The sequence below is a fragment of the Pelodiscus sinensis genome, chromosome 5 (genome assembly GCF_049634645.1).
Source record: "Pelodiscus sinensis isolate JC-2024 chromosome 5, ASM4963464v1, whole genome shotgun sequence".
NCBI lineage: Eukaryota > Metazoa > Chordata > Testudines > Trionychidae > Pelodiscus > Pelodiscus sinensis.
The window spans coordinates 134,396,138-134,538,180 of record NC_134715.1 but is presented as its reverse complement, the minus strand read 5'-3'; the positions used below and the strand labels follow the sequence as shown (position 1 = coordinate 134,538,180).

The window sequence follows — 142,043 nt, the reverse complement described above, 5'->3', positions numbered from 1 at the left end:
CCAGCAGGGTGTGCACACGGCCCCAAGAGGCCTAGACTCAGAGGCTGCATGTGGCTGATCCTTGAAGGAGAGAGGGACAGAGAGGGAGAGAGACACAGTGGTGGTGGACTATCAAGTGAAGCCTCCCAGAACGCCCTCTGCTCGGATCGCCTGGCCAGCGGACCAGCTTAGGAGTCAACTTGGGACGATTAAAGAATATGAACTGCCTTCTGCTCGCCTTATCATCCTGCCTGGGACTGTAAGTGTGATTGAATGTATGAATGAGATTCCCCTCCCCCCCCAGTTTTAGTTGAATAAAAAATCCTTTACACTCCCATGTGGTGATCCCCTCTCCTTAGTATTTAAAGCAGTTGCAATCCACATCCCCTTGCAACAGGGAGTGGCATTAGGGGTCATCCAGTGAAATGAATAGGCAGCAGGTTTCAAACAAAGCAAAGGAAGTTTTTCTTCACACAGTTCACAGCCAACCTGTGGAACTCCTTGCCAGAGGATGTTGTGAAGACCAGGACCTTAGCAAGGTTCAAAAAAGAGCTTGATAAATTCATGGAGGTCAGGTCCATCAGTGGCGATTAGCCAGGCAGGGCAGGGAGGGTGTCCCTGGCCTGTGTGTCAGAGACTAGGAATGGGCGACAGGGGAGGGATCACTGGATGATTCCCTGCTCTGTGCACTCGTTCTGGGGCACCTGGCATTGGCATCTGTGGGCAGACAGGACCTTTGGTCTGACCCGGTATGTCCGTTCTGATGTCCTAGTGTTCTAGCTTGCAGCACTGTTTATTCCCGGGCAAATTCCTGCCCTGCCCTAGGGGCTGTGGAAGGGAACCAGGAGGGCTGGCTTGAGTGGGTTTGTGGGTGGTTTGGGTTACCCCACCCCCTCTGAGTACTGCAGGGGTCAGGTGGGTAAGCTGGGTTTGCCTCAATCAGGGCAGAGGTGCAATGGGAGCAGTGGGGACCCGGGTGCCCAGGGCGAGGACCGACAATGCCGAGGTGGGCACTACAGCAAGGGGGCAGCCAGTGTGTGGATGGGGGCGGGGAATGCAGTGCTAGGACTGTGCTGGGGGACAGTCATTGGGGAATGCGGTTGCTAGGACTCTGGTGGGGGATAGGAACAAGCCAGGGGGCTCTGGCGGGGGGGGGGGGGTCAGTCAGTGTGGGGGTGGGATGGGGAATGCGGTTGCTAGGACTGTGGTGGGGGATAGGAACAAGCCAGGGGGCTCTGGCGGGGGGGGGGGGGGTCAGTCAGTGTGGGGGTGGGGTGGGGAATGCGGTTGCTAGGACTGTGGTGGGGGATAGGAACAAGCCAGGGGGCTCTGGCGGTGGGGGGGGGTCAGTCAGTGTGGGGGTGGGGTGGGGAATGCGGTTGCTAGGACTGTGGTGGGGGAGAGGAACAAGCCAGGGGGCTCTGGCAGGGGGGGGTCAGTCAGTGTGGGGGTGGGGTGGGGAATGCAGTTGCTAGGACTGTGGTGGGGGAGAGGAACAAGCCAGGGGGCTCTGGCGGGGGGGGGGGGGGTCAGTCAGTGTGGGGGTGGGGTGGGGAATGCGGTTGCTAGGACTCTGGTGGGGGATAGGAACAAGCCAGGGGGCTCTGGCGGGGGGGGGGGGTCAGTCAGTGTGGGGGTGGGGTGGGGAATGCGGTTGCTAGGACTGTGGTGGGGGATAGGAACAAGCCAGGGGGCTCTGGCGGGGGGGGGGGGGTCAGTCAGTGTGGGGGTGGGGTGGGGAATGCGGTTGCTAGGACTCTGGCGGGGGATAGGAACAAGCCAGGGGGCTCTGGCGGGGGGGGGGGGGGGGTCAGTCAGTGTGGGGGTGGGGTGGGGAATGCGGTTGCTAGGACTGTGGTGGGGGTGGGAATGAAGTGGGGCAGGGGCTCAGTCTGGCTCCACAAACAAACAAGAAGGCCCCGGCCGGCAGCCACTGCTCTTCGGCCGCCCAGCTCGGAGGGCAGCGCAGCCGCCAGCAGCAGCACAGGCGTGAGGGTGGCAATGGGGGATCGTCCAGCCTGTTCCTGGGGAGGGTGGGGCCTGGGGCGTCCTGTCCTTGCACCATGACGCCGGACTCTCCAGCCATTGGCACAGAAGGGTGGAGGGTTCTAATCCCTTTGTGAGGGGAAGGGGAGACCCCAGGGCTGCCCCTCCACTGGTAGGGGTGCAGGAGAACTCCCGTCTCTGCCTGAGGGACCGAGGGGTTCCCATCCCATTGCAAGGGGGCTGGTGAAAACGACTCTGACAACGGCCCAGCTGTGGCTCTTCAGCCCCCTCAGTCTCGGCTGAGGCCAGGCCAGAAGCCAGAGCTGGGTTTGGCTCCGACCGGTGTCGGCACCTGCGGGGAGCCACAACTCTGGATGGGAGGCCTGTGGGACAGGGGCTCAGGCTGGGTACTGCTCTCAGCCCCCCCACCCTGGGCAGGTGGAGGGGCCTGGGCCCCCTGGCCCAGCTCTTGACTTGGTACCCCAGGAGGAGGAGGAAGGCAGGGGCATGGAGAGGGCTTCACGCCCCTCCTTCAGGCAGAATCCATTGTCCATGGCTGGGGGGCTGGGAGCAGGATTAGAGCGGACCACCTTTGCTCTAGCAAGAGACCCGCCGTGTGTTACCGTGAGGCGTTTCTAGCACTCCCAGGAGGACTCTGCGGGGTCCGAAGCTCATTTGCTCCTGGCTGTACCTCGGACGAGGCCGAATCAAGCAGCGAAACCAGGCAATGACCAAGGCAGGATGCCGGGGCAGACCCGAGCTGTGTAAACCGGGAATTATTCCTCTTCCAGGCCAAACGCCTCTTCCCCAGTCCCATTGGGATCCCTGCTCCCTGCAGGAGAGAAGTGAGTCTTGGGTCCACACAGCTTGGACACTGACCCCCGAGAGGCCTGGCCAAAGTCACTCTTTGGAATTATAGGAATTAATTCTTTGCGCTTCCCCAGCACCTCGCATCCCAGAGCCTCAGAGCTTTGCTCCTCCGTGGCAAGGAGAGTCAGGCAGGAGGGTGCGCACGGCCCGGGATGGGATAGGTCAGCTGGCTGTGCAGCAGGCAATTCAGTCGATGTTCTATGTAATTAACCAGGTGTGGAGCCAAATATAACAATTCCACCCATTGCTAACGACCGTATCTGCCTTCTGCCCCCTTCGGGGATTTAATTCTCAGGTAGGACTCTCATGTGGACGTGATCGACGTGGAGAGAGCCCCTTTTGGCGCACAGCTCGGGGGTGATAATAGCTCTATTTATAGCGTCTAATTAATGTCTAGGTGATGCCAGCCGTTTGCGCTCTGCTAACGATGATTTAGTCCATAGAGCCGTGTGCTCTTGTGTGGATCATGCAGCTAAGGGCAGGCAAAGCCCACACTGAGCTCGGGGAGGAGGGCACCGGACTCTGAGAGCAAAACCGGACCCTCTCCCTTTGTGTCCCTCCCCTTTGAATTTCAGAACATGCAAACGGCCAGGCGGGGTCAGACCAACGGTCCCTCCGGCCCAGGGTCCTGTCGCCCACAGGGGCCAAGGCCCGGTGCCTCCGAGGGAGGGAACAGAACAGGGAACGATCCAGGGACCCCTCCCCTGTCGCCCATTCCCAGCCCCTGACAAACGGAGGCCAGGGACCCCTCCCTGCCCAGCCTGGGTAATAAGTACGGATGGACCTACCCTCCAGGAACATAGCTAGTTCTTGTGCAGAGCAGATCCATGTGGGGCCAGCCCCTGGAGTAGCTCGCTCCGTTCTCCATTGCCCAGGCTACTAGTTACCCTTCTGCCCGTGGTGGTTCCAATAGGTCCAGCGTTACAGGGACTTTCCTCCTGCAGCCTGTCCAGCAGCTGAAGGATAGCTGGGGTCTCGTGACACCTAGTGGTGTGCTGGGCTATTGCACATTGCTGTAGCCACCCAGGAGGGGCTGCCTACGGATTCTCCTTGCCAGGAGCCGGAATAGGAAAGCTAACCAGCCCTTGGATAGTGCTTTCCCTCAGCCGCTCTCAACGGCCTTCCCAGCAGTGCGCAGTATCACCACCCCCATTTTACAGACGGGGAAAACAAGGCACAGAGCAGGAGAACGACTTGCTCAAGGTCCCTCAGCCGGTCAGTGACGGAGCCGGGAACAGACAATGGCTTGAATTTCATGGAGCTTTCTGGAGACTTTATATCGACACACAATGGGAATTTTGCATAATGCTCCTTCCTAGCCATGGACTTCAAGGGATTGTCTTTGTAGCTGCCTGCACAGAGGTGCTGTCCTGTGCTCTCACATCCAGACCGGACCCCAGACCAAAACCTTTGCCTCCACCCATGGGTTTTAGTGATCCTGTAACAATAAGGGTTTGTGGGCAGGGCCGGCTTTAACAAGCACGGGGCCCGATTCCGGGGGCACGGCCGTGCATGCGCAGCACCTGGGGTGACACAGCTCATGCCCCACATGCCCAGGAGCAGGGCCCCCTTAGGCGCAGGGCCCCATTATGGGGAATCGGCCGAATCGGCCTAACGCCAGCCCTGTTTGTGGGGGCACCGCTGAGAGGGTCGAATCAGGGTGAATTGCTGAGAACCAGGGCTGCTTACAGCCCAAGACTGGGGGTCCCCCTCTACAAGGCATTTTGGGTCTGTCTACACTACAAAGTTAATTCGAACTAACAGACGTTAGTTCAAATTAACTTTGATAGGCGCTACACATACAAACCGCTAGTTTGAACTTAATTTGAACTAGCGGAGAGCTTAATTCAAACTAGGTAACCCTCATTCTACGAGGACTAACGCCTAGTTCGAATTAAGCAGTTCGAATTAAGGGCTGTGTAGCCACTTAATTCGAACTAGTGGGAGGCTAGCCCTCCCCAGCTTTCCCTGGTGGCCACTTTGGCCAACACCAGGGAAACTCTTCTGCCCCCCTCCTAGCCCCATAGCCCTTAAAGGGGCACGGGCTGGCTACGGTGCCCATGCCAGGTGCAAGCTGCCAGCACCCAGCCAGCAGACCCTTCACCTGGCACGGCACGAACCAGCCACCCGCTGCCACCCAGCCCTCCCCCTCTTCCTGGGACCAGGCTGGCTGGCTGCCCAGGTCCGCAAGAGGCGGGCACCCACCTGGTCTAGTGCGGACATCGTGGACCTCATCCATGACCTCCACACTAGGCACAGGAAAGTGGCCGTCTAGGGCAGGAGAGCTGCCAGCCTGGCCACCCAGGAGCAGGTTTGCATGAAAATCAGGGTGGTCCAAGGAGACCCCCGACCCTGAGCCCTGAGCTTAGAATGGCCATACTGGGTCAGACCAAAGGTCCATCTAGCCCAATAGCCTGTCTGCCGACAGCAGCCAACAATAGGGACACTGGAGGGGATGGACCAAAACAATGACCAAGCCATTTGTCTCGTGCCATCCATCTCCAGCCTTCCACAAACAGAGGCCAGGGACACCATTTCTACCCTCTGGCTAATACCACTCCATGGACCCAACCTCCATGACTTGATCTCACTTCTCTTTAAACTCTGTTCTAGTTCTAGCCGTCACAGCCTCCTGCAGCAAGGAGTTCCACAGGTTGACTATTTGCTTTGTGAAAAAGAACTTTCTGTTATTAGTTTGAAGCCTGCTACCCATTCATTTCAGTTGGTGTCCTTTAGTCCTTCTATTATGGGGACTAATGAAGAACTTTTCTTTATGCACCCTCTCCACACCACTCATGCTTTTATAGACCTCTATCATATCCCCCCTCAGTCTCCTCTTTTCTAAGCTGAGAAGTCCCAGTCTCTTTAGCCTCTCTTCTTATGGGACCTGTTCCAAACCCCTGATCATTTTAGTTGCCCTCCCCTCTCCCACCCTCTCTCTTCCCCTCTCCCACCTTCTTTTCCCAGTCTCCCCCAGTTTTGTTCAACAAAGAGAGTTTCTATTTTTGACCACACGTGTCCTTTATTTTGTACATCAGGAAGGGGGGCTAGGGAGGGGTAAGTGGAAGGAGATGAGGGAGGAATGGGGCACGAGCCCCCAATGGGGAGGACTGGGGTGGCTCTGCGGGCTCCTCGGGGTGGAAGCTCTCCTGCAGCCCCCCGATTGACCCCCCCGGATGGCAGCCTGCGGCAAGTGTAGCCGGGCTGATGGCCGAGTGCTGTGATGTGCCCAGTGTGGGCACTCAGGGCACTCCAAGACAGGACTGGTTTGCAAGCGGGGAATCCCTGAGAACTGTCTGTCCGGGGTGGGAGTCGGGTCCCTTTAAGCACAGCCCTCGGGTAGCCTGAGGCAGCAGCTCCACGCTCTAAGTCCTAACCTGATGCCCTGCCGGAACTGCTTTCGGCCAGCCTTAACCTCGGTTCAGGGTCCACTCAGTGTGGACATGCCAGTTCGAATTAGCAAAACGTTAATTAGAACTAGTTTTTAAGTCTGGATGCGCTAATTCAAATTAGCTTAGTTCGAATTAACTAATTAACTAAGTTAGTTTGAATTAGCGCTGTAGTGTAGACGTACCCGAAACGAGTCGCACAGAGCACTTCTGTTCCACTACTCTGGCCAGCAAGAAGTCACACAAGCAATCCCCTTAGACCCTCCAGTTCTCCTCTGCCACCACCAGCTCTGCTCCTTACAGATGAGAGGTTATGGGAGCCATTCCCACAAATCAAAACAGGGTCTTCTGGTCCCAAAGGACCAGCCACAGTCCCAGGCCAATATGTAACTCAGACCTTACCAAAAGTAGCCTGCTGTGCCACTCCTTGAGAGTCTGAACTCTATAGGTTTATAGAAAGAAAGAAAGAAAGAAAGAAAGAAAGAAAGAAAGAAAGAAAGAAAGAAAGAAAGAAAGAAAGAAAGAAAGAGGGTTGAGCATTACAATTGTTAAAGAAATCAGATGTGTACATGAACTGCAATGTTCTTGGTCCCTTCCAGTCCTAGTGTTCTATGATTCTAGGAAAAGTCCTTAGTTGGGTTGGTCCTGCCTTGGGCCAGGGGCTGGACCTGACGACCTCCTGAGGTCTCTGCCAGCTCTATCGTTCTGCGTCTCTGGAGTCCATCCACCTTAGGACGAGTTATCACCAGCCCTTTGTTCTGTGCTTCCGCTCAGAGCAAAGAGCCTCCAGGGGTGAGAAGCAGGACTGAAGGCCAAGCAGAGGAATGTCCAGGACCCTTTTTGTGCCCTTGGCCATGTGGACGTACATCCCAAGATGCGGTTTGGCACATGAGCAGGTCCCTGTCCGTGCAGGACTCAGCCCTTCTTAGGCAGACGCCAGGGCCCTGTCACGGAGTGTGGGGGAGTCCCCAGGCCCTGCCCCCCCATCCACTGCCAGAGGGGACTCTCCGGCGGCAGGTAGAACAGAAGGTTTATTGGTTCCCAAGGACACAGTGTAGCCCAGATTGGTTGTTACAGGAGCCAGGAGTCGTCAGTAAACCCACCTTGGGGGCAGAGGGGTGCAGAGCCCCAGCTCTGGGCCCCTGCCCCGGTCCCCCAGGCCAGCTGGGCTCCCTTCTCTACCAGCCAGCTGAAAAACTAACTCCCACTCACAGCCACTGGTCACCCAGCCCTTCAGGTGGCCCCCCCTCCTCCTTTGTCCTTCTTCCAGGCCTAAGGTTTTATCTGCCTCACCTGGGCCTCAGGACTGAGACTGAACATCCTTCCCCAGTGTGTCATGCCTGGCCTCCCCTTCTCATGCATAGTGCTGCACTGCCCAGGGAAACTGAGGCACGCATACACACACGGAGTCACTGCAGAGCAGCATAGGACAGTAGGAATCGCACACAGCACAGCAAAGCAACCAGCGAATGCAACAAGAGAGCGAACACAGTGGACCACAAGGGTGGACACAATCCCCACAGCGTCACAGGCACACACTCCAGATTGCAGGTTTGCAGGAAAGTCCATTCCATGCAGTTGGAGCCTCCCTTGCGTCATCATCTGTTGCATGTTCCTTGATGGGCCCATCAGCCAGAACGGCCTTCCCCAGACAGGCTGCCTGGCTGCTCGGAGGGTGTGACAGCAGGAGCTAACAGCTGAGATACAGACCCACGTGTGAACGTGACACATGCACACAGAGAGTACAACCCAAACCCATACACTTCCCATAGACAGCTCACTGGGCCACCGCAGACAAGATCTGGTGTGGACACACAACAGTGGTTGCAACGATGGTCTGCAAAGACACATGCTGGATGCTGCCTGTCGTCAGCACTGTGTCCTGATGAGAGAAGCCCTCTTCTCAACGCGCCGTTGGAACTGCTCAGCTCCAAACAGCACCCATGCTGTTTGGCAAAAGGAAGACAAGCCCTGCGAGACTGACATAGGACTTGAACCCCAAGCCTTGGCTCTAGTAGCACCGTGCTCTTCCCTGCTGCGTCAAACAGGGGAGAGAAACAACATCCCTAAGCTTCCCTTTCAGAAAGGAGCCAGAGGCAACCGGTGGGACCTTCGGGACAAGACTGTAAAATTCAGACAGAACAAGTCAGGATAACAAGTTGGAGCAACTGCTGACTGATGGGGGAATTAGCACAAGAGGGCGAGTGCCCACACAGCATGCAAAAAAAGTGAGCTTGGTACCTGCGGCCCCCAGGGATGGCCAACTTACCACGTGAAAGATCCTCGTGTTCTCCAGCCTGCTCCATTAGGCTCCTCTCTTGCGGAGGTGGTGTGTGGGACATGGCCTTCCCCCCCCCAAAAAAGCGGATTGGATAAGAGGGCATGCCAGTCAAGCAGAGAAGGACTCGGTTCCGTTTCGGGGTTGGCGTTTTGGTGCTGAGCCTTTAGATCCGAGGCCCCACCCCGATCCCGGAGCTGAACAGGATTAGCATCTGCGTTGTCCATCTGCCTTCACTGGGGATGTGGAGGCAGGAAAAGGGAAGAAGGGAATGTGTGTGCAGCCATCTTGGTCTTGTTAACAAGAGAGCAAGAGTCAGGCTAAGTCTGTGGCCTGACAACGCGAGTTCTGGAATTAGACGAGATCTGTAATTAGACGCTGCCTTTGCCTCTCGCCTCCATACGGAGATAAGGGTAGAACGTTGACTCTGGCAGGAACCTTGAGATAAGGAGCATCTGGGTGGAACTAAATAGCTGTTAGCCATTGGTGTCTGGAATGGGAAGGAGACTAATTGTTATTGTTATTATATCTAACAGAGAGTATATAAACTGCTTCAGAATTGCTTGTATTCGAAGATCTGCCTTGGAAAGGGGGGGGAGCTCCCTCCCCGTCCGAACCAGTTTTTCCCTTGCTGCAGCTCGTAATAAAACTGCCTCTGGCTACTTGTTGCTTACAAACGCAGAGTGAGGACAATGTTTTCTTCCACAATTTGGTGCCGTGACTCGGATGGCAACGCCCGATTGAAGACAGCGACAGTGGCTGCAGACTGTCCCCCTTTACCCCCAGGGCGCGAAATGAGAGGTAAGAGACCTTTTGAAATCTCTGCTGGGAATGGGGTACCAGCCCTCTCCCCCACCAGATTGGTTTTGCTTTTATGGCCACACAAATGACATATTTAGCTTCTGTAAATTTGCATACCAACCATAAAAGTGTTTTGGCCAGAGATAATAAGAAATCTAAAAGTAACAACACGGGCAAGTGGGACATCAGCATATTTAAGTAAAGATGCCCACAACAATGAGGAAACTAGTAACCTCACCATTGCAATAACAGCTACTTGCCCTGCTACTCATTGGTGCCTGCTGCCTTAAAAGGCCTCAAGAATTATGGAATTGCATGGGTTCCTATTAACAATTAAACATCTGTGAACCATGCTTGGTCCTATAAGAGAAACAGTGACTCTAGTCAATGTAACCTCCTTCAAGTCACATACATAGAACAAATACACGCTAATAGCAATGGGGAATACACGGCCTTGGGCCTCCCCTCATTCACACAGAATTATTTTGTTTATTGTAACAACATGAACACTACGAGGACAAAGAATACACAGTCCTCTGAGTTAGTTTGTATGGAATATTGTGGGAAAGAAGCTAAACACTAACATCAGGCCACTGAAGTTGGACCTACTGACTCCCACTGGAGTTTACCACTTAAAGTCCAGACAAAGGTAACCCCTGAGGCATGGCTGTCATTTGTTAAACAATGGCCATTGCTAACTTGCCCTCATTTGGATATTATTAACCAGGTCCTTGAGGACAAAATAGAGCCTCCCAATTGTGCATCATGCCCTGAACAGACCTGTCCCAGAACCAGGACAACTGTCACTGGTCCTTACCTTGGTGATGTTCCACACTGGTATAGACCAGCTGTGTGCCAGACTGGCTAATCAAATTGGCAAGTGCCTGATTAGGCAACGACGGGGCTTAGCAGATACCATCGCAGATTGGTTTGGGCCTGGAAACTCTGTCAGCAACACATGTCATAGCCCAGAAATTGTATGAGAATCCAGGCTGGTAGATGCAGTAATATCCAGTGCCCGTAAAGGCCTAGACACCAGCCAAGCCAACCGATTGATCCTGAATAGTTTGAAGGATCTGTCCAGCTCTGTGTCCACTTCACTAGACCTAACCAGATATTTGGACCAGAGACTAATTGGATTGTTAATTAATGGAACTAAATTAAAGGAATTAGAAGGCCAGTATTGAAGAATAGGATAGCTTTGACCACCCAGCCCTTATGGTGGTGAGTCCCCATCTCCCCCGTGCCTACCCATGGGAGTGGGGAAGTAGAGAATCCATGAGGACCCAAAGGCCCACCTGGACAGGGCATAGTATAACAGTTTGTTTTTGGCCCCTCTGGGGATTCCTCACTAAGATCAGATCAGAATGGTAACCTCCCTGCCTGTACCAAAGCAGGAGCATATAGCTAGATCGAGGGCATCGCTTATTCTGAAGGTGTGGGAGCCTCCCTATACCCAGGGATTGTTGCACCCACTTTGATAAGGAAATTTTATGTACCTGCCCATTTAACATCATGACGAATCTGCCTAGGTTTGATGTAGTTGTCTCAGAGAAACAAAAACATCGAGCTGGTCCAAATGAACGGTACCTACTGGTGTTTGACTACCCAGACAGATCACTCCATCCTGCCCCTCTACATATCCATCTGTGTGCATAACAGCCCCTCGCCGGATGATCCTGACCGTTGATGGAATGTGGCTCTATCGCACTTCGGCAACCTAACATGAGATCCTGAGTGTCATGGAGGAAGTAAGTACCTAGAGGAGGGTTTACTGGCCTTGCAGGCGAAGATCGAGGAGTTGGTGGCCAATGCCCAAAGATATATCAGGGCTGGCCATCTGAGGTACACACAGATAGGGAAACACCGTGGACCATGCCAAACACCTACCTCTGCAGCCAGGCAGTAGAGGTCAAACCTATAATCATGGGCAGTGCCAGTAAGGCAACGAAATATATTGGGGATGGATTTGAATAGTGTTTGCCAAATTATATGGGAAGTTTCGATTATAACATTTATAATAATGCTGGTGCTGTACCAGTACTTCCAGAGTAAATTAAAACCCCTTAAATTGTTATATTTAACCTGATGGGTTAAGGAGAACCCCAAAGTCAAGAGAAAGGAACTATAGGAGTAAACTGAGGCAGTCCATGATATCTTGCTGAGAACTGACAAACCCAAATCATTAGGTCAGCCTGAGAAGCATACAGTACAGCATACTGTGACCCTGGTTTCCCTGGCACCACATTCCAAAGGGCCTCACTTTGATAAGGCCGGTACCAAACAACTAAACAACTGCGCGGGATTGTTTTTAGGTTTGCTTTATTCCTAGGAAATAAGAAGAAGTTACTCACCCTGTGAAGTAACGATTGTTCTTCGAGATGTGCCCCGTGGGTGCTCCACTCCAGGTGTCGGGTCCCGTCCCGGCGCCGCGAATCGGAGAGCTATCAGAGCCGTGGTCCGCCGGACCGCGCATGCGTGGCTGCCCGAGGCGGCGTTCGCGCCTTTGATGTGTTGCGCGCGGTCCGGCTTGCTCAATTCCTCTCAGCCGCTCCCTGAAACGATAAAATGAAAAATACCGGAGCGGGGAGGAAGGGCGGGTCGTGGAGCACCCACGGGGCACATCTCGAAGAACAATCGTTACTTCACAGGGCGAGTAACTTCTTCTTCTTCGAGTGGCCCCGTGGGTGCTCCACTCCAGGTGACTTCAGAGCAGTACTCGAACACTTGAGCGCTCCGGGATTAAGGTTTATGGCTATGCGAAAGTACTGCCGTAGCCACAGAGGAATCGGCAGCAAATTGGTTTACTACAGCATAATGCCTCATAAAGGTAGAATGAGATGACCATGTTGCTGCTCGACAAATGTCTCAGAAAGGAACACCTCTAAGAAAAGCTGTAGTCGTGGCTACTGCTCTCGTCGAATGGGCCTTAGGAGTACCCGCAAGAGGTTTGTTATGTATAGAGTAGCAGGTTGTAATACACGACACTATTAACCTCGCAATCCGTTGGGAAGTGATGGGTTGTCCCTTGGTTCGATCCGCTAACGACACTATTAGACGGTCCGATTTCCTAAAGTGTCGCGTTCTTTCGATATAAAAGGCTAATGCCCTCCTCACATCGAGCGTGTGCAACAGTGCATCTTCCCTTGAAGTATGAGGCTTGGGATAGAAACAGGGGAGAACAACTGGCTCGTTGATGTGAAAATCCGAACAAATTTTTGGAACAAAAGTTGGATGAGATCTCAACGTTACCGACTCTTCAGTAAACACCGTTTAAGGCGGTGATGACATGAATGCCGCTATTTCACTCACTCTGCGAGCTGATGTAATGGCAAGCAGAAAAAGCAACTTAGTGGTTAGAAGTTGCAACGGTATCGTAGCCAAGGGCTCAAAGGGGGGGGCGTGTCAAGGAATCCAGAACAAAGTCTAAATTCCAGGAAGGTGGTGGTGGTCGCCGTGGTGGGTTGAGATTTGTAAGTCCTTTTAGGAACCTCCTTGTGATGGGATGAGCAAATACAGAAAACCCATCCTGACCTTGATGAAAAGCACTAATTGCTGCTAGATGCACTCGCAGCGAGGCTATTGCAAGACCTGTGTCGTGGAGGTGTAAAATGTAATCAAGTATCTGGGATATTCCTGCGACGTAAGCATCCCTACCATCACTGCTACACCACGTTTCAAATCTGGCCCACTTGGCGAGGTAGGTCTTTCGAGTGGAATCTTTTCTGCTGTGTACTAATACTTGCTTGACTCTCTGCGAACATGAGCGTTCGATTGGATTGAACCAGCGAGCATCCACGCCGTGAGGTGTAATGTTTCGGGTTTCGGATGGGAAAGGGAGCCGTTGTCCTGAGTCAAGAGATCCGGAAGCAGAGGAAGGGTATACGGTGTCCTGATGGACATCTGGTGGAGTACTGAATACCAAGGCTGCCGTGGCCACGCTGGGGCTATGAGAATTACTCGAGCCCTCTCTACAGTGATCTTTTCCAGGATCCTGGGAACTAGGACGATCGGGGGAAAGGCGTATAGCAGTGACGTTCCCCAATTGTGGAGAAAAGTGTCTCCCAAGGAGCGATGTCCGATCCCTGCCCTGGAGCAATAATAGGGGCACTTGGCATTGGCAGCAGTAGCGAACAGATCTATTGAGGGAAACCCCCACTGGGCGAAAATACCGTGTAGAATGTCCGTGCGAAGTTCCCACTCGTGGTCGTGGGGAAACAGCCTGCTGAGTGAGTCCGCAATAGTATTCTGGACACCCGGCAAATAGGAGGCTGTTAGGATGGTATTGATGCGGGTACACCAGTTCCACAAGTGCATCGCTTCTATACAGAGAGATCGGGATCGAGCCCCTCCCTGTCTGTTTACATAATACATGGTGGCAACATTGTCCGTAAGGATTCTGACAGTCGTGTTCCTTATATGGGACTGAAAATGTTGACATGCATGACGTATTGCTCGTAACTCGAGAATGTTGATATGTAAGAGCATCTCCTGCGGGGACCAGCGGCCTTGAACTGTCATGTCGTCCATGTGCGCTCCCCAGCCAGTAAGGGACGCATCTGTTGTTATTTGCTTCGATGGTTGTGGACGGTGAAAAGGAATGCCTGCCATAACATTGGTCGGCTTGGTCCACCACTGTAGGGATTGTTGTACATGTGATGGTATCGCCACCACCTTGTGAATGTTGTCCTTCATTGGAGTGTATACTGTACTCAGCCAGTGTTGAAGGCAGCGAAAATGTAACCTTGCGTTTTGAACAATAGTTGTTGAGGCGGCCATGTGTCCCAGTAGTTGTAACGGTACTCTGACGGGGATCGTTGGAGCATACGTCAGGGTGTGAACAAGATCTTGAATGGCGGCAAAACGTTCAGCAGGTAAATAAGCGCGCGCTGTTCTCGAATCGAGCCTCGCTCCTATGAAGACCAGATCTTGTGTAGGTTCTGGCGAGGATTTCTGCATGTTTATGAGTAGACCCAGAGAGTGAAAAACCTGAGAGGCTGTTGTCACCATGTGTTTGGCCTCTGAATATGTTTGACCTCTTAGGAGGCAATCGTCCAAGTATGGGAAAATTGTCACTCCCAGCCTGCGCAAGTGGGCAGCCACTACCGCTAAAGTTTTGGTGAAAACTCTGGGTGCACATGCCAAGCCGAAGGGTAGTACTTTGTACTGGAAATGTTCTTGACTTAGCTGGAAGCGGAGAAAACACCTGTGTGCCACATGGATCGCTATGTGGAAATAGGCGTCTTGCAGGTCGAGGACTGCAAACCAGTCTCCCTTGTTCAACGACGGAATGATGGCATTTAGGGTCACCATCTTGAAGCGATGTTTCCTGAGGTAACGGTTCAGCTTGCGTAGGTCCAAGATGGGTCTCCACCCTCCTGTCTTCTTTGGGGTAAGGAAGTACCGGGAATAAAAACCTTTTCCCTGGAACTGACTTGGTACCCTCTCTATAGCACCGATATTCAGTAGGCACTGAACTTCCTGTTTCAGCAAATGTTCGTGAGAGGGGTCCCTGAAAAGGGACGAGGTAGGAGGGGTGGTGGGGGGAATGGATAGAAAGCGGATGGAGAGACCAAATTGTACCACCTCCAGAACCCACTTGTCCGTGGTGATACTGGACCAGTGAAGGAGGTACTGTTTTAATCGATGGTGAAACATGTGTAAAGAGTCCTGTGGTACGTTGAACGTGGGGGTCGTGCTTGCGTCCTCGACGGGAAAGTCAAATTTGCTGCTTAGGTGCAGGTTGATTGGATGAACGGTTCGTTTGAGATCTTTTACGTTGAGGACGTTGCCGGAAGCGCTGATTGTTTTGGGGACGTGATTGATTCTTATTGAATGCGTAATCGTACCTCCGTTGGTAAGGATAGTAACGTTTACGTTTATAGGGAGGTGTGTACATTCCCAAGGTACGTAAAGTGGTACGGGAGTCTTTGCCAGAATGGAGAACTTCGTCGGTGTTACTAGCGAAAAGCTTCTGTTTATCAAAGGGTAGGTCTTCTACTTTATTCTGAAGCTCCCGTGGAGTTCCAGCAGATGATAACCAGGAAGACCGCCTCATTGCGACCCCCGTAGCTGTGGCCTGTGCAGCTGTGTCAGCCACATCCATGGCCATCTGCAAAGTAGTATTACAGGCTATATATCCTTCCTGGACTATGGCTTTCAGTAAGGGTTTCTTGGCATCAGGTAGATATTGTAGTAGCTCTGTAAGCTTTGAGTAGTTATCAAAATTGTGGTTAGAAAGGTGGGCTGTATAATTTGCGATTCGTAACAATAACGTAGCCGAAGAGTAAACCTTTCTTCCAAACACATCCAATTTTTTATTATCCTTGTCTTGGAATGTATTCTTATATTGAGGAGCCTTAGCCCTCCGCTGTACCGCCTCAACTACAAGAGAGTTGGGTTGAGGGTGGTTGAAAAGGAAATCCAGTCCTTTAGCAGGTACGAAATACTTTCTATCAACCCTCTTACTAGTTGGGGCAGCCGATGTAGGGGTTTGCCATATTTCGTCTGCCACTTCCATGATGGCCTCATCGATAGGGAGGGCGATTCTTGCCCGTTGTTGCTGTCGCAAATTCTTTAAGAGACGATGTTAACTGTATTTCCTGTGTGTTTGCAACCCTTTTGAATAGGTCCTGGTCATCCAAGGGAGAGGCATCATCTGGAATCATTGCTTCATCCGGTGACGACGAAAGACAGTCAGTTGGAGAAATGTGTGGCCGAGGATCTTCTGTCTCGGACAGTTGGCCCTCTTCTGGTTCTGAGTGATCCTGATGGATGGTTAAGTTTTCTGATGGAGGTGATGAAAACAATCTTTGTGGACGCTCTGGTAAGTGCTGTGCACTGGGTGATAGACAGGTACGTGAAGAACTCCTATAAGATAGGGTAGCGCGACCAGGGTGGGGGCGATCATATTCAGCCCTATGGTAGCGACCATAGTAATGGTCAGAACGTGCTGGTGAAGAGTATCTGGAGGATCCTGAACTGCGGATGTAGTAGATCCGTCGTGGCGACCGCCTAGGTGATCTATGCCTTGATGAACCCCTTGGGGAGCGAGAATGTGATGGGGGGCGTCTTGTTTCTATATAGACCGTGTCCCCATGGGAAGGTCCTCTTAGCACTTGATAAGATGGAGAAAGACTATAGTCCCGGTGCCTTCGGTACCTGGGTGGAGAAGGAGACGGTCCTGGAGAGAAGGTAGGCGATGGGGAAAGCGCCCTGTAAGTTTCTTTCTCTGCGGCTTTGCAATGCAGTGAAGCCTTGTCAATTTCTCCTGCTGGTGGAGAGCTCGGTGCCGCACGCGGCTGTAATGCCTCTGTATCGCCACATGGGGGCAGCGTTGACCGTGCCGTCTGCATCGGACTCCAGCGCCTTGCCATAAAGAATAAGTTTGAGGCGCAAGTCTCGGTCCTTACGAGCCCTCGCCGTTAACTTGCTACAGTGAGTGCACTTCTGGGGGACATGCGTCTCACCCAGGCACCTCACACAAGAATCATGACCGTCTGATATCGGCATAGGGTCCTGACAGACGGAGCATTTTTTAAAACCGGGGGATCCCGCATAGTGAATTAAAGAGGAGGGAGAAATTGAGTACTCTCCTCCACTTGTCCCCTCAACTGGCTGTGAGATCCAGTCCGTTTCTCCTCCTCTTCTTTTCTTTTTTTTTTTTTTTTTTTTTTAAAGTAAAAACCAGCAAGAACTAATTAACTAATCAGGCTCTGAACTATTTACAAATGTGAAGGCTTCTTTGAAAAAGCTGTTGCGAAGTGAAACTGACAAGTAGGAGCTCTCGTCCGCGACCGAGGGCGGCTGAGAGGAACTTGAGCAAGCCGGACCGCGCGCAACACATCAAAGGCGCGAATGCCGCCTCAGGCAGCCACGCATGCGCGGTCCGGCGGACCACGGCTCTGATAGCTCTCCGATTCGCGGCGCCGGGACGGGACCCGACACCTGGAGTGGAGCACCCACGGGGCCACTCGAAGAAGAACCTTGGTTCCAAAGGAGCTAGCTGCCTTTTAGCTCAGAGAATAGAGACTCTTATGTCCATCAGCGAAAGACTGCTCTAGAAAGACCTTTACCAAGTCTTGCTAACCACCGACACCGCTGTGAAGTGCCAAGAACTGACTGTTGGCCAATGCTTCTCACTGCAAAAAGATCCCTCCATCTCGAAATGATCCTACCCTGATTGCTGATAAGCCTCTCTCTTCTGGTCCTGCTTTCCTACCTGCTGGACACCAGAAGAACCAAAATATTACAGGGTGATGTGCTGGTAACCTCTCCCCTGCATAATGCTGAACCACGACTGCTTCAAGAAAAAAAGAGGAAAAGTCCGCTCCTCTGAGACCGCCAAAGCCCAAAGATTTCTGACTACAAAAGGACATTAAGAACTGACCTTGGTGAAAGAAGTGAAGTATTGTATATTGCCAGGGAGAAACTCGTGGGAGTGGTTTGGGTTTCTCCCTTTGATCTGGACTCTGTGCTTATGGACAGGTACCATCAGCATGTACCTGCCCTCCCTAATTTGGTTACTAATTATGATGTGTTGTGTTATGTTATTAACATTATAGAACAGCCCCCATCATAGAATTATATTGGGGATATTAATGATTCTATTGCTTTTGCTTATTAAAGGTTTCATATTTGATTGTTGTTGTAAAAGATGTAGTAATAGAAATAGCTTTTATGATTGTACTAATTATGTAATGTTTAATGAAAATAAATATTTAGAAAGGTAGTTGTGCTGTAAGCACAAAAGGGGGGATTGTGGAGACAGGAAAAGGGAATAAGGGAATGTGTGTGCAGCCATCTTGGTCTTGTTAACAAGAGAGCAAGAGTCAGGCTAAGTCTGTGGCCTGACAACGTGAGATCTGTAATTAGACGAGATCTGTAATTAGACGCTGCCTTTGCTTCTCGCCTCTGTACAGAGATAAGGGTAGAACGCTGACTCTGGTAGGGACCTTGAGATAAGGAGCATCTGGGTGGAACTAAATAGCTGTTAGCCATTGGTGTCTGGAATGGGAAGGAGACTAATTGTTATTGTTATTATATCTAATAGACAGTATAGAAACTGCTTCAGAATTGCTTGTATTCGAAGATCTGCCTCGGAAGGGGAGGGGGGCTTCCCCCCCCGTCCGAACCAGTTTTTCCCTTGCTGCAGCTCGTGTGACGTAGGGGGGTACTTGCTGGGCTGTGGTGACCTCTGCTGTCTGGAGCAAGACCCAGCAGGGAAAACCTCATTATGCAAAGGTGACTCAAAAACATGTCTGACCTGCGGCCCCCCATGGGGAGATACAAAGGGAGGTGGATGCTGCCCTGGCTGTGGGCAGGGCTGGAAGAGGGGGAGTTAGTTCCTGGCTGGAAGGCAGGGAAGAAGGAGCTGGGGAGGGGGGCTGGGACTCCCCTATCTCAAGGGGGGCACTGAGGCCTCTTAGCCCCAGTTCCTGTAACCAGATTACATCTGTGCTGCGCTGTGCTGGAGGAACAATAAACAACCTCCATTCTACTGGCTGGTGCAGTCTGTTCATGCCAATTCGGGGGTGCAGGAGATGGGAAAATCCCGACGCGCCGTCACAGCTCGTAATAAAACTGCCTCTGGCAACTTGTTGCTTACAAACTCAGAGTGAGGACAATGTTTTCTTCCACAGGGAAGACCAAAGCTTCTGGCCGAGCGGGACAGGGGGGTGGGGAGCTACAGAGAACAGGAAGTCAGGACTCAGTGGCATGATCAGCCCCCTGGGGGACAACCCCAAGGGGATTTCTGTGGTCTAACCAGTCACACCAGTGTCAGAGAGGCGGCAGGAAAAAGCAAAAGCCAGGGACTCTGATGTGGAGGGCTGGCGCTCCTTGGGCGAGAGCGGCTGCTGCCTCTTCCTGCCGGAGGTGCATTGCGCTGTCTGGGCTTGGGGAGGGGTTGGCTCCATTCGCAGGGAGGCCTGGTTCCGGGAAAGCCCCACACGCAGTGGGCCAAGGCCCACTCTTAAGTCTCTTGCCTGGGAGGCCTTTTCTGTGGCTCGGGCTGCAGAGCTGGAGCCCCCACAGGCTGCTGCTTGGTGGAGAAGGCGGACGGCAAGAATTGGGGCCTTCAGGTCAACCCCTTGGGGACAACAGGGTTAGAATGATGATAGTTATTCTTCCACTCTACTCTGCGCTGGTTAGGCCTCAATTGGAGTCTTGTGTCCAGTTCTGGGCACCGCATTTCAAGAGGGATGTGGAGAAATTGGAGAGGGTCCAGAGAAGAGCAACAAGAATGATGCAAGGTCTAGAGAACATGAGCTGTGAGGGAATGCTGAAAGAATTGGGCTTGTTTAGTTTAGAAAAGAGAAGACTGAGGGGGGACATGAGAGCAGTTTTCAGGTATCTACAAGGGTGTCACAAGGAGGAGGGAGAAAACTTGTTCATCTTGGCCTCTGAGGACAGAACAAGAAGCAATGGGCTTAAACTGCAACAAGGGAGGTTTAGGTTGGACATTAGGAAAAGGTTCCTACCTGTCAGGGTGGTCAAACACTGGAATAAATTGCCCAGGAAGGTTGTGGAATCCCCATCTGTGGAGATATTGAAGAGTAGGTTAGGGTATGTCTACACTACAGCACTAATTCGAACTAACTTAATTCGAATTAGTTAATTCGAACTAGTGCATCTAGACCTAAAAACTAGTTCGAATTACCATTTTGCTAATTCAAACTAGCATGTTCACATTGAGTGGACCCTGAACTGAGGTTAAGGGTGGCCGGAAGCAGTGCTGGCAGGGCATCAGATTAGGACTTAGAGCGTGGAGCTGCTGTCTCAGGCTAGCCGAGGGCTGTGTTTAAAGCGACCCGACCCCCACCCCAGACAGACAGTTCTCAGGGTTCCCCGCTCGCTTGTCTACCTCGATGAGGGAAGCAAAGCAGTCCTGTCTTGGAGTGCCCTGAGTGCCCACACTCAGCAAATCACAGCACTTGGCCATCAGCCCAGCTGCACTTGCCGCAGGCTGCCATCTGGGGGAGGGTCAATCGGGGGGCTGCAGGAGAGCTTCCACCCTGAGGAGCCCGCAGAGCCACCCCAGTCCTCCCCATCAGGGGTTCGTACACCATTCCTCCCTCACCTCTTTCCACTTACCATTCCCTAGCCCCCCTTCCTGATGTACAAAATAAAGGACACATGTGTTAAAAAATCGAAACTCTCTTTATTGAACAAAACTTAGGGAGACTGGGAAAAGGAGGTGGGAGAGGGGAAGAGAGAGGGTGGGAGAGCGGAGGAGGAAACTTGGGAGGAGGGATCTGGAAGGGGGAAGCCAGGGGAAGAAGGGGGAGGGGAAGTATCAAACTATGGTACGCCATATCTTCAGTACTGTGTACAGGTGTGATCTCCTCACCCCAGAAAAGATATTTTGGCCTTGGAAAAGGTTCAGAAAAGGGCAACTAAAATGATCAGGGTTTTGGAACAGGTCCCATATGAAGAGAGGCTAAAGAGACTGGGACTTTTCAGCTTAGAAAAGAGGAGACTGAGGGGGGATATGATAGAGGTCTATAAAAGCATGAGTGGGGTGGAGAGGATGCATAAAGAAAAGTTCTTAATTAGTTCCCATACTAGAAGGACTATAGGACACCAAATGAAATGAATGGGAAGCAAGCTTCAAACTAGTAACAGAAAGTTGTTCTTCACAAAGCAAATAGTCAACCTGTGGAACTCCTTGCTGCAGGAGGCTGAGAAGGCTAGAACTAGAACAGAGTTTAAAGAGAAGTTAGATAAATTCATGGAGGATGGGTCCATGGAGTGCAATTAGCCAGGGGGTAGAAATGGTGTCCCTGGCCTCTGTTTGTGGAAGGCTGGAGGTGGATGGCACGAGACAAATGGCTTGGTCATTGTCTTCAGTCCAGCCCCTCCAGGGTACCTAGTGTTGGCTGCTGTCGGCTGACAGGCTACTGGGCTAGATGGACCTTTGCTCTGACCCAGTATGGCCGTTCTTATGTTCTTATGTTCTAAGCTCAGGGCTCAGGGTCGGGGGTCTCACTCGACCACCTTGATTTTCATGCAAACCTGCTCCTGGGTGGCCAGGCTGGCAGCTCTCCTGCCCTAGACGGCCACTTTCCTGTGCCTAGTGTGGAGGTCGTGGACGTTGGAGGCTTCTCCCCAAATCTTGATGAGGTCCATGATGTCCACACTAGACCAGGTGGGCGCCCACCTCTTGCAGCCCCGGGCAGGCTCCTGGGAGCTGCCAACCTGGTCCCGGGAAGAGGCGGAGGGCTGGGTGGCAATGGGTGGCTGGCTCGTGCCGTGCCAGGTGCAGGGTCTGCTGGCTGGGTGCTGGCAGGCTTGCACCTGGCACAGGCACCGTAGCCAGACCGTGCCCCTTTAAGGGCTCCGGGGCCGGGAAGGGGGCAGAAGAGTTTCCCTGGTGGTGCCCAGAGTGGCCACCAGGGCAAGCTGGGAAGGGCTAGCCTCCCACTAGTTCGAATTAAGTGGCTACACAGCCCTTAATTCGAACTAGTTAATTCAAACTAGGCGTTAGTCCTCGTAGAATGAGGTTTACCTAGTTTGAATTAAGCGCTCCGCTAGTTCGAATTAAGTTTGAACTAGTGGTTTGCCTGTGTAGCTCCTATCAAAGTTAAAATTCGAACTAATGGCTGTTAGTTCGAATTAACTTTGTAGTGTAGACATACCCTTAGATAAATGTTTGTCAGGGATTGTCTGGACAGTATTTGGTCCTGGCATGAGGGCAGGGGACTGGACTTGATGACCTCTCGAGGTCCCTTCCAGTCCTAGTATTCTACGATTCTATAATAGGGCAGAGGCAATGGCTTTGTGCGCTACACCTTGCCCTACAAGCAGGGAAGGCAAGTGGCCAGGATCAGCCCTTGGCCCGACCGTGGCTGGTCTTTTGGTGCTGGGAGAACCCGTTCGGGGAAGGTGAGTTTGGGTCCTATAACCCCTCACCTGTGTGCAGGCCCAGGGCTGATTGCGACTGTCTGAGGGGTTTTGCTCACGAGGCTTCCTGCTGGCTGGATTGGCAGCTGAAGCTCGGTGTGACTGGTTTGTGGCCTATTTGGGAAAGGTCTCCAGTCAGGGGTTATAAGGAGCCCTGATTTTGAGTAATTCACCCTGAGTGGACACCCTCAGCGGTGCCCAGACCTGGCCCGATCCGTCACATCTCTTCTTCCTCCTGGGAGAAGTGTACAAGCTGCACCCTCATCTCACACTGAAACCTGAACTCCAGCAGCGAACCCAAACAAAACAACCACGTAAGGGAACTTTCCAAGAGCTGACTCAGATTAGGAGGAACCTTGAGGTCAGTTCTCAGTTCCTCTCCAGTCGTTCTGCCCTCTCAGATTTACAGTAACTGGCTCACCAGAGCTGACCCATGGTCCACGTAGCCCAGGTACCTGCCTCTGATACTGGCCTCTTCTACACGCTGCAGAGAAAGGTGCAAGAAACCCAGTAATGGTTGGCCGATGAACCTGAGCAGTTTTTAATCCCTCGTGGATCTCAGTCTGGCTGCAACACTTCCTCAGTGTCCTGAGCACCTGGCCTCGGGCCAGGTCTACACTGCTGCTTTTTTCGGTCAAAGGTACGCAAACGCACTCCACCATTTGCATACCTTTTCCTGATAGTTCTGTCAGAGGAGGCTTTTCTGAAATTTGGCCTGTCTACACTGGGCCAAATTTTGGAAAAACCTCCTATTTTGGAAGAGCCCTTCTTCCTTGTGGCATGAGGAGGACAGGGCTTCTGAAAAAGCGTGTCTGCGCTTCCGCAAAAAATGTCGGAAGAGAAGATGCGTTCCTTGGACATAGTCTAGACATAGCCTCAGTCCCAGCTACATGAGTGCACCATGGTTTTGCCTTCCACTGACTGGGCTGTCTCCTTACCAGGGAGGGGAGATGTGGCAGAGCGGAGCCTAGATAGGCTTTAGCTTCCATGGAAATATTCCGCTTGTTCCCCACAAGCCAAACATTCTGGGATTCCAGCTGTAGAGTAAATGGAGGGGTTCTATTTATATACACATTTCTATATTTAGAGAATATATATGTATTTCTACATCTTTCTATATCTGATTTTAAAGGTTCAAAAACAAAATAGAAATTCTAGTGGAAGGCATCAAATCATTATTTATTGCATGATTTCGAAGTAGTAACTCCATGGTCCCAGTACTTTATTTACTGACAGACCTGGAAACATACAAATTAGAGACCCATTCATGCCGGGCAGCACAGGACTGGTGTCTCTGCTAGAGCCAGAAAGAATGACAAAGTACATGGAAAATAATGAGATGAAACAAAATTCCCCCCGTTCCCTACTGGACTCAACATCCAGGGTCACCCCCACCCCACAACCCTAAGTTCCACCCCAAACAACCGCGCGTGAAAAAGAAGAGAAGAGAGAAGGAGGAGGACGATGTCTTTGCTCTGCGTGTGGCCGGGGCAGCATCAGGGAGGATGGTGCGGTGCTGTCAGCGCTCACAAACGAACACCCAAGTCACAAGGCTTTGCTCCTGCTTGCTAGAGGACCCAGATGAGATCATATTACATATATTTGCATAATGCTGCAGAGACCTCAGAGATAAATCCAAGAATTCCCTCTCATACCTTCAGCAGGGGATATTGCGCATCACCTCCTGTCCATGGGCCTGCTTACAAATCCACCGAATAGATTCAGTGCAAGGGGCGTCATTCCACAAAGTCTGCTTCCGTGTGTGGAAGTGAGCACAGTCTTCTCTCCCTCCAGGCACCTGGTGCCAGTTGTCAGGCTGACCGGGGAACCAGAACCTGCAGGGCAGAGTGTTACTGTCTCAGGAGAACCACGGCCACGCGCTGACCTCGGTTCTGCTGCACGGACTCTGTAGTTAGCAGGGGCCAAGGCCCCCAGAAATGGCTCAGCAAAGTGATGGAAAGAGAGGGCAACGGTGTCACATGATTGGATTTTGAGGGGAGCAGCCGGGTCACTGCTGCACCCATGGGGGGGTGTTAGCTCCAAAAGTGGTACAAAGGGGGCAACGTGAGGTGTCAAACAAAAGCTACTTGCTACTGGTTCTGTATGCGCCCTTCATAGATCTGTATAACGTCTGTGTGTGGAGTTAGGAATCTGTACTCTGTATGGAGACTGGGAGTTTCTCTGTATGTGGTTGAGCAATGGGCTTCATAAGACTCCAGGGATAATAGGTCTCTAAAGTACCCGGGACCCACCTATGAAGGAATCTAGGTGCCTGGTCAGAGACCATGTGACTGTCTCTGGCTTGGGAGAAGCCAGGAAGGAAGTGTAAATAGGCCATGTGCCCAACTCCATCTTGGTCTCCAGATGTGCTCTTGACCCCAGGTGCGACCTCACAGGGATTCATTAGCTGGGAAGTACTTTGGGCCCATCCTGGTATGGGATGTGCACCAAGGACTTTTAAACCAGCAGCTATAACATCTTTGCCTCAAGACTGCATCAAGAACTGGGAGATTCGATGCATGTAATGTATGATACTTCAACAGCCTTACTCTCCTGCTTTTCTTTCTTGTAGTAATAAACTTTTAGATTGTAGATTCTAAAGGATTGGCTCAGTGTGATCTTGTGGGTAAGGTCCAGAGGGTAAATTGACCTGGGAACTGTGGCTGGCTTCTTGGAACCGGACAGAACTCGTTCGGGGAAGGTGACGTTGGGTTCTAATACCCCTCACCTGTGTATGAGGCCCGGGGCCATCTGGGGCACGGATATTGCTGAGGTATTGGAGGGGTTTTGCTCGTGAGGCTTCAGGCAGGCAGCTGAAGCGCTCTGTGGGACTGGTTTGTGGCCTGTTTGGGAAGCTCTCCAGTCTGGGGGCTAGAGAGAGCCATGAATTTGAGCAATTCGCCCTGAGCAGACGCCCTCAGCTGTGCCCAGACCCGGCCCGGCCCGTCATTGGCTTCTCCCTGCCCTGGTCATGGGCCTCAGCCCCAGCCTCTGTGCTCAGTGCACCGGTGCCAGCTGGCTCCATCCACGCCCCGGCCCCTGCAGCCTGCCCCCACAGCCGGGGAGATGAAGCACTGTGTGGCCCAGGGAGAGCGCTGGACCCGGCTGCTCGCTCCATTCCAAGCTGGCTGGGTGGAGTTGGCTCAGGGCCAGCCCCTCAGCTGGTGTAAATCCAGGTGGTTCATTCAGGTTAGTGGCGAGTCCCCAGGGAGGCTCTGGCCTCAGTCTCACTGGCACGGAGCACACGCTGCGTGTCTGGGCACCGCTCTGAGCAAAGGGGCGTGTGTAGGAATTCCCGGGAGGGTGAATTTCTGTTGGGGCAACGCCCAGAAGCCTCCCTCAGGATCGGGCCCCCTGCGCTGGGGGCTGCACGAAGCCAAGGGGCTGAACAGACGCTGCTGAAAGAGCCTGTGACGAGACATTAACACGGGATCAGTCTCCATGTTACTCACCCCCTGCTGGCGTCTGCTCTGTATTCTGAGCCGTCCACCCAGCGCCAGCGGCCTTCAGTGCCCTGGTCGGTGAGTCCAATCCAGTAGGACTGTCCATCAGTCTCCTTAGAGAGGAACTCCTGCCCAACACAGATCCCAGCATGGTCAGGCCACCCAAGACAGGTTGCAGGGGCAGGCGCAGCTGCCAGGGCTGAACAGGCTGGGGAGGGGAACGGGCGTCTGGGGACGTGAGCAGGGCACTGGGCAGCGGTAGACATAGTGACTAGCTGAGAGACACTGAGGGAGTCCTGGAGTGTCTCTGGGTTTGTGTGTATCTGCATGGGGTAATCACGGCAACCTGTCCCAAAGAAACGAGCCAGACCCCAAATTCGCTCCTTTCCCCAGACTCTGGGGTGTCCAGGCCTGGCACCGTGCCCCTGCCCATCTCTGCTTCTCAGCTGATGGGTGGATCCCTGTGTCAGGTTCTGGGGCTGGGCATCCTCGCCCAGAGTTTGGCACAAGGCACGTTGCAGGTTTGCTGCATCCTGCCCCCTGCTCCTGGCATTAAACCAGGCCCTGGCCCGTGGTCCAAGCCCTGGGAGGGTCCTGCACTCACCTGCTCCCCCGGGGACAAGACGGAGGTCAGGTGTGAGCCCCGAGATGCACAGAACTGCTTGGCCTCATCCCACGACTTCTCTTCTTGGGAGAAGTAATAGAGGTTCCCACCGTGACCCCTCCAGCCTGCGGAGAGCTTTGTCCACAGGACCCCTGAGAGCAGAGACTGGGGTCAGACACTTGGTTCAGTCACAGGGACACCTGCAGGGAGCTCAGGGCTTCTCCTACTGCATTTCTCCTGCCCCTCGGCTGCCCCAAGCCCAGGGAACGTCTGAGACTGACTATCCAGCTGCTCAGCAAATCTCTTCGGTGGCTGTAGGAAGGATCCCGGAGATGCTGCAGAGAGCAGCCAGCCCAGGGTCCTTCCCCCAGCATGGAAATGCAGCTGTGTCTGGGCTGGAGCATAGGAGCTAGCCAGGGGGAACAGTGCTCAGGGACCATAAGTGGTCAGTGGTGAAGGTCTCAGGTCTATTGCCCGTCGGGTTCCCCCCACACCCTAACTGGGGTGCTGGCCTAGGAAAAGTTTTGAGCGTAACCCCCCAGGTACTGAAAGGCCGATTTCTCTCTGCCTCTGCTCGGACTGGCCTAAAGCATCCAGCAAGAGCTGGTAGCTGGGGGCTTCCATTAGGCTAACAAGGCCTAGGGTGTAAGTGAACTCCAAACAGCTCACTGCGGGGTCGACACATGCATAGCCACAGGTGGTTCCTAATGCAGGAGAATTCGGTGCTGGTGAAAGCCCGAAAGTCTCGTTTACCCCGGTACTGGCAGGAATTGGGGCAGGTCAGCACTGCAGCTCTGACTTACTGAAGGAATCCTGCGCTGCTCGCAGTGCTGCAGTGATGTTATCCAGACAGGTCTGGAGTTCTCTGTTCTCCGCACTGACATTTCCCAGCTGGGCTCTCAGCATCCGGACTCCTGCCTGCGCTTCGCCCAGGAGCTGCAGCGCTGGGAGCAAGTCAGAGCGACGTCAGCGGGGATCAGAACGCGGGATTGGGGGGATGTGTTCTAGGGCAGCCCCTGCCGGCTACGTTGGGCCAGGTTGTGACATTACTGGATTTCAATAGGAAAGTGCCGATCACTGTTGCACCCACTGCTGTGTGCTCCCCACGCTCTGTGCACGGTGGGCTGTGTGAGGTGTCTACGGGAAGGTTCTGTGTTGCTGGTTCTATTTACACTGCTCACATACAGGCCTGAGTCTGGTCTGTGAAGCTGTGACTGTGGTCTCGGTACTTGTATGGTGAATGTTTGGTGTCCGGGAGGCAGTAGCAGGCGTCACCCACCTACTGTGAGGGGTGGTGACCCAGGGACTAGCGATGCTTCATGGACAATGTTTACTAAGTGTCATCAATAAACACCAGAGCAATTCTGATGCAAACTGGTAATCCATTTCCTCTTGCCTAAAAAGGACATGGTGATCATGTGATCAGCTCCTTTTTGGGTGGTGTCATCACATCATTTTTGTCTTCAATTTGCTCTTGTCTTCAGAAGCATCCCTGCTATCGAGAAAGGGCCCGGAGGATCTGTTGACCCGTCCTAACCTTCAACTCCCTGCAGGGGGGTTCCAAAGAAGATGGCGAGAGGCTGTTCTCTGCGGTGGCAGAACGAGGAACAATGGTCTCAAGTTGCAGTGGGGGAGGTCTAGGTTGGATATTAGAAAAAACCATTTCCCTGGAAGGGGGGTGAAACCCTGGGATGGGTTACCGAGGGGACGTGTTTTAAGACCCAGCTGGATAAAGCCCTGGCTGGGATGATTGAGTTGGGTTGGTCCTGCTTTGGGTGGGGGGCTGGAATCGATGACTCCTGAGGTCTCTGTCAGCCCTACGATTCTATGATTCTAGGAGGTACTCCAGAGACTTTTAAGATAGCAGTCTATTGCACCTCTGCGAACAGCCTGCATCAAGAACTTGAGGATGGTGTGTGTAATGTGCTTTCTTTCACAATGCTACTCACAACCTTTGAACCTTTCCTTTCCTTTCCTTTCCTTTTCTTTCCTTTCCTTTCCTTTCCTTTCCTTTCCTTTCCTTTCCTTTCCTTTCCTTTCCTTTCCTTTCCTTTCCTTTCCTTTCCTTTCCTTTCTTTCTATTTTAGACCCTGAAGGATGAATTGCCTTGGGACTGTGGCTGGTCCTTTGGGCCTCGGAGAACCTGTTCAGAGTTGGTCAGATTGGCTTTTCATAACCTCTCCCCTGTGTAAGGTGCGGCTGGGTAGGGCACAGAGAGCACTGGGGTGTCTCAGGGGATTGCTTGTGAAGCTTCTTGTTGGCTGCTGAGGTGCTCTGTGTGACTGATTTGGTGTCTTGTAGAGAACAACCCCAGTCTTGGGCTATAAGTAACTCTGGTTCCCAGCAATGTGCCTGATTGACCCTTTGAGAGGTGTTCCCAGACCACCTGCGTAGTGCAGTCATGCACCAGAGTGTCTAACGTATTCAGTGAGATTCTGGCCAGGCAAGGTAGCAGCTGGGCAGTGTCCCTAGTTGTGAAGTTATGTCTACACTACAAAGAAAAGTTGGAAAAAGATACGCAAATTGCAAACTGCAGCTTGCGTATCTTTTCCCACTTTTCTTCTGAAAGAGGCTTTTCTGACATTTGGCCCGTCTATACACCCCTTTCGGAACATCCCTTCTTCTTCGTACAATGAGGTTTACAGGGATGCTGAAAAACTGCATCTACTTTTTGATTTTTTTTCTCAGAAAAGCAGACGCGTTCCTTGGACACGGCAGAGTGTTTCCGGGATACCTCCAGTACCGTGGAAACGCTCTGCAGAGCCTGAGAGATGCCCAGGGACCAGGGAAGTGACAGCTCCAGAACCAGACTGTGATCTCTCTGCGCAGGGCTGGGCCTGCCCCCCCGCTCTCCCACTCTGCAGCCCTTGGCATCCCCTGACTGCTGTATCACACTCAGGTCACGCCTGCTCCCAGCGACAGACTGTGTTTGCTGGTCGCTCCTGGGGTCACAGAAACCGAAGCAGGGCCCAGAACCTGCCTGAGTGAAAAGCTCCTTGTAAGAGCCGTGTGGTTAGATACAAACAGGCTCCACTCGAAGCCCTGCTCCGAGCTATCGGGTGGCACTAACCTAGCTCTGCTCCTGCCTCTCCTGTCCCTGCAGCCTGGTTGGGAGCTGTAGCATGCTCACGCATTCACTTGCCTGGGCTGTGAGGCTGTCCACTGCAGTGCAGACACCCCCATGCTCCCGGTGCCTCCATTCCCCTCTGAGCAACAGGCTCTGTCTCCCAAGGCGCCGGGAGGAGAAATGATCAAAGAGCGCCAGGTGCCCAGAGGCACAGTGATGGGCCCAGGGGAGTCCCCATGCTCGAGAAGGCAGCAAGCGCACACCCGGCCCCACTCACCGGCCAGCTCCTTCGAGGTGTCCACGGTGCTGTTGGGCTGCAGAGAGACTCTGATTTTGTGAGCCGCTTCTTTGACATCTCGTAGGTTCTTCTGCCCCTGGAAATCTAGGATCACATGGCCCTGGGGTCAGTGGTGCTTCGCTCGCAGCGCAAGAGAACAGACTCTCGCAGTGCGGCGGATGATTTGCTCGTTAGTCGAGACGAGATTTTTACTGTCCGTGCGACTCAAGCACCAGAACTGGGAAAATTGCTCCTTAGGCCTCTCTGAATATTCCCTCAGTGCCCCCGCCCTGCAAGTGCCAATGCCCCATGAGTTCCCCATGGCTCCCCATTCCTTTTGTGGTGACTGCAGCCCCAGACACACTCCAAGAGAGCAGCCCTGTGCTCCCCTGAACACAGGCCCTCGCATTCAGGTCCTCTGTGTTTTCCCCTCCCCGGCTGCAAACCAGCCCAACCTGGCCCTGAGTATCTACAGGAACATGCCACGGACACCCCCAAATCTCCCCTGCCCAGCGAGTGGGCGTATGCAGAGCACTAGGAGTTGACTGATCTGGGGGGACCCCGCACCCGAGGGGACGCTGCAGAGAGCTGGGCCCCTCCCCTCGGCCCCTCCACTCACACCAGCGTTACGGCCGTTTGGTTTGTCTTTCGAACAAGGACACAGAGTCAAACCCTGCACCGGGGGCGACTTACACACGACGGTCACTGCAACGAGGGAGACGCCCAGAGCCAGGCTCAGAACAACCAGCAGGGAGCAGAGGGTGTTCGCGGACTTGCCAGGCGGCGCAGCGGGTGTGTCAGGGCGTTTGCCTAGTGGGGGACAAGAGGAATGTTTCCATGGACGCGGGAGCCCATCTTGGCTCTGCCCTGCCAGGTCTCCCCACCTGGTGAGGAGTCAGCCCAGTCGGTGGGAGGCCAAAGCCACAGTGCCCTCACGTAGCTGGGACTGAGGCCAGGGGCTCAGGGCACTTTGAGAAAGCCTGGCAGTTAGACAGAGATCCACGGGGGAGTAAAAACCCTGCGGGGGCATCAGCCACCCACTAACTGCCTGGGCTGAGGCATAACTGCTCGGTGCCGGGGTATCTCGCTCCTTTCTCTGGGGCATCCGCACAGGCCAGCATCAGAGGCAGGTGACTGGGCTGGAGGGACCGTGGGTCTGCTCCGGAGAGCCAGTGGCTGTAGATCTGGGAGGGCAGAACCAGTGCAGAGGAACTGAGAACTGACCCCAACTCGCCTCCTAAGCCCTTGTGAAGTCCCCTCACGCGTTGGCTTGGTTTGGGTAACAAGCTGGTTTCTGTGTGAGATGGGAGCCCAGTTTGCAAGCCCTGCGGGGAGCCAGGGGAGATCAAGGCCAGGCCAAACCCCTCTTGCCCACTGCACATGCTGCTGCTGCTGCCCCGGGTCTAAAGCTGACCAAGAGCAGGGCTGAGCAGTGGGTCTGTTCTCCCAGGTCAGCCAGTGCCAAGTGCCGGGAGTCCAGAGAACAGGGCAGGTTGGCCTGAAGGATTCGGCGTGTGAGGTCCTTACCTGGAGGCTGGAGACTTGCTTCTGTAGCATCCACATGTGCATAGATATCTTCCTCCATCCCCCATCCTTCCCCGTGAGCTGACCACTTTCCTAGATGCAGTTTTTCAGTATCCACATTCACGTACATAGTATTTTCCTCCATTCTCCGTCTGTGCCCAAGAGCTGAGCTTGATAAATGGTTTCTGGTAAGCAGGTGTTTCGCAGCGGCTGGTTAACACATTTGAAGCTGCCCAGACACACAACGGACAACGAGTTTGTTAATTGGCAGGGCAAAAAGCCTCAGACCACAGCGTGTAAGGCTGGGCTTCCGTACATCCTCTGAGTGAATTGCAAGAGAGATAAGCCAGGCTGCCTGCTAGGCAAATGGCCCGATACCCCGTATGCACTTTAATAGTCATACTCTGACCCACGTGGGACATTTCCCTTCCAGGGCGCCCATCTGCCCGATGTGAGGAGGGACCAAGTGCTGTCCCCATGGGAGAGCTCTGGGGTGTCCCACGTGTGCTGAGTCAGTGGCTCTCAGACCCATTTCTAGGGGCAGGTGCCCGCCTGGCAATGAAACCATCGGCCTAAGGAATATTGTGTGTCCCTATGACGGGGCTACCAACCCTGCACTGGCCAGGGTGCGTACGGAAAACGAGCCTTCCCCACGGCTCTGCTGGGCATGCTCTAGATGCAATCCTAGTATAAAGGCCAGAGAAGCTGGGAAGTCAGAGCTGGCCACCAGGGGAAGGGAGCTCCTGCCCTAACCCAGGAGCCACAGCCAGAGGAAGCAGCAGCCTGAGGGAGGAGCAGCTGGCGCCCAGGCAGCACCCTGCGCAGCCGGGCAGGGCTAGGAAGTGGCCCAGGGGCAGGGAGCCAGATGGCCGACCGGTGAGCTTGGTGCATTTCGGAGGGATTCCCCGCTGAGCTGGTGGCTGGGGGAACGCCCACCACCAACAGGGCCTTGGGCTGCCCCCCATGAAGAGGGTGGGCCCGGGGACCAGGAGATTCCACTCCCTCCTAGGGAACCCAGCCCAGCGCTTCCCCACTCTCCTAGGGAAATAGTTTTTCCTAATATCCAACCTGGACCTCTCCCACCGCAACTTGAGCCCATCGCTCCTTGTTCTGCCACCTGCCACCACTGAGAACAGCCTCTCGCCATCCTCTTTGGAACCTCCCTTCAGGGAGTTAAAAGCTGCGATCAAATCATAAGAACATAAGAACATAAGAACGGCCGTACTGGGTCAGACCAAAGGTCCATCTAGCCCAGTATCCTGTCTGCCCACAGTGGCCAGCACCAGGTGCCCCAGAGAGGGTGGACCGAAGACAATGATCCTGCGATTTGGCTCCTGCCATCCCTCTCCAGCCTTTGACAACAGGTCAGGGACACCATTCCTAGATAACAGCCTTTTATGGACCTAACCTCCATGAATTTATCTAGCTCTTTTTTAAACTCTGTTAGGGTCTGTCTACACTACCAAGTTAATTAGAACTAACAGCCGTTAGTTTGAATTAGCTTTAACAGGCGCTACACATACAAACCGCTAGTTTGAATTTAATTTGAACTAGCGGAGCGCTTAATTCAAACTAGGTAAACCTCATTCTACGAGGACTAACGCCTAGTTCGAATTAACTAGTTTGAATTAAGGGCTGTGTAGCCACTTAATTCGAACTAGTTGGAGGCTAGCCCTCCCCAGCTTACCCTAGTGGCCACACTGGGCACCACCAGGGAAACTCTTCTGTCCCCCTCCCGGCCCCGGAGCCCTTAAAGGGGCACGGTCTGGCTACGGTGCCCATGCCAGGTGCAAGTCTGCCAGTACCCAGCCAGCAGACCCTACACCTGGCACGGCATGAGCCAGCCACCCACTGCCACCCAGCCCTCCGCCTCTTCCCAAGACCAGGCTGACGGCTCCCAGGAGCCTGCCTGGGGCTGCAAGAGGCGGGCGCCTGCCTGGTCCAGTGCGGAGATCGTGGACTTCATACAGGTTTGTGGGGGAGGCCTCCCACGTCCACAATCTCCGCACTAGGCACAGGAAAGTGGCCGTCTAGGGCAGGATAGCTGCCAGCCTGGCCACCAAAGGCCATATGCAAGCCCAGGAGCAGGTTTGCATGAAAATCAAGTTGGTCCAGTGAGACCCCCAACCCTGAGCCCTGAGCTTAGAACATAAGAACATAAGAACGGCCGTACTGGGTCAGAGCAAAGGTCCATCTAGCCCAGTAGCTTGTCTGCCGACAGCGGCCAACACTAGTTACCCCAGAGGGGATGGACCAAAGACAATGACCAAGCCATTTATCTCGTGCCATCCATCTCCAGCCTTCCACAAACAGAGGCCAGGGACACCGTTCCTACCCCCTGGCTAATAGCACTCCATGGACCCAACCTCCATGACTTTATCTAACTTCTTTTTAAACTCTGTTCTAGTTCTAGCCTTCGCAGCCTCCTGTGGCAAGGAGTTCCACAGGTTGACTATGTGCTGTGTGAAGAAGAACTTTCTTTTATTAGTTTTAAACCTGCTGTCCATTCATTTCATTTGGTGTCCTCTAGTTCTTCTATTATGGGAACTAATGAAGAACTTTTCTTTATCCACCCTCTTCATACCACTCATGCTTGTATAAACCTCTATCATATCTCCCCTCAGTCTCCTCTTTTCTAAGCTGAAAAGTCTGAGTCTCTTTAGTTTCTCTTCATATGGGACCTGTTCCAAATCCCTAATCATTGTATCAAGTATCAGAGGGGTAGCCGTGTTAGTCTGAATAAGCAAAAGCGGCGAGGAGTCCTGTGGCACCTTATAGACTAACTGAAGTGTAGGAGCATAAGCTTTCGTGGGCAAAGACCCACTTCATCTGATGCATCTGACGAAGTGGGTCTTTGCCCACGAAAGCTTATGCTCCTACACTTCAGTTAGTCTATAAGGTGCCACAGGACTCCTCGCCGCTAATCATTGTAGTTACCCTTTTCTGAACCCTTTCCAAGGCCAAAACATCTCTTTTGAGGTGAGGAGACCACATCTATACATAGTACTGAAGATACGGCGTACCATAGCTTTATACTTCCCCTCCTCCTTCTTCCCCTGGCTTCCCCCTTCCAGCTCCCTCCTCCCAGGTTTCCTCTCCCGTCTCCCTCCCTCTCTCTTCCCCTCTCCCACCTCCTTTTCCCAGTCTCCCCAGAGGTTAATCCTCCCCCAGTTTTGTTAAATAAAGAGAGTTTCTATTTTTGAACACACGTGTCCTTTATTTTTTACATCAGGAAGAGAGGCTAGGGAGGGGTAAGTGGAAGGAGGTGAGGGAGGAATGGGACACGAGCCCCCGATGGGGAGGACTGGGGTGGCTCTGCGGGCTCCTCGGGGTGGAAGCTCTCCTGCAGGGTCTCCTGGATCCTGACAGCCCCCCAAATGACCCGCCTCCAGATGGCAGCCTGCGGCAAGGGCAGCCGGGCTAATGGCCGAGTGCTGTGATGTGCTGAGTGTGGGCACTCAGGGCACTCCAAGACAGGACTGCTTTGCTGTCCCTCATCGAGGTAGACAAGCAAGCGGGGAACCCTGAGAACTGTCTGTCCGGGGTGGGGGTCGGGCCCCTTTAAGCACAGCCCTCGGCTAGCCTGAGGCAGCAGCTCCACACTCTAAGTCCTAACCTGATGCCTTTCCGGCACTGGTTCCGGCCAGCCTTAACTTCGGTTCAGGGTCCACTCAGGACATGCTAGTTCGAATTAGCAAAATGCTAATTAGAATTAGTTTTTTGGTCTAGATGCACTAATTCGAACTAACTTAGTTCGAATTAATTAATTCGAACTAAGTTAGTTCGAATTAGTTTTGCAGTGTAGACTTACCCTTATAGTCCTAGCCTTCACAGCCTCCTCTGGCAAGGAGTTCCACAGGTTGACTGTGCTCTGCATGAAGAAGAACTTTATTATATTCATTTTAAACCTGCTACCTATTAATTTAATTTGGTGTCTTCTAGTTCTTATATTATGGGAACAAATAAATAACTTCTCTTTATTCACTCTCTACATACCTGTCATGATTTTATAGACTTCTATCGTATCCCCCCTCAGTCTCCTCCTTTCTAAACTGAAAAGTCCCAGTTTCTTTAGCCTGTCATCATATGGGACCCGTTCCAAATCCCTCATCATTTTAGTTGCCCTTTTCAGAGCCTTTTCTAATGCCTTTTTTGAGGTGAGGAGACCACATCTGTACGCAGTATTCAAGATGTGGGCGTACCATACAGGAGTGGTAAGATATTCTTCATCTTATTTTCTATCCCTTGTTGTGATGTAAATACAAAGTTATTATTTATGATGTTTCTTTATTATGAGGTTTTATAAAGTTGTTACTTAATTAAATTCATTCCTTTTGGCACTGGAGCGTGGTGAGGCTGAGCTTGTGGAATCATAGAATCCTACGGCTGGAAGAGACCTCCAAAGGTCAACGAGTCCAGCCCCCTGCCCAAAGCAGGACCAATCCTTTTCGGAATCCTTGCTGAAAATCTGTAGGCTCTGAGTTCTGGGTCTCCAGGTAGTTTTCCATGGGGATTGGGGGTTTTTCTTGTGGCACTGAAGAAGGGCAAGTTAGCCAACTCTCGCCCAGCCAAAGGAGACACCATATCACATCGTTAACTCATATCTAATGGGCTACCTTCCTTGGCTCTTTTGTTTCCCTGCTTAGCAGATTTCTGCAACCCATGGGCTGTGTCTTGGATTATTATTCCCCAAATGCATTGACTTTGTTTTCCCTCAAAGAACCTCAGCCTGTAGTTTTCTGCCCAGGGTCCACAGATTTTTAAGTCCAAAAATGCCTGTTCGGGTCATCCGGTCTGACTTCCTGCCCAGCACAGACCAGAGATCCTCCCCTGCGATTCCTCTTTCTAGCCCTAGTCCCCTTGTTCAGATACAGCAGGTGTGTTAGAAGGAGTCGTCCACTCTGGATTAAAGACTCCTAGTGCTAGAGAATCCACCACCTCTCCAGGTAAGTTGATCCAATGGTGACTTACCTTCCTTTTACAGGTGGTGCTCTATTTCTTGTCTGAATTCATCTAGCACATCCATACATCTAGTCATACAGGCTATTCTCCTTCATTTGGCTCTTACATCCTTGACAGTATCTCAGCTATTGTGTGGGGCTGTGCAGTAAAAACAGCTGGCGGTACAAATGGGAAGATGTCACATTATTGGATTGTGAGATGACCATACAAATCATTGTTGCAACCACTGTTCTATGTTTGTCCCAAACCCTGTACACAGTGAGCCAAGTGAGGTGTCTATAGAAAGCTCTTGATTCACTGATTCTGTTTATTCTCATCATATGCGTGTATCATTTTGTATGTGAAGTGATGAGTATTGGCTTTGTTCTTCTCTCAGATGTTTGCCTCTTGGCCAGCCCACTGTGAGAAGCAGGGCCAGATTTTTACTTATTACACAAAATTAGGGCCTGAGATCATGAAGGTCCTATAAATGCAAAAAAAATGGCTAGCTTTTAGTTGCATTCTCACCTGTGTACCTGTAGGTCTGCAAATGTAAAACCTTATTTCTGTTTTCATTGTCCTTTCAGTTAAAATAATACACATTTTTGGTGAGGCCACAGGGCCTCTTAAATTTGACATGGTTTAGGGCCTTAGCATGTCATGGCTCCTTCCTCACTCTGGTACGATGAATGCAGGAGTAGGGGTCAGCAAAAGTACCCCAAGAACCTTAACTACCCGGCTTTGGTATAAAATTTCTCCCAGGGGCGGCCCGTGAGCCTAGGCAAACTAGGCAGTTGCCTAGGGTGCCACCAGCCCGGGTGCCCAATCAGGGCCGGCCTGAGCCCTTTTGGCACTCTGGCCATGGGCGTGTGGTGCCACCCCTGGGCGCAGGGCACATGCACAGGCCCATCAGTGAGGCAGAAGCTCGCTCCTGGGGCGCACGGCACATGCGCTGCCCAGCCCGACCCAGCCAGTGCTGCTGGTGCATGCGCTGGGCTGTGCAAGGCCCCGCAGCCATGGGGGCAAGGGCGCTGCTGTCTGGCACCATGGGGCCAACGCTTCGGGAGCCAGGTGCGCAGCTTCTGATGGCAGCTGTAAGGGATGCCGCACGCCCCTTACAGCTGCCATCAGGTGCCCCCTGTGGGTTGGTGCCCAGGAGAGCTGCCCGGCTCACCCATGCCTCCGTCCGGCCCTGTGCCCAATGATGATGTCACTGGGTGCCAGAGTGCTCTGTGATTATGTCATGGCCATTGACGGCCATGCTGCTCAGGGCGCCAATCGCGCTTTCTGCGTGGGGCGCCAGCTGCCACAGCTGGCCTCGGGCCACTCCTGACTTTCCCCCAAAATCTTAACAACCTAGATTTTGGGGATAAAATCCTGCTGCCATCACCCAAGTATCGATAAGAAAATCAGGGCAGAAATCACTTGGGAAATCTCACTCCTAAAGTACAAACCAGGACACAAAAATTAACCAATGCCAGGTTAAGAAAAGAAAAGAGGAAGAACTTTTATTATCAGTACAATATTCCTGTTGCAAGCATAATGACTAGATGGAAAAGTAACAAAGTAATACACTCATGGAGGAGAAACCCACCATGGGCCAGGAGCTTAGTTACAAAAGAGAGCAAAAAACATTTTTAAATGCACAGCCATCAGATCCCATTTCACAAACCATAAACCAATAAAACCTAATGGATTTATCTAAACTTTACCCTACTTACGGAAGAGTGAGGAGTCTATTCTTGGAAGGAGACATTCTGACTGTCCCCCTCAGTAGATGGAGAGAAAACTGCTCAGGAGAAAGGAGGGAGAAACCAAACATTCCTTTGTCCCAGTTTGAAATTCCTACCTACATTCCTATTGGCTGAATCTACCTGACTTAGGTAAGATTAACTCCTTAGTTCTCAGGCTGCTGGCTAACCCTCATGATCATGACAGCATGTGTGAATCCAGCTCTGGGGAGAAGACTGTTAATCAAGTGAGTAGCAGCACTTGACTGACAATGCACCTTGGGTAGTACCAATCTACAGATGGTGAGCTGTTCTGTGAACATTCGAACCAGCACAGGAGTAATGGTGTCTGCCTAAACAGGACCGAGTCCTGCATGGGCAGGTGACTTGCTCATGTACCAAACTCCATCGTGGGACATACTTTTACAGCACAAGAACAATGGGATTCCCTCCACATGGGCCAGGGTATAAAATGGGCCCTGAAGGTTCCTCCATTTGTCTACAATCCGACTCATCACTTCATGAGCAACTTTGCTGTGAACTGAAGTCTGAAAGGACTGAAGACACGTCCTAACAGTGAATGTGTTCCAGAGATTTGAATTAAGACAGCAGATTGTTCCATCTCTGCTACAAGCCTGCACCAAGAACCTTGCAACTGGTGTGTGTCATTTGGTGTCTTTAACAATTATGCTCTCAATCTTTTCTTTCTTTCTTTTATTAATAAGCCTTTGGATTTTACATCCTAAAACAGGGCTACTCAACATGTGGCCTGCGGGCCGCATGCAGCCTGCAGCCCGCCTGTTTGCGGCCTGCAGTGTGGTTGGGTTTACACGGGGCTAGCAAAAATGTAATCAGTATAATGGTCTTCTATTGAGATGTGTTTTAGTAGTTCAATTCCTGGACTGTCAGGGTATGTCTACACTACCACCCTAGTTCGAACTAGGGTGGTTAATGTAGGCAACCGAAGTTGCAAATAAAGCCCGGGATTTGAATTTCCCGGGCTTCATTTGCATCTTGCCGGGCGCCGCCATTTTTAAATCCCTGCTAGTTCGGACTCCATGCCCGCGGCCACACGCGGCACAGAGTAGGTAGTTCGGATTAGGTTTCCTATTCTGAACTACCAGTATACCTCGTTCCACGATTTTTAACTTGTTCTTTATTTATTTTATCTTCTAAACCTACCTCCTTCCCACTAGCATTCACTATGTTAGTCATTCCTTCAGACTTCTCGGTGAAGACCGAAACAAAGAAGCCATTAAGCATCTCTGCCATTTCCAAGTTTCCTGTTACTGTTTCTCCCTCCTCACTGACCAGTGGGCCTACCCTGTCCTTGGTCTTCCTCTTGCTTCTAATGTATTTATAAAAAGTCTTCGGCTACGTCTACACTGGCCCCTTCTTCAGAAGGGGCATGCTAATTTTGAAAGTGGGAATAGGGAAATTCGCAGGGGATTTAAATATCCCCCTGCCGGATTTAAATAAACATGTCCGCCGCTTTTTTTCCGGCTTGGGGATAAGCTGGAAAAAAGCGTCTAGACTGGCCCGATCCTCCGGAATAAAGCCCTTTTCCGGAGGATCTCTTATTCCTACCTGAAAGTGTTGATCAAGGGATGTTGACTACCAGTATTCGAAAAAGCCACATTTCCAAACTTCATTGTCGCAGTAACAAACATCACATTTGCATCAGTAACAGAAGCCAATATCCTGTCATTCGTGGGAAACATATAATTCACACCAGATAATTTATCTGACAAATCTCATGTCCTATTCTATGTGCAAAGTGTTGCAAACAGCATGTGGCTTTCTCAAGTGTTCTGTGCTGCACTCACAAGAGTGGGTCCAGTCTCTCTCTCTCTCTCTCTCTCTCTCGATTCTTAGTCTTTCATGTGACATGGGGCTGTCAGAAAAGATCAAGTGGTGCAATTCTGCCTCACTCAGCATGGAACACTTTCTGCATTACCTGGCCCTTGCGTCCCTGCCCATTCCTCTGTTTGTCCTGCTCACTGGGTGTGCCGGGTACCATGGATCCTTGGTTTGGGGCCTCTCCTAGTCAGTCCACATTGTGATAATTAATGAAAGACCGCTCTATGTTAGGTAAATAACACAACAGTGAGTAACTGATGGGCAATTTAATACATGAGTTCGTTTAGTACATTCCATAGCCCATTGCGTCAGGGTGAGGTTTGGGCCGGACACGGTGTCGTTCAGGGTGGTGGGGCTGCCCAGCGGGTGACCAGAAGCCTGGTGCCAATCCCAGGCAGAGCACAGAACTAAAAATCAGCTGCAGAAACTTTCACTGCTACTTCAATATCTTGAGCCATATCCCGCATTCGATCTGATACTGTCCCGCGAGATAAGCTCCCACCCTTAGATAATCTACATGTCTCATGACAGCTGCAGAAACTTTCACTGCTACTTCAATATCTTGAGCCATATCCCGCATTCGATCTGATACTGTCCCGCGAGATAAGCTCCCACCCTTAGATAATCTACATGTCTCATGACAGCTGCAGTTGCAGCGATTCACTTCTTTACAAACTCTCCGTCTGAAGGAGGCCGAATTCTTTTGCAATAAGTTCACTCCACACATAACTTGTTTGCATAACGCCGGCCTCTCCTTTCCTGTTTCTATCGATATTGTTTATTGTACAGCAGCCCGGGGACAGCAGCAAGTGGAGGAGGCAAAGGGCTGGGGAAGAGCCCCTGGGATGGCAGAGCTGCCGCCTGCGGCCCAGCAGAGAGGAGCTGAGGGAAAGGCAGCGTCTGTCCGCGAGGCACCCGCCCAAAGGCCCCTCCCTGAGGGAAGGGAGGACCAGCCCAGCACAGCCTGAGGGGGAAACATTCCCCTCCGCCCCTCACATGAGCCCTGGGCTTGGAGAATCCCCAGCGCAGGAGGCTGGTCCGCGCAGCCATACGGGTGCCTGTTGTGGCAATGCTGGGCCTTGCGCTCTAGTGCTGCTCTTTGGTCTTGGTACCCAAGCTAGATGCCTGCTCTGCCCACTAGAGATGACCTCTACTCTCACTGAGTAGACTGCCTACGTCCCACGCCATAACCACCAGCCGCTCTGCCCTGCTGCCTCGGACTGATATCAGGCCAGCACCCTGTTTGCCCTGTTCACATTCCAACACAAGCTTTCTGGCCATCTTCTGGAACATTCCCCCATTACAAGATCAGCACTAACGTCCAGCAAGCGTCTTTGCCAGCTCTTTTCAAACTCTTGGGTTTAAGTGACACAGACCTGCTGGTTTCCAAATGTCTCTCTGTAGCAGTTGTTATTTAGTATTCCCCTGAGATGCCATCTCAAGACGTGGGAATATCCTCATGACACACGTTCCACGAGCCTGTGGGGTGTGTGTGAGCAGACGCCTGGCTCCTAGGACCCTGAGATTTGTTGTTTGTGTCACAGAACTGCTCAAACACAGACAGTGGCTGTGGGAGCTTTCCCGTCGTGCCCTCTGCTAGACCCTATGGGTATGTCTACACTACCCTGCTAGTTCGAACTAGCGGGGTAATGTAGGCATACCGCACTTGCAAATGAAGCCCGGGATTTGAATTTCCCGGGCTTCATTTGCATAAGCAGGGAGCCGCCATTTTTAAATCCCCGCTTGTTCGAACCCCGTGTAGCGAGGCTACACGGGGCTCGAACTAGGTAGTTCGGACTAGGTTCCTATTCCGAACTACCGGTACACCTCGTGGGGCTTCCCTCTAGGGGCGAGAGGCCTGGGCCGCCTCCTGGCTTCTCTGCTCAGGTGGCATGTTACTGCCAAGTGCGTGGGGGTGTTTTGTGGCCATGTGGACACTTGTCTGTGAGCAACTGGACTGGGACCTCACCCCTCAAAAACTCAATCCAGCCCTCACCTCAGGAGAGAGCAGACAACAGGCAGGAACAGTGTTGGGTCACTCCAAGCTAGGTTAGTTTTGCACCCCTGCCATGTAACCTTATTCTTAGCCTCTGAAATCCCCCCTCCCTCACCTCTCCATACACAATCCCCTGAATTGCCATAGGAATTATAAAGCTTGCTTAATGCTTTGTGACCCCTGTTCACTCTAAACTGCGCAATTATGGCACTGTGAGCTTTCAATGAGTTTACAGAGCTGTTTTCTAGAAAGGAGGATAGACTTTCTATTTCTCTATGACAGAATTGCCAGCGAACAAAAAGATTTACTCAGTTTCCCTAAATGTTACTAGTCGTTAACCGATTCAGGAGATCACTCTTTGCAGAAGCACTAATCAGCAATTTAGAAAAGGAGCAAACTCTTCTAAAAGGCGTTTGAAAGGAGGCAAAAAGCAACAAATCATCTGACCTTGCATTTCACGTGTATGAGGGAGACCTGAGTTACTTTCTGGCCGGGTTGGCTGTGTGTTTTGGCTATAACGATATTGATTCCATGTGGTTATTCAGGGGATCTGCAGGGTTCGATTCTCTACCCCCAGAGAGGCACCTTAACCATGCCTTGAACCTACTGGGCATTTGGAATTTAAATATCAGACCCTGGTTTGTAAAGAATATGAGGAGGAAGGGGGAAAAAAAAATCTCCTGTCAGTTTTTCATGCCCTTTTTTATTCTGAGGGTTCCCCTTTTCCTCCACTGAAGAAGTGGGTTTTGCCCACGGAAGCTCATGATGCCGTACGTATATTGTTGTTAGTCTCTAAGATGCACAAGACAACTCATTTTTTTAAAAAGTTGTTTTTAAGGTTACAGACTAACACAGCAACTCCTCTGAGACCTTTATAAATAGGATCTCTGTGGTTCCCTGTCGGGTATTTCTGCAAGTTAATATTGAAACACTTGGAAAAGTGCTAGACAAGGCTTGTATCTTCAGTTTAAGCTTACCTTGCAGTCTAAGCCCATTGCTTCTTGTCCTATCCTCAGAGTCCCAGGAGAACTATTTTTTCCCTTCCTCCTTGTAACACCCTTTTAGGTGCTTGAAAGTTTCTGTCATGACGCCTCTGTGACGGGGCGGGACGCCTCTGCTCCGTTGAGGCGAACCTGTCCCGCACTGAGCCGGCTATGGCGCTTGCATTGCTTAGCGCTGCCGGGGAGAGGCGGCGGGTCTGTGCGGCTTGCACGGCCGCTGCCGGGCAGTACACTGCCGGGCGCAGGGGCAGACCCGACGTCCGGCGCAGTGACGTCGGAGAAACGACGTCAGGAGCGCGCCAAGAGGGAGGGGCGGTGTGGGACGCTGACGTACGGGGGTGGCGGGCAGTTTAAAAGGAAGGAGGAAAGCCCTAGAAGGGGGGGCGAGGAAGGAGGAAGAAGGAAGCACAGACAGAGACAGAGATAGAGATGGAGACGGGGATGGAGGGTCGGGAGTAGGAAGTAGCCCAGGGCAGGGACTGGAGCTGGCCCGGCGAGCCGGAGGGTTCGGGGTTAGATTCCCCCGCTGGCTGAGTAGGTCTGGTAGGACCTGCTCTTAGGGCCCTGGGCTGGGGCCCGTGAGTGTGGGCAGGCCTGGACCCCCCTGTGGTTGAAAGTCCACGGACAAGCACCGAGGGCGCAACAGCTGCAGAGGCGAGCACGCTAAGCTCCCAACCGGGACCATCCGCCGTCTAAGACCCTGACATACGGGGAGAAGGGGTAAACCTTAGCTGTTGTAGACTGAACTTTGGGGGTCTGCCCTCTCACAGCCTCTCAGTTTTCCCTTTTCCAGACTCAACTAACCCAGTTCTTTCCACCTTCTCTGATAGGTCATGTCTTCTAGACCTTTCATTATTTTTGCTGCTTTTAGTCTGGACTTTCTCAAACTTGTCCACCTCTTTCTTGAAATGTCCTCACTAAAAAACATAAGGAAACACTTTGTTATCACTATACACTGCTTTTATAAACAGGATCTCTGTGGTTTTACCCTTGGGGTGTTTCTTCCTGCTAATATTAAAACACTTGGAAAGTGCTAAACGAAGGCGTGTATCTTCAGAGAGGCTTGTCTTTTAAAGTGTTTGGACTTTACAAAACTGTATACAACTTTCGCTTGTATTTGTTAGGAAGTGGAGTGTAAAAACCAACATCTTCTCTGTGATCCAATGGTTTACAGAATAAAGAAATAGAAACTGGCTGTTACTAAAAACCACTGGTTTCAAACCTGGGATTTTTCCACATGCTCATCTATTTAGTGAAACACACGTGTAAAAGGAAAGTGCCTTCACAATGGTTGGTCTTTTATAGGATTTATTCCTTTACCAAACTCACTACAGCTTTCCCTGGTATTTGTTAAAAAGCGGGGCAAGAAGCAGCCTGCTTATCTTTGATCCCCTGGCTGGCTGTGCTGCAAAAGCATGCTGCTTCAACTGGCCCTCACTAGGAACTTAAGGGGGTAGCTGAGTTTGTCTGTGCAGGATAAACTTAAAAAACAACAGATGGTCTGGTAGCACTTTATAGACTAACAAAACACATCGATGGTAGAGTTTTCATGGGCACAGCCCACTTCTTCAGATGTAAAAACTCCGGTCATCTGAAGAAATGGGCTGTGCCCATGAAAGCTCATGATCCCATTGACAGGTTTTGTTAGTCTATAAAGTGCTTGTTGTTTTTTAAGTTTATCTGCATTAGGAAATCGGGGGAGAACTTTATACACTGTTTGTTATGAAGGTTTTAACTTTGGGATGTTTCTGCAGCCTATTTTTTAATTATGACAAATGATCTGGTAGCACTTTATAGATTAACAAAACACGTCGATGGGATCATGAGTTTTTATGAGCACAGCCCACTTCTTCAGATGACCGGAGTTATGAGTAGGAGATATGAAAACCTGGAATAAATAGGAAAGGGGAAGGAGAGGGGGGAGAAAAAAAAGGGAGGGTGGGAGACAAAGCATCATTAAGTATCTGGAGAATGGGTACTTAAACCTAAGCAGATAAAAATCAAAGCCAATAGATAGAGTCCCAAGACAGGAAGGATTCCACTCAGAGAGCTGTTAGCACCTTCAGTGGTTATTAAGTAGGTAGAGTCCCTAGCTACTCTAAAGCCCATATGATGATTGAGTCCATTAGCATGTGAATTGAATTTGTGGATAAACTGTGATTCCCTGTGGTTCTGGTTTGTGGAGCTGGTTTGTGACAAGACAGCTACTTGCAGGTCTGTCAGACTGTGGTTTGGCAGGCTGAAATGCTCACCCATAGGTTTCTGTATGTTCCCTTTATGTATATCCAATTTGTGTCCATTGATTCTTTCCCGCAGAGACTGTCCAGTTTGTCCAATATATATAGCCGTGGGACACTGCTGGCATTTGATGGCATAGATTAAATTACTGGATGTGCAGTCAAATGATCTTTTGATTTTGCAGCTTATGTTGTTTGCTCCAGTGATGAATTCACCAGTATAGGTATATGGGCAGAGGTGGCATCTTTTTTGGTTGCAGGGCTGGGTTCTTGGAGGTTTATGATGCGGTTGTGTGGCATGGTTATCAGAAAGAATACCTTTCACGTTAGGGGGTTGCCTGTAAGCAAGAATTGGTTTTTCTCCTAAGGCCCCTGAGAGTGAGGGATCATTTTCCAAGATGGGTTGTAAGTTGTGTATAATGCCTTGGAGGGATCTGAGTTGTGGAATGTAGGTAACAAGAAGAGGAGTTCTGTTATTTTCTCTTTTGGCTCTGTCATGAAGTAGTTCGTGTCTGGATATTTTTTTTGGCTCTGTTAATGTTTTTTTTAACTTCCCCAGGTGGGTATTTCATTTTTAGGAATGCTCTATAAAGATCCTGTAGGATGTAGGTGATTGTTTCTGTCTGTGTGGTCGGAGCAAATCCGGTTGTATCGTAGGGCTTGGCTGTATACAATCGACTGAGAAATGTGTCTGGGATGGAAGCTGGAAGCATGAAGGTAAGTGCAGCGGTCGGTGGGTTTCCAATATAGGGTGGTGGAAATTTGTCCATTATTTAACTGTACTGTAGTGTCCAGAAACATGCTAAGCAGTTGGAAAGATGCTTGTGGGTCTGGTTTTAGACAGTTAAAGGGAGAGGTTGGGGGAAGGGAGGGCAGTGTTCCTGCTAAGCTGTGGAGAGATTCAAAAGCTGCCCTGCTGATTAGGAGAGCACCCACAGCTTCTACTGGTGGTGCGCATTGGCACATGCCTCGGTGCACATAAAAACGTATTCCACACATGGATGGCAAAGATGAGAGGGAAGACTGGTGAGGGGAGTAGGGGGATGTGGCTCTAGAGGATTGGCTCAGGACAATGTGTTCTATGGTGCAGCTGTAGAACAGCTTTGGACTGGTCTGGCCCAGAGGTGGGGATCACGGTCCTGGGGGGCTGTGAGCCGTGGGAGCTCTGTCTTTCCCCAAGGACAGCCAGAGGGCTAAGCTAACTCTCTGTCCCACCCGCCCTCCCCGGCTGCTTTTCTGTGTGTATTTACCTTTAAAACAAACCCCACTCTAGAAAAATTCCCTTTTCTGTTACAATTCTTTTATATAATAAGCCCTTTCTCTATTTTTTAAAATTTAAACAAAAGTGACCTTTCCAACAGCTTTACAACAAACTCCACTCTCACTAAACACTGATTTTTCCTCTGTTCTCCAATTTTTTTCTATATTTTTATTCCTTTTTAATTCCCACATTACCATGGGCTTACTCATCATCACAACAGATCCCACTCTCACATGCGTCTGCGAGACTTCTGCAGGCGTGTGCCCCACTGTCCCGGGGACTCCCAGTAGGGGAGTTTCCCCTCACACTGACCTGCCTGCGGCGTGCTGGGCACAGCTCCCTGCCCCACAGAGCTGCCCCCCTACCCCCAGGGGTGCCCCGTGCAGCAGCAGCGACCTGACTGGCCTGGGCTCCCGTGTGCCCGCGGGGGAGGCTTGCAAAGAGACAGCCGCAGCCGTCGTGCTCAGGCGAGCGCGGGGGGCAGGACCTGCTCTGGGCCTGGCGCGTCTCCAGCCAGGTCAGTCTGGTCGCTGACCCGCCGACACCTGATCTCTTGATTCCCAGGGACGGAGCCGGCTGCAGGTGGTGGAAGAAGCCGCGCGGAACCTGAGAGTCTCCCTACAGCCGACCAACACCTCAGCCGCACCCGCCAGGGAATCGGACAGTAAGTCTCAGCCTGGGGCCCGGCAGCAGGTCGCTCCCTCCCCAGGCTTGGAAGCCGAGCATGCGCCTGGCTGGAGGCTGGTGGGCGCATCCACGTGTCCCCTGCCCCTTGGCCTTCTCCCTGTTCAATCGGCTGCTGCTCTGCTCACTCCTCTGCTAATAGGGGCTCTGTTCCCAGGCGTGGACGGCTGCACCAGGCTCCCCCCTAACCCCTCCTGGCAGTTGCTGGCTGCTGCATCCCTCCCTGCTCCTGACCAGGAGGCCTAGTGGTCAGCGTCTTCTGTCCTTTCACTAGTGTGTCCCTCATGCGAGAGTCCCCCCTGCCCGGCTGTATGGGGGTCACACTAGTGGGGCAGAGAGATGCAGCTCATGAGCCAGACAGGGCTGAATTCAGACCGTGGTGGAAGCTGGACATTGGTGGAGCTGCTCCCCATGGGCCTCGGTTCACCTCCCCTCATCTCTGAGCCCTTCCTAGGCAGTGTTAGGTGGGAGAAATGATATGGCAGCAGAGGAGTCCCCTAACAATACTGAACCCTCTGTTCGAATCCTGTGATGGCCAGCGTCTATTATCTGGTGGCGCGTCTTAATTAATCAAAGGACTCAGTAAAGGTGAACCTAACAAATGACCGATTTATTAAGGATAAATTAGCAAAATAGGAGATTCAGGGGGCATTCAAAAATGGTTAACAACAAACAATAAATGGTACAACAGACAGGACCATGCAGCACTTTAAAGACTAACAAGATGGTTTATTAGGTGATGAGCTTTCGTGGGCCAGACCCGCTTCCTCAGATGAATTTGTGGAAGAAAATTGGCACAACCATTAATACCAAAGGGATGCCCTCTAAGGTGGGAGACCCCTGCGAGGGAAACGCCACATCACCTGCCCCTGCTAGGGAGACCCCTCAGAGCAGGCCCCTGCTAGGGAGACCCCGCAGAGCCGGCCCCTGCTAGGGAGACCCCGTGCGACGTACCTCTGAGGTAAATCCAGTTTAAACTGGAACTTGTTTACCTGTTTTCTGCCAAAGGCGGGAAAATCATGATGTGACAGACCCAGGGCGTGTGGCTCACCTTTCATTGTGTTTTACAAAATGGACGACAGTTCCTCCATTTTGATTTTAACAGGGATACCTTAAAATATCAAAATTACAAGCCAAACATTGAACTACTTAGGATTTTACCCTGAACAGCAGCTACAACAGTTTGGGTCCCGGCCCCGTCACATTGATGGAGGCAGAGCGCCCTCGTGTGGGCAGAGCCACAACTGCCTCTCTCTCTCTCTGGCAGGGGCTGTGCACACACCCGGTCTGTGGCCCAGAGTCACTCAGGTGCAGGGGACACGCTCACAGGTCACAGGGCAGCAGAGAGTCAGGAAGACGTGGCCGGGGAGATGGGCCTGGAGCTCAGGGAGCTGATTCAGTTCCCATATCTGCAGCAAATGTCCCACGGGACCTTGTCTGCGTCTCTGCACCTCGGCTGCCCTTTGGGAAAACAATTTCTCCCACCCAGCGTCTATTTCCACTAGGAGCCACTGAGAGCAGGGTCTGCTACATCCCCTTTCCTTGCCCCCCCCTCCTGAGTTCCCCTGAGCGATGTCGTCCCATTCCCATTACAGCTGCGCTGCTCTGCACTGGGACCGGCCCATGCTCCAGCCCAGACACAGCTGCATTTCTGTGCTGGGGGAGGAACCCTGGGCTGGCTGCTCTCTGTAGCGTCTCTGGGATCCTTCCAATGGCCACCAAAGTGATTCACTGAGCGACTGGAGAACCAGGCTCAGACGCTCCCTGGGCCTGGGGCAGCTGAGGGGCAGGGGAAATGCAGCAGGAGAAGCCCTGAGCTCCCTGTGGGTGCCCGTGTAAATAGCCTGAGTGTCTGACCCCAGTCTCTGCTCCCAGAGGATGTGGGGACAAAACTCTCTGCAGGCTGGAGGCATCACGGTGGGAATACTATATGTACTGGATCCCCCTTGTCCGCATATTTGTTACCCCTTCAAAGAATTCTGATAGATTAGTAAGACAGGATTTCCCTTTGCAGAAACCATGTTGACTTTTGTCCAACAAATTATGTTCTTCTACATGCTTCACAATTTTATTCTTTACTATTGTTTTGACTAAGTTGCCTGGTACTGAAGTTAGACTTACCAGTCTGTAATTGCCAGGATCGCCTCTAGAGCCCTTTTTAAATATTGGTGTCATCTTGGCTACCTTCCAGTCATTAGGTACGGAAGCTGATTTAAAGGATAGGTTACAAACCACAGATAATAGCTCAGCAATTTCCCATTTGAGTTCTTTTAGAAACCTTGGATGAATGCCATCCGGTACCGGAGATTTGTTAACATTAAGTTTTTCTAGTTGTTCCAAAACCTCCTCTAATGACACTTCAATCCGGGACAGTTCCTCAGATTCATCACCCACAAAGGATGGTGCAGATTTGGGAATCTCCCCAACGTCCTCAGCCGTGAAGACTGAAGCAAAGAAATCATTTAGTTTCTCCGCAATGGCTTTATCGTCCTTGATTGCTCCTTTTATAGCTCGATCATCTAGGGGACCCACAGGTTTTTTAGCAGGCTTTCTGCTTCTAATGTACTTAAAAAACATTTTGTTATTTCTTTTTGAGTTTTTGGCTAGCTGTTCCTCAAAATCTTTTTTTGCTTTTCTTATTACATTTTTGCACTTGATTTGACAGTGTTTATGCTCCTTTCTATTTATCTCACTAGGATTGGACTTCCACTTCTTAAAAGATACCTTTTTGTCCCTCACTGCTTCTTTTACATGGTGGTTAAGCCACGGTGACTCTTTTTTAGGTCTCTTGCTATGTTTTTTAATTTGGGGTATACATTTAAGTTGGGCCTCTATTATGGTGTCTTTAAAAAGTTTCCATGCAGCTTTCAGGGATTTGGCTCTAGTCACTGTGCCTTTTAATTTCTGTTTAACTAACCTCCTCATTTTTGTGTAATTCCCTTTTTTGAAATTAAATGCCAGGGTGCTGGACTGCTGAGGTGTTCTTCCCACCACAGGAATGTTGAATGTTATTATATTATGGTCACTATTCCCAAGTGGTCCTGTAACGGTTATTTCCTGGACCGGATCGTGTGCTCCAGTCAGGACTAAATCGAGAATTGCCTCTCCCCTTGTGGGTTCCTGCACCAGCTGCTCCAAGAAGTAGTCATTTAAGCCATTGAGAAAGTTTCTCTCTGCTTCTCTTCCTGAGGTGACATGTATCCAGTCAATATGGGGATATTTAAAATCCCCCATTGTTCTTTATTTTGGTAGCCTCTCTAATCTCCCTCAGCATTTCTATGTCAGTATTGCTATCCTGGTCAGGTGGTCGGTAATATATCCCTGCTACTAATTTCTTATTATTGGAGCATGGAATTTCTATCCATAGCAATTCTAGTGAAAATGTTGATTCACTTAATGTTTTTATTTCATTTGATTCTATATTATCTTTCACATAAAGTGCCACTCCGCCACGCACCCGGCCTGCTCTATCCTGTCGATATATTTTATATTCCGGTATGATTGTGTGCACTCGTGTGCCACACTGGCCAGCCAGAAGTCACACAAGCAGCCCCCTTAGACACTCCAGCTCCTCCTGTACCACAACCAGCCCCACAACTGACCCAGAGGAGCGGTTATAAAAACCCATCTCAGCAAAGACCAGCAGGTTCTACCCATCCCAAAGGAGCGGCCCCTGGTCATTTCATGCCTCAGATCTCACCCAACAGAGCTCGCTGGGCCCATCCTTTAGCAAAGAGAAGGTGGAGAGTAGAATGGTTAGGGAGATTGCTGGAGACCAGGGGCGGGGAACCTGCTTTGGGTTGGGGCTGTTGCCTCACAGAAAAGTCAGTTGGGGGCCACATACAAGTGAGGAGAAAAAAGCCCCACTCCTCCCTAACGTGACCCTCGACTGAGAAGCAGAAAGATGCTCCCCCCTGTGACGGCGTATTGGGGAGCCCCCGACCCTGTACCCCCGTCTGCAGCCAGATGTGACTCTCCCCCAGCCCGTAGAGTATAAATGGGTTTATTGCTTCTCCAAGATCCAGCCCAGCGTAGGTTTGATGTAGGCATAGGATAGGCTGACAGCCTAAGTTCCTTGCGGGGAGGGGTTCACAGGCCTCTGAATCCCCTACACACCGACTGCCCTCTCTCCAAGCCACACCCTTCCTTTGTTCAAACCCCTTCCCTGCTCAGGTGAGAACCGTTTGGGCCATTGTCTACCTGATATGACAGACCTCAGGGTGACCCCCGCTGGGCAGTGCTTACAGACGCAGGCTAGTAGGGGTCACCACCGCCCCCCCCCCCCACTACATCACATCCCCATTCCCCTCGCACCCCAGAGGGGGTGGAGCCCCAGTACGGGTTCTCCAATACTGCGTGGGGGCTGGATCCAGGCAATCTGGGGGCTACATCCCTGCTGGACACACTAATCACACAATTCCCGAGGCAGGCACCTAGCAGAGCTGTAACAAACTGCTGCTGAAAAGAAGACGTCCTGCGATAGGAGGGGTCATCCGTCCTTCCGGGTCCAGTTCATACAAAGATGCTTCGGACGTGACGGCACGAAGACAGGAACAAAGACCTTATTGAGGAGCAGACTGAATACAAAGATGGAGGAAGCCCCCAGATGCCCCTTGTACCCTTGCCCAAGTGCAGGGAATCCCATTGTGTGAAAGTATCTCCCAAAACGGCCTTTGTCACATGAGCAAGTCACCTGTCCGTGCAGCCCTCAGTCCGTTACTTAGGCAATGGCCAGTGTTTACTGGCTGGACTGGACAATCACAGCACAGTTCCTCACTGAAATCTCCCAGATGCAAACAGCTGAAGCACCAGTGCAGAGCTGCCACTCATAACGTGAAATACGAGGATACAGGCCTATGCGCTGTATAAAGAGAGTCAGAAAATCATCAGCTTTCCATAGACCCCTCACTTGGCCACCAATGCACAAGATTTGGCACAAACATAGAACAGTGGTTGCAACAATGTTTTGTACATTCATATCAGACATGCAACGCCTTCTCACGTGGCCAGAGAACAGCAATACCCGGCGTCCAGAGATGCAAACAATGTGATGATCATTGGGGTTAGTTTCCATCAAGCATGAATCCAGTTTTCTTTCCTTTCTGCCCCTGTTTCCCTGCTTCCCCTTAGTTCCTACCCCCACGGCCTCTAGTAATCTCTTCAGCTATACCTCAACCAGTATTCTACGGAAATGTATGTAGACAATCATATCGCGCCCCCGTTATTGAATTACACCCAGACACAAGCAATGAAAGAACCAGACAGAAGTGGGCAGATAACCAGGAGCGGAGCGGTGAGTGTCCTAACCACACAGGAAAGATTTCACAACCCAACTACTGATTAGTGGGTCCTTGCCAAACACAGAGCGATCCACCTACGTTCTCCTTAACTCGTCTAGGCTCCTCCCTTTCTCTGAAGGCCTTGGGTTGGATCCTCTTTCTCACTCCCCAAATTGCCCTACTTCACTGGCACTGGTTCAGAATGTGTCCGGACATGACCCTATGTTTCCCAGGCGATTTCTGCCCCAGCTGACAAGGCCTGGGACTGTCAAATACAGACAGACTGGCATGTTGAGTCTGTGGGGACGCCTACCCTGCAGGGCTCAACTTGAAATAAGCGACACAAATTGAGCTACGTCAACTGCGGCGCTTGTTTCGAAATTGGGAGCGTCAACATGGCACTTATTTCGAAATCGAGCCCTCGCCCTCCGACTTCCCTTACTCCTCGTGTGATGAGGGCTGCAGGAGTCGGAGGAAGCAGTCCCCCTGCGTGACAGTATTTCAACACTTTTGAAATAACTACCGGCGGTGTCGACGCGGATGATGTTATTTCGGAAGAGCGCTAGTGATTTGCAAATAGTGTGGCAGTGCAGACGTGTAATGCTGGGATCTGTGTTGGGCAGGAGTTTCTCCCCATGAAGACCCAGGCAAAACCCCACTGGATTGGACTCACCGACCAAGGCACAGATGGCAGCTGGCGCTGGGTGGACGGCTCAGAATACAGAGCAGACGCCAGCAGGGGGTGAGTAACGCGGAGACTGATCCCGTGTTAATGTCTCGTCACAAGCTCTTTCAGCAGTGTTTGGGTCTGTGCAGCCCCCAGCGCAGGGGGCCCGATCCTGAGGGAATCTCCTGGGAGCTGCCCCAAGAGAAATTCACCCTCCCAAGAATTCCTGCGCACGCCCCTTTGCTCAGAGCGGTGCCCAGCTACACAGTGTGTGCCCAGTGCCAGTGAGACCACAACTGGTCCCGCCTTCAGAAGCCCTTTGCTACCCCGACCACAAATGCTGCAGAGAACGCTGGGGGGCGGAGGTTTGCTACCACGGCGGAATGCTGCAGAGATCGCTGGTGGGGAGGTGGGGCACTTTGCTGAGTCATTTCCAGGTGTCTTGGTCCCCTGCTGACACCAGAGTCCGAGCTCGGCACGTGCCCGTGGTTCTCCTGAGACAGGAACACTCTGCTCTGCAGGTTCTGGGAGCACCCTCAGCCTGACAACTGGCACCAGGGGATCGGCGGCAGAGAAGACTGTGCTGAGATCCGCACAAAGAAGCAGACTTTGTGGAATGATGCCAACTGCTCTCTGCCTGCATGGTGGATCTGTAAGCAGGCCCGTGGGCAGGCCGGGCTGTGACATGCAGGGCCGGTGTGAGAGTTTCACCCCCCCCCCCCCTTTGCTTTATGAAATTGACTTATGGGCACAAACATGCATAAGCCGAAGATGCTTTGGACAAATCCCTGATGTCACCCATCAGTCTTAACGCCACAAGGTGCTGGTGCCATGTGTCTGATTGGCGTGTGCACCATTCTTGGGGGTAAAGTGAGAGATATGGAGTAGGGGAAGGGTTAGGGTTTAACTATGCAAATGAAAGCCATGTGGGCATTTCCCTCCATGTCAGGGTGATCACCTGTAAACAGCCTCTTTTGTCCTGTGAGTCTAAGCAGCGGTTGGTTTTAGGAAGTCACATGACCACCCCAAGTAGTAGGGTCTGACCAGGTAATTGTCCATAGGAGGGGGAATGTAGAAGCAGAATCTCGGCCCCAAAAGGAGGCTACTTAGGGAAGTTTTCAGGCTTTTGTCTTTGCCTGGCCCGTCACTGCCAGGAGAATGAACCAGGAAAAGGGCGTTCTCTGGCTTGGAGTCTTGGCTGAAAGAACAGTTTCAGGGTAAGTTTGTGCTGAGCTTTTAGTGACAGAACTCGCTCTGCATTTCCTGTTAGTTTCAATCTGTAATCGACTTTGCTCAGCCTGTTTTCACCGGCAACCACTTCGCTGCTGCTGTTTGTACTGAATAAAATCACTTGGGCTGTGTCTACACTGGAACGCTCTTGCGTGAAAACGGCCACTCTTGCATAAAAACATACCACCTGTCCACACTGGCCATGTGTTCTTGCACAAGTAAACTGACGTTGTACTGTAGAAAATCAGGGCTTCTTGTGGAAGATCTCTGACAGTCCCTCTCAGGAAGAAGCCCTGTTGCGCAAGAGCTCTTCCAGAACAGGCCAGTGTAGACAGGCAACATGAATTTCTTGCGCAAGAAGCCCCCATGGTTAAAATGGCCATCAGAGCTTTCTTGCGCAAGAGAGCATCTACACGGCCATGGATGCTCTTGCGCGAAAGCACATGCCGGTGTAGACACGCTCTTGTGGAAGAGATTTTGCACAAGAACTCTTCTGCAAAAGGGTTATTGCGCAAGAAGCAGCCAGTGTAGACGTAGACTTGGATTCACTGTCCAGCCCAGGGTCAGTAATTGTTCCAGAGGGAGCAATTGGAAAATCGTCCTCCTGTCACTGTAAAGGGGGCTGTAACCGGCTGTGCCTCCCCCCATGGGCACCTCCGGCTGCTCACTCTGGGGGTCACCTCTTCCGCCTTGAGCGCCCCTTTTCGGCCAGTCTGGCCCACAGGTACCTATTTTTTTCTCCCCCTCTGCGTAATGCCCTGCCACAGGCCCCCCACACCTGGGGTCCTCCTCTTCTGGGAGCCCCTGAACCGCTATGGCCACCTTGCCTCAGGGACCCACTGCCAGGCTTCATCTAGCCCCTGCCGCGAGGGACACTGCCATCTGACATGGCCACTCAGCATTGGCCAGGGGGTGGGGTTTAAACTAGGTTCGTCGGGGGACGGTGACCAAAACCCTGAGGGGAGTGGGAAAGTCAGATACCGGGAAGAAATGCATAGAGCAAGGAGCGAGAAAGGAGGACCCCAGTTTCAACTGGTTACCTGAAGTGTTTGTACACGAATGCGAGAAGCCTGGGCAACAAGCAGGAAGAACTGGAGGCCCTGGCCCAGACCAAGAAATATGATTTAATTGGGATAACAGAGACTTGGTGGGATGACTCGCATGACTGGAGCGCTGTCATGGAAGGGTATAGATTGTTCAGGAAGAATAGGCAGGGGAGAAAAGGAGGAGGAGTTGCACTATATGTAAGAGAGCACTATGATTGCTCTGAACTCCAGTATAAATAGGGAGAAAAACTTGTTGAAAGTCTATGGGTCAAGTTTAAAGGAGCAAACAGCAGTGATGTTGTGGTTGGTATCTGCTACAGGCCACCGAACCAGGTGGATGAGGTAGATGAGGCTTTCTTCAGACAACTGAACGAAGCTTCCAGATCGCAGGCCCTGGTTCTCATGGGGGACTTTAATCACCCTGACATCTGTTGGGAAACCAATACGGCAGTACACAGGCAATCCAGGAAGTTTTTGGAGAATGTTGGGGATAACTTCTTGGTACAAGTGCTGAAGGATCCGACCAGGGGCCGTGCACAGCTTGACCTTCTCCTCACAAACAGGGAGGAACTAATAGGGGACGTAGAGGTGGGTGACAACCTGGGAAGCAGTGATCATGAGATGGTAGATTTCAGGATCCTGACCAAAGGAAGGAAAGAGAGTAGTAAAATACACACCTTGGACTTCAAAAAAGCAGATTTTGACTCCCTCAGAGATCTGATGGAAAGAATCCCCTGGGATGTTAACATGAAGGGGAAAGGAGTCCAGGACAGCTGGCAGTATTTTAAAGAAGCCTTATTGAAGGCACAGAAAGAAACCATCCCGACGCGTAGCAAGAGAGGCAAACCTGGTAGGAGACCGGATTGGCTTACAGGGGAAATCCTTGGTGGACTTAAGCACAAAAAGGAAGCTTACAGAAAGTGGAAACTTGGACAAATGACTAGGGAGGAGTTTAAATGTATAGTTCGAGAATGCCGGGGGTCTATCAGGAATGCGAAAGCGCAAATGGAGTTGCGACTGGCTAAGGATGTGAAGGATAACAAGAAAGGTTTCTACAGGCATGTCAACAAGAAGAAGGTGATCAGAGAGGGTGTGCGGCCCCTAATGGATGAAGGAGGTAACCTAGTGACAGAGGATGTGGGGAAAGCTGAAGTACTCAATGCTTTCTTTGCCTCTGTATTCACGGACAAGGTCGGCTCCTGGACTTCTGTGCTAAGTGACGCAAGATGGGAAGAAGATGGACAGCCCTTGGTGGGTAAAGAACAGGTTAGGAACTATTTAGAAAAGCTAAACGTACACAAATCCATGGGTCCGGACTTAATGCACCCGAGGGTACTGAGGGAGTTGGCAAATGTCATTGAGGAGCCTTTGGCCATTATCTTTGAAAAGTTGTGGAGATCGGGAGAAATCCCGGATGATTGGAAAAAGGCAAATGTAGTGCCCATCTTCAAAAAAGGGAAGAAGGACGATCCAGGGAACTATAGGCCGGTCAGTCTTACCTCGGTTCCCGGAAAAATCATGGAAGGGATCCTTAAGGAATCCATTTTGAGACACTTGGATGAGAGGAAAGTGATCAGGAATAGTCTGCATGGATTCACAAAGGGCAAGTCGTGCTTGACCAACCTGATTAGCTTCTATGATGAGGTAACTGGCTCGGTGGACATGGGAAAGTCAGTGGATGTGATATACCTTGACTTTAGCAAGGCTTTTGATACGGTCTCCCACAATATTCTTGCCAGCAAGTTAAGGGAATGTGGATTGGATAAATGGATGGTAAGATGGATAGAAAGATGGCTAGAAGGCCGGGCCCAGCGGGTAGTGATCAACAGTTCGATGTCAGGATGGCGGTCGGTTTCTAGGGGAGTGCCCCAAGGTTCGGTTCTAGGACCGGTTTTGTTCAATATCTTTATTAATGACCTGGATGAGGGGATAGATTGCACCCTTAGCAAGTTTGCAGATGACACTAAGCTGGGGGGAGAGGTAGATACGCTTAAGGGCAGAGATAGGATCCAGAGTGACTTAGACAAATTGGAGGATTGGGCCACTAGAAATCTCATGAGATTCAACAAAGACAAGTGTAGAGTCCTGCACTTGGGACGGAAGAATCCCAAGCATAGTTACAGGCTGGGGACTAACCAGTTAAGTTGTAGTTCTGCAGAAAAGGACCTGGGGGTTACAGTGGATGAGAAGCTGGATATGAGTCAACAGGCGCCCTTGTAGCCAAGAAGGCTAATGGCATATTAGGATGTATTAAGAGGAGCATTGCCAGCAGATCCAGAGATGTCATAATTCCCCTTTATTCGGCTTTGGTGAGGCCACATCTGGAGTATTGTGTCCAGTTCTGGGCCCCCCACTACAAAAAGGATGCGGAAGCATTGGAGAGGGTCCAGTGGAGGGCAACCAAAATGATTAGGGGGCTGGAGCATATGACCTACGAGGAGAGGCTGAGGGACTTGGGTCTGTTTAGTCTGCAGAAGCGAAGAGTGAGGGGGGATTTGAGAGCAGCCTTCAACTTCCTGAAGGGAGGTTCCAAAGAGGATGGAGAGAGGCTGTTCTCAGTAGTGACAGATGGCAGAACAAGGAGCAATGGTCTCAAGTTGTGGTGGGAGAGGTCCAGATTGGATATTAGGAAAAACTATTTTACTAGAAGGGTAGTGAAGCATTGGAATGGGTTACCTAGGGAAGTAGTGGAGTCTCCATCCCTAGAGGTATTTAAGTCTCGGCTTGACAAAGCCCTGGCCGGGTTGATTTAGATGGGATTGGTCCTGCCTAGAGCGGGGGGCTGGAGTTGACGACCTTCTGGGATCTCTTCCAGCTCTATGGTTCTATGATAAGGGGATGGTTGGATGAAATAACATGATCTTGGTAACTAATTGACCATTCATTATCAGTTGGAAATAGGTCAATGGAGGGATGATAGGAGTTACTATAGGGAACTTTCTGGGTGTCTGGCTGGTGAGTCTTGCCCACATGCTCAGGGTTTAGCTGATCGCCATATTTGGGGTCTGGAAGGAATTTTCCTCCAGGGTAGATTGGCAGAGGCCCTGGAGGTTTTTCGTCTTCCTCTGTAGCATGGGGCACAGATCACAGCTGGAGGACTCTCCGCATGTTGGGTCCTTCAAAATATTTGAAGGCTTCAATATCTTTGATATAGGTGAGAGGATTATTCTAAGAGGGGTGGCTGAGATTCTGTGGCCTGCACTGTGCAGGGGGTCAGACTAGATGATCATAATGGTCCCTTCTGACCTTAAAGTCTATGAATCTATGAGTCCTGCTGCCTTCTGCTACCCCAGCTCCCCTCCACAGCCCTGGTGCCCTGAGGCCTTGTGTCAGGCCCTGCAGCCTGGGACCTTGCCTGGCCAGAGCTCCCCAGCCCTGCTCTAAGTCAGGAAACCTCCAGCTTCCCTGGCAGCCAGATCCCCCCACTGCAGGAGTGTGTCTGAGTCTGTGTCTGCTCCTCTCCGGGAGCCTTTATTTACACTCCCCTCAGCTGGGCCTGATTAGCAAGGACCTGCCTCAGCTGTGGGGCTTTGCTCTCTCCTCTCCCAGGGCTGGGTCAGTGTGGGGCAGACACCACGTCACAGGGCAACCGGATTGATTTGGGGTTCTGAGCCCAGCTGGCCGTTGGCTTCCTGGAAGCTGGGCCCCACAAACTGCATTTTCCTTGGACGTGAAGAATTTCAGAGAGTGTATGTGTATGTGAGAGAGAGAGAGAGAGAGCGCTCTGTGCCTCGGCTGGGGAGGGCAGATCTAGCCCAGCAGGACCTGGTGGTGAGAAGCACAGAGAGCAAGGAGGCGAGTGTCATTGGCTTTGTCAGCCCTCTGGGAAGCCCCCCCAAGGGGTCTTCTGTGACCCCCCCAGTCACACTCAGCCCCTTGGGAGGTACCAATCGGAGTTAAGGACGGAGCAGCGCTGGGTACATGTGCCAGTATTCGCTAACGGCCAAGTGGTGCCTGCTGTGCCGTGTACATCGCACGGTGTGTTCGCCCCACGGTGGGGAGCAATTCAGGGTTTGCTGGGAGAGGGGTTAACAGGTGTTTGGGTTCTCCCGCTGCTCCTCCGAAGCACAGTGTAACTGAACACAGCCGCTCCTTCCCCCACACAGGAGCCTCCGCCCCTGTCACTTCCTTGGAAGGACCCAAGGATTGGGCTCCAGGCTGTGGGGTGGAGCTGACATGTTCGGTGTGGGACAGTTCTATGGGCTGAGGTGAAGGGTTGGGGTGTGGAGGGGATAAGGGCCATGGGGTGGGGATGTGGGCTTGGTGGTGGGGCCAGACATTAGGGATTCAGGGTGCAGGAGGGGGCTCCGCAACGGGGCAGGCGTTTGGGGGATTGGAGTGCAGGAGAGAATGTAGGGGTGAGGGTGTCACGTTACTGAATTGGAGGGAAGCAGCCAGATCGCTGCTGCACCCCTAGGTGGGGGTGTTGGCCCCAGAAATTGGTGTGGGGGGAGCCATGTGAGGTATTGAATGGGAGATTATTGTTTGTTAATCTTATGTACACTATTTATGTGAGTATATAATGTCTGTGTGTGTAGGTAGGAATCTGTAATCTGTGTGGAAGCTGAATATTTCTGTGAATGTGGTTAAGCATGGCTATGGACAGGCTGAGTAGCAAAGCCCTGTGGAACAATGACTCTCAATAGGCTATGGACACACCCAAAGAATGGGATTTGTCACCTGAGGGCAGCCAGCAGGAAACATAGAGTTTGGCCTCTGACCAGGTGACTTGCTGGATACAAGAAGAGGCCAGGAAGGGAATAAAAGGGGCCATGTGGTCGAGGCCATTTTGGTTCTCAGCTCAGCACTTCATCCCAGAGGCAGCACTGCAGGGATTGAAGAGCCCGGAAGACCTGGGAACCCATCCTGATCGTAGGATGTGCAATAAGGACTTTTAACCAGCAGCTGCAACATCTCTGCTAGAGCCTGCATCGAGAACTGGGAGATTCGGTGCATGTAACGTACTGTACTTTAATAACCTTACTCTCAAGCTTTTCTTTCTTGTAACAATAAACCTTTAGATATAGATTCTAAAGGATTGGCCCAGCGTGATTTGTGGTAAGGTCCAGAGGGTAAATTGACCAGGGATCTGTGGCTGGTTTCTTGGAACCGGACAGAACTTGTTCGGGGTAGGTGGGATTGGGTGCTAGGACCCCCCCCCTGTGTATAGGCCCGGGGCCATCTGGGGCACGGATATTGCTGGGGTGTCGGAGGGGTTTTGCTCAGGAGGCTTCAGGCAGGCAGCTGAAGCGCTCTGTGAGACTGGTTTGTGGCCTGTGTGGAGAGGTCGCCAGTCAGGGGGACTGTAAAGAGCCCCGGATTTGAGCAATTCGCCCTGAGCGGACGCCCTAAGCTGTGCCCAGACACGGCCCGGTCCGTCACAGTGGCGTAGTCGGCAGGATCCACAGATCTTGGTCAATTGAGCTTTGGGATCAGGACCCCACGCTGTCTAAATTTGATTTTTGGTGTTGAGAGTTTGGTTGATTAAAGAGCCGCTGCGATGATCCCGGAATTATATGAGAGTCTGAGCAAAAGTGCTCTGAAGGATTTGTGCTTGGGGAGAGGCATTGCCTTTAGGAAAAGGGCCTCTAAACTAGATCTGGTAGTGTTGTTACTAACCAGAGATGTGAATGAAAGGGATCAGAAGCGAGCCAGGGAAGCTGCTGAAAGAAGGCAGAAGGCAGATGAAGAAATTGCTAAGAGACAGAAGGAGATGGATCGGGAACTTGAGATGAGAAAAGCAGAACATGCAGAGAGAATGGCAGAGTATGCAGAGAGAAGGGCAGAAAGGGCCAGACGTCAGCTTAAGGAAATGGCAGAGCATGCAAAGAAGATGGCCCCGAGTCAAAGAGGAAAACGCTAGACTTGACCTCCAGCTTAAGAGACTAAAAGAACAAGAGAGACTGTATTCTCCTGAAGGTTCAATGTATAACTCTGTGGGTATGCGATGTGCTTATGATATGGCAGACGTATTTTACCCAGCTGATGTGAGAACCCAACCCCAAAGCATGTGTGAATGCAAACCTTTTGTGTTACCTGTAGCTAACAGGGAGGTTTGGGAAGGGGGTGCATGTCGGTATGGAAAGTTTCCTGGAGCTGGTCAGTCTCCCTGTAACCAAGGGGAAAGTGTCTCTACATGTGTGCCTGTGGCAGATGGCTGTGTGTCTGTGCAGGGGGGCAGTGAGTCTGTGGGTGAGGGCCCGTCTGATGCCTCAGAGGTGAGGCTGGAATCAGAACCAGGGCAGGAAGAGCCCAGAAGTCAGGGAAATGTTTCTCTGGGGCAGCATGGAGTGGCTGGCCAGAGTGAAGTTTTAGTTGAGGAGTTGGTGGCTGGTGAGGTTTATGGAATTGAACCTGCACAAGCTGAAATCGAGTTGTGTGAAGCACAGTGTGTGCAAGCTGGCAATTTGGCTGGTGGAAGTAGCAGTGGGGCAGTAAAGGAAGCTGTCCCAGTGGCTAGCTGTATGCCTGAAATTAGCCAGGAGTGTGGGGACAAGGGAGAAGCTGTCTCTGGTTGTCTGGCTGTGTGTGGGGAAGAGTTTCTTCCTTTGTCTGAGGAAAGTGCCCCACAGCCTGTGAAGGCTGAGAGCAGTGGTGTTGTCCCAGAGTTGGGTCTGGATATGGCTAAGGCCCAGGAAGGGGGTGGCCCAAGGTTTGTGTCTGCTGGGGAGAGGGATGAGGTGACTCAGGTAGAGTCAGTCAGTGTTTTACCAGAGCCCCAGAGACCAGACAGTGGTGACCCTGATATTGTGCCTGATGCTGCTGTGTTGCTGGCAGAGGGGGGAGCGACTCTGTGGGAGCAGGGAGACCCCTTAGCCCGGGCACAAGGAGAGAATGAGGGTGTGTTAACTCTGGTGCCTAATGATGGTGTGGACGTTTACAGCCATCTAGAGAGTTGCACAGGGAGTGAAGGTGCTTCTGACCCTGTCTCTTGTGGGTCTGTCTGTGTGCCTGAGAGGGGATTGTCTATGAATCCACCAGAGGGGCCAGAGATGACTCAGGGAGTAAGGGAATTGCAGGAGGAGTTGGTTGTGGCTCAGCAGGGCAAGGCTGCTGCAGAGCCAGAGACGGGTGAACTGCTGCTTAAGGAAGCTCATAGGGAGGAGAGTCCTGGCAGTGCTTGTAGCAAACAGTTTGCAGTGACTGAGGGAGGTGACAGGACCTTGCTTGGAAAAGGCATTCAGGAGAAAGCTCTGCCTGTAAACGGCAGCAGCTTCTTGTGTGAGGCACTTGTTTTGGTGCCTGACAGACAGAATTTGTCTGTTAACAGTGACTCCACTGACTTGGGTTTAGGGAAACCCAGTGTGGATGGTGTAGGAGAGGTCTCAGAGGGACTGAGGGTTGTTCCAGATGAGGCAGGAACATCCAGAGAACTGGAGCAGGCTGCTAACCCAGTGACTGTGTGTGACCAGCTTGCTGGGAAGTCAGTGTGTGTGGGACAGGATTGTTCCCAGGTGAATGAGGAGAGTGGGAAGTTAGTGTCTCAGATTCAGGAGAAGGGCTGGGTAGCCAAGTATGCAGAGCAGAACAGCTGTGTGGTCACTCTCCCTAGGATGCAGGAGATGGCAGTTATGCTCCCATCTCTGGACACTGTGGACACTCATAATCAATCAGGGAGGTTGATATCTGGTTCCATGTGGAAACAGAGGTTAGAGAGGGACAGAGGAGAGACTTGGGAGTCTACAGCTTACTGCTGTTACCCCACTGAGTGGGGGAAGGAGGAGAATTCCAGGGCCATTGTGAGCCAGGGAGTCACACCCAGCCAGCCCATTGTCTTGGTCTGGCCAGAGGTTTCAGGCCTGGAGCCCAGAGGACAAGGGGGATGGGCAGGACTTGCTTTGACAAAGAAGATTTGCAGGTTGAACCTGAAGGGAAAAAACTGCAATGGTGTGGGGCCAGAGAAGGGGCCTGACGGAGAATTTCAGTATACACCTGAGATAGGATTGTTCTTGTTACTGATGTTAATTCTTGTAACCAATGTACCATTGTTGCAGAGAATTGTAAAGGTATACGATGTGCATGATCCTATGAAAATACCATGTAATCTGTCTGGAGATGTACCAAACGACAGACGGTATGTAAGGGGACATTGTGATATTGATATCTCATGGTTAACACTTGTAACTGGTCTTGGAACTTTTTACAGGACAAAAGGGGTTCCAGCCAGAAGGTCCTGTGTGAGAAGGGAAACTGAGGCACACCACCATTTTGGTTGGGGGAGGCCTGTGATGCCCTCAGTGATGTTACTGGCATCACTTCCTGCATCAATTTTGCGTTGGGGGTGTCACGTTACTGAATTGGAGGGAAGCAGCCAGATCGCTGCTGCACCCCTAGGTGGGGGTGTTAGCCCCAGAAATTGGTGTGGGGGGAGCCATGTGGGGTGTTGAATGGGAGATTATTGTTTGTTAATCTTATGTACACTATTTATGTGAGTATATAATGTCTGTGTGTGTAGGTAGGAATCTGTAATCTGTGTGGAAGCTGAATATTTCTGTGAATGTGGTTAAGCATGGCTATGGACAGGCTGAGTAGCAAAGCCCTGTGGAACAATGACTCTCAATAGGCTATGGACACACCCAAAGAATGGGATTTGTCACCTGAGGGCAGCCAGCAGGAAACATAGAGTTTGGCCTCTGACCAGGTGACTTGCTGGATACAAGAAGAGGCCAGGAAGGGAATAAAAGGGGCCATGTGGTCGAGGCCATTTTGGTTCTCAGCTCAGCACTTCATCCCAGAGGCAGCACTGCAGGGATTGAAGAGCCCGGAAGACCTGGGAACCCATCCTGATCGTAGGATGTGCAATAAGGACTTTTAACCAGCAGCTGCAACATCTCTGCTAGAGCCTGCATCGAGAACTGGGAGATTCGGTGCATGTAACGTACTGTACTTTAATAACCTTACTCTCAAGCTTTTCTTTCTTGTAACAATAAACCTTTAGATATAGATTCTAAAGGATTGGCCCAGCGTGATTTGTGGTAAGGTCCAGAGGGTAAATTGACCAGGGATCTGTGGCTGGTTTCTTGGAACCGGACAGAACTTGTTCGGGGTAGGTGGGATTGGGTGCTAGGACCCCCCACCTGTGTATAGGCCCGGGGCCATCTGGGGCACGGATATTGCTGGGGTGTCAGAGGGGTTTTGCTCGGGAGGCTTCAGGCAGGCAGCTGAAGCGCTCTGTGAGACTGGTTTGTGGCCTGTGTGGAGAGGTCGCCAGTCAGGGGGACTGTAAAGAGCCCCGGATTTGAGCAATTCGCCCTGAGCGGACGCCCTAAGCTGTGCCCAGACACGGCCCGGTCCGTCACAGAGGGTTTGGGGGATGAGGGGTTTGAGTTGGAGGGGGAGCGTCAGATTGGGGCTGAGCAGTTCAGAGTGCAAGTGGGGTTCAGGGTATTAGGAGAAATGTTCCCTCCAATTTTTCTCATCCATGTGCAGAATAACATTTGTTCTGTGCACTGAGGCATGTGTGGACGTGCACCACCAGTAGAAACACACGCAGTGGGTGCTCTGCCAATCAGCTGGCGACACTGGAATCTCCTGGGTGGCCGCCCAAGCATGCAGCTTACAGGGGACATTGGTGCCTGCTCCGGGAGAGGAGTGAGGGGCAGGAGGGGGCTCTGGCGGGGGCAGAAGGCTGGGCTGAGGGAGGGGGGCAGATTGCAGAAGGAGCTTGACTTGGGCGGGAGGGTGCTGAGGGCAGAGGCAGAGGTTAGGGGTCAGGATGTGACCCCAAACGGAAATTACCGGCCTGGTCAGCAGTGCTGAGTGGAGCTGCCGGGCTCCCCTTTCACCCAGGGGTTGTTGTAAAAAATCCGGACACGGGACCCCTCCCGGCAGCCCCACAGCCCCACGGCCCGCTTGCTGCTTTCTGCCCCCTCCCCCACACGGCCCCGAGACCAGAGACTCTCTGTGCCCCACCAGAACCCCCAGGGTGCAGGGGGGAAAAGAGGCTGCCCCCACCCTGAGGCCAAAGCAGGGAGCATGAGCTGCCCCAGTCCCAGGGCTGCAGCTGCAGGCCACATGGGGGGGGGCATCACTCCCTCGCACTTCTCTGGGGGACCAGGATTGGGGCACTGGGGCTTCCCCTGTTCTACCCGCCCATCCCCCCGCCCAGCGTCTCTGACAGGGCTCAGGGCTTCCGACATCCCCAGGGGGATATTTCCTGGGGCAGGGCGCCCATTTTCCTGGTGTCCCTGGGCACAAGCCCCATCGGCCCATTGGATAATCCACCCCTGCCTGAGCCCAGCCTGGGAGAGGGATCGCAGGGGGCCCTCTCTGGACAGGTCAGAGGTTGGCCGTGATGCTTCACTGGATGGAGAGCAAATTAGGAACCCAAATCCCCCTCTCCCTGCCCCCAGACTCTGGGGTGTCCAGGCCTGGCACCAGGCCCCTGCCCATCCCTGCTTCTCAACTGATGGGTGGATCCCTGCGTCAGGTTCCAGGGCCGGGCATCCTCGCCCAGAATTTGGCACAAGGCACGTCGCAGGTTTGCTGCATCCTGCCACCTGCTCCTGGCATAAAACCAGGCCCTGACCCAAGGTCCAAGCCCCTCGGAGGATCCTGCACTCACCTGCTCCCCCTGGGAGGAGACGGGGGTCAGGTGTGAGCCCTGATACACACAGAACTGCTGGGCCTCCAACCACGACTTCTCTTCTTGGGAGAAGTAATAGAGGTTCCCACCGTGACCCCTCCAGCCTGCGGAGAGCTTTGTCCCCACGTCTCCTGGGAGCAGAGACTGGGGTCAGACAATGAATCATTGTCTGCGTCTCAGGTTCTTCCTGCGAAGGCAGCGGTGGTGGTTGGGGCACCTCCCTGCCCGGACACGGGGATTCTGTCCACACAAAGCAATTTTTTTCGGAAAAGCAGATGCATTCTTTGGACACAGCAGAGCATTTCCGGGATACCTCCAGTACCATGGAAACGCTCTGCAGTGTGGACACAGCCTGAGACACGCCCGGAGCCCAGGGCCCTGGCATCTGCCTAAGAAGGGCTGAGTCCTGCATGGACAGGGACCTGCTCATGTGACAAACCGCATCTTGGGACGTACTTTTAGGGAGGAGAACAAGGGGAGCCCCTCCACGTGGCCGAGGACACAAAAGGGTCCTGGAGATGCCTCTGCTTGGCCTTCAGTCCTGCTTCTCACCCCTGGAGGGTCTAAGGGGACTGCTCGTGTGACTTCTTGCTGGCCAGAGTGGTGGAACAGAAGTGCTCTGTGCGACTCGTTTGGTGCCTTGTAGAGGGGGACCCCCAGTCTTGGGCTGTAAGCAGCCCTGGTTCTCAGCAATTCACCCTGATTCGACCCTCTCAGCGGTGCCCCCACAAACAGGGCTGGCGTTAGGCTGATTCGGCCGATTCCCCGGAATGGGGCCCCACGCCTAAGGGGGCCCTGCTCCTGGGCGCGCAACACATGCGCACAGCCTCAGGCATGCGGCACATGTGCAGGCCCCCGGGCGTGTGGCGCATGCGCTGTGCCGCCCCAGGTGCTGCGCATGCACAGCCCTGCCCCCGGAATCAGGCCCCGTGCTTGTTAAAGCCGGCCCTGCCCACAAACCCTTATTGTTACAGGATCACTAAAACCCATGGGTGGAGGCAAAGGTTTTGGTCTGGGGTCCGGTCTGGATGTGAGAGCACAGGACAGCACCTCTGTGCAGGCAGCTACAAAGACAATCCCTTGAAGTCCATGGCTAGGAAGGAGCATTATGCAAAATTCCCATTGCGTGTCGATATAAAGTCTCCGGAAAGCTCCATGAAATTCAAGCCATCGTCTGTTCCCGGCTCCGTCACTGACCGGCTGAGGGACCTTGAGCAAGTCGTTCTGCTCTGTGCCTTGTTTTCCCCGTCTGTAAAATGGGGGTGATGATACTGCGCACTTCTGGGAAGGCTGTTGAGAGCGGCTGAGGGAAAGCACTATCCAAGGGCTGGTTAGCTTTCCTATTCCGGCTCCTGGCAAGGAGAATCCGTAGGCAGCCCCTCCTGGGTGGCTACAGCAATGTGCAATAGCCCAGCACACCACTAGGTGTCACGAGACCCCAGCTATCCTTCAGCTGCTGGACAGGCTGCAGGAGGAAAGTCCCTGTAACGCTGGACCTATTGGAACCACCACGGGCAGAAGGGTAACTAGTAGCCTGGGCAATGGAGAACGGAGCGAGCTACTCCAGGAGGTGGCCCCTGTGACTGACCAGGCCGGGTCTGGGCACCACTGAGGGCGTCGGCTCAGGGTAAATTGCTGAAAACCAGGGCTCCTTACAGCACTCGACTGGAGACCTTTCCCAAACAGGCCACAGACCAGTCACACTGAGCACTCCAGCTGCCAATCCGGCCAGCAGGAAACCTCACGAGCAAAACCCTTCAGACACCCCAGCTATCCCTGAGCCACAATCAGCCCCGGGCCCAACACACGGGTGAGGGGTTCTAGTACCCAATCTCACCTACCTCGGACGGGTTCCTGGGGCCTTACTAATTAGCACAGTCACTGATTGGACGTTCCTTCCCGTTGCTCTGTCTAAGACAGAGACTCTTGCAGCAGAAGCACAAGTACATATTTATAACTCCACATACAGATATTCTACAAGGACCTGAATGGCACATACAGAAGCAGTAGAACAGAAACTTTCATGTGACACCTCACATGGCCCCCTTTGTACATACTTTGGGGCAACCCACCCCCCCATGGGTGCACCAGCGATCTGGCTTCTCCCTTTTAAAATCCAGTAACGTGACACAGGCCCACACTCCAGGCTGCAGGAAAGTCCTCAAGAGGGCGAGTGCTCACATAGCATGCAAAAAAGTGAGCTTGGTAACTGCGGTCCCCAGAGATGGCCATGTTACCACATGAAAGATCCTCGTGTTCTCCAGCCTGCTCCATTGGGCTCATGGGTAGGCTACTCTCTTGCGGAGGTGGTGTGTGAGAAATGGCCTCCCCCCCGCCCCCCCCGCACAAAGCAGATTGGATAAGAGGGTATGCCAGTCAAGCAGAGAAGGACTCGGTTCCGTTTCGGGGTTGGCGTTTTGGTGCTGAGCCTTTAGATCCGAGGCCCCACCCCGACCCCGGAGCTGAATAGGATTAGCATCTGCGTTTTCCATCCGCCTTCACTGGGGAAGACCAAAGCTTCTGGCCGAGCGGGACAGAGGGGTGGGGGGCTACAGAGAACAGGAAGTCAGGACTCAGTGGCATGATCAACCCCCTGGGGAACAACCCCAAGGGGATTTCTGTGGTCTAACAAGTCACACCTGGGTCTTCTCTGCATACTCTGCAGGGATACATAGAGGCCGCAAGAAAAAGAAAAAGAAAAAGAAAAAGGAAAAGGCAGGGACTCTGATGTGGGGGGCTGGTGCCTCTTGGGTGAGTGTGGCTGCCGCCTCTTCTACACTACAGAGTTTTTTCTGAAGAAACTTGAGTTACGTCCACACTGCTATCGTGTTCTTTCAAAAGAAAATCGAAAGAACAGAGGGGTTTGTCCAACAATGGTAATCCGTGTTCTACGAGGAAGAAGCCTTGTAGACGTGGACGAGGGAGTTTGTTCGGAAGAAGAGGAAGGAGGAAAAAGCGCAGGTACCCTGGTGGCCACTCCTCACAGAGCAATCACAGCTTACATGTGAGATAGCGTCCATTCGGTGTGGATGCTTTCTTTCGAAAAAGCAGCTCGCTTTTTTGATGCGCGGACACGCTCTTTCGGAAGTGTTCTGAAAGATCTCTTCTGGAAAACCTTCTTCTGAAAGAAGCCTGCAACTTAGACAAAGCCTGAAGCGTGTTGTGCAGTGCAGGCTTGGGGAGGAAGAACAGGAAAACAGCTGATGCAGCTTCCTCTGCGTAGGATATTTTCCTGACTCCCTGCTAGCTTCTCAAATCTATTCCTTTGCCTCTTTGCACCTAGCAGTCAGTAAGAAGGCAGAGAAGCCACCAGCTGATGCTCCCCTACTGGCAAACATGAGGCTTGAACCACTGACCTTGGCTTTATCAGCACCATCCTCTAACCAGCTGAGCTAGCCAGATGCTGGTTTCTTGGAACTGGACAGAACTTGTTTGGGGTAGGTGGGATTGGGTTCTAAGACCCCTCACCTGTGTATGAGGCCCGGGGCCATCTAGGGCATGGATATTGCTGGGGTGCCAGAGGAGTTTTGCTTGTGACCTTTCCAAACAGGCCACAAACCAGTCCCACAGAGTGCTTCAGCATACTGCCTGAAGCCTCACGACCAAAACCCCTTTGGCACCCCAGCAATATCCGTGCCCCAGATGGCCCTGAGCCTCATATACAGGTGGGGGGTCTTAGAACCCAATCTCACCTACCCTGAACAAGTTCTGTCCGGTTCCAAGAAACCAGTTACAGACCCCAAGTCAATTCACCCTCCGGATCTTACCCACAAATCACGCTGAGCCAGTCCTTTAGCATCTAACATCTAAAGGTTTATTTCTACCAGAAAGAAAAGCATGAGAGTGAGGTTGTTAAAGGATAATACTTTACATGCATCGAATCACCCAGTTCGCGATGCAGGCTCTAGCAGAGATGTTATAGCTGCTGGCTTAGAAGTCCTTAGTAGCACATCCTAGGATCAGGATGGGTCCACAGTTCTTTCCGGCTCTTCGATCCCTGCACTGCTGCCTCTGGGATCAACCGCTGAGCTGAGTACCAAGATGGACTCTGCCACATGGCCTCTTTATACATCCTTCCTGGTCTCTTCTTGGCTGCAGTGAGTCACCTGGCCCGTGGCCTATCCCTGTGTTCCCTGCCCCTAGGTATGAGTCACCACTTTGGAGGTGTGTCCTTGGCCTATAGAGGGCTATTGTTCCAGAGATTTGCTCGTTAGCATGTCCATAGGCTGAGCTGCTTTGCCCATAGTTCAACCACATATAGAGAAACATTTGGTATCCACACAAAATACATGCTTATAACCTCACATACCAACATTATACAATCACATGAATAGCATATATGGAATCAGAAGAAAGTAGGCTTCTATTTGACACCTCACATGGCCCCCCTTTGTGCCACTTTTGGGGCCAACACCCCCCATAGGTGCAGCAGTGATCTGGCTGCTCCCCTCAAAATCCAGTAATGTGACACCCTAGGCTCTGTTTGTGAGAAGCTGGCACTTGGTGACAGGGGAGGGATCACTTGTTGATTCTCCATTCTGTTCATTTCCCATGGGGTAGCTGGCATGGCCGTCATCGTACAACAGGTTATGGGGCAAAATCTACCTTTTGTCTCACCCAGCCTGGCTGTTCTAATGTTCTTCCCAGCCAGACGTAGACGTGTTGTCCTGGGAGTGAGAGGGGCGGGTCAGGACAGCGGCTAACCCAGGGAGGAATCAGGTGAAGTGGTACAGTGCTCCCTTTGGCTACGAGAAGCAGCGTGATGGATACCTGCAGTCTCCAGTGATTGCAACGCTATCCTCTTTTCCAAGGTGCTGCTAGGCGGGTTCCTCAACTGGCCCCTGCTTCTGCCAAATAGGCCTTGGGAAAAGCAGACTTTTGCCTGGCAGAAGCTGCTGAGCCTGGCGCCCCTTTGCGCAGTGGTGGGGATAGTTCTGAGGACGGGCTCCAGTGCAGTGGAATTAGGAGTAACGTTAGTTCAAACCAAGGGGTTTGGTTCAAACTAACGCGTCCCGGCACGCACTTTCACTTCGAAACAGCTGTTCAGCGCAATAACGTGCTGGCGAGAACATGCTAATGAAGCGTGGGATATTTAAATCCCCACTTTATTAGCAATTTTGGTCGCCTACACTTGCATCCCTAGTTCAAATTAGGGTGCAAGTCTCGATGTACTGTCAATGTGTGTATATAAGCCCAGCTCTATACTCCTCCTTCCCCACTGTGGAGGACAGATATACACAACTGTACCCCGCTATTAATTGTACGAATGGGGTTATGTCGTGCATAAGAAATAAGTTTATTGACTACAAAATGGGGTTAAGTGTTTAAAGAGGGTGCAAACAGAACACAGCAGATTACTGAGCAAATGGGGCAAAGCACGCAAACCAAGCCTGTTTTACTGAATCATTTCCCACGCTAGTGTAAGCAGGGGCTGAACTGCTGCTTGCTGTCAGCTGGCTAAAAGGAGGGGTGGGTGTGCCCACTACAGTTGTTTAGCTCTGCAAGGTAATTAACTGTTAACTGTTGACATGTAAATACAGCTCAGAAGAGAATCTGAGGTGTGGCTATGGAAATCCCATTCAGCCAGGGCTGACGGAAGGTCAGTGTTGGAATGGAATGTGGAGAAGTGTATATAATTTGGGACTGTTGTGGGGGTAACTAGAGAGCTGGTGGAGTGTGACGGAGGTGCCCCCTATCTGTCCCCCCACCCCCATTTCTACCCAGTTTGGGAGGTGAAACCCTGCGGGTGAACTTTGGGACTCTGGGTGGCACGGACCAAGGACAGAGACCTTTGGGGTGTCGGACTTTTTGGACTTTGGGCGATTCTTGGCTGGGGTGGGGACTTGGCTCATGTTTGGGGTTATGAACTCTGTTTGTGGTGTTTTCCCCCAAGTTAATGCCGTATGACTTCTCTCTGTTTCATTAAATGTTTCTTTCCTACACCCAGACTCAGTGCTTGCGAGTGGGGAAGCATTGCCTCTCAGAGGCGCCCAGGGGTGCGTGAATTTCCCAGATTACTGGGTGGGGGCTCGAGCTGGTTCTATGTGTGATGGCCCCAACGTATTGAACCCATCCCTGGTTACTGCCAGGCCTACCCGGCAGCAGGGTTACACTAGGTATTGTCTTTCTGCATGTTGTTTATTTGTTGAACATTGGCAGGGAAAAGCATTGCGCCAGAGGATGTCAGATGCATTGGCTTGCAGCTTGAAACTTCAGGAGTTATGCCTCACAAACTGGATGTCTTCTGGGGCACATCTACACACCAGGATTAAAGTCGAATTAAGCTACGCAACTTCAGCTACATCAATTGCATAGCATGAGTGGAAATAGCTTCACTGAGCTTTTGGCACTGTCTGCACTGTAGGAAGTTGAAGGAAGAGCACTCTTCCTTCGACTTCCCTTCCTCCTCATGAAACCAGGGTTACCAATTGTCAGAGTAAAAAGTCCTCCAGCTGAATATTATTTGGAAATAATGGCTTGTAGAGTAGACACGCACTATGTTATTTCAGACTAACGTCAGTTATTCCCAAATAAAGCTCGTGTGTAGGCATACCCCTAGTGAGTAACACTGGCCTTCCAGGATGGGGCCCAGTGCCAGGGGACTCGGTAACATATCTCTGCAGAGTCGGGACAGCCATTACTTACTTGCTGTTTGCAGCATCTACAGGAAGACCAGCCTCTTTCACACTCCCTCGTCTGGGCTAATGGGCCACCAGCCCTGTCTGGCTTTTCATCGCTGCAACAGAAGGGCTAGTTCTGGATGGTTTGGAATTCAGATGAATGGTCAATATTGCTAACTTCCAGTGCCAAAACGATAAAGGCATACAAATGGGAAAACCACACTCAGTAAATCACAACCTTTCCAATGACAACTCACATGAGCCATCCTGCATTAAGTGTTTCTCAGTTATGTCACATCTACAGCAGAAGCACGTTTTCATAAAGAATATGGAGAGTAAATTCACACAACTCCCCAGCCTCCAGGTGAGGACAACACAACCGGAATCCTTTGTACCAACTTGCCCTGTTCTCATGGACTCCCAGATCTTAGCACAGGCTGACCTGGGAGAACAAAAACACAGCTCAGTTCTGCTCTTGGTAAAGGTAAGCTCAAGAAGGAGCAGCTGCATAGAATCATAGAATCATAGAAAAATAGGACTGGAAGGGACCTCGAGAGGTCATCGAGTCCAGCCCCCTGCCCTCAAGGCAGGATCAAGCTCCGTCTACACCATCCCTGACAGATGTCTATCTAACCTGTTCTTAAATATCTCCAGAGAGGGAGATTCCACCACCTCCCTTGGCAATTTATTCCAATATTTGACCACCCTGACAGTTAGGAATTTTTTCCTAATGTCCAATCTAAACCTCCCCTGCTGCACTTTAAGCCCATTACTCCTTGTCCTGTCCTCAGAAACCAAGAGGAACAAATTTTCTCCTTCCTCCTTGTGACACCCTTTTAGATATTTGAAAACTGCTATCATGTCCCCCCTTAATCTTCTTTTTTCCAAACTAAACAAGCCCAGTTCATGAAGCCTGGCTTCATAGGTCATGTTCTCTAAACCTTTAATCATTCTTGTCGCTCTTCTCTGTACCCTTTCCAATTTCTCCACATCTTTCTTGAAATGTGGCGCCCAGAACTGGACACAGTACTCCAGCTGAGGCCTAACTAGTGCAGAGTAGAGCGGCAGAATGACTTCACGAGTTTTGCTTACAACACACCTGTTGATACAACCTAGAATCATATTTGCTTTTTTTGCAACAGCATCACACTGTTGGCTCATATTCAACTTGTGGTCCACTATGACCCCTAGATCCCTTTCCGCCATGCTCCTTCCTAGACAGTCGCTTCCCATCTTGTATGTATGGAACTGATTGTTCCTTCCTAAGTGGAGCACTTTGCATTTCTCTTTATTAAACCTCATCCTGTTTACCTCTGACCATTTCTCTAACTTGCTAAGGTCATTTTGAATTATGTCCCTATCCTCCAAAGAAGTTGCAACCCCACCCAGTTTGGTATCATCTGCAAACTTAATAAGCGTACTCTCTATCCCAATATCTACATCATTGATGAAGATATTGAATAGTACGGGTCCCAAAACAGACCCTTGAGGAACTCCACTTGTTATCCCTTTCCAGCAGGATTTAGAACCATTAACAACAACTCTCTGACTACGGTTATCCAGCCAATTATGCACCCACCTTATCGTGGCCCTATCTAAGTTATATTTGCCTAGTTTATCAATAAGAATATCATGCGAGACCGTATCAAATGCCTTACTAAAGTCTAGGTATATGACATCCACCGCTTCTCCCTTATCCACAAGGCTCGTTATCTTATCAAAGAAAGCTATCAGATTAGTTTGGCATGACTTGTTCTTCACAAACCCATGCTGGCTATTCCCTATCACTTTATTACCTTCCAAGTGTTTGCATATGATTTCCTTAATTACCTGCTCCATTATCTTCCCTGGGACAGACGTTAAACTGACCAGTCTGTAGTTTCCTGGGTTGTTCTTATTCCCCTTTTTATAGATGGGCACAATATTTGCCCTTTTCCAGTCTTCTGGAATCTCCCCTGTCTGCCATGATTTTTCAAAGATCATAGTTAAAGGTTCAGATACCTCCTCTATCAGCTCCTTGAGTATCCTGGGATGCATTTCATCAGGACCTGGTCACTTGCTGACATCTAACTTTCCTAAGTGATTTTTAACTTGTTCTTTGTGTATCCTATCTTCTAAACTTACCCTCTCTCTGCTTGTATTCACTACGTTAGGCACACCTCCAGACTTCTCGGTGAAGACCGAAACAAAGAAGTCATTGAGCATCTCCGCCATTTCCAAGTTCCCTGTTACTGCTTCTCCCTCCTCACTAAGCAGTGGGCCTACCCTGTCCTTGGTCTTCCTCTTGCTTTTAATGTATGTGCAATGGTCAAGAGGAGTTTGGTCTGGTGTCACGTTATTGGATTTTAAAATGAGCAGACAGATCACTGGGATGCTGACCCATCCTGACATAGACTTCCAAGCCAGCAGTTTTCAACATCTCTGCTGAGAGCCTGCATCCAGAACTCGGTGATTGGTGCATGTAATGTATTCTCCTTAACAACCTACTCTCCACCTTTTCTTTCTTTTATTAATAAACCTTTAGATTTTTAGATGCTAAAGGATTGGCTCAGGGTAATCTTGTGGGTAAGCTCTAAAGTGGAAATTGACCGGAGACCATGGCTGGTCTTTCGGGACTGGGAGAACCTGTTCGGGGAAGGTTAGATTGGGTTCTACAGCCCCTCACCTGTGTGTTAGGCCTGGGGCTGATTGTGGCATATAGAGAGCTGGAGTGTCTGAGGGGTTTTGCTCACGAGGCTTCCTGCTGGCTGGATTGGCAGCTGAAGCTCGGTGTGACTGGTTTGTGGCCTATTTCGGAAAGGTCTCCAGTCAGGGATTGTAAGGAGCCCTGATTTTGAGTAATTCACCCTGAGCGGACACCCTCAGCGGTGTCCAGACCTGGCCCGATCTGTCACATCTCTTCTTCCTCCTGGGAGAAGTGTGCTAGCTGCACCCCCATCTCACACTGAAACCTGAACTCCAGCAGCGAACCCAAACAAAACAACCACGTAAGGGAACTTTCCAAGAGCTGACTCAGATTAGGAGCAACCTTGAGGTCAGTTTTCAGTTCCTCTCCAGTGGTTCTGCCCTCTCAGATTTACAGTAACTGGCTCACCAGAGCTGACCCATGGTCCACGTAGCCCAGGTATCTGCCTCTGATGCTGGCCTCTTCTACACACTTCAGAGAAAGGTGCAAGAAACCCAATAATGGTTGGCGATGTACCCAAGCGGTTTTAATCCCTTGTGGATCTCAGTCTGGCTGCAACACTTCCTCAGTGTCCTGAGCACCTGGCCTCGGGCCAGGTCTACACTGCTGCTTTTTTCGGTCAAAGGTACGCAAACGCACTCCACCATTTGCATACCTTTTCCCGATAGTTTTGTCAGAGGAGGCTTTTTTGAAATTTGGTCTGTCTACACTCGGCCAAATTTTGGAAAAACCTCCTCTTTTGGAAGAGCCCTTCTTCCTCGTGGCACAAGAAAGACAGGGCTTCTGAAAAAGCGTGTCTGCGCTTCTGCAAAAAATGTCGGAAGAGGAGGGGAGACTTGGCAGAACGGAGCCTAGATAGGCTTCAGTTTCCATGGAAATATTCCTCTTGTTCCCCACAAGCCAAACACTCTGGGATTCCAGCTGTAGAGTAAAATGGAGGGTTCTATCTATATACAGATTTCTATACTTATAGAATATATATGTATTTCTACATCTTTTTACATCTGATTTTCAAGGTGGAAAATCAAAATAGAAATTCTTGTGGAAGGCAGCAAATCATTATTTATTGCATGATTTGGAAGTAGTAACTCCATGGTCCAAGTAGTTTATTTACTGACAGACCTGGAAACATACAAATTAGAGACCCATTCATGCCGGGCAGCAGGGGACCAGTGTCTCTGCTACAGCCAGAAAGAACGACAAAGCACATGGAAAATAATGAGATGAAACAAAATACCCCCCTCCCTTCTCCACTGGACTCAACATCCAGGGTCACTCCCATCCCACAGCCCTAAGTTCCACCCCAAACAAACCGCGCGTGAAAAAGAAGAGAAGAGAGAAGGAGGAGGATGATGTCTTTGCTCTGCGTGTGGCCAGGACAGTATCAGGGAGGATGGTGAGGTGCTGTCAGCGCTCACAAACGAACACCCAAGTCACGAGGCTTTGCTCCTGCTTGCTAGAGGACCCAGATGAGATCATATTACATATATTTGCATACTGCTTCAGAGACCTCAGAGATAAATCCAAGAATTCCAGTTCATTAATTATCTGCCCTCTGCCTCCACTCCCCAGAAACTTTGGCTCCTGGAGTTTGGGGGAAGAGGGAGCTCATCTGTGCCCCCCATACCTTCAGCAGGTGATATTGCGCATCACCCCCTGTCCATGGGCCTGCTTACAAATCCACCGAAAATGGAGAGTGCAAGGAGAGTCGTTCCACAAAGTCTGCTTCTGTATGTGGATGTGAGCACAGTCTTCTCTGCCTCCAGAGTTGTTAGGCTCACCGGGCAACCAGAACCTGCAGGGCAGAGTGTTACTGTCTCAGGAGAACCACGGCCACGTGCTGACCTCGGTTCTGCTGCACGGACTCTGTAGTTAGCAGGGGACCACGACTCCCAGAAATGACTCAGCAAAGTGATGGAAACAGCGGGTAGCGGTGTCATGTTATTGGATTTTGAGGGGAGCAGCGGGGTCACTGTTGCACCCATGGGGGGAGTGTTTGCCTCAAAAGTCGGTAAAAAGGGGGCCATGTGAGGTGTCAAACAAACGCTTACTTTCTACTGGTTCTGTATGCGCTCTTCATAGATCTGTATAATGTCTGTGTGTGGAGTTAGGAATCTGTACTCTGTATGGTACAGAGGAATCTAGGGGTTATAGTGGACCACAAGCTGAATATGAGTCAGCAGTGTGATGGTGTTGCAAAGAAAGCAAACATGATTCTGGGATGCATTAACAGGTGTGTTGTGAGCAAGACACGAGGAGTCATTCTTCCGCTCTACTCTGCGCTGGTTAGGCCTCAGTTGGAATATTGTGTTCAGTTCTGGGCACCGCATTTCAAGAAAGATGTGGAAAAATTGGAGAGGGTCCAGAGAAGAGCAACGAGAATGATTAAAGGTCTAGAGAACATGACCTATTAGGGAAAGCTGAAGGAATTGGGTTTGTTTAGTTTAGAAAAGAGAAGATTGAGGGGTGACATGATAGCAGTTTTCAGATATCTAAAAGGGTGTCATAAGGAGGAGGGAGAAAACTTGTTCATCTAGGCCTCTGAGGACCGGACAAGAAGCAATGGGCTTAAAGTGCAGCAAGGGAGGTTTAGATTGGACATTAGGAAAAAGTTCCTAACTGTCAGGGTGGTCAAACACTGGAATAAATTGCCCAGGGAGGTTGTGGAATCCCCATCTCTGGAGATATTTAAGATCAGGTTAGATAAATGTCTATCAGGGATGGTCTAGACAGTATTTGGTCCTGCCATGGGGGCAGGGGACTGGACTCGATGACTCTCAAGGTCCCTTCCTTTCCTAGTGTTCTATGGTTCTATGATTCTATGGAGACTGGAAGTTTCTCTGTATGTGGTTGAGCAATGGGCTCGGCCTATGGACATGCTAATTAGCAAGGCTCCAGGGACAATAGGTCTCTTAAGTACCCGGGACACACCCATGAATGATTCTAGGTGCCTGGTCAGAGACCATGTGAATGTCTCCAGCTTGGGACAAGCCAGGAAGAAGGTATAAATAGGCCTTGTAGCCAACTCCATCTTGATCTCCAGATCTGCTCCTGACCCCAGATGCGGCCTCCCAGGGATTCACGAGCCGGAAAGACCTGTGGACCCATCCTGGTATGGGATGTGCACCAAGGACTTTTAAGCCAGCAGCTATGACATCTCTGCTAGAGACTGCATCAAGAACTGGGAGATTCGATGCATGTAATGTACGATACTTTAACAGCCTTACTCTCATGCTTTTCTTTCTTGTAGAAATAAACCTTTAAATTCTAGATTCTAAAGGATTGGCCCAGCGTGATTTGTGGGTAAGGTCCGGAGGGTAAATTGACCAGGGATCTGTGGCTGGTTTCTTGGGACCGGACAGAACTTGTTTGGGGTAGGTGGGATTGGGTGCTAGGACCCCTCACCTGTGTATGAGGCCCGGGGCCAACTGGGGCATGGATATTGCTGAGGTATTGGAGGGGTTTTGCTCGTGAGGCTTCAGGCAGGCTGCTGAAGCGCTCTGTGGGCCTGGTTTGTGGCCTGTTTGGGAAGGTCTCCAGTCTGGGGGCTAGAGAGAGCCCTGAATTTGAGCAATTCGCCATGAGCGGACGCCCTCAGCTGTGCCCAGACCCGGCCCGGCCTGTCATTGGCTTCTCCCTGCCCTGGTCATGGGCCTCAGCCCCAGACTCTGCACTCAGTGCACCGGCTCCAGCTGGCTCCATTCATGCCCCGGCCCCTGCAGCCTGCCCCCCACAGCCAGGGTGCTGGAGCACCGTGTAGCCCAGGGAGAGCGCTGGACCTGGCCGCTCACTGCAGGCCAAGCTGGCTGGGTGGTGTTGGCTCAGAGCCAGCCCCTCAGCTGGTGTAAATCCAGGTGGTTCATTCAGGTCAATGGCGAGTCCCCAGGGAGGCTCTGGCCTCGCTCTCACTGGCATGGAGCACACGGTGCGTGTCTGGGCGCCGCTCTGAGCAAAGGGGCGTGCGAGGAATTCCTGGGAGGGTGAATTTCTGTTGGGGCAACGCCCAGAAGCCTCCCTCAGGATCGGGCCCCCTGCGCTGGGGGCTGCACGGACTCAAGGGGCTGAGCAGACGCTGCTGAAAGAGCTTGTGACGAGACATTAACACGGGATCAGTCTCCATGTTACTCACCCCCTGCTGGCGTCTGCTCTGTATTCTGAGCCGTCCACCCAGCGCCAGCTGCCTTCAGTGCCCTGGTCGGTGAGTCCAATCCAGTAGGACTGTCCGTCAGTCTCCTTGGAGAGGAACTCCTGCCCAACACAGATCCCAGCATGGTCAGGCCACCCAAGACAGGCTGCAGGGGCAGGCGCAGCTGCCAGGGCTGAACAGGCTGGGGAGGGGAACGGGCGTCTGGGGTTGTGAGCAGGGCACCGGGCAGCGATAGACATAGTGACTAGCTGTCACATTACTGAATTTGATTGAGGCAGCCAGATCACTGCTGCACCCATGGGCGGGGAAGGGTAGCTGGTCCCAAAAGTCGTATATAGGGGGCCATGTGAGATGTCAAATAGAAGCTTACTGTCAGCTAATTTCATATATGATATTCATGTAAATGTGTAATGTCTGTGTGGGAAGTTATAAGCATGTACTTTGTGCGAGTATTAAATATTTCTCTGTGTGTGGTTGAGCAATGGGCAGAGCTCGGCCTATGGACACGCTAATTAGCGAGGCTCTGTGGGACAATAGCACTCAATGGGCCAAGGACACACCTCGGGAATGAGGAATGACACCTGAGGGCTGCCAGCAGGGAACACAGGGATAGACCGCTGGCCAGGTGACCTGCTGCAGCCAAGAAGAGACCAGGAAGGAGGGATAAATTTGCCTTGTGGCCGTCTCCATTTTGCACTCAGCTCAGCCCTTCATCCCAGAGGCAGCAGTGCACGGATCGAAGAGCCGGAAAGAACTGTGGACCCATCCTAACTTAGGATGTGCAACAAGGACTTTTAAGCCAACAGCTGTAACATCTCTGCTAGAGCCTGCATTGAGAACTGGGAGATTCGATGCATGTAATGTACTATCCTTTAACTACCTCACTCTCCTGCTTTTCTTTCTTGTAGCAATAAACTTTTAGTTGTTAGATGCCAAAGGACTGGCTCAGCGTGATTTGTGGGTAAGGTCCAGAGGGTAAATTGACCAGGGATCTGTGGCTGGTTTCTTGGAACCAGACAGAATCTGTTCGGGGTAGGTGGGATTGGGTGCTAGGACCCCCCACCTGTATGAGGCCCGGGGCCTTCTGGGGCACGAACATTGCTGGGGTGTCAGAGGGGTTTTGCTCGTGAGGCTTCAGGCAGGCAGCTGAAGCGCTCCGTGGGACTGGTTTGTGGCCTGTTTGGAGAGGTCACCAGTCTGGGGGCTGTAAGGAGCCCCGAGTGTGAGCAATTCGCCCTGAGCGGACGCCCTCAGCTGTGCCCAGCCCCAGCCCGGTCTGTCACACTAGCTGAGAGACAGTGAGGGAGTCCTGGAGTGTCTCCGGGTCTGAGTCTGTGTAGCTGCATGGGGTAACCACGGCAACCTGACCCAAAGAAACGAGCCAGACCCCAAATCTGCCCCTTCCTCCCAGACTCTGGGGTGTCCAGGCTTGGCTCCTTGCCTCTGCCCATCTCTGCTTCTCAACTGAGGGTAGATCCCTGCCTCAGGTTCTGGGGTTGGGCATCCTCATCCAGAGTTTGCCACAAGGCAAGTCCCAGGTTTGCAGCATCCTGCCACCTGCTCCTGGCATTAAACCAGGCCCTGGCCCACGGTCTGAGCCCCGGGAGGGTGCTGCACTCACCTGCTCCCCTGGGGACAAGACGGAGGTCAGGTGTGAGCCCTTAGACACACAGAACTGCTGGGCCTCCAACCACGACTTCTCTTCTTGGGAGAAGTAATAGAGGTTCCCACCGTGACCCCTCCAGCCTGCGGAGAGCTTTATCCACAGGACCCCTGGGAACAGAGACTGGGGTTAGACACCTGGGCTAGTCACAGGGACACCCTCAGGGAGCTCAGGGCTTCTCCTGCTGCATTACCCCTGCCCCTCGGCTGCCCAGGCCCAGAGAGCGTTGGAGCCTGATTCTCCAGCCACTCAGTGAATCATGTCGGTGGCCATAGGAAGGATCCCAGAGACGCTACAGAGAGCAGCTAGCCCAGGGTCCCTTCCCCAGCACGGAAATGCACCTGTGTCTGGGCTGGAGCATGGGCTGGTCCCAGTGCAGAGCAGCACAGCTGTAATGGGAATGGGAAGACTCACTGCTCAGCTGAGCTAGCCGGGGGGAACAGTGCTCAGGGACCATTAGCGGTGAGAGGTGAAGGTCTCAGGTCTATTGCCCATCGGGTTCCCCCCACAGCCTGTAGGTTGGCGCTGGCCCAGGGACAGTTGTGAGCGTAACCCCCCAGGCACTGAAAGGCCGATTTCTCTCTGCCTCTGCCCGGACTGGCTTAAAGCATCTAGCAAGAGCTGGTAGCTGGGGGCTTCCTTTAGGCTAACAAGGCCTAGGGTGTAAGTGAACTCCACACGGTTCTCCGCGGGGTTGGCACATGCGTAGCTGCAGGTGGTTCCTAATGCAGGAAAATTCGGTGTTGGCAAAAGCCCGAAACTCTTATTTACCCCCGTACTGACAGGAATTGGGGCCGGTCAGCACTGCGGCTCAGACTTACTGAAGGAATCCTGCGCTGCTCGCAGTGCTGCAGTGATGTTATCCAGACGGGTCTGGAGTTCCCTGTTCTCCGCACTGACATTTCCCAGCTGGGCTCTCAGCATCCGGACTCCTGCCTGTGCTTCGCCCAGGAGCTGCAGCGCTGGGAGCAAGTCAGAGCGACGTCAGCGGGGATCAGAACGCGGGATTGTCAGGACGTGTTCTAGGGCAGCCCCTGCCGGCCCCGTTGGGCCAGGTTGTGACATTGGTGGATTTCAATGGGAAAATACCGATCACTGTTGCACCCACTGCTGTGTGCTCCCCACGCTCTGTGCACGGTGGGCTGTGTGAGGTGTCTACGGGAAGGTTCTGTGTTGCTGGTTCTGTTTATACTGCTCACATACAGGCCTGAGTCTGGTCTGTGAAGCTGTGACTGTGGCCTCGGTACTTGTATGGTGAATGTTTGGTGTCTGGGAGGCAGTAGCAGGCATCACTCACCTACTGTGAGGGGTGGCGACCCAGGGACTAGCGATGCTTCATGTTTAGTAAGTGTCACCAATAAACACCAGAGCAATTCTGCTGCAAACTGGCAGACCAGCCGGTACCCCATGTCCTCTTGCCTAAAAATGACCTGGTGATCATGTGATCAGCTCCATTTTGGGAGGTGTCATCGCACTGGAGGACAATGGATTTCCCTCTGCATGGGCAAGGTTAGAAAAGAATCCTGAGGGTTCCTCCATTTTTGTCTTCAATCTGCTCTTGACTTCAGAAGCATCCCTGCTATGGAGAGAGGGCCCGTAGGATCTGTTGACCCGTCCTAACCTTCAACTCGCTGCAGGGGGGTTCCAAAGAGGATGGTGAGAGGCTGTTCTCAGCGGTGGCAGAACAAGGAACAATGGTCTCAAGTTGCAGTGAGGGAGGTCTAGGTTGGATATTAGAAAAAACCATTTCCCTGGGAGGGGGTAAAACCCTGGGATGGGTTACCGAGGGGGTGTGTTTTAAGACCCAGCTGGATAAAGCCCTGGCTGGGATGATTGAGTTGGGATTGGTCCTGCTTTGGGCGGGGGGCTGGAATCGATGACTCCTGAGGTCTCTGTCAGCTCTGGGATTCTATGATTCTAGGAGGTACTCCAGAGACTTTTAAGATAGCAGTCTATTGCACCTCTGCGAACAGCCTGCATCAAGAACTTGAGGACTCATGTGTGTAATGTGCTTTCTTTCAGAATCCTACTCACAACCTTTGAACCTTTTCTTTCTTTCTTTCTTTCTTTCTTTCTTTCTTTCTTTCTTTCTTTCTTTCTTTCTTTCTTTCTTTCTTTCTTTCTTTCTTTCTTTCATTCATTCATTCATTCATTCATTCATTCATTCATTCAATAAATCTTTAGATTTTAGACCCTAAAGGATTGGCACAGAGTGCTCGTTTGGGTAAGATCTGAGGTAATTGACTTGGGACTGTGGCCGGTCCTTGGGGCTGGGAGAGCCTGTTCAGAGTTGGTGAGATTGACTTTCATAACCTCTCATCTGTGTAAGGTTGTGGAGGTGGGGGATGGGTTATAACTTCTCCCCTGTGTGAGGTGGGGCTGGGTGGGGCGCAGGGAACACTGGGGTGTCTCAGGGGATTGCTTGTGAGGCTTCTTGCTGGCTGCTGAGGTGCTCTGTGTGGCTGGTTTGGTGCCTTCTAGAGGACGACCCCAGTCTTGGGCTGTAAGTAACCCTGGTTCCCAGCAATGTGCCTGATTCGACACTCTCAGAGGTGTCCTCAGATCCCCTGTTAAATTACACCAGCGCTGTGCTGTCATGCACCAGAGTGACTAACATTTACTCAGCCTAGTGCTGGCTGGGGCCAGAGGGCGTCTGATCTCCAGGCAAGGTGGGAGCCAGGCAGTGCCCCTGGTTGTGTGAGGTTATGTCTACACCACAAAGAAAAGTCAGGAACAGATACACAAATTGCAGAACCTGCCTGAGTGCAAAGCTCCTGGTAAGAGCCGTGTGGTTAGATGCAAACTGGACCCGCTCCAAGCCCTGCTCCGAGCTGGAGGGTGGCACTGATCTGGCTCCGCTCCTACCTCTGTCTGCCAGGGGCCCGTATCCGAGATGTTACGGAGGCATTGTCGAGGATTATCCGGCCCTCTGACTACTACCCCATGCTACTCATCCACGTGGGCACAAATGATACTGCCAGGTGTGACACTGAGCGGATCAAGTGTGACTACAGGGCTTTGGGAGTACGGGTGAAGGAGTTTGGAGCGCAGGTGGTATTCTCTTCTATCCTTCCTGTCAAAGGTAGGGGCCCGGGCAGAGAGAGGTGCATCCTGGAGGTGAATGCCTGGCTGCGACGATGGTGTCACCAGGAGGGATTCGGCTTCCTTGATCACGGGGTGCTCTTCCAGGAAGGACTGCTTGGCGGAGATGGAGTTCACCTTTCCAGGAGCGGGAAGGCCTTGTTTGGACACAGACTGGCTAACCTTGTGAGGAGGGCTTTAAACTAGGTTTGTCGGGGGCAGGTGAGCAAAGCCCACAGGTAAGTGCTGAATGTGCGGGACTGGGAGATGGGTTGGAAATGGGGGGGACTACGGCCTATAATGGCAAGGAGAAAGGAGGGTCAGGGCACAACAGGGAGGCAAGATCAAATCAGTATCTTAGATGCCTATATACAAATGCGAGAAGTATGGGTAATAAGCAGGAAGAACTGGAATTGCTAACCAATAAATACAACTATGATATCATTGGTATTACAGAAACCTGGTGGGATGGGACGCATGATTGGAATGTTGGTATGGAAGGGTACGGCTTGCTCAGGAAGGACAGACAGGGAAAAAAGGGAGGAGGGGTTGCCTTGTATATTAAAAATGTACACACTTGGACTGAAGTGGAGATGAACGTAGGAGATAGCTGTGTAGAGAGTCTCTGGGTTAAGCTAAAAGGGGTAAAAAACGAGGGTGATATCATGCTAGGAGTCTACTACAGGCCACCTAGCCAGGTGGAAGAGATGGATGAGGCCTTTTTTAAACAATTAACAAAACTATCCAAAGCCCAAGATTTGGTGGTGATGGGGGACTTCAACTATCCAGACATATGTTGGGAAACTAACACAGCGAGGCACAGGCTATCCAATAAGTTTCTGGACTGCATTGGAGACAACTTTCTGTTTCAGAAGGTTGAAAAAGCTACCAGAGGAGAAGCTGTTCTGGATTTGGTTTTAACAAATAGGGAGGAACTAGTTGAGAACTTGAAAGTGGAAGACAGTATAGGGGACAGTGATCACGAAATAATAGAGTTCATGATCTTAAGGAAAGGTAGAAGGGAGACCAGCACAATTGAGGTTATGGATTTCAGGAAGGCAGATTTTGATAAGCTCAGAGAACTTGTAGGTAAGGTCCCATGGGAAGCAAGACTGAAGGGAAAAACAACTGAGGAGAGTTGGAAGTATTTCAAAGGGACGTTGTTAAGGGCCCAAAAGCAAACAATTCCGCTGTGTAGGAAAGATAGAAAATATGGCAAAAGACCAGCTTGGCTTAACAAGGAGATCTTGCACGATCTCAAAATAAAAAAGGAGTCATATAAAAAATGGAAACTAGGACAACTAACAAAGGAGGAATATAGGCAAGCAACACGGGAATGCAGGGGCAAGATTAGAAAGGCAAAGGCACAAAATGAGATCAAACTAGCTACAGGCATAAAGGGAAACAAGAAGACCTTTTATAAATACATTAAAAGCAAGAGGAAGACCAAGGACAGGGTAGGCCCACTGCTTAGCGAGGAGGGAGAAGCAGTAACAGGGAACTTGGAAATGGCGGAGATGCTCAATGACTTCTTTGTTTCGGTCTTCACCGAGAAGTCTGGAGGTGTGCCTAACGTAGTGAATACAAGCAGAGAGAGGGTAAGTTTAGAAGATAGGATACACAAAGAACAAGTTAAAAATCACTTAGGAAAGTTAGATGTCAGCAAGTCACCAGGTCCTGATGAAATGCATCCCAGGATACTCAAGGAGCTGATAGAGGAGGTATCTGAGCCTTTAGCTATGATCTTTGAAAAATCATGGCAGACAGGGGAGATTCCAGAAGACTGGAAAAGGGCAAATATTGTGCCCATCTATAAAAAGGGGAATAAGAACAACCCAGGAAATTATAGACCGGTCAGTTTAACGTCTGTCCCAGGGAAGATAATGGAGCAGGTAATTAAGGAAATCGTATGCAAACACTTGGAAAGTAATAAAGTGATAGGGAATAGCCAGCATGGGTTTGTGAAGAACAAGTCATGCCAAACTAATCTGATAGCTTTCTTTGATAAGATAACGAGCCTTGTGGATAAGGGAGAAGCGGTGGATGTCATATACCTAGACTTTAGTAAGGCATTTGATACGGTCTCGCATGATATTCTTATTGATAAACTAGGCAAATATAACTTAGATAGGGCCACGATAAGGTGGGTGCATAATTGGCTGGATAACCGTAGTCAGAGAGTTGTTGTTAACGGTTCTAAATCCTGCTGGAAAGGGATAACAAGTGGAGTTCCTCAAGGATCTGTTTTGGGACCCGTACTGTTCAATATCTTCATCAATGATGTAGATATTGGGATAGAGAGTACTCTTATTAAGTTTGCAGATGATACCAAACTGGGTGGGGTTGCGACTTCTTTGGAGGATAGGGACATAATTCAAAATGACCTTAGCAAGTTAGAGAAATGGTCAGAGGTAAACAGGATGAGGTTTAATAAAGAGAAATGCAAAGTGCTCCACTTAGGAAGGAACAATCAGTTCCATACATACAAGATGGGAAGCGACTGTCTAGGAAGGAGCATGGCGGAAAGGGATCTAGGGGTCATAGTGGACCACAAGTTGAATATGAGTCAACAGTGTGATGCTGTTGCAAAAAAAGCAAATATGATTCTAGGTTGTATCAACAGGTGTGTTGTAAGCAAAACTCGTGAAGTCATTCTGCCGCTCTATTCTGCACTAGTTAGGCCTCAGCTGGAGTACTGTGTCCAGTTCTGGGCGCCACATTTCAAGAAAGATGTGGAGAAATTGGAAAGGGTACAGAGAAGAGCGACAAGAATGATTAAAGGTCTAGAGAACATGACCTATGAAGCCAGGCTTCATGAACTGGGCTTGTTTAGTTTGGAAAAAAGAAGATTAAGGGGGGACATGATAGCGGTTTTCAAATATCTAAAAGGGTGTCACAAGGAGGAAGGCGAAAATTTGTTCCTCTTGGTTTCTGAGGACAGGACAAGGAGTAATGGGCTTAAAGTGCAGCAGGGGAGGTTTAGATTGGACATTAGGAAAAAATTCCTAACTGTCAGGGTGGTCAAATATTGGAATAAATTGCCAAGGGAGGTGGTGGAATCTCCCTCTCTGGAGATATTTAAGAACAGGTTAGATAGACATCTGTCAGGGATGGTGTAGACGGAGCTTGATCCTGCCTTGAGGGCGGGGGGCTGGACTCGATGACCTCTCGAGGTCCCTTCCAGTCCTATTATTCTATGATTCTATGATTCTCCCGTCCCTGCGGCCTGGTCGACACCACAGCACCCGTATGGTTCCAGCAGCTCTCACGCACCCGCTGCCTGGGCTGTGAGGCTGCCCCCTGCAGTGCAGACACCCCTGTGCCCTCCCGGTGCCTCCATTCCCCTCTGAGCAATGGGCTCTCTCTCTCCCAAGGCACCGGGAGAAGAAATGGTCGAAGAGCGCCAGGTGCCCAGAGGCGCAGAGATGGGCCCAGGGGAGTCCCCATTCTCGAGAAGGCAGCAAGCGCACACCCGGCCCCACTCACCGGCCAGCTCCTTCGAGGTGTCCACGGTGCTGTTGGGCTGCAGAGAGACTCTGATTTTGTGAGCCGCTTCTACATCTCGTAGGTTTTTCTGCCCCTGGAAATCTAGGATCACATGGCCCTGGGGTCAGTGGTGCTTCGCTCGCAGCGAAAGAGAACAGACTCTCGCAGTGCGGCGGATGATTTGCTCGTTAGTCGAGACGAGATTTTTATTGTCCGTGCGACTCAAGCACCAGAACTGGGAAGCGTCTTCCATTTAGCCTGACACCCGAATTGGGCAGGGGGTGCCCCGGAATATTCCCTGAGTGCCCCCGCCCCGCAAGTGCCAGTGCCCCATGAGTTCCCCATGGCTCCCCATTCCCTTTGTGGTGACTGCAGCCCCAGACACACTCCAAGAGAGCAGCCCTGTGCTCCCCTGACCACGGGCCCTCGCACTCAGGTCCTCTGTGTTTTCCCCTCCCCGGCTGCAAACACGCCCAACCTGGCCCTGAGTATCTACAGGAACATGCCACGGACACCCACAAATCTCCCCTGCCCAGTGAGTGGGCGTATGCAGAGCACTAGGAGTTGACTGATCTGGGGGGACCCTGCACCCGAAGGGACGCTGCAGAGAGCTGGGCCCCTCCCCTTGGCCCCTCCACTCACACCAACGTTACGGCCGTTTGGTTTGTCTTTCGAACAAGGACACAGCGTCAAATCCTGCGCCGGGGGCGACTTACACAGGACGGTCACTGCAACGAGGGAGACGCCCAGAGCCAGGCTCAGAACAACGAGCAGGGAGCAGAGGGTGTTGGCGGACTTGCCAGGCGGCGCAGCGGGCGTGTCAGGGCGTTTGCCTAGTGGGGGACAAGAGGAATGTTTCCATGGACGCGGGAGCCCATCTTGGCTCTGCCCTGCCAGGTCTCCCCTCCTGGTGAGGAGTCAGCCCAGTCGGTGGGAGGCCGAAGCCACAGTGCCCTCACGTAGCTGGGACTGAGGCCAGGGGCTCAGGGCACTTTGAGGAAGCCTGGCAGTTAGACAGAGATCCACGGGGGAGTAAAAACCCTGCGGGGGCATCAGCCACCCACTAGCTGCCTGGGCTGAGGCATAACTGCCCGGTGCCGGGGTATCTCGCTCCTTTCTCTGGGGCATCCACACAAGCCAGCATCAGAGGCAGGTGACTGGGAAGGAAGGACGTTTGGCAAGGATGTGCCCACTCTGCCACTCTGAGTGCAGAAGGAGACGGCCCCACAGGAGAGCTTAATACCCAGCCTCTGTAGGCTCTGCTTAAAAATAAACTCCCTAAGATCACAGATTGCCTGGCCTGGGGAGACAGGCTGCGACCATCAAATGACCGAAGAGGAGGCATCTGACTTCTTCCAGAAGTGGGCCCCCAAGCTCCTTTACCACAAGAGAGCTTGGAGAAAACAAGCCGCAGCCTCTGGTAGCCGACCACTCAGAACTCCTGCTACCTTCCAGGACACAAGAATCAAACCATCGCCTTAAAAAAGGTGATTTTATTTAGAAAATGAAAAGATCGACTTGGCAAAGCAGACTTGGTTGCTAGGAGTTAGCGAGCAACAGAGAAAAGAACAGATTAAAGCACAGAGAAAATGGTACCCTGGGCTACAGCTTAAAATGAATTGTATGGGGGAAGCACATGGACTTAGCACAGGCAGGAGCGGCCTGAGATGAGCTGCCAGCAACTGGTGCCCTAGGCGTAATGCACGATCGGCGTGCAATCGGCGCCCCTGCCTGCAAAGCCGTCAATGGCAGTTTATCTTGGTACAAAGGCGACTGCCTAGGATGCCTTTATTGACGGGCTGCCACTGAGCACAGGGAAGTTTAACCAAATAACAAAACAAAGAAAACAAAGAAAATAACCTGATTGCGACTAAATAGACATTTTTTATTTACTTACAATCTGTGCTTCAAGGTCCAGTCCATTTCCATGCCCACTATGCTTTGTAGGCATGATAGTTCTGCCTGGTTCAATTCATCTTGTTTCCCCAGCTCCTAGCTTAAAACTCCCACAAAGAAAACAGCAGGCAGGCGTATCTAACGATTCAGATTTTAACACTCTCCCACTAGCCCTTCTGGCTCCTGCCAACACCCTGTAGCTACCTCAGTTTAACCCTTTGGTCACTGAATGCGGCCAGCACTCTTCCTATCCATCACAGCCTGCAAATCTTGAAGGGCAGAACCAGTGCAGAGGAACTGAGAACTGACCCCAACTTGCCTCCTAAGCTCTGGCGAAGTCCCCTCACACGTTGGCTTGGTTTGGGTAACAAGCTGGTTTCTGTGTGAGATGGGAGCCCAGTTTGTAAGCCCTGCGGGGAGCCAGGGGAGATCAAGGCCCAGACCAAGCCCCTCTTGCCCACTGCACATGCTGCTGCTGCTGCCCCGGGTCTAAAGCTGACCAAGAGCAGGGCTGAGCTGTGGGTCTGTTCTCCCAGGTCAGCCAGTGCCAAGAAGTGGGAGTCCAGAGAACAAGGCAGGTGGCCTGAAGGATTCGGTGTGTGAGCTCCTTACCAGAAAGCCGGAGTTGTTCTTTTCCAGTATCCACATTCATATAAATAGCTTCGTCCTCCATTCTCCGTCCATGCCCGTGAGCTGAGCTTGATAAATGGTTTCTGTTAAGCAGGTGTTTCGCAGCGGCTGGTTAACACATTTGAAGCTGCCCAGAGTCAGCAACGGACAGCGAGTTCTTTAATTGGCAGGGCAAAAAGCCTCAGACCACAGCGTGTAAGGCTGGGCTTCCGTACATCCTCTGAATGAATTGCAAGAGAGAGAAGCCAGGCTGCCTGCTAGTCAAATGGCCTGAGACCCCATATTCTATCCAACCTGCTCTTAAATATCTCCAGTGATGGAGAGTCCACAACGTCCCTGGGCAATTCACTCCAGTGTTTCACTACCCTGACAGTTAGGAAGTTTGTCCTGTTGTCCAACCTAAACCTTCCTTGCTGCACTTTAAGCCTGTTGCTTCTTGTCCTATCCTCAGAGGCCAAGGGGAACAATTTCCCCCTCTCCTCCTTGTGACACCTTTTTAGATTCCTGAAAACTGCTATTGTATCCCTTCTCAGTCTTCTCTTTTCCAAACTAAACAACCCCAGTTCCTCCAGTCTTCCCTCATAGCTCATGGTTTCTAGACCTTTCATTATTTTGGTTGCTCTTCTCTGGCCCTTCTCCAACTTCTCCACCTCTTTTTTGAAATGTGAGAGCTGGACACAACACTCTAATTGCGACCTATTCAGCGCAGAGTAGAGCGGAAGAATGACTTCTTGTGTCTTGCTCACAGCACTCCCGTTCATGCCTCCCACAGTTATGTTTGCTTTTTTTGCAACAGCATCACACTGTTGACTCCTATTTAGGTTGTGGTCCACTATAACCCCTAGATCCCTTTCTGCAGGGCTCCTTCCTAGACAATTTGTGGATTATTGAATAACTATGTTGTGATGTAAACGCAAAGTTATTATTTATGATGTTTCTTTATCAGGAGGTCTTATAAAGTTGTTAATTAAATTAATTTCTTTTGGGACTGGAGCGTGGCGAGGCTGAGCTTCTGGAATCATAGAGTCCTAGGGTGGAAGAGACCTCCGGAGTTCATCGAGTCCAGCCCCCTACCCAAAGCAGGACCAATCCTTTCCGGAATCCTTGCTGAAAATCCGAAGGCTCTGAGTTCTGGGTCTCCAGGTAACTTTCCATGGGGGTTGGGGTTTTTCTTGTGACACTGAAGAAGGGCAAGTTAGCCAACTCTCACCCATCCAGTGGTGACACGACATCACATCGCTAGCTCATATCTAATGAGCTACCTGTTGTTTTCTGCCCAGGGTCCACCAATATTTAAGGCCAGAAATGCTTGTTCGGGTCATCCGGTCTGACTTCCTGCCCAGCACAGACCAGAGACCCTCCCCTGTGGTTCCTCCATCCAGCCCCAGACACCCTGTTCAGATACAGCAGGTGTGTTAGAAGGAGTCATCCACTCTGGATTAAAGACTCCTAGTGCTAGAGAATCCACCACCTCTCCAGGTAAGTTGATCTAATGGTGATTTACCTTCCTTGTACAGGCGGTGCTCTATTTCTAGTCTGAATTCATCTAGTACATCCATAAATCTAGCAATACACGCTATTCCTTCATTTGGCCCTGAAATCCTTGACAGTATCTCAGCTACTGTGTGGGGCTGTGCAGTAAAAACAGCTAGAGGTACAAATGGGAAGGTGTCACATTATTGGATTGTGAGATGACCATACAAATCATTGTTGCAACCACTGTTCTATGTTTGCCCCAAACCCTGTACACAGTGAGCCAAGTGAGGTGTCTATAGAAAGCTCTTGATTCACTGATTCTGTTTATGTTCCTCATATACCTGTATCATTTTGTATGTGAAGCGACGAGTCTTGACTTTGTTCTTGTTCTTTCACGTTTGCCTCTGGGAGACACCAAGAGGAGGCTTGGCCAGCCCGTTGTGAGTAGGGCTGGATTTTTACTTATTACACAAAATAAGTAAGATTATGAAGGTTCTATAAATGCAAAAAAATTGCTAGTCTTAGTTACATCCTCACCTATATACATGTAGGTCTGCAAATGTAAAACCTTATTATTTCCATTTTCATCGTCCTTTCTGTTAAAATAATACACAATTTTGGTGAGGCCACAGGGCTTCTTAAACTTGATGTATTTTGGGGCCTGAGCATGTGTGAATCAAGCTCTGGGGAGAAGAAGACTGTTAATCAAGTGAGTAGCAGCACTTGACTGACAATGCACCTTGGGTGGTACCAATCCACAGCTGGTGAGCTGTTCTGTGAACATTCGAACCAGCGGGGGAGTAATGGTGTCTGCCTAAACAGGACCGAGTCCTGCATGGGCAGGTGACTTGCTCATGTACCAAACTCCATCGTGGGACATACTTTTAAAGCACGAGAACAATGGGATTCCCTCCACATGGGCCAGGGTATAAAAAGGGCCCTGAAGTTTCCTCCCTTTGTCTACAATCGACTCATCACTTCATGAGCATCTTTGCCGTGCACTGAAGCCTGAAAGGACTGAAGACCCATCCTAACAGTGAATGTGTTCCAGAGACTTGAATTAAGACAGCAGATTGTCCCATCTCTGCTACAAGCCTGCACCAAGAACCTTGCAACTGGTGTGTGTCATTTGGTGTCTTTAACAATTATGCTCTCAACATTTTCTTTCTTTCTTTCTTTCTTTCTTTCTTTCTTTCTTTCTTTCTTTCTTTCTTTCTTTCTTTCTTTCTTTCTTTCTTTCTTTCTTTCTTTCTTTCTTTCTTTCTTTCTTTCTTTCTTTCTTTCTTTCTTTCATAAGCCTTTGGATTTTACATCCTAAAACAGGGCTACTCAACATGCGGCCTGCGGGTCGCATGCAGCCTGCAGCTTGTCTGTTTGCGGCCTGCAGTGCGGTTGGGTTAACGTGGGGCTAGCAAAAAAGTAGTCATTATAATGGTCTTATATTGAGATGTGATTTAATAGTTCAATTCCTGGACTGTCATTGCTCAGTATAAGTGCCTTCATATGGGTGGAAATCGGGTGACTATTGCATTTTATTAATATCAGCAGAACTGACTTAAATGAGGCCTGTGTGTTGTGTAGTCTTACCTTAACCTTTGTATTCATGCTGTCAGTGTGAAAGAAGCTATTTGCATATATATTTGCATGTCTATGCTGCAACCACACTTAAGTTGCTGCCCTCGGCATGTGCTTTGAGTGTCATTGTGGCCCCCGGGGCTTCCAAAGTTGAGTAGCCCTGTCCTAAAAGATTGGCACAGCGGCCTTCTTTAAAAAGCTGATTCCTTTTGTAACTCCCACTGCTGCAAACTGCACTTGGGAATCTGAAAATCAGCCCAATTCTTTGGGACTGTGACTCCCCCAGCAGGAATACAGATTCTCCAACCGGAAGTTAGCTGGCCATCCTGCCAACATCACATGAATCTGGAGTAAAGTGAGTTGGAAAATGCTTTTTTGTTCCCATTATACATTTGCTGAAGAGAAATGCCTCTGTACATTTTTCCTCAATTTTTTTTATGACAAAACACTAAAAACTAAACACAAAACATTTTTGGTTTATGGCAACTGAATATGTTTTGTTTCCTTTTGAGTTTAGATTTTTTTCAATGAAAACCCAAACCGAATTGGCTATTGACAGAAAAGTCAATGGATGTTGACTACCAGTATTCGAGAAAGCCACATTTCCAAAGCTGCACTGTCTCGGTATCAAACATAACATTTGTATCAGTAACAGAAGCTAATGTGCTGTCATTCGTGGCAAATGTATCTCACACCAGAGAATTTATCTGACAAATCTCACGTCCTATTCTATGTGCGAAGTGTTACAAACAGCGTGTGGCTTTCTCGGGTGTTCTGTGCTGCACTCACATGGATGGGTCCAGTGTCTCTCTCTCTCCGTCTTGACTTTTAGTCTTTCCGGTGACATGGGGCCGTCAGAAAAGATCAAGTGGTGCAATTCTGCCTCACTCACCATGGAACCCTTTCTGCATTACTTGGCCCTTGCGTCCCTGCCCATTCCTCTGTTTGTCATGCTCACTGGGTGTGCCGGGTACCACAGATCCCTGGTTTGGGGCCTCTCCTGGGGTATGTCTACACTACAACATTAATTCGAACTAACTTAGTTTGAATTAGTTAATTCGAACTAAGCTAATTCGAACTAATGGATCCAGACTAAAAAACTAGTTCGAATTAGCGTTTTGCTAATTCGAACTAGCATGTCCACATTAAGTGGACCCTGAACAAGGGTTAAGGCTGGCCGGAAGCAGTGCCGGCAGGGCATCAGAGGAGGACTTAGAGCATGGGGATGCTGTCTCAGGCTAGCCCGAGGGCTGTGATTAAAGGGTCCCAACCCCCAGCCCGTACACACAGTTCTCAGGGGTGCCCCGCTTGCAAAGAAGCTCTGGCTTGGATTGCCCGGACTACCCATACTGGGCACATCACACCACTCGGCCATCAGCCCGGCTGCACTTGCCGCAAGCTGCCATCTGGGGAGAGGGGGCAATTGGGGGGGCTGCAAGAGAGCTTCCACCATTCGATTGACCTTTGAGAGGGCAAAGAGAAGAGACGTTTTCAGCCCCCTTGATCTTGTGCCCAGACGCTCCTTTGGGATGACCCATGTAAATCCCATTTGGCAGTGCCAGCTAGGAAGCTACTCCTCGCTCAGCCAGCCCCCCCAATCTCCACCCCTGAGATGGCAGAGCTGCAGCCTACAGCCCCAGCCGAGAGGAGCTGAGGGAAAGGCAGCGTCTGTCCATGAGGCACCCTCCCAAAGACCCCTCCCTGAGGGAAGGGAGGACCAGCGCAGCCTGAGGGGGAAACATTCCCCTCCGCCCCTCACATGAGCCCTGGGCTTGGGGAATCCCCAGTGCAGGAGGCTGGTTCATGCAGTCGTGTGGGTACCTGTTGTGGCTGTGCTGGGTCTTGTGGTTGTGTTCTAGTGCTGCTCTTTGGCCTTGGTCCCCAACCTGGAGACCTGCTTTGCCCACTAGAGCCGACCCTCACTCTCACTGATAGGTCAGACTGTGTGCATCCCACACCATAACAACCAGCCTCTCTGCCCTGCTGCCTCGGACTGATATCAGGCTGGCAGGCCTATACATACCTAGGGCATCCTGTTTGCCCTGTTCACATTTCAACATGAGCTTTTTGGCCATCTTCCGGAACATTCTCCGACTGCAAGATCAGCACTAACGTCCAGCAAGCGCCTTTGCCAGCTCTTTTTAAACTCTTGGGTATAAGTGACACAGACCTGCTGGTTTCCAAATGTCTCTCTGTAGCAGCTGTTATTTAGAATCCCCCTGAGATGCCATCTCAAGACATGGGAATACCCTCATGACACACGTTCCATGGGCCTGTGGGGTGTGTGTGAGCAGACACCTGGCTCCTTGGTGCCTGAGATTTGTTGTCTGTGTCACAGAACTGATCAAACACAGACAGTGGCTGTGGGAGCTTCCCCGTCATGCCCTCTGCCAGACCCCATGTGTGGGGCTCCCCTCTAGGGATGAGAGGCCTGGGCCGCCTCCTGGCTTCTCTGCTCAGGTGGCATGTAACTGCCAAGTGTGTGGGGGTGTTTTGTGGCCATGTGGACACTTGTCTGTGAGCGACTGGACTGGGACCTCACCTCTCAAAATCTCAATCCAGCCCTCACCTCAGGAGAGAGCAGCCATCAGGCAGGAACAGTGTTCGGTCACTTCAAGCTAGGTTAGTTTTGCACCCCTGCTATGTAACCTTATTCTTAGCTCTGAAATCCCCCGTTCCCTATCTCTCTGCATGCAATTCCCTGAATTGCCATAGGAATTATAACTCTTGCCTTGTGACCCCTGTTCACTCTAAACTGTGCAATTATGGCTCTGTGAGCTTTGAATGAGTTTACAGTGTTGTTTTCTAGAAAGGAGGCTAGCCTTTCTATTTCTCCATGACAGAATTGCCAGTGAACAAAAAGATTTACTCAAAAGCGGCGAGGAGTCCGTTTCCCTAAATGTTAGTAGCTTTTAACCGACATCAGGAGATCACTCTTTGCAGAAGCACTAATCAATAAGTTAGAAAAGGAGCAAACTCCTCTAAAAGGTGTTTGAAAGGAGGCAAAAAGCAACAAATCATCTGACTGCATTTCACGTGCACACGACAGCTTATGCTCCAACACTTCGGTTAGTCTATAAGGTGCCACAGGACTCCTCGCCGCTAAGGGAGATCTGAGTTACTTTATGGCCGGGTTGGCTCTGTGTTTTGGCTATAACGATATTGATTCCATGAGGTTTTTAGTGGATCTGCAGGGTTAGATTTTCTACCCCCAGAGAGGCACCTTAACGATGCCTTGAACCTACTGGGGGTTTAGAATTTAAATATCAGGCCCTGGTTTGTAAAGAATAAGAAGAGGGACGGAAAAAAAAAACTTCTTTCAATTCTTCATCTCCTTTCTTATTCTAGGGTTCCCTTTTTCCTCCACTCTAGATCGTCTCATCTGAAGAAGTGGGTTTTGCCAATAAAAGCTCATGATACCTCATGTATATTTTTGTTAGTCTCTAAGATGCACAAGACAACTCATTTTTTTAAAAATTATTTTTAAGGTTACAGACTAACACAGCAACTCCTCTGAGACTTTTATAAACAGGATCTCTGTGGTTACCCCTTGGGTGTTTCTGCTTGCTAATATTGAAACACTTGGAAAAGTGCTAAATGAAGGCGTGTATCTTCAGTTTAAGCTTCTCTTGCAGTTTAAGCCCATTGCTTCTTGTCCTATCCTCAGAGACCAAGGAGAACAATTTTTCTCCCTCCTCCTTGTAACACCCTTTTAGATATTTGAAAGTTGCTATCGTGACCCCTCTCAGTTTCCCCTTTTCCAGACTCAACAAACCCAGTTCTTTCAGTCTTCCCTCATAGATCATGTCTTCATTAGTTTTATTGCTTTTGTCAGGACTTTCTCGAACTTGTCCACCTCTTTCCTGAAATGTCCTCACTATAAAACATAAGGAAACACTTTATCACTATAAATTGCTTTTATAAACAGGATTTCTGTGGTTTTACCCTTGGGATGTTTCTGCATGCTACTATTGAAACACTTGGAAAGTGCTAAACAAAGGCCTGTTTTCTTCAGAGAAGCTTGTCTCTTAAAGGCTGTGTCTACATTGGCACCTCTTCCGTAAAAGGGATGCTAATGAGACACTTCGGAATTGCAAATTCCACGGGGGATTTAAATATCCCCCGTGGCATTTGCATGAACATGGCTGCCGCTTTTTTCCGGCTTGGGGTTTTGCCGGAGAAAAGTGCCAGTCTAGACGGGATCTTGCGGAAAATAAGCCCTTGAAAGCAGGAATAAGGGATCTTCCAGAAAAGGGCTTATTTTCCGCAAGATCCCATCTATCATACCCAGTGTAAGCAATTGTTACCTGGGGGGGGAGGGGGAAACCAGTGTGCTGGGCCCTAAACTGCATTCTCCTTGGACCTGAAGTGGTTCAGTGTCTGTACTGCTTCCTCTGGGTGATGAGGAGCCCCAGAGAGCAGGAAGGCGAGTGGCAGTGGCCGTGTCAGCACCCCAAGAGGCTCCCTCGAGGGGTCATCTGTGACCACACTCCGTCACACACTGTTTGTTATGAAGGTTTTAACTTTGGGATGTTTCTGCAGCCTATTTTTTAATCGAGACACACGCAGAAAGGTGCTAACTAGTTGGAAAGATGTTTGCGGGTAGGGTTTTAGACAGTTAAAGGGAGGGGTTGAGGTGGGGGCAGTGTTCCTCCTAAGCTGCGGAGAGATTCAAAATCTGCCTGGCTGATTAGAAGAGCGCCCACAGTTTCTACTGGTGGTCCACATTCTCACATGCCTCGGTGCACATACAAATGTATTCCGCACATGGATGGCAAAGATGAGAAGGAAGAATGGTGAGGGGAGTAGGGGGATGTGGCTCTAGAGGTTTGGCTCAGGAAAATGTGTTCTATGATGTAGCTGTAGAACAGCTTTGGATTGGTGTGGCCCAGAGGTGGGGATCATGGTCCTGGGGGGCTGTGAGCCTTCAGAGCTGTGTCTTTCCCCAGGGATGGCCTGAGGGCTAAGCTAACTCTCTGTCCCACCTGCTTTCCCCGGCTGCTTTTCTGTGCATAGCTCTTTCTGTGCCTCAGCCACGGGCTGCCTGGCTCTGCCCTTTGCAAAGGGCCGTCTTCCCCCTCTGGACGTGCTTTGTTCTTCTGTGTTTTTTTCTTTTCTTCTCCTGCTTCAACACTGAAATCTTTTCCAAGAGTTTCTCTCTTAACCTGCCTGTATCTAATAAGCCTCTTCTCTAGTGTTTTTACCATGTGCTTGCTGAACAGCCTCCACTTTTTAAAATATTTTAAAATTCCCTCTTTTCTGCCATGTTTTCTCTTTTAATTTCACAATAACTCCTTTAAATGCTCCTTTCTTCACCTACCTTTATATGTAATAAACGTAAATGCTCCACTTTTAACTTACCTTAATATTTAAGATATTTAAAGCGTTTTTTAATTTCTCCAAAAGTGGTCTTTTACCATGTGCGTATTTACCTTTAAAACAAACCCCACTCTAGAAAAACTCCCTTTTCTGTTACAATTCTTTTATATAATAAGCCCTTTCTCTATTTTTTAAAATTTAAACAAAAGTGACCTTTTCAACAGCTTTACAACAAACTCCACTCTCACTAAACACTGATTTTTCCTCAGTTCTCTAATTTTTTCTATATTTTTATTCCTTTTTAATTTCCACATTACCATGGGCTTACTCATCTTCACAACAGATCCCACTTTCACATGCGTCTGCGAGTCTTCCGCAGGCGTGTGCTCCACTGTCGCGGGGACTCCCATCCGGGGAGTTTCCCCTCACGCTGACCTGCTTGTGGTGTGTCGGGCGCAGCTCCCTGCCCCACAAAGCTGCCCCTCTACCCCAGGGGTGCCCTGTGCAGCAGCAGCGACCCGACCGGCCTGGGCTCCCGTGTGCCCGCGGGGGAGGCTTGCAAAGAGACAGCCGCAGCCGTCGCACTCAGGCGGGCGTGGGGGGAAGGCCCTACTCTGGGCCTGGCGCGTCTCCATTCAGGTCAGTCCGGTCGCTGACCAGCTGACACCTGATCTCTAGATTCTCGGGGACGGAGCCGGCTGCAGGAGGTGGAAGAAGCCGCGCGGAACCTGAGAGTCTCCCTGCAGCCCGCCAATGCCTCGGCCGTGCCTGCCAGGGAATCGGACAGTAAGTCTCAGCCTGGGGCCCGGCAGCAGGTCACTCCCTCCCCAGGCCTGGAAGCCGAGCACGCGCCTGGCTGGAGGCTGGTGGGTGCATCCACGTGCCCCCTGCCCCTTGGCCTTCTCCCTGTCCAATCGGCTGCTGCTCTGCTCACTCCTCTGCCCATGGGGGCTCTGTTCCCAGGTGTGAATGGCTGCACCAGGCTCCCGCCTACGCCCTCCTGGCAGTGGCTGGCTGCTGCATCCCTCCCTGCTTCTGACCAGGAGGCCTAGTGGTCAGCATCTTCTGTCCTTTCACTAGTGTGTCCCTCATGCCAGAGTCCCCCCAGCCCAGCAGTGTCGGGGTTGCACTTGAGGGGCAGAGAGATGCAGCTCATGAGCCAGACAGGGCTGAATTGAGACCAGGGTGGAATCTGGGCTCTGGTGGAGCTGCTCTCCTGAGCCTCAGTTTGCCTCTGTCCCCGACCTCTGAGCCCTTCCTACCCAGTGTTGGGTGGCAGAAATGATAAGGCAGCAGAGGAGTCCCCTAACAATAGAATCATAGAATCATAGAATCATAGGACTGGAAGGGACCTCGAGAGGTCATCGAGTCCAGCCCCCCGCCCTCAAGGCAGGACCAAGCTCCGTCTATATCATCCCTGACAGATGTCTATCTAATCTGTTCTGAAATATCTCCAGAGAGGGAGATTCCACCACGTCCCTTGGCAGTTTATTCCAATATTTGACCACCCTGACAGTTAGGAATTTTTTCCTAATGTCCAATCTAAACCTCCCCTGCTGCACTTTAAGTCCATTACTCCTTGTCCTGTCCTCAGAAACCAAGAGGAACAAATTTTCTCCTTCCTCCTTGTGACACCCTTTTAGATATTTGAAAACCGCTATCATGTCCCCCCTTAATCTTCTTTTTTCCAAACTAAACAAGCCCAGTTCATGAAGCCTGGCTTCATAGGTCATGTTCTCTAAACCTTTAATCATTCTTGTCGCTCTTCTCTGTACCCTTTCCAATTTCTCCACATCTTTCTTGAAATGTGGTGCCCAGAACTGGACACAGTACTCCAGCTGAGGCCTAACTAGTGCAGAGTAGAGCGGCAGAATGACTTCACGAGTTTTGCTTACAACACACCTGTTGATAAAACCTAGAATCATATTTGCTTTTTTTGCAACAGCATCACACTGTTGACTCATATTCAACTTGTGGTCCACTATGACCCCTAGATCCCTTTCCGCCATGCTCCTTCCTAGACAGTCGCTTCCCATCTTGTATGTATGGAACTGATTGTTCCTTCCTAAGTGGAGCACTTTGCATTTCTCTTTATTAAACCTCATCCTGTTTACCTCTGACCATTTCTCTAACTTGCTAAGGTCATTTTGAATTATGTCCCTATCCTCCAAAGAAGTTGCAACCCCACCCAGTTTGGTATCATCTGCAAACTTAATAAGCGTACTCTCTATCCCAGTATCTACATCATTGATGAAGATATTGAACAGTACGGGTCCCAAAACAGACCCTTGTGGAACTCCACTTGTTATCCCTTTCCAGCAGGATTTAGCACCGTTAACAACAACTCTCTGACTACGGTTATCCAGCCAATTATGCACCCACCTTATCGTGGCCCTATCTAAGTTATATTTGCCTAGTTTATCAATAAGAATATCATGCGAGACCGTATGAAATGCCTTAGTAAAGTCTAAGTATATGACATCCACCGCTTCTCCCTTATCCACAAGGCTCGTTATCCTATCAAAGAAAGCTATCAGATTAGTTTGGCATGACTTGTTCTTCACAAACCCATGCTGGCTATTCCCTATCACTTTATTACCTTCCAAGTGTTTGCATATGATTTCCTTAATTACCTGCTCCATTATCTTCCCTGGGACAGACGTTAAACTGACCGGTCTGTAGTTTCCTGGGTTGTTCTTATTCCCCTTTTTATAGATGGGCACAATATTTGCCCTTTTCCAGTCTTCTGGAATCTTCCGTCTGCCATGATTTTTCAAAGATCATAGCTAAAGGCTCAGATACCTCCTCTATCAGCTCCTTGAGTATCCTGGGATGCATTTCATCAGGACCTGGTGACTTGCTGACATCTAACTTTCCTAACTTTCCTAATACTGAACCCTCTGTTTGAATCCTGTGATAGCCAGCGTCTATTATCTGGTGGCGTGTCTTAATTAATCAATCAAAGGACTCAGTTTAGGTGAATCTAACGAATGACCAATTTATTAAGGGTAAATTTACAAAATAGGAGATTCAGGGGGCATTCAGAAATGGTTAACAACAAACAATAAATGGTACAACAGACAGGACCATGCAGCACTGTAAAGACTAACTAGATGGTTTATTAGGTGATGAGCTTTCGTGGGCCAGACCCACTTCCTCAGATCAATTTGTGGAAGAAAAGTGGCAGGACCATAAATACCAAAGGGATGCCCTCTAAGGTGGGAGACCCCTGCGAGGGAAATGCCACAGCATCTGCCCCTGCTAGGGAGACCCCGCAGAGCCGGCCCCTGCTAGGGAGACCCCGTGCGACGTACCTCTGAGGTAAATCCAGTTTAAACTGGAACTTGTTTACCTGTTTTCTGCCAAAGGCGGGAAAATCATGATGTGACAGACCCAGGGCGTGTGGCTCGCCTTTCACTGTGTTTTACAAAATGGACGACAGTTCCTCCATTTTGATTTAACAGGGCTACCCTAAAATATCAAACATTACAAGCCAAACATTTAACTACTTAGGATTTTACCCTGAACAGCAGCTACAACAGTTTGGGTCCCGGCCCCGTCACATTGATGGAGGCAGAGTGCTCTCGCGTGGACAGTGCCACAACTGCCTGTCCATCTGTCTGTCTGGCAGGGGCTGTGCACACACACCGTCTGTGGCCCAGAGTCACTCAGGTGCAGGGGATGCGCTCACAGGTCACAGGGCAGCAGAGAGTCAGGAAGACGTGGCCAGGGAGACGGGCTCTGCACTGGGACCGGCCCATGCTCCAGCCCAGACACAGCTGCATTTCCATGCTGGGGGAGGGACCCTGGGCTGGCTGCTCTCTGCAGCATCTCTGGGATCCTTCCTATGGCCACCAAAGTGATTCACTGAGCGACTGGAGAACCAGGCTCAGACGCTTCCTGGGGCTGGGGCAGCTGAGGCAGGGGAAATGCAGCAGGAGAAGCCCTGAGCTCCCTGTGGGTGCCCCTGCAACTACCCCAGGTATCTGACCCCAGTCTCTGCTCCCAGGAGACGGGGGGGACAAAACTCTCTGCAGGCTGGAGGCATCACGGTGGGAATACTATATGTACTGGATCCCCCTTGTCCGCATGTTTGTTACCCCTTCAAAGAATTCTGATAGATTAGTAAGACAGGATTTCCCTTTGCAGAAACCATGTTGACTTTTGTCCAACAAATTATGTTCTTCTACATGCTTCACAATTTTATTCTTTACTATTGTTTTGACTAAGTTGCCCGGTACTGAAGTTAGACTTACCGTTCTGTAATTGCCAGGATTACCTCTATAGCCCTTTTTAAATATTGGTGTCATCTTGGCTACCTTCCAGTCATTAGGTACAGAAGCCGATTTAAAGGATAGGTTACAAACCACAGATAATAGCTCAGCAATTTCCCATTTGAGTTCTTTTAGAACCCTTGGATGAATGCAGATTTGGGAATCTCTCCAACGTCCTCAGCCGTGAAGACTGAAGCAAAGAAATCATTTAGTTTCTCCGCAATGGCTTTATCGTCCTTGATTGCTCCTTTTATAGCTCTATCATCTAGGGGACCCACAGGTTTTTTAGCAGGCTTTCTGCTTCTAATGTACTTACAAACATTTTGTTATTTCTTTTTGAGTTTTTGGCTAGCTGTTCCTCAAAATCTTTTTTTGCTTTTCTTATTACATTTTTACACTTGATTTGACAGTGTTTATGTTCCTTTCATTTATCTCACTAGGATTGGACTTCCACTTCTTAAAAGATACCTTTTTGTCCCTCACTGCTTCTTTTACATGGTGGTTAAGCCACGGTGACTCTTTTTTAGGTCTCTTGCTATGTTTTTTAATTTGGGGTATATATTTAAGTTGGGCCTTTATTATGGTGTCTTTAAAAAGTTTCCATGCAGCTTGCAGGGATTTGGCTCTAGTCACTGTGCCTTTTAGTTTCTGTTTAACTAACCTCTTCATTTTTGCGTAATTCCCCTTTTTGAAATTAAATGCCAGGGTGCTGGACTGCTGAGGTGTTCTTCCCACCACAGGAATGTTGAATGTTATTATATTATGGTCACTATTCCCAAGTGGTCCTGTAACGGTTATTTCCTGGACCTGATCCTGCGCTCCACTCAGGACTAAATCGAGAACTGCCTCTCCCCTTGTGGGTTCCTGCACCAGCTGCTCCAAGAAGTAGTCATTTAAGCCATTGAGAAAGTTTCTCTCTGCTTCTCTTCCTGAGGTGACATGTATCCAGTCAATATGGGGGTAATTAAAATCCCCCATTGTTCTTTATTTTGGTAGCCTCTCTAATCTCCCTCAGCATTTCAATGTCAGTATCGCTGTCCTGGTCAGGTGGTCGGTAATATATCCCTACTACTAATTTCTTATTATTGGAGCATGGAATTACTATCCATAGCAATTCTAGTGAACATGTTGATTCACTTAATATTTCTATTTCATTTGATTCTACATTATCTTTCACATACAGTGCCACTCCGCCACCCACCTGGCCTGCTCTATCCTGTCGATATATTTTATATTCCGGTATGATTGTGTGCACTCGTGTGCCACACTGGCCAGCCAGAAGTCACACAAACAGCCCCCTTAGACACTCCAGCTCCTCCTGTACCACAACCAGCCCCACAACTGACCCAGAGGAGCGGTTATAAAAACCCATCTCAGCAAAGACCAGCAGGTTCTACCCATCCCAAAGGAGTGGGCCCTGGTCATTTCATGCCTCAGAACTCACCTAACAGAGCTCGCTGGGCCCATCATTTAGCAAGGAGAAGGTGGAGAGTAGAATGGTTAGGGAGATTGCTGGAGACCAGGGGCGGGGAACCTGCTTTGGGTTGGGGCCGCTGCCTCACAGAAAAGTCAGTTGGGGGCCACATACAAGTGAGGAGAAAAAAGCCCCACTCCTCCCTAACGTGACCCTCGACTGAGAAGCAGAAAGATGCTCCCCCCTGTGACGGCGTATTGGGGAGCCCCCGACCCTGTACCCCCGTCCGCAGCCAGATGTGACTCTCCTCCAGCCAGTAGAGTACAAATGGGTTTATTGCTTCTCCAAGATCCAGCCCAGCGTAGGTTTGATGTAGGCATAAGATAGGCCGACAGCCTAAGTTCCCTTGAGGGGAGGGGTTCACAGGCCTCTGAATCCCCTACACACCGACTGCCCCCTCACCAAGTCACACCCTTCCTTTGTTCAAACCCCTTCCCTGCTCAGGTGAGAACCGCTTGGGCCATTGTCTACCTGATATGACAGCCCTCAGGGTGACCCCCGCTGGGCAGTGCTTACAGACGCAGGCTAGTAGAGGTCACCACCGCCCACGCACCCCCCACTACATCACACCCCCATACCCCTCATATCCCAGAGGGGGTGGAGCCCCAGTACGGGTTCTCCAATGCTGGGCGGGGGCTGGTTCCAGGCAAGCTGGGGGCTGCACCCAGCCCCTGGGCCTTAGGATCCCCACCCCTGCTGGACACCCCAACCACACAGTTCCTGAGGCAGGCACCTAGCAGAGCTGTAACAAACTGCTGCTGAAAAGAAGACGTCCTGCGATAGGAGGGGTCATCCGTCCTTCCGGGTCCAGTTCATACAAAGATGCTTCGGACGTGATGGTGCGAAGACAGGAACAAAGACCTTATTGAGGAGCAGACTGAATACAAAGATGGAGGAAGCCCCCAGATCCCCCTTGTACCCTTGCCCAAGTGCAGGGAATCCCATTGTGTGAAAGTATCTCCCAAAACGGCCTTTGTCACATGAGCAAATCACCTTTCCTTGCAGCCCTCAGTCCGTTACTTAGGCAATGGCCTGTGTTTACTGGCTGGACTGGACAATCACAGCACAGTTCCTCACTGAGATCTCCCAGATGCAAACAGCTGAAGCACCAGTGCAGAGCTGCCACTCATAACGTGAAATACGAGGATACAGGCCTATGCGCTGTATAAAGAGAGTCAGAGAATCATCAGCTTACCATAGACCCCTCACTTGGCCCCCACTGCACAAGATTTGGCACAAAGAGAACAGTGGTTGCAACTATGCTTTGTACATTCATATCAGACGTGCAACGCCTTCTCACGTGGCCAGAGAACAGCAATACCCGGCGCCCAGAGATGCAAACAATGTGATGATCATTGGGGTTAGTTTCCATCAAGCATGAATCCAGTTTCCTTTCCTTTCTGCCCCTGTTTCCCTGCTTCCCCTTAGTTCCTACCCCCACGGCCTCTAGTAATCTCTTCAGCTATTCCTCAACCAGTATTCTACGGAAATGTATGTAGACAATCATATCGCACCCCCGTTATTGAATTACACCCAGACACAAGCAATCAGAGAACCAGACAGAAGTGGGCAGATAACCAGTAGCGGAGCGGTGAGTATTCTAACCACACAGGAAAGATTTCACAACCCAGCTACTGATTAGTGGGTCCTTGCCAGACACAGAGCGATCCACCTACGTTCTCCTTAACTGGTCTAGGCTCCTCCCTTTCTCTGAAGGCCTTGGGTTGGATCCTCTTTCTCACTCCCCAAATTGCCCTACTTCACTGGCACTGGTTCAGAAAGTTTCCGGACGTGACCCTATGTTTCCCAGGCAATGTCTGCCCCAGCTGACAAGGCCTGGGACTGTCAAATACAGTCAGACTGGCATGTTGAGTCTGTGGGGACGCCTACCCTGCAGGGCTCAACTCGAAATAAGCGACACAAATTGAGCTACGTCAACTGCGGCGCTTGATTCAAAATTGGGAGGGACTACATGGCACTTATTTCGAAATCAAGCCCTCGCCCTCCGACTTCCCTTACTCCTCGTGCGATGAGGGCTGCAGGAGTCGGAGGAAGCAGTCCCCCTGTGTGACAGTATTTCAACACTTTTGAAATAACTACCGGCGGTGTCGACGCGGACGATGTTATTTCGGAAGAGCGCTAGTGTATTGCAGGGCAGACGTGTAATGCTGGGATCTGTGTTGGGCAGGAGTTTCTCCCCAAGGAGACCCAGGCAAAACCCCACTGGATTGGACTCACCGACCAAGGCACAGATGGCAGCTGGCGCTGGGTGGACGGCTCAGAATACAGAGGAGACGCCAGCAGGGGGTGAGTAACGCGGAGACTGATCCTGTATTAATGTCTCGTCACAAGCTCTTTCAGCAGCGTTTGGGCCCGTGCAGCCCCCAGCGCAGGGGGCCCGATCCTGAGGGAATCTCCCGGGAGCTGCCCCAACAGAAATTCACCCTCCCAGGAATTCCTACGCATGGCCCTTTGCTCAGAGTGGTGCCCAGCTACGCCGCGTGTGCTCAGTGCCAGTGAGACCACAGCTGGTCCCGCCTTCAGAAGCCCTTTGCTACCACGGCGGAATGCTGCAGAGAACGCTGGGGGAGATAGGAAGGGGGGCCCCTCTCAGCAGCCCCACAGCCCCACGGCCCACTTGCTGCTTTCTGCCCCCTCCCCCACACGGCCCCGAGACCAGAGACTCTCTGTGCCCCACCAGGACCCCCAGGCCGCGGTGGGGAGAAGGAGCTGCCCCCACCCTGAGGCCAAAGCAGGGAGCATGAGCTGCCCCAGTCCCAGGGCTGCAGCTGCAGGCCACATGGGAGATGGGGGACTTCCATTGCTCCCTCGCACTTCTGTGGGGGACCAGGTTCGGGGCAGTGGGGCTTCCCCTATTCTACCCGCCCATCCCCCCCACCCAGTGGCTCTGACAGGGCTTAGGGCTTCCGACATCCCCAGGGGGATATTTGCTGGGGGCAGGGCGCCCATTTTCCTGGGGTCCCTGGGCACAAGCCCCACGGCCCATTGGATAATCCACCCCTGCCTGAGCCCAGCCTGGGAGAGGGATTTCAGTGGGCTCTCCCTGGACAGGTCAGTGGTTGGCCGTGATGCTTCACTGGATGGAGAGCAAATTAGGAACCCAAATCCCCCTCTCCCTGCCCCCCAGACTTTGGAGTGTCCAGGCCTGGCACCGTGCCCTTGCCCATCCCTGCTTCTCAACTGAGGGTGGATCCCTGTGTCAGGTTCCAGAGCCGGGCAGCCTCGCCCAGAGTTTGGCACAAGCCACGTCCCAGGTTTGCTGCATCCTGCCACCTGCTCCTGGCATAAAACCAGGCCCTGACCCACGGTCCAAACCCCGGAAGGCTCCTGCACTCACCTGCTCCCCCTGGGAGGAGACGGGGGTCAGGTGTGAGCCCTGAGACACACAGAACTGCTGGGCCTCCAACCACGACTTCTCTTCTTGGGAGAAGTAATAGAGGTTCCCACTGTGACCCCTCCAGCCTGCGGAGAGCTTTGTCCACACGTCCCCTGGGAGCAGAGATTGGGGTCAGACCATGTGTCATTGTCTGCGTCTCAGCGGTGGTGGTTGGGGCACCTCCCTGCCCGGACACTGGGATTCTGTCCACACACAGCAATTTTTTTTCAGAAGTAGCAGATGCATTCTTTGGACACAGCAGAGTTCTCCATGGACAGGTGACCTGCTCATGTGACAAACCACATCTTGGGACGTACTTTTAGGGAGGAGAACAAGGGGAGCCCCTCCACGTGGGCGAGGACACAAAAGGGTCCTGGAGATGCCTCTGCTTGGCCTTCAGTCCTGCTTCTCACCCCTGGAGGGTGTAAGGGGACTGCTCGTGTGACTTCTTGCTGGCCAGAGTGGTGGAACAGAAGTGCTCTGTGCGACTCGTTTGGTGCCTTGTAGAGGGGGACCCCCAGTCTTGGGCTGTAAGCAGCCCTAGTTCTCAGCAATTCACCCTGATTCGACCCTCTCAGCGGTGCCCCCACAAACAGGGCTGGCGTTAGGCTGATTCGGCCGATTCCCCGGAATGGGGCCCCGCGCCTAAGGGGGCCCTGCTCCTGGGCATGTGGCGCATGCGCTGTGCTGCCCCAGGTGCTGCGCATGCACAGCCCTGCCCCCGGAATCGGGCCCCGTGCTTGTTAAAGCCGGCCCTGCCCACAAACCCTTATTGTTACAGGATCACTAAAACCCATGGGTGGAGGCAAAGGTTTTGGTCTGGGGTCCGGTCTGGATGTGAGAGCACAGGACAGCACCTCTGTGCAGGCAGCTACAAAGACAATCCCTTGAAGTCCATGGCTAGGAAGGAGCATTATGCAAAATTCCCATTGTGTGTCGACATAAAGTCTCCGGAAAGCTCCATGAAATTCAAGCCATCGTCTGTTCCCGGCTCCGTCACTGACCGGCTGAGGGACCTTGAGCAAGTCGTTCTCCTGCTCTGTGCCTTGTTTTCCCCGTCTGTAAAATGGGGGTGATGATACTGTGCACTGCTGGGAAGGCCGTTGAGAGCGGCTGAGGGAAAGCACTATCCAAGGGCTGGTTAGCTTTCCTATTCCGGCTCCTGGCAAGGAGAATCCGTAGGCAGCCCCTCCTGGGTGGCTACAGCAATGTGCAATAGCCCAGCACACCACTAGGTGTCACGAGACCCCAGCTATCCTTCAGCTGCTGGACAGGCTGCAGGAGGAAAGTCCCTGTAACGCTGGAGCTATTGTAACCACCACGGGCAGAAGGGTAACTAGTAGCCTGGGCAATGGAGAACGGAGCGAGCTACTCCAGGGGCTGCCCCCTGTGACTGACCAGGCGGGTCTGGGCACCACTGAGGGCGTTGGCTCAGGGCAAATTGCTGAAAACCAGGGCTCCTTACAGCACTCGACTGGAGACCTTTCCCAAAAAGGCCACAGACCAGTCACACTGAGCACTCCAGCTGCCAATCCGGCCAGCAGGAAACCTCACGAGCAAAACCCTTCAGACACCCCAGCTCTCCCTGAGCCACAATCAGCCCCGGGCCTAACACACGGGTGAGGGGTTCTAGTACCCAATCTCACCTACCTCGGACGGGTTCCTGGGGCCTTACTAATTAGCACAGTCACTGATTGGACGTTCCTTCCCGTCGCAAAAAAAGTGAGCTTGGTACCTGCGGTCCCCAGAGATGGCCAAGTTACCACGTGAAAGATCCTCGTGTTCTCCAGCCTGCTCCATTGGGCTCATGGGTAGGCTGCTCTCTTGCGGAGGTGGTGTGTGAAAAATGCCCCCCCCCCCCCCCCCCCTGCACAAAGCGGATTGGATAAGAGGGTATGCCAGTCAAGCAGAGAAGGACTCGGTTCCGTTTCGGGGTTGGCGTTCTGGTGCTGAGCCTTTCCATCCGAGGCCCCACCCCGACCCCGGAGCTGAACAGGATTAGCATCTGCGTTGTCCATCTGCCTTCACTGGGGAAGACCAAAGCTTCTGGCCAAGCGGGACAGGGTGGTGGGGGGCTACAGAGAACAGGAAGTCAGGAGTCAATGGCATGATCAACCCCCTGGGGGACAACCCCAAGGGGATTTCTGTGGTCTAACCAGTCACACCTGGGTCTTCTCTGCATACTCTGCAGGGATACATAGAGGCCGCAAGAAAAAGAAAAAGGCAGGGACTCTGATGTGGAGGGCTGGTGTCTCTTGAGTGAGTGTGGCTGCCGCCTCTTCTACACTACAGAGTTTTTCCGAAGAAACTTGAGTTACGTCCACACTGCTATCGTGTTCTTTCAAAAGAAAATAAAAAGAACAGAGGGGTTTGTCCAACAGTGGTAATCCGTGTTCTACGAGGAAGAAGCCTGGTAGACGTGGACGAGGGAGTTCGTTCGGAAGAAGAGGAAGGTGGAAAAAGCGCAGGCACCCTCGTGGCCACTCCACACAGAGTAATGAGATAGCGTCCATTCGGTGTGGATGCTTTCTTTCGAAAAAGCAGGTTGCTTTTTTGATGAGCAGACACTCTCTTTTGGAAGTGTTCTGAAAGATCTCTTCTGGAAAACCTTCTTCTGAAAGAAGCCTGCAGCTTAGACAGCCTGAAGCGTGTTGTGCAGTGCAGTCTTGGGGAGCAAGAACAGGAAAGCAGCTTATGCAGCTTCCTCTGAGTAGGATATTTTCCTGACTCCCTGCCAGCTGCTCAAATCTATTCCTTTGCCTCTTTGCACCTAGCAGTCACTAAGAAGGCAGACAAGCCACCAGCTGATGCTCCCCTACTGGCAAACATGAGGCTTGAACCACTGACCTTGGCTTTAGCAGCACCAGTCTCTAACCAGCTGAACTAGCCAGATGCTGGTTTCTTGGAACCGGGCAGAACTTGTTTGGGGTAGGTGGGATGGGGTTCTAAGATCCCCCCCCCCCCTGTATATGATGCCCGGGGCCATCTAGGGCATGGATATTGCTGGGGTGCCAGAGGAGTTTTGCTTGTGACCTTTCCAAACAGGCCACAAACCAGTCCCACAGAGCGCTTCAGCATCCTGCCTGAAGCCTCACGACCAAAACCCCTCTGGCACCCCAGCAATATCCATGCCCCAGATGGCCCTGAGCCTCATATACAGGTGGGGGGTGTTAGAACCCAATCTCACCTCCATTCTGTTCATTTCCCACAGGGTAGCTGGCATGCCCGCCATCGTACGACAGGTTATGGGGCAAAATCTACCTTTTGTCTCACCCAGCCTGGCTGTTCTAATGTTCTTCCCAGCCAGATGTAGACGTGTTGTCCTGGGAGTGAGAGGGGCGGGTCAGGACAGCGGCTGACCCAGGGAGGAAACAGGTGAAGTGGTACAGTGCTCCCTTTGGCTACGAGAAGCAGCGTGATGGATACCTGCAGTCTCCAGTGATTGCAACGCTATCCTCTTTTCCAAGGGGCTGCCAGGCGGGTTCCTCAACTGGCCCCTGCTTCTGCCAAATAGGCCTTGGGAAAAGCAGACTTTTGCCTGGCAGAAGCTGCTGAGCCTGGCGCCCCTTTGCGCAGTGGTGGGGATAGTTCTGAAGACGGGCTCCAGTGCAGTGGAATTAGGAGTAACGTTAGTTCGAACCAAGGGGTTTGGTTCAAACTAACGCGTCACGGCGCGCACTTTCACTTCGAAACAGCTGTTCAGCGCAATAACGTGCTGGCGAGAACATGCTAATGAAGCGCGGGATATTTAAATCCCCGCTTTATTAGCAATTTCGGTCGCCTACACTTGAATCCCTAGTTCGAATTAGGGTGCAAGTCTAGATGTACTGTCAATGTGTGTATATAAGCCCAGCTTTATACTCCTCCTTCCCCACTGCAGAGGACAGATATACACAACTGTCCCTCACTATTAATTGTACAAATGGGGTTATGTCGTGCATAAAAAATGAGTTTATTGACTACAAAATGGGGTTAAGGGGTTAAAGAGGTAGCAAACAGAACATAGCAGATTACTGAGCAAATGGGGCAAAGCACGCAAACCAAGCCTGTTTTACTGAATCATTTCCCACGCTAGTGTAAGCAGGGGCTGCTTGCTGTCAGCCGGCTAAAAGGAGGGGTGGGTTTGCCCACTACAGTTGTTTAGCTCTGCAAGGTAATTAACTGTTAACTGTTGACATGTAAATACTGCTCAGAAGAGAATCTGAGGTGTGGCTATGGAAATCCCATTCAGCCAGGGCTGACGGAAGGTCAGTGTTGGAATGGAATGTGGAGAAGTGTATATAATTTGGGACTGTTGTGGGGGTAACTAGAGAGCTGGTGGAGTGTGACGGAGGTGCCCCCTATCTGTCCCCCCACCCCCATTTCTACCCAGGTTGGGAGGTGAAACCCTGCGGGTGAACTTTGGGACTCTGGGTGGCACGGACCAAGGACAGAGACCTTTGGGGTGTCGGACTTTTTGGACTTCGGGCAATCCTTGGCTGGGGTGGGGACTTGGCTCATGTTTGGGGTTATGAACTCTGTTTGTGGTGTTTTCCCCCAAGTTAATGCCGTATGACTTCTCTCTGTTTCATTAAATGTTTCTTTCCTACACCCAGACTCAGTGCTTGCGAGTGGGGAAGCATTGCCTCTCAGAGGCGCCCAGGGGTGCGTGAATTTCCCAGATTACTGGGTGGGGGCTCGAGCTGGTTCTATGTGTGATGGCCCCAACGTATTGAACCCATCCCTGGTTACTGCCAGGCCTACCCGGCAGCAGGGTTACACTAGGTATTGTCTTTCTGCATGTTGTTTATTTGTTGAACATTGGCAGGGAAAAGCATTGGGTCAGAGGGTGTCAGCTGCATTGGCCTGCAGCTTGAAACTTCAGGAGTTATGCCTCACAAACTGGATGTCTTCTGGGGCACATCTACACACCAGGATTAAAGTTGAATTAAGCTACGCAACTTCAGCTACATCAATTGCATAGCATGAGTGGAAATAGCTTCACTGAGCTTTTGGCACTGTCTGCACTGTAGGAAGTTGAAGGAAGAGCACTCTTCCTTCGACTTCCCTTCCTCCTTGTGAAACGAGGATTACCAGGAGTCAGAGCAAGAAGTCCTCCAGCTCAACATTATTTGGAAATAAAGGCTTGTAGTGTAGACATGTCAGTTATTCCGAAATAACGCTGGTGTGTAGGAGTACCCCTAGTGAGTAACACTGGCCTTCCAGGATGGGGCCCAGTGCCAGGGGACTCGGTAACAAATCTTTGCAGGGTCAGAACAGCCATTACTCACATGCTGTTTGTAGAATCTACAGGAAGACCAGCCTCTTTCACACGCCCTCGTCTGGGCTAATGGGCCAGCAGCCCTGTCTGGCTTTTCATCGCTGCAACGGAAGGGCTAGTTCTGGATGGTTTGGAATACAGATGAATGGTCAATATTGCTAACTTCCAGTGCCAAAACGATAAAGGCATACAAATGGGAAAACCACACTCAGTAAATCACAACCTTTCCAATGACAACTCACGAGCCATCCTGCATTAAGCCATCCTGCATTCTCGGTTATGTCACATCTACAGCAGAAGCACATTTTCATAAAGAATATGGAGAGTAAATTCACACAGCTCCCCAGCCTCCAGGTGAGGACAACACAACTGGAATCCTTTGTACCAACTTTCCCTGTTCTCATGGACTTCCAGCTCTTAGCATGGGCTGACCTGGGAGAACAAAGCCACAGCTCAGCTCTGCTCTTGGCAAAGGTAAGCTCAAGAAGGAGCAGCTGCATGTGCAATGGTCAAGAGGGGTTTGGTCTGGTGTCACTTTACTCGATTTTAAAATGAGCAGACAGATCACTGGGATTCTGACCCATCCTGACATAGGATGGACACCAGAGACTTCTAAGACAGCAGGTTGTAACATCTCTGCTGAGAGCCTGCATCCAGAACTCGGTGATTGGTGCATGTAATGTATTCTCCTTAACAACCTACTCTCCACCTTTTCTTTCTTTTATTAATAAACCTTTAGATTTTTAGATGCTAAAGGATTGGCTCGGGGTGATCTTGTGGGTAAGCTCTAAAGTGGAAATTGACCGGGGATCATGGCTGGTCTTTGGGACTGGGAGAACCTGTTCGGGGAAGGTTAGATTGGGTTCTACAGCCCCTCACCTGTGTGTTAGGCCTGGGGCTGATTGTGGCATAGAGAGAGCTGGAGTGCTCATGAGGCTTCCTGCTGGCTGGATTGGCAGCTGAAGCTCGGTGTGACTGGTTTGTGGCCTATTTGGGAAAGGTCTCCAGTCAGGGGTTGTAAGGAGCCCTGGATTTGAGTAATTCATGCTGAACGGACACCCTTAGCGGTGTCCAAACTCGGCCCGGTCTGTCACATCTCTTTTTCCTCCTGGGAGAAGTGTGCTAGCTGCACCCCCATCTCACACTGAAACCTGAACTCCAGCAGCGAACCCAAACAAAACAACCATGTAAGGGAACTTTCCAAGAGCTGACTCAGTTTTCAGTTCTTCTATAGTGGTTCTGCCCTTTCAGATTTATAGTAATTGGCTCACCAGAGCTGATCCATGGTCCATCTAGCCCAGGTACCTGCCTCTGATGCTGGCCTCTTCTACACGCTTCAGAGAAAGGTGCAAGAAACCCAATAATGCTTGGCTGATGTACCCAAGCGGTTTTAATCCCTCGTGGATCTCAGTCTAGCTGCAACACTTCCTCAGTGTCCTGAGCACCTGGGTCTACACTGCTGCGTTTTTCGGTCAAAGGTACGCAAATTGCACTCCACCATTTGCATAACTTTTTCCGATAGTTCTGTCAGAGGAGGCTTTTCTGAAACTTGGCCTGTCTACACTAGGCCAAATTTTGGAAAAACCTCCTCTTTTGGAAGAGCCCGTCTTCCTTGTGGCACAAGGAAGACAGGGGCTTCTGAAAGAGTGTGTCTGCTCTTCCGCAAAAAATGTCGGAAGAGGAGGGGAGACTTGGCAGAGCGGAGCCCAGATAGGCTTCAGTTTCCATGGAAATATTCCTCTTGCTCCCCATAAGCCAAACATTCTGGGATTCCAGCTACAGAGTAAATGGAGGGGTTCTATTTATATACACATTTCTATATTTAGAGAATATATATGTTGTGATGGCGCGTTGGGGGTCCCCCGTCTCCTGCACCCCGAAATGGCACAAAGACTCCACCAGCCAGTGGAATTGAGGGTGGTTTATTGCTTCTCCACTATACAGCATAGCACAGATGTAATCTGGTTACAGGAACTGGGGGCTAAGAGGCCTCAGTGCCCCCTTGAGATGGGGGGATCCCAGCTCCCTCCCCAGTTCCTTCTTCCCTGCTTTCCAGACAGGAACTAACTAACTCTCCTCCAGCCCAGCCCCTCAGCCAGGGCAGCATCCACCTTCCTGTGTTCCTCTCCATGGGGGATGGCCGGTCAGACAGGTTGAGACACCCTTTGCATAATGACTCATCCTGTCTTGCTGGGCTATGGTACCAACTGCAGCCAGTGGGGGTTACCCCAGAGCCAGCAGCATAGAAACCAGCCAGGTACCCCCACTACGTCACATATGTATTTCTACAGCTTTCTACATCTGATTTTAAAGGTGCAAAAACAAAATAGAAATTCTAGTGGAAGGCAGCAAATCATTATTTATTGCATGTTTTCGAAGTAGTAACTCCATGGTGCAAGTAGTTTATTTACTGACAGACCTGGAAACATACAAATTAGAGACCCATTCATGCCGGGCAGCACCAGACCAGTGTCTCTGCTACAGCCAGAAAGAAGGACAAAGTACATGGAAAATAATGATATAAACAAAATAGCCCCCCTTCTCCACTGGACTCAACATCCAGGGTCACCCCCACCCCAGAACCCTAAGTTCCACCCCAAAGAAACCACAAGTGAAAAAGAAGAGGAGAGAAGGAGGAGGACGATGTCTTTGCTCTGCGTGTGGCCGGGGCAGCATCAGGGAGGATGGTGCGGTGCTGTCAGCGCTCACAAACGAACACCCAAGTCACGAGGCTTTGCTCCTGCTTGCTAGAGGACCCAGATGAGATCATATTACATATATTTGCATAATGCTGCAGAGACCTCAGAGATATTCCAAGAATTCCAGATAATTAATTATCTGCCCTCTGCCTCCGCTCCCCAAAAACTTTGGCTCCTGGAGTTTGGGGGAAGAGGGAGCTCATCTGTGCCCCCCTCATACCTTCAGCAGGTGATATTGTGCATCACCTCCTGTCCATGGGCTGCTTACAAATCCACCGCATACTGAAAGTGCAAGGGGCGTCGTTCCACAAAGTCGGCTTCTGTGTGTGGAAGTGAGCACAGTCTTCTCTGCCTTTAGTCCCATGATCCCAGTTGTCAGGCTGACCCGGCAACCAGAACCTGCAGGGCAGAGTGTTACTGTCTCAGGAGAACCACGGCCACGTTCTGACCTCGGTTCTGCTGCACGGACTCTGTAGTTAGCAGGGGACCAAGACCCCCAGAAATGACTCAGCAAAGTGATGGAAAGAGAGGGCAGCGGGTTCCCTCATTGGCTTCTCCCTGCCCTGGTCATGGACCTCAGCCCCGGCCCCTGCGCTCAGTGCACCGGCTCCAGCTGGCTCCGGCCATGCCCTGGCCTCTACAACCTGCCCCCCACAGTGGGGGATTGTGACGGGGTTCTGGGTGCGAACACCGTGCCCCTATCCCTCTGGGAGGGGTTTAGGGGGGGTTCTGCGGACCCACCCATCTCTCGACTGTCCCGGGCGTCCGTAGCCCAGTTTAATCGCAGTGCCAGTAGCTGGGTGTGATCACCCCCTCTGCCCTAGGTCGGGTGGAGGGGGGCTCGGTGGACCCACCACCGCGGGAGTCCCTTCCCCCGTGGAGCAGGGCAGGGCCCCCTTCGCCCCTCAGGGGCCGGTAATCGTCTGGGGGGGGGGTTTCGGGGCCGCGACTCGGTCCTCGCCACGCCCCGTGAGAACGTCTCTAGTACCCGAACACTTGCTTCGGGGTTGGGGTGAGCAGCGAGTGGGGGACCCGGGCCCACCCTCACATCCGGGTCCCAGCCCGGAGCCCTAAGTAGAGTACAGCACCTAACCGCTGTCCCCCACGGCAGACGGGGCTGGTGCCCGCAACTCGTCTGCCCACGGGAGCCAGAAGAGTCCCGCTCCGGGCTGCTTCCACTCCCCCCCGGGTCCGTCCCAAGGCGAGTCGCCAGCTGCCTGCGCCGTCTTTTCTTGCTGCCCAGGGTGCCGGATGTCGGGCCTCCCTGGAAGCCAGGGTGACGGCTCCCTGTCCTTTTTCCTTCTGGGCGGGCCGCTGCCATATTTGTAGGCGCTGGGGAATGACGCCGCGGGGGTAAGCCCCTCCTCCCCGGCGTCCTGCCCGCGGCCCTCCCCCCACTGTACGTCCACGGCCCTGCCCTTCGAGACGAAGTGCGGTGCTCGGGTCGGACGTGGCGTTGCGGCTTGAGCCCCCCTCCTCGGCCCGCGGCGCGCGCCTACCCGCTTCCTCCAGCGGGTCTGTGCTGGCCGCGCGCCGCTCTGCCGGCTGCCAGCCTCTGCGGCAGCCGCTTTCCCACGGTCCGTGGGGGTTTCTCCCCCGTGTCCAGTGCGGACCCGGCTGGGTCTGTCACAGGGATATGGAGCGCCGAACGGCCCAGGGAGAGCGCTGGACCCGGCTGCTCGCTCCAGGCCAAGCTGGCTGGGTAGAGTTGGCTCAAGGCCAGCCCCTCAGCTGGTGTAAATCCAGGTGGTTCATTCAGATCAATGGCGAGTCCCCAGGGAGGCTCTGAGCAGAGGGGCATGCATAGGAATTCCTGGGAGGGTGAATTTCTGTTGGGGCAGCGCTCAGAAGCCTCCCTCAGGATCGGGCCCCCTGCGCTGGGGGCTACACAGACCCAAGGGGCCGAGCAGACGCTGCTGAAAGAGCCTGTGACGAGACATTAACACGGGATCAGTCTCCCCGTTACTCACCCCCTGCTGGCGTCTGCTCTGTATTCTGAGCCGTCCACCCAGCGCCAGTGGCCTTCAGTGCCCTGGTCGGTGAGTCCAATCCAGTAGCACTTTCCGTCAGTCCCACTGGAGAGGAACTCCTGCCCAACACAGATCCCAGCATGGTCAGGCCATCCAAGGCAGGTTGCAGGGGCAGGCACAGCTACCTGGGCTGAGCAGACTGGGGAGGGGAGCAGGCGTCTGGGGATGTGAGCAGGGCACTGGGCAGTGGTAGACATAGTGTCTAACCCCCAGCGCTGACAGCAACTCACTGGGAGACCCTGTGGGAGTCCTGGAGCGTCTCTGGGTCTGAGTCTGTGCATCTTCACAGAGTAACCACAGCGATCTGTCCTAGAGAAACGAGCCAGACCCCAAATGCCCCTCCCTCCTACCTCCTGGACTCTGGGGTGTCCAGGCCTGGCACCGTGCCCCTGCCCTTCTCTGCTTCTCAGCTGATGGGTGGATCTCTGTGTCAGGTTCCAAGGCCGGGCATCTTCGCCCAGAGTTTGTTACAAGGCACGTTGCAGGTTTACTGCCTCAGCTGTTACCCGCCACCTGCTTCTGACATAAAACCAGGCCCTGACCCACGGTCCAAGCCCCGGGATGGTCCTGCACTCACCTGCTCCCCCTGGGAGGAGACGGAGGTCAGGTTTGAGTTCTGAGATGCACAGAACTGCTGGGCCTCCAACCATGACTTCTCTTCTTGGGAGAAATAATAGAGGTTCCCATCGTGACCCCTCCAGCCTGCGGAGAGCTTTGTCCACACGTCCCCTGGGAGCAGACACTGGGGTCAGACACCCGGGGTAGTTGCAGGGACACCCACAGGGAGCTTAGGTCTTCTCCTGCTGCATTTCCCCTGCCCCTTGGCTGCCCCAAGCCCAGGGAGCGTCTGAGACTGACTCTCCAGCTGCTTAGTAAATCACTTAGGTGGATCTTGGAGATGCTGCAGAGAGCCAGCTCAAGGTCCTTCTCCCAGCATGGAAATGCAGCTGTGTCTGGGTTGGAGCATGGTAGCTAGCCAGGGGGAACAGTGCTCAGGGACCATAAGTGGTGAGTGGTGAAGGTCTCAGGTTTATTGCCCGTCGGGTTCCCTCCACACCCTGCAGGGAGCTTTGGCCCAGGGACAGTTGTGAGCGTAACCCCCCAGGCACTGAAAGGCCGATTTCTTTCTGCCTCTGCCTGGACTGGCCCAAAGCATCCAGCAAGAGCTGGTAGCTGGGCGCTTCCATTAGGCTAACAAGGCCTAGGGTGTAATTGAACTCCACACAGTTCTCCGCGGGGTTGGCTCATGTGTAGCTGCAGGTGGTTCCTAATGTAGGAGAATTGGTCCTGACGAAAGCCTGAAAGCCTCGTTTACCCCGGTACTGACAGGAATTGGGGCGGGTCAGCACTGCGGCTCGAACTAGGGTGGTAGTGTAGATATACCCTGACTTACTGAAGGAATCCTGCGCTGCTCGCAGTGCTGCAGTGATGTTATCCAGACGGGTCTGGAGTTCTCTGTTCTCTGCACTGACATTTCCCAGCTCGGCTCTCAGCACCCGGACTCTTGCCTGCACTTCGCCCAGGAGCTGCAGCGCTGGGAGCAAGTCAGAGCAACGTCAGCGGGGATCAGAACGTGGGATTGGCGGGATGTGTTCTAGGGCAGCCCCTGCCGACCCCGTTGGGCCAGGTTGTGACATTGGTGGATTTCAAAAGGAAAGTGCCGATCACTGTTGCATCCACTGCTGTGTGCTCCCCACGCTCTGTGCACGGTGGGCTGTGTGAGGTGTCTACGGGAAGGTTCTGTGTTACTGGTTCTGTTTATACTGCTCACATACAGGTCTGAGTCTGGTCTGTGAAGCTGTGACTGTGGCCTCGGTACTTGTATGGTGAATGTTTGGTGTCTGGGAGGCAGTAGCAGGCGTCACCCACCTACTGTGAGGGGTGGCGACCCAGGCACTAGCGATGCTTCATGGACAGTGTTCACTAAGTGTCACCAATAAACACCAGAGCAATTCTGCTGCAAACTGGCAGACCAGCCGGCACCCGATTTCCCATTGCCTAAAAAGGCCCTGGTGATCATGTGATCAGCTCTATTTTTGGAGGCGTTGTCGCACTGGAGGACAATGGATTTCCCTCTGCATGGGCCGTGTTCCTCCGGTACCCTGGAAACGCTCTGCAGTGTGGGCACAGCCTGAGAGGCGCCCAGAGCCCAGGGAAGTGACAGCTCCAGAACCAGACTGTGATCTCTCCGTGCAGGGAGGGTGCTGCCCCCCACTCTGCAGCCCTCGGCACCCCTTGGCTGCTGTATATCACACAGGTCACGCCTGCTCCCACCTGCCTGGGCTGTGAGGCTGCCCCCTGTAGTGCAGACACCCCCGGATCCTCCAGGTGCCTCCGTTCCCCTCTGAGCAACGGGCTCTCTCTCCCAAGACACTGGGAGGAGAAATGGTCGAAGAGCGCCAGGTGCCCAGAGGCGCAGGAATGGGCCCAGGGGATTCCCCATGCTGGAGAAGGCAGCAAGCGCACACCCGGCCCCACTCACCGGCCAGCTCCTTCGAGGTGTCCACGGTGCTGTTGGGCTGCAGAGAGACTCTGATTTTATGAGCCGCTTCTACATCTCGTAGGTTTTTCTGCCCCTGGAAATCTAGGATCACATGGCCCTGGGGTCAGTGGTGCTTCGCTTGCAGCGAAAGAGAACAGACTCTCGCAGTGCGGAAGAACTGGGAGCATCTTCCATTTAGGCTGATGCCCGCATTGGTTAGGGGTTGCCCCAGAATATTTCCTCAGTGCCCCTGCCCTGCAAGTGCCAGTGCCCCATGAGTTCCCCATGGCTCCCCATTCCCTTTGTGGTGACTGCAGCCCCAGACACACTCCAAGAGAGCAGCCCTGTGCTCCCCTGAACACGGGCCCTCGCACTCAGGTCCTCTGTGTTTTCCCCTCCCCGGCTGCAAACCTGCCCAACCTGGCCCTGAGTATCTACAGGAACATGCCACGGACACCCACAAATCTCCCCTGCCCAGCGAGTGGGCGTATGCAGAGCACTAGGAGTTGACTGATCTGGGGGGACCCCGCACCCGAGGGGACGCTGCAGAGAGCTGGGCCCCTCCCCTCGGCCCCTCCACTCACACCAACGTTACGTCCATTTGGTTTGTCTTTCGAACAAGGACACGGAGTCAAACCCTGCGCCGGGGGCGACTTACACAGGACGGTCACTGCAACGAGGGAGACACCCAGAGCCAGGCTCAGAACAACCAGCAGGGAGCAGAGGGTGTTCGCGGACTTGCCAGGCGGCGCAGCGGGCGTGTCAGGGCGTTTGCCTAGTGGGGACAAGAGGAATGTTTCCATGGAGGCGGGAGCCCATCTTGGCTCTGCCCTGCCAGGTCTCCCCGCCTGGTGAGGAGTCAGCCCAGTCGGTGGGAGGCCGAAGCCACAGTGCCCTCACGTAGCTGGGACTGAGGCCAGGGGCTCAGGTGTCAACAGGTGTGTTGTAAGCAAAACTCATGAAGTCATTCTGCCGCTCTACTCTGCACTAGTTAGGCCTCAGCTGGAGTACTGTGTCCAGTTCTGGGCGCCACATTTCAAGAAAGATGTGGAGAAATTGGAAAGGGTACAGAGAAGAGCGACAAGAATGATTAAAGGTCTAGAGAACATGACCTATGAAGCCAGGCTTCATGAACTGGGCTTGTTTAGTTTGGAAAAAAGAAGATTAAGGGGGGACATGATAGCGGTTTTCAAATATCTAAAAGGGTGTCACAAGGAGGAAGGAGAAAATTTGTTCCTCTTGGTTTCTGAGGACAGGACAAGGAGTAATGGGCTTAAAGTGCAGCAGGGGAGGTTTAGATTGGACATTAGGAAAAAATTCCTAACTGTCAGGGTGGTCAAATATTGGAATAAATTGCCAAGGGAGGTGGTGGAATCTCCCTCTCTGGAGATATTTAAGAACAGGTTAGATAGACATCTGTCAGGGATGGTGTAGGTGGAGCTTGGTCCTGCCTTGAGGGCGGGGGGCTGGACTCGATGACCTCTCGAGGTGCCTTCCAGTCCTATTATTCTATGATTCTATGAAGGGCACTTTGAGGAAGCCTGGCAGTTACACAGAGATCCACGGGGGAGTAAAAACCCTGCGGGGGCATCAGCCACCCACTAACTGCCTGGGCTGAGGCATAACTGCCCGGTGCCGGGGTATCTCGCTCCTTTCTCTGGGGCATCCGCACAGGCCAGCATCAGAGGCAGGTGACTGGGAAGGAAGGACGTGTGGCAAGGATGTGCCCACTCTGCCACTCTGAGTGCAGAAGGAGACGGCCCCACTGGAGAGCTTAATACCCAGCCTCTGTAGGCTCTGCTTAAAAATAAACTCCCCAAGGTCACAGATTGCCTGGCCTGGGGAGACAGGCTGCCACCATCAAATGACCCAGGAGGAGGCATCTGACTTCTTCCAGAAGTGGGCCCCCAAGCTCCTTTACCACAAGAGAGCTTGGAGAAAACAAGCCGCAGTCTCTGGTAGCCGACTACTCAGAACTCCTGCTACCTTCCAGGACACAAGAATCAAACCATCGCCTTAAAAAAGGTGATTTTATTTAGAAAATGAAAAGATCGACTTGGCAAAGCAGACTTGGTTGCTAGGTGTTATCAAGCAATGGAGAAAAGAACAGATTAAAGCACAGAGAAAATGGTACCCTGGGCTACAGCTTAAAATGAATTGTATGGGGGAAGCACATGGACTTAGCACAGGCAGGTGCGGCCTGAGACGAGCTGCCAGCAACTGGTGCCCTAGGCGTAATGCGCGATTGGCGTGCAATCGGCGCCCCTGCCTGCAAAGCCGTCAATGGCAGTTTATCTTGGTACAAAGGCGACCGCCTAGGACGCCTTTATTGACGGGCTGCCACTGAGCACAGGGAAGTTTAACCAAATAACAAAACAAAGAAAACAAAGAAAATAACCTGATTGCGACTAAATAGACATTTTTTATTTACTTACAATCTGTGCTTCAAGGTCCAGTCCATTTCCATGCCCACTATGATTTGTAGGCATGGTAGTTCTACCTGGTTCAATTCATCTTGTTTCCCCAGCTCCTAGCTTAATACTCCCACAAAGAAAACAGCAGGCAGGCGTATCTTCTGATTCAAATTTTAACACTCTCCCACTGGCCCGTCTGGCTCCTGCCAACACCCTGTAGCTACCTCAGTTTAACCCTTTGGTCACTGAATGCGGCCAGCATTCTTCCTATCCATCACAGCCTGCAAATCTTGAAGGGCAGAACCAGTGAAGAGGTACTGAGAACTGACCCCAAGGTTCCTCCTAAGCCCTGGCGAAGTCCCCTCACACGTTGGCTTGGTTTGGGTAACAAGCTGGTTTCTGTGTGAGATGGGAGCCCAGTTTGCAAGCCCTGCGGGGAGCCAGGGGAGATCAAGGCCCAGACCAAACCCCTCTTGCCCACTGCACATGCTGCTGCTGCTGCCCTGGGTCTAAAGCTGACCAAGAGCAGGGCTGAGCTGTGGGTCTGTTCTCCCAGGTCAGCCAGTGCCAAGTGGTGGGAGTCCAGAGAACAGGGCAGGTGGCCTGAAGGATTCGGCGTGTGAGCTCCTTACCGGGAAGCCGGAGTTGTTCTTTTCCAGTATCCACATTCATATAAATAGCTTCATCCTCCATTCTCCGTCCGTGCCCGTGAGCTGAGCTTGATAAATGGTTTCTGTTAAGCAGGTGTTTCGCAGCGGCTGGTTAACACATTTGAAGCTGCCCAGAGACAGCAACGGACAGCGAGTTCTTTAATTGGTAGGGCCAAAAGCCTCAGACCACAGCGTGTAAGGCTGGGCTTCCGTACATCCTCTGAATGAATTGCAAGAGAGAGAAGCCAGGCTGCCTGCTAGTCAAATGGCCTGAGACCCCGTATTCTATCCAACCTGCTCTTAAATATCTCCAGTGATGGAGAGCCCACAACGTCCCTGGGCAATTTACTCCAGTGTTTAACCACCCTGACAGTTAGGAAGTTTTTCCTGATGTCCAACCTAAACCTTCCTTGCTGCACTTTAAGCCCGTTGCTTCTTGTCCTATCCTCAGAGGCCAAGGGGAACAATTTCCCCCTCTCCTCCTTGTGACACTCTTTTAGATTCCTGAAAACTGCTATTGTTGACTCCTATTTAGCTTGTGGTCCACTCTAACCCCTAGATCCCTTTCTTCAGGGCTCCTTCCTAGACAATTTGTGGATTATTGAATAACTATGTTGTGATGTAAACGCAAAGTTATTATTTATGATGTTTCTTTATCATGAGGGCTTATAAAGTTGTTAATTAAATTCATTTCTTTTGGGACTGGAGTGTGGCGAGGCTGAGCTTCTGGAATCATCGAGTCCTAGGGCGGAAGAGACCTCCGGAGGTCATCGAGTCAAGCCCCCTGTCCAAAGCAGGACCAATACTTTCCGGAATCCTTGCTGAAAATCTGAAGGCTCTGAAAACTAGCTACAGGCATAAAGGGAAACAAGAAGACCTTTTATAAATACATTAAAAGCAAGAGGAAGACCAAGGACAGGGTAGACCCACTGCTTAGTGAGGAGGGAGAAGCAGTAACAGGAAACTTGGAAATGGCAGAGATGCTCAATGACATCTTTGTTTCGAGAATAGTGATAGAAATGTATCCGTGTTAGTCTGGGGTAGCTGAAGCAAAATGCAGGACAATGTAGCACTTTAAAGACTAACAAGATGGTTTATTAGATGATGAGCTTTCGTGGGCCAGACCCACTTCCTCAGATCAAATAGTGGAAGAAAGTAGTCACAGCCATATATACCAAAGGATACAATTAAAAAAATGAACAAATATGAAAAGGACAAATCACATTGCAGAACAGGAGGGGGTGCGGGGGGGGGGGGAAGGAAGGAAGGTAAGTGTCTGTGAATTGATGATATTAGAGGTAGGGAGAGTGGGATGTTTGTGAGTTAATGGTATTAGAGGTGATAATTGGGGAAACTATCTTGGTAATGGGTGAGATAGTTCAAGTGTTTGCTGAGTACTTTTTGGAAAGTGTCGAATTTTAACATGAATGACAGTTCAGAGGATTCCCTTTCAAGTGCAGATGTAAAAGGTCTTTGTAGCAGAATGCAGGTGGTTAAGTCATTGAGGGTATGTCTACACTACCCCCCTAGTTCGAACTAAGGGGGTAATGTATGCATACCGAACTTGCTAATGAAGCCCGGGATTTGAATTTCCCGGGCTTCATTAGCATAAAGCCGGCTCCGCCATTTTTAAAAGCCGGCTTGTTCGAACCCCGTGCCGCGCGGCTACACGCGACACGGGCTAGATAGTTCGAACTATGTAGTTATTCCAAACTATCTGTACGCCTCGTGGAGATAGTATCAGAGGGGTAGCCGTGTTAGTCTGAATCTGCAAAAGCGGCGAGGAGTCCTGTGGCACCTTATAGACTAACTGAAGTGTAGGAGCATAAGCTTTCGTGGGCAAAGACCCACTTCGTCAGATGCATGTAGTGGAAATTTCCAGAGGCAGGAATAAATATGCAGGCCAGGATCAGGCTGGAGATGACGAGGTGGATCCAATCAAGGAGGATGAGGCCCACTTCTAGCAGCTGATCTGGAGGTGTGAATTCCAAGAGAGCAGAAGCTGCTTTTGTAGTTAGCAAGCCATTCACAGTCTTTGTTTAATCCAGAGTTGATTGTGTCAAACTTAAAGATGAACTGTAGCTCAGCAGTTTCTCTTTGAAGTCTGGTCCTGAAGTTTTTTTGCTGCAGGATGGCTACTTTTAGATCTGCAATTGTGTGTCCAGGAAGATTGAAGTGTTCCCCTACAGGTTTTTGTATGTTGCCATTCCTAATATCAGATTTGTGTCCATTGATTCTTTTACGTAGGGACTGTCCTGTTTGGCCGATGTATATAGCAGTGGGGCATTGTTGGCACATGATAGCATATATTACGTTGGTGGATGTGCAGGAGAATGTACCAGTGACAGTATGGCTGATCTGGTTAGGTCCTGTGATGGTGTTGCTGGTGTATATATGTGGGCAGAGTTGGCACCGAGGTTTGTTGCAAGGATTGGTTCCCGAGTTCAAGTTATTATGGTACGGTGTGTAGTTGCTGGTGAGAATATGCTTCAGGTTGGCGGGTTGTCTGTGGGCAAGGACCAGCCTACCTCCCAAGGCCTATGAAAGCAAGGGATCATTGTCCAGGATGGGTTGAAGATCACTAATGATGCATTGGAGAGGTTTTAGCTGGGGACTGTAGGTGATGGCCAGTGGTGTTCTGTTGGTTTCTTTCTTGGGCTTGTCCCGTAGCAGGAGGCTTCTGGGTACACGTCTGGCTCTGTCAATCTGTCTCCTCACTTCCTCGTGTGGGTATTGCAGTTTACAGAATGCTTGTTGAAGATCTTGTAGGTGTAGGTCTCTGTCTGAGGGGTTGGAGCATATGCGGTTGTACCTCAGTGCTTGGCTGTAAACAATGGATCGTGTGGTGTGTCCGGGATGGAAACTGGAGGCATGCAGGTAAGTATAGCGGTTGGTAGGTTTTCGGTATAGGGTGGTATTGATATGACCGTCACTTATTTGTATCGTGGTGTCCAGGAAATGGACCTCCCGTGTAGATTGGTCCATGCTGAGGTTGATGGTGGGGTGGAAGCTGTTGAAATCATGGTGAAATTCTTCCAGAGTCTCCTTCCCATGGGTCCAGATGATGAAGATGTCATCGATGTAGCGTAGGTAGAGAAGGGGTGTAAGTGGACAAGAGCTGAGGAAGCGTTGTTCCAGGTCAGACATAAAAATGTTGGCGTATTGTGGGGCCATGTGGGTGCCCATAGCAGTGCCACTGGTCTGGAGGTATATGTTGTCACCAAATCTGAAATAGTTGTGTGTGAGGATAAATTCACAGAGTTCAGCCACCAGTTGTGCTGTGGCATCATCAGGAATACCGTTCCTGACAGCTTGTACTCCATCTGCATGTGGGATGTTTGTGTAGAGAGCCTCTACATCCATGGTAGCTAGGATGGTGTTTTCTGGAAGATCACCTATGCATTGTAGTTTTCTCAGGAAATCCGTAGTGTCACGAAGGTAACTGGGAGTGCTGGTGGCATAGGGTCTGAGCAGAGAGTCCACATAGCCAGACAGTCCTTCAGTGAGAGGGCCAATGCCCGAGATGATGGGGCGTCCAGGATTTCCAGGTTTGTGGATCTTGGGTAATAGATAGAACAACCCTGGTCGGGGCTCTAAAGGTGTGTCGATTTGTTCCTGTGTTTGTTTAGGGAGTGTCCTGAACAGATGGTGCAGTTTCTTAGTGTATTCCTCAGTGGGATCTGAGGAAAGTGGCCTGTAGAATTTGGTATTGGAGAGTTGTCTGGCAGCCTCCTTTAGGTAGTCAGGCCTGTCCATGATGACAACAGCACCTCCTTTGTCAGCCTCTTTGATTATAATGTCAGAGTTGTGAGTCAACAGTGTGATGCTGTTGCAAAAAAAGCAAATATGATTCTAGGTTGTATCAACAAGCGTGTTGTAAGCAAAACTCGTGAAGTCATTCTGCCGCTCTACTCTGCACTAGTTAGGCCTCAGCTGGGCGCCACATTTCAAGAAAGATGTGGAGAAATTGGAAAGGGTACAGAGAAGAGCGACAAGAATGATTAAAGATTTAGAGAACATGACCTATGAAGCCAGGCTTCATGAACTGGGCTTGTTTAGTTCGGAAAAAAGAAGATTAAGGGGGGACATGATAGCGGTTTTCAAATATCTAAAAGGGTGTCACAAGGAGGAAGGAGAAAATTTGTTCCTCTTGGTTTCTGAGGACAGGACAAGAAGTAATGGGCTTAAACTGCAGCAAGGGAGGTTTAGATTGGACATTAGGAAAAAATTCCTAACTGTCAGGGTGGTCAGATATTGGAATAAATTGCCAAGGGTGGTGGTGGAATCTCCCTCTCTGGAGATATTTAAGAACAGGTTAGATAGACATCTGTCAGGGATGGTGTAGACGGAGCTTGGTCCTGCCTTGAGGGCGGGGGGCTGGACTCGATGACCTCCAGAGGTCCCTTCCAGTCCTATTATTCTATGATTCTATGAGTTCTGGGTCTCCAGGTAACTTTCCATGGGGGTTGGGGTTTTTCTTGTGACATTGAAGAAGGGCAAGTTAGCCAACTCTCGCCCATCCAAAGGTGATACCACATCTCATCGCTAGCTCATATCTAATGACCTACTTGTTGTTTTCTGCCCAGGGTCCAGCAATTTTTAAGGCCAAAAATGCTTGTTCGGGTCATCTGGTCTGACTTCCTGCCCAGCACAGACCAGAGACCCTCCCCTGTGGTTCCTCCATCCAGCCCCAGACACCCTGTTCAGATACAGCAGGTGTGTTAGAAGGAGTCATCCACTCTGGATTAAAGACTCCTAGTGCTAGAGAATCCACCACCTCTCCAGGTAAGTTGATCCAATGGTGACTTACCTTCCTTTTACAGGCGGTGCTCTATTTCTAGTCTGAATTCATCTAGCACATCCATAAATCTAGCAATACACGCTATTCCTTCATTTGGCCCTGAAATCCTTGACAGTATCTCAGCTACTGTGTGGGGCTGTGCAGTAAAAACAGCTAGAGGTACAAATGGGAGAGTGTCACATTATTGGATTGTGAGATGACCATACAAATCATTGTTGCAACCACTGTTCTATGTTTGCCCCAAACCCTGTACATAGTGAGCCAAATGAGGTGTCTATAGAAAGCTCTTGATTCACTGATTTTGTTTATGTTCCTCATATGCCTGTATCATTTTGTATGTGAAGTGACGAGTCTTGACTTTGTTCTTGTTCTTTCACGTTTGCATCTGGGAGACACCAAGAGGAGGCTTGGCCAGCCCATTGTGAGTAGGGCTGGATTTTTACTTATTACACAAAATAAGGAAGATTATGAAGGTTCTATAAATGCAAAAATATTGCTAGTCTTAGTTACATCCTCACCTATGTAGATACCATTACATGTTTAGCTAGAAGCCATTCTGTATAACAAAAGTCATTTCAGTTTCTTGTGTCTGCACGAGCGAGTGAACTGGCCTTCACCGAGGTGGGGAGAGACCAGAGGGATGTGCTGTTGGAATGTGTTAATGAACTATTTTGAGCTGAAGCTCAAACTCCCTTTTAACCTGTTTCTTTCTATGCTGATAATAATTCCTCTTTGAAGTTCTCTTTGATTTCTTGCCCTGACGTCAGACTTGTTTGGTTAAAATACTAGGATTGATTGTATTAGTAGCTTTACTGGGCCCGACTTTGCTGGGACCACGTTTGGCTCACTTTGCTTTACTGATCAATAAAGCAATCAGTTGTTAGCCGCCTAAACAGAGAGAAGCGTGTTTTTGCTTCGACACCTATATACATGTAGGTCTGCAAATGTAAAACCTTATTATTTCCATTTTCATCGTCCTTTCTGTTAAAATAATACACAATTTTGGTGAGGCCACAGGGCTTCTTAAATTTGATGTAGTTTAGGGCCTGAGCATGTGTGAATCAAGCTCTGGGGAGAAGACTGTTAATCAAGTGAGTAGCAGCACTTGACTGACAATGCACCTTGGGTGGTACCAATCCACAGCTGGTGAGCTGTTCTGTGAACATTCGAACCAGCGGGGGAGTAATGGTGTCTGCCTAAACAGGACCGAGTCCTGCACGGGCAGGTGACTTGCTCATGTACCAAACTTCATCGTGGAACATACTTTTAAAGCACGAGAACAATGGGATTCCCTCCACATGGGCCAGGGTATAAAAAGGGCCCTGACGTTTCCTCCCTTTGTCTACAATCGACTCATCACTTCATGAGCATCATTGCTGTGCACTGAAGCCTGAAAGGACTGAAGACCCATCCTAACAGTGAATGTGTTCCAGAGACTTGAATTAAGACAGCAGATTGTCCCATCTCTGCTACAAGCCTGCACCAAGAACCTTGCAACTGGTGTGTGTCATTAACAATTATGCTCTCAACATTTTCTTTCTTTCTTTCTTTCTTTCTTTCTTTCTTTCTTTCTTTCTTTCTTTCTTTCTTTCTTTCTTTCTTTCTTTCTTTCTTTCTTTCCTTCCTTCCTTCCTTCCTTCCTTCCTTCCTTCCTTCCTTCCATTAATAAGCCTTTGGATTTTACATTCTAAACCAGGGCTACTCAACATGCAGCCTGCAGCTCGTCTGTTTGCGGCCTGCAGTGCAGTTGGGTTAACGTGGGGCTAGCAAAAAAGTAGTCATTATAATGGTCTTCTATTGAGATGTGATTTAGTAGTTCAATTCCTGGACTGTCATTGCTCAGTATAAGTGCCTTCATATGGGTGGAAATCGGGTGACTATTGCATTTTAAAAATATCAGCAGAACTGACTTAAATGGGGCCTGTGTGTTGTGTAGTCTTACCTTAACCTTTGTATTCATGCTGTCAGTGTGAAAGAAGCTATTTGCATATATATTTGCATGTCTATGCTGCAACCACACTTAAGTTGCTGCCCTCGGCATGTGCTTTGAGTGTCATTGTGGCCCCCGGGGCTTCCAAAGTTGAGTAGCCCTGTCCTAAAAGATTGGCACAGCGGATTTAAAAAGCGGATTCCTTTTGTAACTCCCACTGCTGCAAACTGCACTTGGGAATCTGAAAATCAGCCCAATTCTTTGGGACTGTGACTCCCCCAGCAGGAATACAGATTCTCCAACCGGAATTTAGCTGGCCATCCTGCCAACATCAAATGAATCTGGAGTAAAGTGAGTTGGAAAATGTTTTTTGTTCCCATTATACATTTGCTGAAGAGAAATGCCTCTGTACATTTTTCCTCAATTTTTTTTATGACAAAACACTAAAAACTAAACACAAAACATTTTTGGTTTATGGCAACTGAATATGTTTTGTTTCCTTTTGAGTTTAGATTTTTTTCATTGAAAACCCAATCCGAATTGGCTATTGACAGAAAAGTCAATGGATGTTGACTACCAGTATTCGAAAAAGCCACATTTCCAAAGCTGCACTGTCTCGGTATCAAACATAACATTTGTATCAGTAACAGAAGCTAACGTGCTGCCATTCGTGGCAAACGTATCTCACACCAGAGAATTTATCTGACAAATCTCACATCCTATTCTATGTGCGAAGTGTTACAAACAGTGTGTGGCTTTCTCGGGTGTTCTGTGCTGCACTCACAAGAGTGGGTCCAGTCTCTCTCTCTCTCCGTCTTGACTTTTAGTCTTTCCGGTGACATGGGGCCATCAGAAAAGATCAAGTGGTGCAATTCTGCCTCACTCACCATGGAACCCTTTCTACATTACCTGGCCCTTGCGTCCCAGCCTATTCCTCTGTTTGTCATGCTCACTGAGTGCGCCGGGTACCACGGATCCCTGGTTTGGGGCCTCTCCTGGGGTATGTCTACACTACAACATTAATTCGAACTAACTTAGTTCGAATTAGTTAATTCGAACTAAGCTAATTCGAACTAACGGATCCAGACTAAAAAACTAGTTTGAATTAGCGTTTTGCTAATTCGAACTAGCATGTCCACATTAAGTGGACCCTGAACCGTGGTTAAGGATGGCCGGAAGCAGTGCCGGCAGGGCATCAGAGGAGGACTTAGAGCGTGGGGATGCTGTCTCAGGCTAGCTGAGGGCTGTGCTTAAAGGGTCCCAACCCCCTGCCCGGACAGACAGTTCTCAGGGATTCCCCGCTTGCAAAGCAGTCCTGGGTTGGAGTGCCCTGAGTGCCCACACTCATCATATCACAGCACTCGGCCATCAGCCCGGCTACACTTGCCACAGGCTGCCATCTGGGGGGGGGGGTCCATCAAGGGGCTTCAGGAGAGTTTCCACCCCAAGGAGCCCGCAGAGCCAGCCCAGTCCTCCCCATCAGGGGCTTGTATCCCATTCCTCCCTCACCTCCTTCCACTTACCCCTCCCTAGCTCCCCTTCCTGATGTACAAAATAAAGGACATGTGTGTTCAAAAATAGAATCTCTCTTTATTGAACAAAACTCGGGGAGACTGGGAAAAGAAGGTGGGAGAGGGGAAGAGAGAGGGTGGGAGATGGGAGGGCAACTAAAATGATCAGGGGTTTGGAACAGGTCCCATATGAAGAGAGGCTAAAGAGACTGGGACTTTTCAGCTTAGAAAAAAGGAGACTGAGGGGGGATATGACAGAGGTCTATAAAAGCACGAGTGGGGTGGAGAGGGTGCATACAGAAAAGTTCTTCATTAGTTCCCATAATAGAAGGACTAAGGGTACGTCTACACTACAGCGCTAGTTCGAACTAACTTAGTTCGAATTAGTTAATTCGAACTAAGCTAGTTCGAACTAACGCATCTAGAACTAAAAACTAGTTCGAACTAGCGTTTTGCTAGTTCGAACTAGTAAGTCCACATTGAGTGGACTCTGAACAGGGCTTAATGATGGCCGGAAGCAGTGCCGGCAGGGCATAAAAGGAGGACTTAGAGCATGGAGATACTGTCTCAGGCTAGCCGAGGGCTGCGCTTAAAGGGTCCCGACCCCCACCCCGGACACACAGTTCTAAGGGGTGCCCCGCTTGCAAAGAAGTTCTGGCTTGGAGTGCCCTGAGTGCCCACACTGGGCACATCACACCACTCGGCCATCAGCCCGGCTGCACTTGCCGCAGGCTGCCATCTGGGGAGAGGGAGTAATTGGGGGGCTGCAGGAGAGCTTCCACCCCCAGAAGCCCGCAGAGCCAGCCCAGTCCTCCCCATCGGGGGCTCGTACCCCATTCCTCCCTCACCTCCTTCCACTTACCCTTCCCTAGCCCCCCTTCTTATTGATGTACAAAATAAAGATAACGTTTCTTCCAACATTGACTCTGTCTTTATTGAAAAAAACTGGGGGAGACTGGGAAAAGGAGGTGGGAGAGGGGAAGAGAAAGGCTGGGAGAGGGGAGGGCAACTAACATGATCAGGGGTTGGGAACAGGTCCCAGATGAAGAGAGGCTACAGAGACTGGGACTGTTCAGCTTAGAAAAGAGGAGACGGAGGGGGGACAGGATAGAGGTCTCTAAAAGCAGGGGTTGGGTGGAGAGGGTGCATTCAGAAAAGTTCTTCATGAGTTCCCATAAAGAAGGACTAGAGGACACCAAAGGAAAGGAATGGGTAGCAGGCTTGAAACTAGTAAGAGAAAGTTGTTCTTCTTGACAAAGCAAATAGTTAACCTGTGGAACTCCTTGCTGCAGGAGGCTGTGAAGGCTACAACTAGAACAGAGTTTAAAGGGAAGTGAGATCAAGTCATGGACGTTGGGTCCATGGAGTCCTATTAGCCAGAGGGTAGGAGTGGTGTCCCTGCCCAAAGTTTGTGGAAGGCTGGAGAGGGATGGCACGAGACAAATGGCTTGGTCATTGTCTTCGGTCCATCCCCTCCAGGGTCCCTAGGGTTGGCCGCTGTGGGCAGACAGGCTACTGGGCTAGATGGACCTTTGGTCTGACCCAGGACGGCCATTGTAAGCTCAGGGCTCAGTGTCGGGGGTCTCAGTGGACCCCCTTGATTTTCATGCACACCTGGTCCTGGGTGGCCAGGCTGGCAGCTCTCCTGCCCTAGACGGCCACTTTCCTGTGCCTAGTGCGGAGATCGTGGACGAGGTCCACGATGTCCGCACTAGCCCAGGAAGGTGCCCGCCTCTTGCGGTCCAGGGCAAGCTCCCGGGAGCCGCCAGCCTGGTCCCGGCAAGAGGGGGTGGGCTGGGGGGCATCGGGTGGGTGGCTCTGTGCCGTGCCAGGTGCAGGGTCTGCTAGCTGGGTGCTGGCAGGCTTGCACCTGGCACGGGCACCGTAGCCAGCCCGTGCCCCTTTAAGGGGTCCGGGGCCGGGAGGGGGGCATAGAGTTTCCCTGGTGTTGGCCAGAGTGGCCACCAGGGAAACCTGGGGAGGGCTAGCCTCCCACTAGTTCGAACTAAAGGGCTACACAGCCCTTAGTTCGAACTAGCTAGTTCGAACTAGGCGTTAGTCCTCGTAAAATGAGGTTTACCTAGTTCGAACTAAGCGCTCCGCTAGTTCGATTCAAATTCGAACTAGCGGAGCGCTAGTGTAGCGCATAGGAAAGTTAGTTCGAACTAACGTCCGTTAGTTCGAACTAACTTTCTAGTGTAGACATACCCTAAAGGACACCAAATGAAATGAATGGGTAGCAGGCTTCAGACTAACAACAGAAAGTTGTTCTTCACAAAGCACATAGTCAACCTGTGAAACTCCTTGCTGCAGGAGGCTGTGAAGTCTAGAACTAGAACAGAGTTTAAAGAGAAGTGAGATAAAGTCATGGAGGTTGGGTCCATGGAGTGCTATTAGCCAGGGGGTAGGAATGGTGTCCTTGGCACAGGCACTGTAGCCAGCCCGTGCCCCTTTAAGGGCTCCGGGGCCGGGAGGGGGGCAGAAGAGTTTCCCTGGTGGTGCCCAGAGTGGCCACCAGGGAAAGTTGGGGAGGGCTAGCCTCCCACTAGTTATAATTAGGGGCTACACAGCCCTTAACTTGAACTACTTAATTCAAACTAGGCGTTAGTCCTCGTAGAATGAGGTTTACCTAGTTCGAATTAAGCGCTCCGAACTAGCGGTTTGCCTGTGTAGCGCCTATCAAAGTTAATTTGAACTAACGGCTGTTAGTTCGAATTAACTTTGTAGTGTAGACATACCCCTGGTCAGTACAGATTGTGATAATAAATGAAAGACAGCTCTATGTTAGATAAACAACACAACAGTGAGTAACTGATGGGCAATTTAATAGGTGAGTTTATTTAGTACATTCCATAGCCCATTGCATCAGTGAGGTTTGGGCTGGGCACGGTGTCATTCCGGGTGGTGGGACTGCCCAGCGAGTGGCCAGGAGCCTGGTGCCTATCCCTGGCTAGGCTGTTAGGGAGCCGGGCAACCTCCTCCAAACTGGCTGTGAGTTCTGGAATAGATTTCACCAACCTCCAAGCAAGTGCAGACTCCTCTAGCACCCGAACAGCCTCAGCGCGGAGTCACAGACAGCCCCTCCGTCTCCCGTCTGTCTCGCCACCACTGTTCTATATTTGTAGCAAATCTTGTACAAAGTGGGCCGGGTGAGGTGTCATTCAATGTCTTTTGTCCTCTTTCACATCCCACAATTGTCCCTCTGGGGACAATGTACCTTCCTGTCAGGAAGGACATAACAGCTTCTGTTGGAGACCAGCACTTTACCCCAGACAGTGTCCCTCTCCCGGTGTGAGTCACCCGCTCAGAGAGGCGACTCATGCTGCAGTAAGATGAAGCCTGAAACACAAACCCAGTGATCCCCGGCCAGGTGTGAGGCCTGAGGCCCAGACAACAATGGCCACGGCTTTGCTAACTTAAAGCAGAGTGAAGCTGTGAGCAAGAGGCAGGCCCCGCCCACAGAAGTTGGCAAGAACAGGGATGATCTTTCGGACACACTCAGGGTATGTCTACACTACCCCGCTAGTTCGAACTAGCGGGGTAATGAATGCATACCGAACTTGCTAATGAAGGCCGGGATTTGAATTTCGTGGAACGAGGTGTACAGATAGATCAGAATGGCTACGTAGTTCGAACTATCTAGCCCGTGCCGCGTGTAGCCGCGCGGCATGGGGTTCGCACTAGCCGGCTTTTAAAAATGGCGGCACCGGCTTGATGCTAATGAAGCCCGGGAAATTCAAATCCTGGGCTTCATTAGCAAGTTCGGTATGCATACATTACCCCGCTAGTTCGAACTAGCGGGGTAGTGTAGACATACCCTCAGATCTAAGCGGTACTGTAGCCCACCAGGGTTCGGGGAGGGCTCCTCTTCCTTGGCATCAGTGGGTGGTCACTTTGCCTAAATACACCCCAGCTCAGTTTCTTTTAAGGAAATAGCTGTGCTGGGCGTCGGCCTCCGATCAGTCCCAAATCACAATCAATAAGTTCTGGGCTCCGGCCTCTGATGAGCCGAGCCAGCAGTCCCTGGGTCCTGGCCCAGGCTCAACGTCGGTGCAGCACCCGCAGTGAACAAGGTCACAGGCCCAGGCCCAGGTTCAGGGCGAGGCAGCAAACAAACCAATGGGTCTCAGCACAGGCGGAGAGCCATCCTATACGGTGGTTGGCCCACAATCGTGGTGGGAGGGGGAGACAGCCACCCACCGGTGGGAAGGCAGGGAGGATGCAGACCCACCGCTCCACTGCGGCCCGGCCCAGGGCCCTATAGCAGCAGGTCAGTGTGCTGTGGGGTCAGCAGGGATCCTGCCCACAACACACTCACCCAACTCCTGGCCCCACCAGATGACAGTCGACTGTCCCTGGGCCACTTCCACACTCTCTACTTGTATTTCAACCGTTCGCTCTTGGAAGACGCCAGCGGGAGGCTTGGCCAGCCTATAGTGTAAGAACCACTCCAGTGGCTGAGCAGGGCTTGGCCGACCATAGAATCATAGAATCATAGAATAATAGGACTGGAAGGGACCTCAAGAGGTCATCGAGTCCAGCCCCCCGCCCTCAAGGCAGGACCAAGCTCCGTCTACACCATCCCTGACAGATGTCTATCTAACCTGTTCTTAAGTATCTCCAGAGAGGGAGATTCCACCACCTAGGAAGGAGTATGGCGGAAAGGGATCTAGGGGTCATAGTGGACCACAAGTTGAATATGAGTCAACAGTGTGATGCTGTTGCAAAAAAAGCAAATATGATTCTAGGTTGTATCAACAGGTGTGTTGTAAGCAAAACTCGTGAAGTCATTCTGCCGCTCTACTCTGCACTAGTTAGGCCTCAGCTGGAGTACTGTGTCCAGTTCTGGGTGCCACATTTCAAGAAAGATGTGGAGAAATTGGAAAGGGTACAGAGAAGAGCGACAAGAATGATTAAAGGTTTACAGAACATGACCTGTGAAGCCAGGCTTCATGAACTGGGCTTGTTTAGTTTGGAAAAAAGAAGATGAAGGGGGGACATGATAGCGGTTTTCAAATATCTAAAAGGGTGTCACAAGGAGGAAGGAGAAAAGTTGTTCCTCTTGGTTTCTGAGGACAGGACAAGGAGTAATGGGCTTAAAGTGCAGCAGGGGAGGTTTAGATTGGACATTAGGAAAAAATTCCTAACTGTCAGGGTGGTCAAATATTGGAATAAATTGCCAAGGGAGGTGGTGGAATCTCCCTCTCTGGAGATATTTAAGAACAGGTTAGATAGACATCTGTCAGGGATGGTGTAGGTGGAGCTTGGTCCTGCCTTGAGGGCGGGGGGCTGGACTCGATGACCTCTCGAGGTCCCTTCCAGTCCTATTATTCTATGATTCTATGATTCTATGACCTCCCTTGGCAAGCGCCAGCAAGCACCTTTGCCAGCTCTTTTTAAACTCTTGGGTATAAGTGACACAGACCTGCTGGTTTCCAAATGTCTCTCTGTAGCAGCTGTTATTTAGAATCCCCCTGAGATGCCATCTCAAGACATGGGAATATCCTCATGACACACGTTCCATGGGCCTGTGGGGTGTGTGTGAGAAGACACCTGGCTCCCTGGTGCCTGAGATTTGTTGTCTGTGTCACAGAACTGATCAAACACAGACAGTGGCTGTGGGAGCTTCCCCGTCGTGCCCTCTGCCAGACCCCATGTGTGGGGCTCCCCTCTAGGGACGAGAGGCCTGGGCCGCCTCCTGGCTTCTCTGCTCAGGTGGCATGTAACTGCCAAGTGTGTGGGGGTGTTTTGTGGCCATGTGGACACTTGTCTGTGAGCGATTGGACTGGGACCTCACCTCTCAAAATCTCAATCCAGCCCTCACCTCAGGAGAGAGCAGCCATCAGGCAGGAACAGTCTTGGGTCACTTCAAGCTAGGTTAGTTTTACACCCCTGCCATGTAACCTTATTCTTAGGCTCTGAAAGCCTCCATCCCCTATCTCTCTGCATGCAATTCCCTGAATTGCCATAGGAATTATAACTCTTGCCTTGTGACCCCTGTTCACTCTAAACTGCGCAATTATGGCTCTGTGAGCTTTGAATGAGTTTACAGTGTTGTTTTCTAGAAAGGAGGCTAGCATTTCCATTTCCCCATGACAGAATTGCCAGTGAACAAAAAGATTTACTCAAAAGTGGCGAGGAGTCAGTTTCCCTAAATGTTAGTAGCTTTTAACCGACATCAGGAGATCACTCTTTGCAGAAGCACTAATCAATAAGTTAGAAAAGGAGCAAACTCCTCTAAAAGGTGTTTGAAAGGAGGCAAAAAGCAACAAATCATCTGACCTTGCATTTCACGTGCACAAGGGAGATCTGAAGTGGGTCTTTGCCCACGAAAGCTTATGCTCCAACACTTCGGTTAGTCTATAAGTTGCCACAGGACTCCTCACCGCTAAGGGAGATCTGAGTTACTTTCTGGCCGGGTTGGCTCTGTGTTTTGGCTATAACGATATTGATTCCATGAGGTTTTTTAGTGGATCTGCAGAGTTAGATTCTCTACCCCCCAGAGAGGCACCTTAACGATGCCTTGAACCTACTGGGGGTTTAGAATTTAAATATCAGGCCCTGGTTTGTAAAGAATAAGAAGAGGGATGGAAAAAAAAACTTCTTTCAATTCTTCATCTCCTTTCTTATTCTGAGGGTTCCCTTTTTCCTCCACTCTAGATCGTCTCATCTGAAGAAGTGGGTTTTGCCAATAAAAGCTCATGATTCCACGAGGAGTAACGGTAGTTCGAACTAGGAAGCCTAGTTCGAACTACCTAGTTCGTGCCGCGTGTAGCCGCGCGGCACGGGGTTCGAACCAGCCGGGATTTAAAAATGGCGGCGCCCGGTTTATGCAAATGAAGCCTGGGAAATTGAAATCCCGGGCTTCATTTGCAAGTGCGGTATGCCTACATTACCCCGCTAGTTCGAACTAACAGGGTAGTGTAGACATACCCTTAGTTCGAATTAGTTAATTCGAACTAAGCTAATTCAAACTAACGCGTCTAGAACTAAAAACTAGTTTGAATTAGCGTTTTGCTAATTTGAACTAGCATGTCCACATTAAGTGGACCCTGAACAGGGCTTAAGGATGGCCGGAAGCAGTGCCGGCAGGGCATCAGAGGAGGACTTAGAGCATGGAGATGCTGTCTCAGGCTAGCCGATGGCTGTGCTTAAAGGGACCCGACCCCCACCCCGGACAGACAGTTCTCAGGGGTGCCCCGCTTGAAAACCAGTCCTGGCTTGGAGTGCCCTGAGTGCCCATACTGGGCACATCACAGCACTCGGCCATCAGCCCGGCTGCACTTGCCGCAGGCTGCCATCTGGGAAGAGGGGGCAATTGGGGGGGCTGCAGGAGAGCTTCCACCCCCAGAAGCCCACAGAGCCAGCCCAGTCCTCCCCATCGGGGGCTCGTACCCCATTTCTCCCTCACCTCCTTCCACTTACCCCTCCCTAGCCCCTTTTCTTGATGTACAAAATAAAGGACAATTGTGTTCAAAAATGGAATCTGTCTTTATTGAACAAAACTGGGGGAGACTGGGAAAAGGAGGTGGGAGAGGGGAAGAGAGAGGCTGGGAGAGGGGAGGGCAACTACAATGATCAGGGGTTGGGAACAGGTCCCATATGAAGAGAGGCTAAAGAGACTGGGACTGTTCAGCTTAGAAAAGAGGAGACGGAGGGGGGACAGGATAGAGGTCTCTAAAAGCAGGAGTTGGGTGGAGAGGGTGCATACAGAAAAGTTCTTCATTAGTTCCCATAAAGAAGGACTAGAGGACACCAAAGGAAAGGAATGGGTAGCAGGCTTCAAACTAGTAACAGAAAGTTCTTCTTCACAAAGCAAAGAGTCAACCTGTGGAACTCCTTACTGCAGGAGGCTGTGAAGGCTACAACTAGAACAGAGTTTAAAGGGAAGTGAGATCAAGTCATGGAGGTTGGGTCCATGGAGTGGTATTAGCCAGGGGGTAGGAGTGGTGTCTCTGCCCAAGGTTTGTGGAAGGCTGGAGAGGGATGGCATGAGACAAATGGCTTGGTCACTGTCTTCGGTCCATCCCCTCCAGGGTCCCTAGGGTTGGCCACTGTCGGCAGACAGGCTTCTGGGCTAGATGGACCTTTGGTCTGACCCAGGACGGCCATTGTAAGCTCAGGGCTCAGTGTCGGGGGTCTCAGTGGACCCCCTTGATTTTCATGCACACCTGCTCCTGGGTGGCCAGGCTGGCAGCTCTCCTGCCCAAGCCGGCCACTTTCCTGTGCCTAGTGCGGAGATCGTGGACAAGGTCCACGATGTCCGCACTAGCCCAGGCAGGTGCCCACCTCTTGCGGTCCCGGGCAAGCTCCTGGGAGCCGCCAGCCTGGTCCCGGGAAGAGGGGGAGGGCTGGGGGGCATCGGGTGGCTGGCTCGATCCGTGCCAGGTGCAGGGTCTGCTGGCTGGGTGCTGGCAGGCTTGCACCTGGCACGGGCACCGTAGCCAGCCCGTGCCCCTTTAAGGGGTCCGGGGCCTGGAGGGGGGGCATAGAGTTTCCCTGGTGTTGGCCAGAGTGGCCACCAGGGAAACCTGGGGAGGGCTAGCCTCCCACTAGTTCGAATTAGGGGTCTACACAGCCCTTAATTCGAACTAGCTAGTTCGAACTAGGCTTAATCCTTGTAAAATGAGGTTTACCTAGTTCGAACTAAGCGCTCCGCTAGTTCGAATTAAATTCGAACTAGCGGAGTGCTAGTGTAGCGCCTATTAAAGTTAGTTCGAACTAACGTCCGTTAGTTCGAACTAACTTTGTAGTGTAGACATACCCTAAGATGCACAAGACAACTCATTTTTTTAAAAAGTTATTTTTAAGGTTACAGACTAACACAGCTACTCCTCTGAGACTTTTATAAACAGGATCTCTGTGGTTACCCTTTGGGTGTTTCTGCTTGCTAATATTGAAACACTTGGAAAAGTGCTAAACGAAGGCGTGTATCTTCAGTTTAAGCTTCTCTTGCAGCTTAAGCCCATTGCTTCTTGTTCTATCCTTAGAGACCAAGGAGAACAATTTTTCTCCCTCCTCCTTGTAACACCCTTTTAGATATTTGAAAGTTGCTATCATGACCCCTCTCAGTTTAGACAGGATCTTGCGGAAAATAATCCCTTGAAAGTAGGAATAAGGGATCTTCCGGAAAAGGGCTTATTTTCCGCAAGATCCCGTCTAGACTGGCGTTTTTCTCCGGCAAAACCCCGAGCCGGAAAAAAGCAGCAAACATGTTCATGCAAATGTTGCGGGGGATATTTAAATCCCCCGCGGAATTTGCAATTCCGAAGTGTCTCATTAGCAGTCCTTTTACGGAAAAGGGTGCCAGTGTAGACACAGCCAAAGTGTTTGACCTTTACAAAACTGTATACAACTTTTACTTATATTTGTTAGGAATTGGGCTGAAAAAAACAATTACTTCTCTGTAATTCAATGGTTTACAGAATAAGGGGAATAGAAACTGGCTGTTACTAAAAACTGGTGGCTTCAGACCTGGGGTTTTTCCACGTGCTCATGTATTTAGTGAAACACACCTGTAAAAGGAATGTGTCTTCACCATGGTTGGTCTTTTACAGTATTTATTCCTTTACCATACACACTACAGCTTTCGCTGCTATTTGTTAAAAAGTGGGGCAAGAAGCAGACCCCTTATCTTTGATCCCCTGGCTGGCTGTGCCCACGAAAGCTCATGATACCATCTACATATTGTAAAAGCTATTTTATGTTTAGCTAAAAGCCATCTTGTATATCAGAAACCATTTCAGCTTTTCTCTCAAGCACGTAGACCAAAGTGAACTTTCTGTCACCCCGTGAGAAGAGGCCTACAGAATGGGCTATTGGTATGTGTTAATTGGGCTGGTTGGGACAGGAGATGTACTCCCTCGTACCTGTCTGCCATCTTGTTGATAAGGCTTTGTTTTTCCAAATTTAATTGAGGATTTCTGTAATTGGATGCCCTGACGTCAAACTGTTTGGCTAAGGGTATAAAGATACTAGGATGAATTGTATTAGCAGCTTTACTGGGCCCGACTTTGCTGGAACCACGTTTGGCTCACTTTGCTTTACTAATCAATAAAGCAAATCAGTTGTTAGCCGCCTAAACAGAGAGGAGTGTGTTTTTGCTTCGACAATATTTTGTTAGTCTATAAAGTGCTACCAGACCATTTGTTGTTTTTTAAGTTTATCCTCACTAGGAAATCGGGGAAGAACTTTATACACTGTGTGACAGACACTCCCTTCCCCCCCATGCTTTTGGAAATGGACACATGGACATGAATATGCATAACTCAAAGGTGGTTTGAGCAAAATATTTCATGTAACCCATCGATCTTCATGTAATGACCTGTTTATTTTACTCTGTTGTATGTAGCATTTGAGTGTGGAAAATTAGACACATGGAGTGGGGAATACTTTGTGAGTTTCCAGTGTGTAAATGGGAGACATGAAAGGTTTTTTCTGAAATTTCTAGATGAGCCACTGTTAAACAATCTTTTGTCCTTAAGTCTGAGCAGGGGTTGGTAGGGAGGGGCCTCAACGCCTTAACAAAAGGGATAGGAGAGGAGAGGCCTTGGTCTTTTGGCTGGGAGGTACCTGAAGGAAGGAGCCTGAGACCCCAGGTGGGGAAGACAGCCCTGGTTTAGACTGGCAGCTAGAAAAGAGGTTTTAGGGTGAGTTTAACTTTGTACTGAGGTTTCAGTGGAGAATTAGCCAAGCGGTTTTGTTTCTTTTGATTATCTGTAACCTACTTTGCTCTGCCTGCTTTCTCTTATTACTACTTAAATCCTACGGCTTCCACTTAATAAAACCATTTTTATTTTCTATCATACCCAGTGTAAGCGATTGTTACCTGGGGGGAGGGGGCAACCAGTGTGCACATTCCCCCTTTCATTTCTAAAGGGGGCTTACCTAATTCCTTGGGGTTT

General features: G+C 51.2%; 1 protein-coding gene and 1 long non-coding RNA gene across 4 annotated transcripts; both read right to left on the bottom strand.

Moving 5' to 3' along the window:
- Nucleotides 1-21,553: 21,553 nt before the first annotated feature.
- On the bottom strand, nt 21,554-127,762 carry LOC142829722 (C-type lectin domain family 4 member K-like). Of its 3 annotated transcripts, XM_075931104.1 has the most exons (10): nt 37,784-37,861; nt 36,093-36,238; nt 34,933-34,992; nt 31,125-31,350; nt 30,291-30,407; nt 29,598-29,702; nt 27,057-27,197; nt 26,254-26,405; nt 25,659-25,777; nt 21,554-24,041 (listed from the first exon to the last, which is right to left on the bottom strand). In XM_075931104.1, exons 4-10 carry the CDS (start codon nt 31,264-31,266, stop codon nt 23,864-23,866), a joined length of 954 nt encoding a protein of 317 aa, XP_075787219.1. In that variant the 5' UTR covers nt 31,267-31,350; nt 34,933-34,992; nt 36,093-36,238; nt 37,784-37,861; the 3' UTR covers nt 21,554-23,863. The 3 variants fall into 3 exon arrangements, with proteins under 3 accessions (XP_075787219.1, XP_075787220.1, XP_075787218.1); XM_075931105.1 differs by lacking the exons at nt 36,093-36,238; nt 37,784-37,861 and adding an exon at nt 127,708-127,762; XM_075931103.1 differs by lacking the exons at nt 34,933-34,992; nt 36,093-36,238; nt 37,784-37,861 and having other exon boundaries at nt 21,555-23,774; nt 23,862-24,041; nt 31,125-31,498.
- On the bottom strand, nt 81,591-88,372 carry LOC142829494 (uncharacterized). The gene is made up of 3 exons (XR_012903921.1): nt 88,038-88,372; nt 87,322-87,423; nt 81,591-81,716 (listed from the first exon to the last, which is right to left on the bottom strand). It is a non-coding gene; the product is annotated as an uncharacterized LOC142829494 (long non-coding RNA).
- Nucleotides 127,763-142,043: the final 14,281 nt, after the last annotated feature.

What these genes read in the sequence shown, in the direction of transcription:
- LOC142829722 (XM_075931105.1), bottom strand. Translation starts at nt 31,266, where the DNA reads ATGGAGGAAAATACTATGTACGTGAATGTGGATACTGAAAAACTGCAT. An exon ending in CGTTGCAGTGACCGTCGTGT is followed by an intron (nt 29,703 to 30,290) that starts GTAAGTCGCCCC and finishes ATGTGATCCTAG; the next exon opens with ATTTCCAGGGGCAGAAGAAC. An exon ending in TCTTGTCCCCGGGGGAGCAG is followed by an intron (nt 25,778 to 26,253) that starts GTGAGTGCAGGA and finishes TGTGTTGGGCAG; the next exon opens with GAGTTCCTCTCTAAGGAGAC.